Source organism: Chiloscyllium punctatum, chromosome 10 (assembly GCF_047496795.1).
Source record: "Chiloscyllium punctatum isolate Juve2018m chromosome 10, sChiPun1.3, whole genome shotgun sequence".
Lineage (NCBI taxonomy): Eukaryota > Metazoa > Chordata > Chondrichthyes > Orectolobiformes > Hemiscylliidae > Chiloscyllium > Chiloscyllium punctatum.
In genome coordinates this window covers 15760061-15904239 of record NC_092748.1, presented here as the reverse complement: position 1 = coordinate 15904239, position 144179 = coordinate 15760061, and the positions used below count along the sequence as shown (strand labels likewise).

The 144179-nt window shown below is 45.2% G+C and overlaps 1 protein-coding gene across 5 annotated transcripts; it reads right to left on the bottom strand.

Moving 5' to 3' along the window:
• Window positions 1-23959: 23959 nt before the first annotated feature.
• On the bottom strand, window positions 23960-131752 carry LOC140481915 (neuropilin-2-like). 5 transcript variants are annotated; one of them, XM_072578588.1, is made up of 18 exons: window positions 131614-131752; window positions 130455-130759; window positions 105172-105352; window positions 92750-92931; window positions 88573-88803; window positions 87333-87488; window positions 85199-85368; window positions 82413-82568; window positions 71428-71572; window positions 67823-68181; window positions 64056-64200; window positions 57417-57521; window positions 48966-49127; window positions 47004-47266; window positions 46777-46873; window positions 44676-44723; window positions 28416-28496; window positions 23960-25144 (listed from the first exon to the last, which is right to left on the bottom strand). In XM_072578588.1, exons 2-18 carry the CDS (start codon window positions 130528-130530, stop codon window positions 24819-24821), a joined length of 2883 nt encoding a protein of 960 aa, XP_072434689.1. In that variant the 5' UTR covers window positions 130531-130759; window positions 131614-131752; the 3' UTR covers window positions 23960-24818. The 5 variants fall into 5 exon arrangements, with proteins under 5 accessions (XP_072434689.1, XP_072434688.1, XP_072434691.1 ...); XM_072578587.1 differs by lacking the exon at window positions 131614-131752 and having other exon boundaries at window positions 130455-131430; XM_072578590.1 differs by lacking the exons at window positions 130455-130759; window positions 131614-131752 and adding an exon at window positions 111743-111867.
• Between the last annotated feature and the right edge of the window lie 12427 nt (window positions 131753-144179).

Sequence of the window (144179 nt, the reverse complement as noted above, 5' to 3'; positions counted from 1 at the left end):
TGCAGTGGCTCAGTGGTTAGCACTGCTGCCTCAGAACCAGGCACCCAGGTTCAATTCCACTATCAGGTGACTACTGTCTGTGTGGAGCTTGCACATTCTCCCTCTGTCTGTGTGGAGCTTGCACATTCTCCCTCTGTCTGTGTGGAGCTTGCACATTCTCCCTCTGTCTGTGTGGAGCTTGCACATTCTCCCTGTGTCTGTGTGGAACTTGCACATTCTCCCTGTGTCTGCGCGGGTCTCCTCTGTGTGGTTTGGTTTCCTCCCACACTCCAAAGCCATTTAGGGAGGTGGTTGTGCTGTGCTAAGTTGCCCATTGTGTCCAGGGAAGTGCAGGCTAGGTGAGTTAACCATGGGAAATGCAGGGATAGGGTGGGGGGGGAGGTTAGGATGGTCTTCAGAGAGTCGATATGGCCTGCTCCCATACTGTAGGGGATTCTATGATTTAAAATCACTCCACCTCCGATGGTTGCTTTATCATTGGCCTGGATTGTAAATTTGTCCTCTATACCTCCCCGCCCCTCTATCTTCCTCCCTGCAGACATTCCTTAAATCCTCCTGCCTTGACCAAGCTTGACATCTTAACTCCTTATCTGGTTGGTGTCCTATTTTGTTTGTCTACTCTAGTGCCTCAGGAGATTTGAATTGTGTTAAACATGAATATACATTGCTGTTGCTGACACCTCTTCAAAAAATTGACTTCCCATTCAGCTAATACGATTTAGCATCACCTTCAGGATTTGAACACCCCATTCCAAGGTCAGCAACTTTCACCGGCCAAGAATAAAGGGCAGCAGGTGTGTGGGAACATTCAGACCCCCACCCCCAAATCACACACCAACCAATCTCAAGGGGGCAGTGGTGAGCTGCCTTTGTGAACTGCTTGCAGGCCATGCACTGCCCGAGGCACTAGATTTTTTGCAGTGTTTTTGAAAATGCTAGTTGGGGCCTGGTTCCAGAGGTACCACCCCATTTCTGGGTGACTTTATACCTGCGTCAAGGGAGAAGTGCTGGGACATGACTTTTGCACGAGGGAGTCCCAAACTCAGCAAGATGGTTAAACTCACTGTTAGGTTCAAACAAGTTTTGTTTTGGCTGTAGAAAAGGCATCACCGTATGGTTCATGAATGCACACAGGTGCTCGTGAATTGTGGATACGATCTGCAGAACGTAAAGCTGCCAAGTTATTTAAATAGCCTACACTTTAAATAACGGTGTGACGATGTGAGTCTGTTCTAGAAGTTTTAACAGCTATTTGTTGACAATGACTTACAGACATTTTTCTATTGTGATCGCATTTCGAGGCATAAAAGTTGTCATGGATACTCAGCGAGACCTGTGAGAGCAGGCGGGGGTGGAGGGGGGGGTGCGGGATTGTGAGTACAAGGATGTGTTATGGGGGATATGGGGAGTATAGCTGCTAAACTGAGTCAGAACTTCACAGTTGCTATTGTTGTGTCAGAGCTGGCAAATTTCAATTTGCAAATCCATTCAAAAATATACCTTATTCATAAAAATATTTATATACATAGTTATGAACACAATTCAGTTCTTAACAGTAGCACATCAAGGAACAAGGAAGTATTGGAGTTTGATTCTATCTATCTAGACAAAACCAAAGCATTTCTTACTTGTCCCAGATTATATTTACATAAATTTGAGGGACCAGGAGGGTCTGATAACTGCACAGACCCCCATTTAACTTCAGCAGGAAGACCTCAGATGGTGATCTTTCCCCACTGCGCCTTGGCAGCAGCTGCTCCAAACTTTACTGCATCCCTCAGCACGTAGTCCTGGACCTCAGAATGTGCCAGTCTGCAACACCTGGTCGGAATCAACTCTTGTGCGGGCAGACTAAAGAACATCCTTTACTGAGTTGATGGTCCTCCAGGCACCTTCAATGTTTGTCTCAGTGTTGCGTCCCAGAGAACAGACTGTACAGCACGGAGTCCTGCATCACAGAGCTGCTCGGGACGAATCTCGACAAAAGCCACTGCATCTTTCTCCAAGCTTCCTTTGCAAAGGTGCATTCCAGGAGGAGGTGTGTGACAGTCTCAACCCTGCCGGCCCCACCCCTTCTCACCACCAGCCAAGTGATGTCCTGGTGCTTGTTGGAAAATTCCGGTGACGAGGCATTCTGCCAAATGACTTTGATAGTGGGGTCACAGCTATTTAGTGTAGGGAGAAGCCCTGCTCAAAATGTTATCAATGAAACGTTGTTAATGCTTCACAGTTTTCTATAACCTACCATTATCATAGGGGTTGGTGCAATTTAACATTTGATTAATAGCTCAAAGCGGTTATGAATGGATGAGCTGCCTTTGGTGTGGGATTATGAGTACAATCATTTGGGTTTTCCTCTATTTGCTCATGTGATTTGGCATCTCTAGTTGGGTCAGCATTTATCACCCATCCATAAATGTCAACCAGGATCCTATGGGTCTGGATTCATATGTTGGCCAGACCAGGTAAGGATGGCAGACTTCTTTCTCGAAAGGATATTAATGCACTGGGTTGGTTTGTCCAACAATCGGCAATAGTTACATGGTTGCCATTTGACCAACTTTTATTCCCCAATTTTTATTGAATTCAAATTTCACAATCTGTCATGGTGGAATTTGAACACCCAGAGACTAGGGCTCTGGATTATTATTGTTGTGACTAACTATTACACATAATAGGTAAAGTTAATTAAATTACTGTAATTTAAGAGGCATTATGAATGAGTGTGATATTTTGAAGTAAGTAACAGACAGGTCGAACTATATTTTATTGCATCTCCTTGATCATAGCTCCTGAGGTTTACCTATGATGGGCATTGGATGAGTTGGCATCAAGTTGGTGTAAAGGCAAAGGTGAGAGTTGGGGGCAATCCTGAGTTGGTATGAGTTGGCACTAGGTGGACATAGGCATTATGAAAGAGGTGGGTCAGGAGTCTTGAGTTGGCACTGAATTGGCATGTTTGAGGATGAAGAGTGGGCAAGGAGTGAGTGGATGTGAGGGTGAGGCTTAAGGAACCTTATACTTCACAAGCCAGCTGGGACAAAGATCTAGGGAGTGTTGGCAGGCATTTTCAGCACTCAGGCAGCCCCCCTCTCATCTGTTCAACATCATGGATCAGTGGGCCCAATTTTAATTTGTACTAGCCTCCCCCACCCCACAACCCCACCCTCAAACCCCCACCCCTCCATGGGGTGAATATCCCATCATTTGGGTTTGTTCCCCTAAAATAGGAGCAGGAGGTCAGATGATTTCTTTGCTGTCCAAAGCAACATCAAAAACAAGCTCCGAGGCACCTAGACCCAGTGACAGTGGAGGAATGCCACGTAGCTTGGAGAGGTCTTTGGAGATAATGGTGTTCCCATGCGCACGTTGCCCTCAGATGTCATCATTGCTTTAGTGAGTGTATTTCTCACAGACAGTGCCAGCCTTGGATATTGTGGACCAAAAGTGAAGGGAGGGAACGTGTACAGTGTTGGGTGTATGCAGATCAAGTTAGCACCTCTTAAGTAGTGTTGAACCAAAGTCACGCCCAGTTTCAAACTGTTAGGGGTGTCAGTAGATAGGAAGTCCAGGACTGCTTGTAGAAACAGAGCCTGATTTTTCACCAGCCCCATTCTACACTTAAACCATGATTAAAATTAGCCCCTATCCACATCTGGTATTTTAATTCACAGGAGTTGGGCTGGTTGAAATTAAATGCAATGCCGAATATGATGCAAAGCAGCCTGCATACTAAAGTATTCATCTCATCAACAGAACTGATCACATCAAATGGATTCATAGCCTTTAGCAGCAAAGAGCTGACATCTGGCCTCTTGTGTTTTATGCTGGTTTTTTGAAAGATCTATCCAATTAGTTCCACTCCTGGCATCAAGCATTTCTTTCCTTATATTGTGTGAAACATATTCCTGGCTACTGATTTTATGTATAATTATACTAAATATTAGTCTTGAATGTTTTATTGATTGTGTTTAATATTGTACAAAATGTCTTGTAAATTTTTAAAATGATTAATTACACATGTGTAATCTCTGCTTCTCACTAAATTCTCCAATGGCGAGCCATACAACATTTAACAAGTCTAGTATTAAGCGAGTTTTGTCGCACAGAAAGCAAAACTGTTGGCATCTTGGCAAGAGGGCAAGACCATTAACTAAGATTGGTGCTAGCTCAGCTCCCAAGAAATTTGACTTTCTCCACTAGACTTACTAACCATGGCCAGACTATTCTGAATAATTCGATCCAGTGACCTCTCACCTTTAACTACCCCCAACCTGTCATAGAGTTGAGAGGTCAACAGCACGGATAAGACCCTTCAGCCCATTAAGTCTGTGCCAGTCAAAAAAAAGCACCTAACTATTTTAATCCTATTTTTCATCACTTGGCCCATACCCCTATATGCTTTAGCATCTCAAGTGTAAATCTAAATGCTTCTGAAATGTTATGAGGGAGTTAGACAGCCTTTTCTCCAATCTTTAGAACAGCTGCCAAATGAAAAGCTTTGATTGAAATGAAATATGATCCTTTTTTTAACTCACCCTGTTATTTTTCTCATAGGTTACTTGCAGCAGAGGCCAGTAGATGAATTAGGAGCCCTACACTAACCCCACCAACAACACGATCATCTTTGATCAGACAAGTAGAAATGTTTTCTCAAAGCCCATCTTTCTGCTTCTTTTCCCATGACCTTTCATTTTTCTTTCCTCAAGTGTTTACCTAGCTCTTTCTGATTAAATCAGTTTTAATCACCACTTATAGTAATGAATTCCACATCCTAAGAAACCTGCAGAAACTCCTCTAACATTTCCCTTATGTTCTGGTACTAATCTCCAATGAATGCCCTTCAGTTAATAATTTATTGACCAGTATGAATAACCTATCCTTGTTTATTCTGTATTAAAAGTGAGCACTTCCCCATAATCTTATGCATCTGCTAAATGCACTGGGTTTCTCTCGCCTCTCACTGTCACCATCTCCTTTGTCCACAGTACAATTTTCCTGAATTTTACTACACAATCTACTACAGGGTACTTGTCAAACTCTGCTGGAGATGTTGTGTATTTTGTAAAGGAGATTAAACTATCTTTAAATTGGACACACATTGCTACCAGAAATCACATAGCTCTCCTTGTGATTGAGTGGGGTACTGGGACAACTGAATTTACCTCAGGAAGAAATTATAAGAGACCTTGTTGGCATTCACAGAGTCAGAGATGTACAGCATGGAAACTAAACCACGCCGACCAGATATCCTAAATGAATCTACTTCCATTTGCCAACATTTGGCCCATCTCCCTCTAAACCCTTCTTTTTCATGTACCCATCCAAATGCCTTTTAAATGTTGTAATTTAAAACACCGCCATCACTTCCTTCAGCAGTTCATTCATACACGCATCACCCTCTGTTTTAAAAAGTTGCCCCTTTAAAATATTTCCCCTCTCATCTTATACCTATGCCCTTTAGTTTTGGACTCCCCTACTCTGGGAAAAAGACCTTGTCTATTAACCCTATCCATGCCTCTCATGATTTTATAAACCTCTATAAGGTCACCCCTCAGCCTCTGACGCTCCAGAGAAAACAGCCTCAGCTTATTCAGCCTCTCCCAATAGCTCAAACCCTCCAACCCTGGCAACATCCTTGTAAATCTTTTCTGCACCCTTTCAAGTTTCACAACCTCTGTCCTAAAGCAGGAAGACCACAATTGAATGCAACATTCCAAAAGCGGCCTGACCAATTTCCTGTACAGCAGCAACTTGACATCCCAACTCCTGTACTCAATGCACTGACCAGTAACAATGAACATTTCCAGAGATAGTCAGAAACTCCTTGGTAATGGGTCCGTTGAGGTGTGGACAGCTCTTTCTAGCATACCACAACCAAACAAACAGAGTCATTTAAACCAATAGCTCAGCTAAAAGGTAATTACTGTGACTGAAGGGCAATGAATAGCTTTGGACCATGGACGAGATCCTGGAGAGGGACCTCCAGAGGAGACAGAGGGAGGCAAACCAGCCAAACTTCTGCTGAACGTGACCAAACTGTCAGGTGCCACAAACTGCATTGCCTATATGCAAAATAAGGCATCACAGCAGCTGTGTTCTCACGTTTTTTATACACGTGTAGAACATGGATGTTGCTAGCATTTATTGTCCTTCCCTTGTTGCCCTTGAGAAGGTGGTGGAGAGCTGCCTTCCTGAACCATTGCAAGTCACTCAGGGATGGACTGGCAGCTTAATGTTTTAGGATACAATGCTATAGGAAGGATAGAAAGGTGGGGGTGGGGTGGGGGGGGGGTGCGGGGCGGAGGGGAGGGCAAGAGAGATGGGGGGAGTGGCATTTTTGACAAGGGATAACATTGGGGCTGAGCTTGGGGAAGGTATTCTTGGGAATACATGCAGGGAAGTTATTTGGGTGAAACTGAGAAATAAGAAAGGGATGATAACTTTATTGAGATTGTACTATAGACCCACTAATAGTCAGCGGGAAATTGAAAAACAAATTTGTAAGGAGATGTCAGTTATCCGTAACACTAATATGGTGGTTATAGTAGGGGATTTTAACTTTCCAAACATAGCCTTGGACTGGCATAGTGTTAAGGGTTTAGATGGAGAGGAATTTGTTAAGTGTGTACAAGAAAATGTTCTGATTCAGCATGTCAACATACCTATTACAGAAGTTACAAAACTTGACCTACTCTTGAGAAATAAGGCAGGGCAGGTGACTGACGTGTCAGTGGGGAACACATTTGGGGCCAGTGACCATTATTTTATTAGTCTAAAATAGTGATGGAAAAGGATAGACCAGATCTAAAGGTTGAAGTTCTAAATTGGAGGAAGGCCAATTTTGACAGTATTCGGCAAGAACTTCCAAAAGCTGACTGGGGGCAGATGTTCACAGTTAAAGGGACGGCTGGAAAATGGGAAGCCCTCAGAAATGAGATATTGAGAGTCCAGAGACAGTATGTTCCTGTTAGGTTGAAAGGCAAGTAGGTGTAGGGAATACTGGATGACTAAAGAAATTGAGGGTTTGGTTAAGAAAAAGAAGGAAGCATCTGTAAGGTAGAGACAGGTGAGATCGGGTGAATCCTGAGAAGACTCTGAAGGCAGTAGGACTATACTTAAGAGGGAAATCAGCAGAGGGAAAAGGGGCCATGAGATAGCTTTGGCAAATAAGGTTAAGGAGAATCTGAAGAGATTTTATAAATACATTAAGGTAACTAGGGAGAGAATAGGGCCCCTCAAAGATCAGCAAAACAGTCCATATGTGGAGCCGCAGGAGATGGGGGAGAGACTAAATAAGTATTTTGCATCAGTGTTTACTGTGAAGAAGGACATGGAAGATATAGAATGTGGGGAAATAGATGGTGAAATCTTGAAAAATGTCCATATTACAGAGGAGGCGGAGCTGGATGTCTTGAAATACATAAAAGTGGATAAACACTAGGACCTGTACCCTAAAACTCTGTGGGAAGCTAGGGAAGTGATTGCTGGGCCTCTTGCTGAGATATTTGTATCATCGATAGTCACAGGTGAGGTGCCGGAAGACTGGAGGTTGGCAAACATGATGCTCGTATTTAAGAAGGGTAGTGAGGACAAGCCAGGGAACTATCGACCAGTGAACCTGACATCGCTGGTGGGCAAGTTGTTGGAGGGAATCCTGAGGGACAAGATTAACATGTATTTGGAAAGGCAAGGACTGATCAAGGATAATCAGCACGGCTTTGTGCGTGGGAATTCATATCTCATAAACTTGAATGAGTTTTTTGAAGAAGCAGCAAAGAGGATTGATAAAGGCAGAGTAGTGGATGTTGTATGTATGGACTTCAGTAAAGCGTTCAACAAGGTTCCCCATGGAAGACTGATTAGCAAGGTTAGATCTCATCGAATACAGGGAGAACTAGCCATTTGGATACAGAACTGGCTTAAAGGTAGAAGACAGAGGGTGGTGGTGGAGGGTTGCTTTTCAGACTGGAGGCCTGTGACCAGTGGAGTACCACAAGGATCGATGCTGGGTCCTCTGATTTTTGTCATTTATATAAATGATTTGGATGTGAACATAGGAAGTATAGTTAGTAAGTTTGCAGATGACACCAAAATTGGAGGTGTAGCGGACAGCAATGAAGTACAATGGGATCTTGATCAGATGGGAAAATGGGCTGAGGGCAGATGGAGTTTAATTTAGATAAATGCGAGGTGCTGTATTTTGGAAAAGGAAATCAGAGCAGGACTTATACACTTAATGGTAAGGTCCGAGGGAGTGCTGCTGAACAAAGAGACCTTGGAGTGCAGGTTCATAGTTCCTTGAAAATAGAGTTGCAGTTAGATAGGGTAGTGAAGAAGGCATTTGGTATGCTTTACTTTAAGGGTCAGAGCACTGGGTATAGGAACTTGGAGGCCATGTTGCGGCTGTACAGGACATTGGTGAGGCCACTTTTGGACTATTGCGTGCAATTCTGGTTTCCTTCCTATCAGAAGGACGTTGTGAAACTTTAAAGGATTCCGAAAAGATTTACAAGGATATGCTTGGATTGGGGGTTTGAGCTATAGGGAGAGGTTGAATAGGCTGGGGCTGTTTTCCCTGGAGTGTCGGAGGCTGAGGGGTGACCTTATAGAGGTTTATAAAATCATGAGAGGCATGGACAGGATAAATAGACAAGGTCTTTTCCCTGGGGTGGTGGAGTCCAGAACTAGAGGCATAGGTTTAGGGGGAGAGGGGAAAGATATGAAAGGTTCCGAAGGGGCAACTTCTTCACGCAGACAGTGGTGCGTGTATGTAATGCACTCGTGTATGTAATGCACTGCCAAAGGAAGTGGTTGAGGCTGGTACGACTACAGCATGTAAAAGACATCTGGATGGGTATATGATTAGGAAGGATTTAGACGATATGGGCCAAGTGCTGGCAAATGGGACTAGATTAGGTTAGGATATCTGGTCAGCATGGACGAGTCGGACCAAAGGGTCTGTTTCCTTGCAGTACATCTCTGTGACTCTCTGTGACGTGCTGTGAACCCACAACGCCATAAGGGAGAGAATTCCAAGATTTCCCCACAGTGACATTCCAAGTTTTTAACCATTTCCCCCCAGACGTCTTCAAAGCAATCCAACCTACGCTAATAACAAACTGATCTTGTTTGCATCTTTATAAGGAATTCCTGATGAAGCGTTTATGCCTGAAATGCCGGTTTTCCTGCTCCTCGGATGTTGCCTGACCCGCTGTGCTTTTCCAGCACCACACTCTCGACTCTCATATATTAGAGTTGATCTTTCTCTGCACTTTCTCTGCAGCTGTAACGCGATATCCTGCATTCTGTTCTATTACCCTGATGTACTTATGCAAGGTATGATTCATCTCTCCAGCACACAAATCAATACTTTTCACTGTATCTCGGTATATCTGACAATCATAAATCAAATCAAATCACAAAACTAAATGAGCCATACAAATTCATAGTTCACTGACCACTCTGCAGACATACCTCGTGTGTCCATAACAATGTCCAAAAAGGCATACACTAATCTGACTAACACTGGGTATTTCTATTCGGTGCCCTGAGATAGAAAAGGCAGAATCTTACATAACCCAGTAAGATTGATAGCAATCCTGCTTTTAAATACCTCGTCCTCCTACGCTGTACCATTCCAACACTCTTTTCACATGTTTGCCAGTAAGAGTGACTGAATAGAGGTATTTAAGACGATGCCAAACTTTAATTGAGTTAAGGAGAGGTTGACTTGAACAGCAACATGAAACAGTGCCCACCAATATCCCGATAACATCCACCAGATAACATCACACTGTAAATTTTTGCTATAAATTCTGTGTTACGATCGAGCCCTCCACTATCACCTGATGAAGGAGCGTCGCTCCGAAAGCTAGTGTGCTTCCAATTAAACCTGTTGGACTATAACCTGGTGTTGTGTGATTTTTAACTTCACCAGAAGGTATTCATTGGCTGTGAGCCGGGCAAGTCAGATAGGGCAGGAGAAAAAGGAGGGAAGGTTTGAGACTATTGTACCAAAAAATGCTGATTAAAATATGGGAAAGGCATGATGTAGTAAAGGAGTCAAAGTCAGAATCTATTTTGTTAGAATTAAGAAGAAACGAGAAGATTTTAGGTTGCTGGGTATATACAGGAGGTCGTCAAATAGTGAGATGTAAGAGTTCATTTTCAGGCAGGTTTCAGAAAGATGTAAGGATTACAGAATAATGACAATGGCAAACATTCTATGGAGAAAAAGACATGGGGGAAAGTTCTCCCCCTTTTCTTATCTTTCAATTGATCACTCCAAGATGTATTTTTGAGAAAGAGATTGACCATTTTGAGTGCTGTTACTTTCAAGAACAGGTTTTCTTGTCTTTCCTGTAAATGGAAATCAAAAAAAAAACAATAAACATTTATCTTCACAACATCTGAAATGTAATAGGGGGGCATTTGGGGAAGTGTTAGCAACAATAACATAATATCAGTTAAGTGATGGAACAAGGAATACTCAATCATCAGAGTACACAACTAAATAATGACTAATTTCATTAATCTGAAAGCGATCTGGTTCCTAAAAGGAATCTGATAGATCAGAATCAAAAAACAGGAGATGATTCAGGATCAGAATAGGAATAGAGGAGAAGAAAGGCAATCATGGCTAAAGTAGTCTGGAAAACTGATGCTTCAGAGGTTAAATTGAAACAGAAAACAAAGATAACCGTAAAGTTCATAATATAGTGTAGAAACCAGGCTTGAATAAAGGAAGCATTGTGATAAAGGTGAGCTCATAAAGCTTCTATTTAAATATAAATAGTGAAAGTGAGAAGAGCTTTGGTTGATCAGTTGGCTGGATAGCTGATTTGTGATGCTAACAGGGTGGGTTCAATTCCCACACTGGCTGAGGTTACCATGAAGAACTCTCCTTAACGCTTCTGCTTGCCTGAGGCATGGTGACCCTCAGGATAAACCACCATCAGCTGCCTCTCTCTCTCTGACGAGAGAGCAGCCCTATTGTCAATTAGATTGTTGTGACTATACCCTGTTGGCAATCCAAGGATTTAGGGACCAGCGTGGAGATCGTAAGTCTTTTTGTGAAGGCCGGATCATTAAATGAGTACTTGATATCTTCACGAGAGGCAAGAATATTGTGAATTTATTCGGAAAGGGTAAAGCAACTGTAGGGGAAGGAATGGGATCTCAGAGCTTGGACTTCGATGCCCAAGCCTAAAAGTGGCATCAGTAGAGTGGGGAGGATCTGATAGACTATTTGTGAAGCATGCAGCCTGTTGATGTGACAGAACTAGTCTTCCCTGATTCTTACAAAGGCTGATGTCAACCCATAAGCAAACTGGGCTCTTAGGAGTGTGTGTGTGTGTGTGTGTGTATGTGTATGTGTGTGTATGTCAGTGTGTGTTTATGTATGTCTTTGTGTTTGTGTCTGTGTCTTTGTGTGTCTACAGTATTTCTGTGTCTGTCTGTATCTGAGTGTGTGTATGCCTGTCTGTTAGTATGTCTGTGTGTGTCGGTGTGAATGCGTGTGTGTGTGTTTGTGTGCATGTGTATGTCTGTGCATGTGTGTGTTAGACCACATCCAGCAGAGCCTGGTCTCCAATCATCTCAGCTATATCTGCCATTGGACAAAGACCTTCCTGTTATGATTGTCAGAGTGAGAGTTGGTGGGCAGGAAAAGGTCACCTCAAAGAACAAGAAGACCAAGGTACCATCTTCAGGAAGAGAAAATCTGAGGAAGAAAGCAAACATCTTACCAAGATAAAAATGACGGATAAACAAACTGACTCTTGGGAATATCTCTATATATCCATAAAACATGAGCAAAAGTTGTAACTTTGCCCAGAATCCAAAAAGTCCAAGTGATGTTAAAAAGACGAAACAATTACGATAACAAATGCTGAATATTTTTACTTGGAGCATATGGTGCCCAGAGCAGTGACTAAACAAAATCTGCCATCCTGGGTCAAAGTGATACCATAAGCAGATGTTAGAGTCATTGAAACATTCGTTAAAGATGTTGGTAATCCATCAGAAGTGTTTAGTAAGTCTTCTTTAACTGTACATTAACAAGCAGCTCAGATTTAAGAATGTTAGTTCAATCAGCCTGCACTGAAGGTGAGACTAAGACAGTTATAATCATAGAATCCCTACAGTATGGAAAGAGGCCATTCACTCCATCAAGGCTGCACTGACACTCTGAACAGTATCCCATCCAAAACCTGGACCCCCACTCTATTGCCGTAGCCTAGTATTTACCATGGTTAACCCACCAAGCCTGCACATCCCTACACACATGATTTAAGCATGGCCAATCCACCTAACCTGCACATCTCTGGACTGTAGGAGGAAACCAGAGCATCCAGAGGAACCCTGCAGAGACACGGGGAGAATGTGCAAACTCCACACAGCCACCTGAGATTGGAATTGAGCCCAAGTCCCAGGTGCTGTGAGGCAGCAATGCTAACTACTGAGCCACCATAGCACTGCGACAGGGGAGGTGAAGGCCTAATGGTATTATCACTGGACTATTAATCCAGCCACCTTGGTAATGTTCTGGGCATCTGGGTTTGAATCTCACCGGGGCAGATGATGGAAATTGAATCCAACAAAACAAAGTCTGGAATTAAGAGTCTGACGTTGACCATTGTCGATTGTTGGGGGAAAAGATACCCCTCTGGTTCATTAACATCCTTTAGAGAAGGAAATCTGCTAACCTTACTTGGTCCGGCCTGCATTCTTAACCACCCTTGGGGCCATTTGGGATGGGTAAAAGCCCCACAGGAATGTAGGAATATGAAAAACTAAAGCATTAATGAATTGGGATTGTTAGGTGCCAGGGTTTCCTACTGTAGTATTATAAAACATGCCACACATGCCAAGTGATGGGAAAAACTTAGCATAGAATCAACCTGGCACATTTAATACCCATACAAGCTTCTGAGGAACCATTTAGTTGGGTGTCAGAAGTCTGAGTAGGGTCATTATCAAAACCAAATGTAGAACACCAGTGTATCCTTACTATGATGAAAAGGACAACCTAGTTTTTGGAGACCATTTCTTTGATGACAATCACAACTAAAGTAATGGTGCAAAAGTTCAGTTTCGAAACACTCCAGCAGCTTTTCAACTTGTGTTCTGAATTATGTGGTTTATTTGGATGATGTATTGATATGTAGTAACTCCTGGGAAGAACATGTAAGACAGTTGGAGGGCTTACTTAAACAGTTCCAGTTAGCTGACTTAGTGATAAATCTTACCAAGAGTGAGTTCACGAGGACATATGGAGTCATACAGTCATAGAGATGTACAGCACGGAAACAGGCCATTCGGTCCATGCTGACCAGATATCCCAACTCAATCTAGTTCCATTTGCCAAAACTTGGCCCATATCCTTCTAAACCCTTCCTATTCTTATAACCATTCAGATGCCTTTTAAATACTGTAATTGTACCAGCCTCCATCACTTCCTCTGGCAACTCATTCCACATCTAACCAGCCTGAGGCACATCATAAGGGCAAAGGCAAGTTTTGCCAAAGACCTTTATGAGGGGCATGGATAGGGTAAATGGACAAAGTCTTTTCCCTGGGGTCAGGGAGTCCAGGACTAGAGGGCATAGGTTTAGGGTGAGAGGGGAAAGATATAAAAGAGACCTAAGGGCAACTTTTTCACACAGAGGATGGTACATGTATGGAATGAGCTGCACATTGCAACATTTAAAAGGCATTTGGATGGCTATATGAATCGGAAGGGTTTGGAGGCATATGGGCCGGGTGCTGGCAGATGGGACTAGATTGGGTTGGGATATCTGGTCGGCATGGACGGGTTGGACCGAGGGGTCTGTTTCCATGCTGTCCATCTCTGTGACTCTATGACAATAAAAGTAAACATGTTGATGGAATCAACAGATGGGAAATTCTGAGATATTTTGAGAAGTGCGGTTTACATGAAAAATCTGTCATATTTAACAAAATGGTTCCTTCTTTAACAAATTTATTGCAAAATTGCAACGACCTGTTGGTTAACAGAATGCAAAGCAGCTTCTGAGAACCTGAAGGCAATTCCAACAATGTTACCAGTGATGACTACCCCAGATTTTACTAAGCATTTCAAAGTGCCAATTGATGTGACTTGAGGGCTGGTGCAATTTTGTCTGAAGAAGATAGGCATAAAAAGGCCAATTGGTTACATCTCTGAAAATCTAAATCCCCATCAAAAGGAGAACTCTACAGTACATCAGGAAACTATTACTATTGGCTCTTAAACTTTTCAAAATTCATGTTTGTCACAACCACGAAGAATCATTTATATACGCTGAACATAATCCCTTTGCCTTTGTAGAAAAGGTTAAGAATAAAATGCTAGATTGCTATGGTGGAGTTTGCTCATTCAACTTTATAACATATTACTTATATTATTTTGAAGGATAATATGATGCACTGTCAAGAGTGCAATTATATTGGAATCATTTACTTATTAATATGATGACACAAAAATACCTGTATAGATTTTGTAAAACGAGTGATTGGGGATGAATAAATGTAAATCTACATATGTACTAATATATTGTGTATATTTTCATATCTACAGTGTAACGAAATATGTTTAGAAGTATGGTTTCCTTTCTTGAAAGGTGGAGGCATGTTGAGAGTACTTATGGTTGGATTTGACTTCTGCTTCAAACACCAGGGGGAGCTGGAAAGGAAAGAAGGTATAAAGAGGTGCTGCAGTAAGGAACAATAATCCTGCAAGGTCTCCTTCTCTTCCTTTTGCTTCAAGCATAGAAACTTGATAAACGTCAACATCTATGTATTTTGAACACCTTGCAAACCCTGAAGAGCTGAACTATGACCAATATCCAAAGATTTGGATCCAGCTTGATCTTTCATTCAACTGAAGCCTTGTTTAGAAGATTCCCCATCGGTATACAGATGTCAGTGATTCGATTTTGAGGGTGAGAAGCTCTGTGGACCATTTGAATTCATCAATCTCTACCGTTTTGATTTACAGGCCTTTGATCAAAAAAATCTGGTTTCCCCCTTTTAAATATCATCACTGCAGAACTGCTGTTGCTCTGTGTGTGGATAAATGCATTATGCTTGTGGTGTGTGTGTTTGTGCGTGTGGAAGGTGTGTGTGTAGGTGGATGTGTGTGCTTGCAATGTGTGTGTTTGTGTGTGTGGAGGGATGTGTGTGGGTGGATGTGTGTGATGGTGGTGTGCGCGTTGTGCTTGTGGTGTGTGTTTGTGTTGTTTGTGTGTGAGGGGTGTGTGTGGATGGATGTGTGTGATGGTGGTGTGTGTGTTATGCCTGTGTTGTGTGTCTGTGTTGTTTGTGTGTATGGAGGGGGTGTGTGGGTGGATGGGTGTGATGGTGGTGTGTGTTGTGCCTGTGGTGTGTATGTTGTGTTGTTTGCGTGTGTGAGTGGCTGTGTGTGATGGTGGTGTGTGTGTGTTTGTGTGTGTGGAGGGTGTGTGTGTGGGTGGATGTGCATGATGGTGGTGTGTGTGTGCTTGTGGTTTGTGTGTGTGGAGGGGGTGTGTATAGGTGGATGTGTGTGATGGTGGTGTGTGTGTTGTGCCTGTGGTGTGTGTGTTGTGCCTGTGGTGTGTGTGTGTTTGTGTGTGTGAAGGGGATGTGTATAGGTGGATGTGCGTGATGGTGGTGTGTGTGTGTGTTTGTATGTGTGGAGGGGGTATGTGTGGGTGGATGTGTGTGATGGTGGTGTATTGTGCTTGTGTTGTGTGTTTGTGTGTGGAGGGGGTGTGTGTGATGGTGGTGTGTGTGTGTTTGTGTGTGTGGATGGATGTGTGTGATGTTGGTGTGTGTGTGTTTGTGTGTGTGGAGGGGGTGTGTGTGGGTGGATATGTATGATGGTGATGTATGTGTTGTGCTTGTGGTTTGTGTGTTTGTGTGTGTGGAGGGGGGTGTATGTAGGTGGATGTGTGTGATGGTGGTGTGTGTGTTGTGCTTGTGGTGTGTGTGTTTGTGTGTGGATTGGGTGTGTGTGGGTGGATGTGCGTGATGGTGGTGGTGTGTGTGTGTGTGTGTGTTTGTGTGTGTGGAGGAGGTGTGTGTAGGTGAATGGATGTGTGTCATGGTGGTGTGTGTGTTGTGCTTGTGGTTTGTGTGTTTGTCTGTGTGGAGGGGATGTGTGTGGGTGGATATGTATGATGGTGATGTATGTGTTGTGCTTGTAGTGTGTGTGTTTGTGTGTGTGGAGGGGGTGTATGTAGGTGGATGTGTGTGATGGTGGTGTGTGTGTTGTGCTTGTGTTGTGTGTGTTTCTGTGTGTGGAGGGTGTGTGTGTGTGGGTGGATGTGCGTGATGGTGGTGTGTGTGTTGTGCTTGTGGTGTGTGTGTTTGTGTGTGTGGAGGGGGTGTATGTAGGTGGATGTGTGTGATGGTGGTGTGTGTGTTGTGCTTGTGGTTTGTGTGTTTGTCTGTGTGGAGGGGATGTGTGTAGGTGGATGTGCATGATGGTGGTGGTGTGTGTGTGTTTGTGTGTAAGGAGGGGGTGTGTGTAGGTGGATGTGTGTGATGGTAGTGGTGTGTGTGTGTTTGTGTGTGTGGAGGAGGTGTGCATGGGTGGATGTGCGTGATGATGGTGTGTGTGTTGTGCTTGTGGTGTGTGTATTTGTGTTGTTTGTGTGTGTGGGTGGATGTGCGTGATGATGGTGTGTGTGTTGTGCTTGTGGTGTGTGTATTTGTGTTGTTTGTGTGTGTGGGTGGATGTGCGTGATGGTGGTGTGTGTGTTGTGCTTGTGGTGTGTGTGTTTGTGTTGTTTGTGTGTGTGGAGGGTGTGTGTGTGTGTGTGGGTGGATGTGTGCTCATTTGGGACTAACAAGGAATACAATCCTAATTCTGGATTACAGTTTTGGTATTAGTTTTGAGAATATGTTTTTGTGTTATAGTAAACAGATTATAGTATTTTTTTAAAAAAGAAGCCTGGATAACAGTACCTCAGGGAAACAACTGGCCACCATTTTGGTGAAATTCCTGTAGCTCTTGCTTTGGATATTGACACCAGTTTGATTACTATCTTCACCATCCTGGCCCAAAACCAGCATCAAGAGCTGCAGGAAATTCAATGAATGGCAGGTTTTTTTTTTCTGTTTTGAGAGCAGGGTGGGTCAGGGAGGGAAGGGAGTTGGCATTCAAAATGAGATAACCCTTCTGTTCCTGTGAACGTCTCCGAGTCATACATCGACCGTGTCTGGAAGACCATCAACTTGGTGAAAGACACTCTCTGGTCTGCCTGAAGCTTACTGGTCTTCCAGAACACGGAGTTGACGTCGACCGGGTGTTGTAGGCTGGCGCATTCCAAGGTCCAGGACAATGTGCTGAGAGACACACTAAAGCTTGAAGCAGCTGCTGCCAAAGTGCAGTGGGGAAAGGCCACTGTCTGAGGTATCTCTGCTGAAGTTAAATGGGGATCTGTACAGTTATCGGATCCTCCCGATGCCTCACATAAATATAAGCTTGCACATGCAAGAAATGCCTTTGGCTTGTTGGTTGGATGGAATCAATGTTTGTTTGTTTCTTTATATGCTACTGTACAGAACTGAACTGCTTTATTATCTATTTTTGTAGACAGATATTTTTATGAATATAGTTTTGAAATAATTAAAATGTTTCTGAAAACCTGTGTGTTTTGTTACAATAGGGAAACATGTAGCCACTTTATTGCACTGCTGGGCGCACGTTCAAAACATGAGAACAATATGGTTAGGACAAGCGGGTGAAAATTCCTCATGGATTCTGCTAGTAATTGCACAATGCCAGAAACCTGCAATCCCTAAATCCAAAGCAAGATGAGGGGCTGGCATGGGAAGTTAGTCTCACCTGAGACCAGTGCAACTGGCATCGTAGGTGGAAGCCCACCTCTTGTCTCAGTCAGTCTGAGAAAAGAAAAACTCAATCCAGATGCCTGAGCCTGCAGAAACTCGCTCCAAACTCGACAGGAGTCAAATTGTTGTACCATTCTTGAGAAGTGGCAGGAGGTGGTTGATGTGCAAATTGGGAGCTGCTGCCTGAATGATGCACCTGGAAATGAGCTTTGGACACCTGACTAGAGTCATAAAGTCATGAAAACAGAGCCTTTGGTCCAACTGGTCCATGCCAACCATAAACCCAAACTAACTTAATCCCATTTGCCTACACTTCAAAAATCCTTCTAAACCTTTCCTATTCACATACCCTTCCACATGTCTCTTAAATGTTGTAACTGTACCTGCATCTACCATTTCCTCTGGCAATTAATTCCACATTAGACCCACCCTCTGTGTGAAAAAGTTGCCCCTCACGTCCCTGTTAAATCTTGCATTAACGTTTCCAAACTATTCTGAGGAAGGGTCACTGGATCCGAAACATTAACTCTGATTTCTCTCCACAGATGCTGCCAGACCTGCAGACGTTTCCCAGATATTTCTGTTTTTTGTTTCTGATTTCCAGTTCTTACTGATTTCTCTTTTAAATCTTTCTCCTCTCACCTTAAACTTATGCTCTCTAGTTTTGAACTGCCTAGAGAAAAGACCTTAGCTATTCACCTTATTCATGCCCACCGTGATTTTATAAACCTCTCTAAGTGGTCCAGTGAAAAAAGTGTCAACTTATTCAGCCTTTCCTTATAACTCAAACCCTCCAATCATAATCTAGTAAATAACATCCTGGTAAATATTTTCTGCATTGTCTCCAATTTAATAACATCCTTCCTATACCAGCGTGTACCAATAGTATTGTCCCATGTTTAGCCCATCTTGTATTTGATCTTGAGGTGCTGTGTTGAGGTACTATTTGCTTTAACCCAAATTACGTCAGCACTGGTGATGCTGATGCCTCTTCTGGCTATGGCTCAAACAGTTAAATGTGAAATGCAGGCACTTTCCCAATTACTGCTCTGTGTCTTTAATTAGCAGTGAATCAGACCAATTCTAAATCCCAGATTCTCCCAATTGTTCGGCTTTCATACCCACCTTAATGCTGGTTTACAAATGACATTCCTCTGGGAAATTCTTAAATTGATTTCTCTAGCGTGCAACGCGGTGTAGTTCCAATTAGACCAAAGAGAATGACCTCTTTAATGAATAGAGCAAAGATTGGCTTATAGAAAGTATGTCCCTCCTATATAGTGAATCAAACATGCTAGATACATCCTCCAAATAATAATCCTTGCTTGCTTTTTTTTCTAATTTCTAACCGAGACCTTATCTTTCTCCCCCATTAGATCCCACACTTCCTCCACCCCTCGAGGTGCAACAGCACAGATTTTAATTCACATTGTTGTCTGCTCATTCAAAGGGAGATTACTGGCCAAATAAAACTGATAAAACTAAGCCTTTTCTTTGGGATTATTGAAAATTTTTCCTACGTCGCATATCCCTCTTGCTCCGCTGCTCGTCTTTAACAGCTCGCATTGCTACCGTAGCTTTAAGTTGGGTTTAGGTTTTGAGGTTCAGTTTAACAAAGAGGTGTTTTGGGTAACTTGGTGTCTGGGGTATATGAACTTTGACAGCTGTCAATGTGGAACAATGATAACCAGAGTTGCACAAGAGGTTAGAACTGGAGGAGCTCAGAGGATATGTTGAAAAAGAACACAAGCTGAAACTGGGTCCTCTGTTCTTTGGTGAGACAAACTGATTGCCATCTCTCCCAACCCTCACCCCCAATCATTTTCACACTTTACATTTTCATCCTCCAATCTCACCGCTGTTTTTGGTTCCTCAGACCTCCACCATGTGTTTTGCCCCAATACTTTGTTCAAGCTCAAGGTGTTGGGAGGATTGTTCCAATTGGAGGTGACCGGTAGCAAACTGACTTTGCCCCTACAGGAGGAGCTCAGGGAAGCTGATTCCCTCGCTAACAATAATTCTTTTGTTGATCCTTTTTGTCAATCCCATTTCGCAACGGTGACAGCACTTTGAAAGCACTTAGAGTGATACGGCCATAGAGATGGACAGCACAGAAACAGACCCTTTGGTCCAATTAATCCATGCTGACCAAATATCCTAACCTAATCTAGTCCCATTTGCCAGCACTTGGCCCATATCTCTCTGAACAATAGACAATAGACCCTTCCTATCCATGTATCCATCTAGATGCCTTTTAAATGTTGTAATTGCACCAGCTTCCACCATTTCATCTGGCAGCATTTTCTATATACACACCACCCTCTGCATGAAAAGGATGCTCCTTAGGTCCCTTTTAAATCTTTCCCCTCTCACCTTAATCCTATGCCCCCTAGTCTTGGACTCCCCTACCCTGGGAAAAAAAACCTTGGCTATTCACCCTATCCATGCCCTTCATGATTTTATAAACCTCTAAAAGGTCACCCCTCAGCCCCCGACACTCCAGAGAAAATAAGACCCAGCCTATTCAGTCTCTCTCTATAGCTCAAACCCTCCAATCCTGGCAACACACTTATAAATCTTTTCTGAGCCCTTTCAAGTTTCACAACATCTTTGCTATAGAAGGGAGACCAGAATTGAATGCAGGATTCCAAAAGTGGCCCAACCAACAGCTGCAACATGACTTTCCCCCCCTTCCAGCTCCTACACTCAATGCTCTGACCAATAAGCTTCTTTGGTTGGTGGTCATGACAGGTGGCACAGTGGTTAGCACTGCTGCCTCACAGAGCCAGAGACCCGGGTTCAATTCCCGCCTCAGGCGACTGACTGTGTGGAGTTTGCACGTTCTCCCCGTGTCTGCGTGGGTTTCCTCCGGGCGCTCCGGTTTCCTCCCACAGTCCAAAGATGTGCAGGGCAGGTGAATTGGCCACGCTAAATTGTCCGTAGTGTTAGGTAAGGGGTAGATGTAGGGGTATGGGTGGGTTGTGCTTCGGCGGGGCGGTGTGGACTTGTTGGGCCGACGGGCCTGTTTCCACGCTGTAAGTAATCTAATCTAATCTATCAGGTGCTACAAAAGTGCAGGGCTTCCTGTCTTCTTTTTAAATTTGCATTTCTGGTATTTGCTTCAAGTAGGCAATTTAGTTAGTCTCCCAGATGCATGTTACAGCCAATGAATTACAGATTTGCAAGTGCAGTCTGAATTGTACATAGGCAATGCTGCAGCTGGTTTGTAGTTAGGTTCCCAATAACAACAATGTGATAATGACTGATCACCTACTGTGAGGCAAGGGATTATTACCGGCCAGAACCCTGGGGAAATCCCCAAGGCTCTTCTTTGGAAAATGGGATCTTTCAAAATCACTTGAGCAGGCAGAAGACATCTTAATGCCTCATTGACAAGTTGGCATCTCCCAATGTGCAGCGCCTCCTGCTATACCGCACTGGGAGTATCAGCTTCAGATTTGTGTCTCTGGATATGGAGCTTGAACCCATGCCCTTCTGACTCTGAGTCAAGTTTGTAATGACTGATTCCAAGGCTGACAATTAAAGTGTAGCACTGCAGAGGCACAGATACAGAGACCAGTGTGTGTGGCATGTAAATGAGAACTGCAGACTGGCACTATCCCAAGTTCTTAATTGTTCACACAATAAAAATCAAAACATGATGGAGTGCATATCTTCGCATTGCTACATTTTTACGAATTTTTTACATTTGAGGCATTCATCATATAGAAATAGTTCTTCAGTAATGTATTCTGGAGTCTACAGTGTTCCTTTAACAATGACTTTATTAAGACAGTATTTCAAATCTACAAGGAAAACAATCATTTTGTCCTCACGGGGAGGCGAGGCCATTATTGTGCCTCCAGCACACATTACGAGTCTCTGACATTATGCCCCACAAAGTCGTAAAAACCAGTCGACCACTGTAAGTCAGAGGAGGCTCTCGAAACATAACTCTCTGACCAAGGCCCCAGAGCATCCCCCAGGAGATGTGGGTCAGTAGTAATAATTCACTCAAAGAATAGGTAAATACAGTGACTCTCACACCACACAATCCTCCAACCTCACATCACTCACAGGGCCACGGGTAAGGCACTGCCCTCATCACTGTTTGGACTAAATAATTTACCTCAAAAACGAACGCACAACCATATGACGCTTTATGTGTGGATGTTTTCCGCTGGTGAGCACATGTATGTAAAATAGCATCACAAAAAATACATACGGCTAACGCATACAGGAAGTTGTAGAATAACACGCAACGTACAGCTCGGAAACAGGCCATTCAGCCCAAGTGTTTGTGCTCCACACAAATCTCCTGCCGCCCTAATCCATCTCAGACTATTCCCGTGTCCTTCTGTTCCTTTCTGCCTCATGTGTTGGCCCATCTTCTCCTTAAGGCAAATATTATACCAATCTCACCCACTCCAAAAGATGGTACCCATGACTTCCCACTTGGCGAACAGGGAGGTGACATCTAAGCCAAGCGCATCTCAATTGACCTCCACTATGGCTGGATCATCACTCAGACTGAGGTTGAAAGAAAACGCCACAGACCACATGTGCACCACAAGATATGGTTATGGTCACCACTTTCCCATTACCTGCATGATAGATGTGGAACGTCTACTTTGGGTAGAAATGGAGCATCCTAGATAAGAGCTGGTCACCACGGATGTGCAAGTGCGCCACAGACATTCAAATATACGTCATAATAACATATATATGCGTATGTATATGAGATGTACATTATATAATACAATGTGTATTCCAGAGAAAGAAATGCACCCACAGGTGTACCTCCTCCCACTGGCCTTGAACTACGAACCCAAAAACTTGAAAAGCTATGTCCAAAAACTTCCTCAATTGAACTCTATCTCAAGTAAAGAGGAAACTTGCCTTCTGCATGTCCTGTTCTATGACATTAAGCTGTTAAACAGGAACTTGTTGGTACATTGATCTTTTACTTCTGGGACTTGGGTTCCAAACCAGCCTGCATTCCTGGAAGGAATTCTTATGGTACGCAACATAATTTTGGCACTATCCACCCCTCTAATGGGTTAAGTTCATTCCTTGGTCGACTGCAAACAGAATTGTTAAAACACTGGCTATAAGGGGTCAGGCAAACTCTCCAACGGGCACCGGGGAGAGGATGTAACCTGGTCCCAGGCTCCTGTACCGGGTGTTGGGAACACCTCCTGAACCTGTGACCTTTGGCACTTAGAAGAACAGGGCAGGAGGTGTAGGGGAACACCAACCTCCCCACCACGACCAAGCTCCCCATCAAGAGTTGGCACATCCACATCCACTCGTCCATGGACACTGAACCAGAGACCCAGAACTCCCTCTGTAACACCACAATGGGAGCATCTTCATCACATGGACTGCAGTGAATCAAGAAGGTGGGCCATCACTACTTTCTCAAGGGCAATTGGGATTGGGCAATACACACTCACCTTGTAAACAATGCTCATATCCCCAGAATGCATCCACAAAGAGAGCCCAGTGTGTGGACCTTAGCATCCCAGATCTCACCGATGAAGGTGGTGAGTGCAGCAAAGAGCTGTTGGTGCCTGTGGAAATGAGTGACTGCTTGATATCCTCACCCCATTTTATGGTGGACCATGAAAGATGATGAGAGCCAGCTTTCAGGTACACCGGGTGGCATTACACTGAAAGAAAGGTCAAAAAGAAATAACATATTGTAAGAACGGAAATAGGGCTGGTACTGGATCATCTGGTGCCAATTCACATTCAATAACATTTTAAAAACTCTTTAAGTTCAGAATAGCATCAGTTGAACCACTGCCAAGTAACACCATTGCAAAGCCTGTGTTCAAAAAGTCAGCGTTTATTCTCATGTTTCTTTAATCACTGTTTAGTAAATCTTACTTGCTGATTCAGCCTTTATGGATTTGCTGTTGGTGATAGATGGGGTGGTTTGAGCAGCTTTTCCCACCTTCAGAGTGACACTCAAGAAATCCTTCAGCGTAACTCTGGCCAAGATATTTCAAACACCTCCCAACCATCCTCCAACGAATGCCTTTAGCATTTAGGGTTTGCCATCACCCTTATGCCACCACCCCCCCCCCCCCCCCCCCCCCCCCCCCACCTAGAAAGCAAAACACATCTTTGCCCTCATTCCTTCCCCCTTTCCAAGACAGGCAAAAACACTGTTTCAGAAAAGTCAACACACTGTGTATTAAATAATAATAGATAAAAGTCCTCTGACATCAACAGACACTGTATAGGCCTCAAGATAGCGCCCAATAAAACACTCTCCTGTCACAGACAGGAGATGTATGAATACTAATCTGCCATAACTAATAGATCATACTTGTCCAAAAGGCACTCTGCATATAGTCCATAATTTCTTTTAAGCTCTGCTTAGACGGTTGAATCCTGCTTCTCACCATAAAATGGTAAATGTTGAGGGCCCCATCTTTTTTGAATCGGACCAACGGCTCCTGAAAGATAAGTTTGAGGTGTAGGCTCAGAATTCTCTCTCAGTTTCGGAAACGCTGAACTGTTGTCGGCCCCCGACCGCTGGGTCAGCAATTCGAAAGACAGAAAGTAAACACCAGAAAGCTACACAGCACAGCAGTTTGAATACTTCCTTCACAGCACAGAACAGAATAAACCTCGGCATGTTTTCCGGATAGTAATGCCAGGATCAGGCCGCAATCAGTCAGCCTGCTTTTACTTCACCCCAAAGTTCACAGTCAGAGGAGTAATGATGGCTCATATCCTTGGGAAAATAGTCAAGTTAAGGCTTTATAGTGCTGACTTTAAGAGGTTCTGAATTATGCCCCTCATTTAACTGGGTGGAAGGCAATGTGTAGCTCGCTTGGAATGAAAATGGTTAAGACTCAAAGGTAATTCCTTACTTACTGCATCCTCGTGTTTGTTACTGCCAAGTTACTGATAATAACAAAGGCTTTTTTTGTCAAAGAAATGTCTGCTCCCATCTGTGATCATGCTTCTGAGCAGCATTTCTGCTGGTTCATTTTCACTTTGTGCTTGATCCCATCATAGAGCTCAAAGTTGTAGTTCTCCAGGGTGGTGGAGCTCCGACTTGATAGACCGGCATAGGAGCAAGTGCAGTACAGCAAGAGCCCAGCGCAAACTGCTCCAAGGAGGACCCCCACTGAGCTCATGACAATGATAGTGACCAGAATGGGGTCTAGGGAGTAGAGCCAGTTCTTGTCCTTCCCAGATGTTGGGGTGACTGACATCCCATCGGCTGGCAGCACTGTACTCGAATCTCGGTCCCTCCAAGCATTCAAGTCAGATCCCACATCTGCAAAGCAACAAAAGTAACCGTCAAATTGTGACATTTTTATACCTGAGCACATATCCAATCTTTGCATGAGCCTGATCATATTTAGTTGTGTGTATCATGTATGAGTGGATTTACAAGATGCACTGTAGCAACTTGGTAAGTCTTCATTGGCAGCACCTCTAAGTCCGTGGCCTCTATCTAGAAAGACCATGATCTCATTGAATAACAAAGAAAACTCAATGGGCTGAATATTTCTGCTCCTATATCATATGATTTTCTGGATACATGGGAACATCATCACTTGCAAGTGCTTTCCAAGTCATTCACTGTGCCAACTTCTTAAAAATGTTTTTCTTTTATTCATCCACAGAATGAGGACATCACTGGCTAGGCCCATCCCTAATTGCCCAGAGGGCAGTTGAGAGTCAACCACATTGCCACGGGTCCGGAATAAGGCCAGCAGCCTCCTTCCCTCAAGGACATTCATGATCCAGATGGGTTTTTCCAACAGTTGGTTTGGTAGTCACCATTAGACTCTTAATTCCAAATTTTTATTGACTTGCACCAGCTGCCATGGCAGGATTTGAACCCACTTCCTCATAACATGACCTGAATCTCAAGATTAACAATCCAGCGATAATACCACTCCGGCAGTGTCTCTCTGCTGATCAGTATTGCTGTTCGTCACTGTCACTATCACATACTCAATTGCGCTGTGTGAGTATCTTCAATCCGTGGACTGGGCAACAAAACCTGACCTAGCCAGTGATGCCCAAATCTCAAGAATGAGTACAGGGTTTTCCAAATATTATCCAAAGGGTGAGATTTCTTTGATACAATGGAGTTATGCATCACCTTGAGTAGAACACACTCGGAACACCATCGACATTTCTGGTCTCCACATCACTAAAAGAACACCGAGGCACTGGACAAGTTACAAAAATGACTCACGTGATATATCCCAGAACTGAAAGGTTATACTTGCCAAGAAAGGCCAGTAAAGCAAAAGATTGAGAGAGGACCAGAAAAAGGTCTTTAAGGTCAATGTAGAGAAGATGTTTCCACTTACAGTCGGGACCAGAACTCAGGGTAATCAACAGAAGACAGTCAATTAGTGGTTAAAATGTGCAGCTCTACCACATGGAGAATCATAGGATCCCTACAGTGTGGAAACAGGCCATTTGGCCCAACATGTCCACACTGATCCTCCAAAGATTAACCCTCCAAGACCCATTCCCCTACCCTATTACTTTACATTTACCCTTGACTAATGCACCTAATCTATGCATCACTGGACAATTTAGCATGACCAATTCACCTAACCTGCACATCTTTGGATTGTGGGAGGAAAGCAGAGCACCCAGAGGTAACCCACACAGACACGAGGAGAATGTGCAAACTCCACACAGAGCCTGGAATCAAAGCCAGGTCCTTAGTACTGTGAGGCAGTCGTGCTACCTCAGCCACTGTGCCACCTACTTCCTGAACCATCTTCAAAGTTAGATAAACACAGAAGGGATTCAGGAATAGAGGAACTGCAGATAGGATGGGATGAAGTAGGGTGAGAAGAGATGAGGTGCTGGAGAAACTCAGCAGGTCTGGTAGCATTTGCAGATACAGAAACAGAATTAACACTTCCTATTCTAAAGCAGTGTTGTACTAGACTCGATAGGGAAAAACCCTGTTTTCTTTCTCCACAGGTACTGCCAAACCTGCTGAGTTTCTCCAGCAATTTCTGATTTTATTTCAGATCTCTGGTATTTTGGTTTCAGCTTGGGGTGAGAGCGGGTTCCTGTGGGCTGTAGATAGCCCAAGTGAGCCTGAGAAAACCCAGGTAAACGTCGTAATGTAAGAAGTGGTTCTGCATTGTCTCAGTGCCTCAGCAGGCAAATGCCTTCGTTTGTCCAGGTTAATGTACAGTCAGGAAAGCTAGAGGATCAATTCCTGGCTTGTGCTGAGTGAGTGCCTCTCAGTCAGCCAGTGACCATGGGTCCCTATAAACTTCATCTGTGCAAACGAAGTGATCCTGAACTGATATTTAAACAGAGTTCCTTAAACAATTCCTTAAACCGTTTTAACTCTTCATATGACACCAAAATAGATGAAATGTTTGAAAAAGCATTAAGAAGTAACATACTGAAAGAGTGTCTACATCTGGTTGAAATTGGCCAATGAAGATGGACAGGGACAAGGCCTTATGGGGACTTACAGACAGCTGTCTTAACCAAGAGTGGGCAGGTCTTAACCAAGAGTGGGCAGGTCATAACCAAGAGTGGGGCAGGTCTTAACCAAGAGTGGGGCAGGTCTTAACCAAGAGTGGGGCAGGTCTTAACCAAGAGTGGGGCAGAACAATGTGGTCTTCAATGATCTCCCATGGACCTTTACTTCTCCACATTTTTTACTGAAATGTGGCTCAGTTGGCAATTTTAAAGAGTGCTTTGAAGAGTCAGAGCCAAACCCAACACTTATTCCCCAAAGGATTGGGGTAATAGGCTTCCCTTCTACTTACTGTCTTGCAGCTCTCTGCAACTCGACCACCACAATTCCCAGAAGAGGAGGAACTGCAAAACTGGTGAATCAGACACCCGGGAGTGACACATCTTGTACGGAGCACCAGTATGTTCATTTTGTTTTTTTTAAACTGTAATTTTCTCCTCCTTTACGTTGCTGTTTTGACTCGGCATGTGTGATCCCTCTGAATATGTTTAGATGGGAACAGTTCTGCAATTGATTCATGGGGAAGGAGAGGCCAAAATGGTTGGAGAAGACTGCCCTTTAAAGCTGAATAAAATATTAAGTTCTAACCCACTCATTCTTCAGAATGAACATGTCTAGGAAAAGCTGATGAACATAACGTCTACAATACTCTGCAAACAGCTGCGGGTTGCTGTGAAGATTGTGAAATCATCTCCATCTCCTGGGACCTAATAACACAATCCAAGCTTCCAGTTTGATACTGAGGTACTGCTGCCCTTTGGGAGGTGCTGACTTTTGGATGAGATGCTAGCTCTCATTTCCAGGGAGAGCTCTCCCCAGTCTCCTAGTCAATGTCTATCCCTCAACTATCACTATAATAGTTGCTTTGGTCATTTCAATTTTGTTTGTGGGAGCTTGCTATAGCTACATTAGTGGTCAGGTATCCTGCATTGCAACACTTCAAAAATATCTGATTGGGCTATAAAAGCTTTTTCAGACATTGTCCAATAGAGCGTATCGAAAATCCCACTCATTGTGTCACCCAACTGCTATTTGGACAAGTTAAAACAGGTGGATCTCAAATCCACTTTACCTCTGCCATAAATATAGTTGTCAGCTTCCCCAAAGGGCTCGAATTGCATTCCTTCATCAGCGTGGGAGATCATTTCTCTCCCTGTAACAGAAACAGGCAAGAACAATATTATAATGGCAGACTCTTCAATATCTGCAGAGGGTGAGACTCTTATTCCATTTGTCTTGTAAATCCTGGTCAATTTGACGACATAATGTTAACTAGCTGATCGAGCACTAATACCCTACATTATAAAGGAAGTGTGCAAGTCAAAATTAGCCTGACCTTTAGAATTTTTTAAGGCCTTAACGTGATCTGCTCCCTAATAAAAGGGATGTTTAACTCTGTGAGGGCACTCTGTTTTTCAACTAGATCAGCTAGGGGTGGCACAGTGGCCATAGTGGTTAGCACTGCTACCTCACAGTGCTAGAGACCTGGGTTCAATTCCTACATCAGGCAACCGTCTATGTGGAGTTTACATATTCTCCCTGTGTCTGCGTGGGTCTCCTCCCACAGTCCAAAGATGTGCAGGTTAGGTGAATTGGCCATGCTAAATTGCTGTAGTGTTAGGTGAAGAGGGGAATGGGTCTGGGTGGGTTGCTCTTCGGAGGGTCGGTGTGGACTTGTTGGGCTGAAGGGTCTGTTTCCACACTGTAAGTGATCTAATCAATGTGAGTCTATATCTTAAACTCATTTTACTGGCCTTGGTTAACTGTCCAAACTGGGTGGATTCTGTCAACCCAGTTCTTTTTCCAATGGACTGATATCGTTCTGAAGGTAGCACACTGTGTACCACATGGTCTTGGCATGTCAGAATTAGACTATACCTGTCAAATACACTTGAGCAATCACCCCAGGGATCTGGTTTAGAATTTTCTGTTTGACTGGAACTCTTCACTAACTGACCACACACAGATGATCATCCATTTTGCTTTTTTGCTAATGGACACCGGAATAATTTTCTGTTTTGCTGCAATCGTGTTTATCCTCAAGATCCACTAATTTTTGGTCCATCTGCTTGATTGTGCCTGAAATTTTGGGATGAACTTTGATTCCTCAATCTTTAATGCCTGACTACATAAGCCAATGTGTATTGTCCACACATTGATTAGTATAAGCCCCAGGCATGTGCCTTACACTGTCTCTTTTTCCAATCTCTATCCCTGTCCAGTCTCTCTGGTGTCTTTCATGGCGGCCCTTGTCAACATAGTTGTGATTTGGAAACACAAACATATGCAAATTGCTACATTTGTCAGTTGTATTCATAGGGTCTTGTGTGTCAATGTGTGTTTGAGCAATTCAGTGCTGGGAGGAGCCTTTAGTACATGAATAGCCAACATTCAGTTTGTGAACAAATAACTGCACGATAACCACATACTGAGCACATGAGCAGCCTCCAACACAAGGAGTACTGAATGCAGTGTAAAAGGTTAATGCTAAATGTATTAATAATGTACACCACCAGTGAGGTAAGAGATCATATAACACTGGACCCTAGAGAGAGCGATGTATTAAGCATCATGCTAAGTCTTACCCTGCAAATACATAGTGGTTAATAAAAGATAACCTTACCAACCGTAGCTCTATTGATCCTGACATGGGGACAAGCTCCCTCTAAAATTCATTATGTTGAAAACTGGTATCTTAATACAATGTCACATGTTATAACTAGTTTTTGTACACTTTTTATAAAGATGATTCTCACTTTTCTTCCCCTCTCACGTCCCCAAATGGAAATAGATACAGATCACGTCCCTGTGATGTTCTTGTCCAGGGTTTCACAACATCATTTTAGGGTGATACCTGGCAGAGAGCTGTCCTGAGAAGGCAGTAAACTGGCAGGGTGTATTTCTTGTGGACAACATTGAGGTACATTGATGTGATCCTAGGTTCAGGCCACCATAAGGAGTGAAAGTAGTACATGTTAAAAGAGGCATCGTAAGGGAAGAGGTGACAGGAGCTCATAACCCAGTAACTCTGGCCACAGCTAGAGCATTGTGTTCAGTGTTGGACATCACAATTCAGTCATGACCCTTTGGAGACATACTGAAATGGTACCAGGGCCTCACGCCTCCCAGTGGAATGGGGTAACTGGAGAAGCTCGGATTCTTCTATTGAGAGCAGTGTTAAGACACAGGGAGCTTCAAAACTGGGAGCGGAAAAGGAGAAACTATTTCTGCTGGAAACAGATTTAAGATCATTGGCAAGCACTTCTAATTCTGCACATTTATCCCACGTTTAAAAACAATTCATTCATCCATTTAAAAGACTCTGGACACTGGGGTAAAAAGGCAAAATAATTTGACTATAAAATGGCCGATTAAACGACAGGACCAAGATTCGTGAGACTGAGCACAGCCTTAGAAGTGCAGCCCTGCGGCTTTCGAGTTGGCAGGCAAGGAGGTGCAAGGGCGAAGTTTGGCAGGAAGAGGACAACTGCGTTTCCTGCACACATGATGTTATTCCAGATGGATCCTGTTGGAAGGTGTGCTGACTTTAGGCAGAGTTAGGAAACAGCAGTTCCTCCTGTTGAAAGGGCAATGACCAGGGGAAGTTTGCAGAAATGGCTTAGCAAGCAACTCCACACCCGGATCGAGGTTGCTTTGCATTGGGAATGGTAATGGGCAATTCCATAAGTAGTTCAGGATTTCTGTCAAGTTAGTTGGCGCTGATTAGTAAGCTATTGATTAGTAAGTGCTGAGTGGTATGACTTTGCCTTTACTGATGCCTGGATCTATCTTCAGGAACACAATATTGAAGGAAGATTTACCAACAACCGTCCCGCATCTGCAAAGAGATTTTACACAGCACCTCTCCCGTATAAAAAAATAGCATCTTTATTCCATTCCAGACAGGTACATCTCCAGGGCGGTTACATTCAGAATGCAAGAAGCAGACAGCTCCCTCGGCAGTTGTCAGCTAAGTCCAAGCACATCACAAGCCACGGTGCGGTTTACAGACCACGCCGCCGGTACATTCACATTTTACAACCACGTTAACCATCAAACCACGCAAGACCAATGCTTTCAAAGGACAGAGGGTTTCGGGGGAGGAAGGGAATGGGGAGGATGGATGCAGTGAGGGCTTGGGAGGGGGAGAGGGAGAGGGGAGGGGAATAGGCATGCTGATCACATTCCGCAGCACAATCAGTATCCCAAACAGCCAAGGTCCATGTTAAAAGGGCATTTAGCATCCTGGTTTTCCCAATGCCTCCCACTCCCGGATACTCAATATCTGGGGCCTATCCATTATCCCCTTCCTGCAGGCAGAGAAGCAACAACCCTAGGTGTTGATGACTGAAGTGCTCAGACAAGGAAGAAAGCAGACACCAGCACTGGTCAGCCGTACCTCATGTCTGGTCTCCTGGCCAACGAGAAGGGTCTGGGTTCAAGTCCCACTCTGGAGACATGGGAGTTCAATCCCGCTGCCCCCATTGGAGGATAAGGTGGCAGCCGTCATCTGGAAGCCATCATCTGACCGTCTCCTCCAGTGATGGAGAAAGGCAGATGAGGGCAGACACATCCTCCCCGTGCCCTGCTCAATGATCACCAATAAAGCAGATCGGCTGGTCATCACACACTGCTGCTTGTGGAAGCTGGCTGTATGCAAATTGGCTGTTGTGTTCCCCCTACATTGCAACAGTGACTGCATTCCAGGATAAATCCAAGTAAAGGGGCAAGACTGTTCCAAGTGGCAAATGACTTGGCTTTGTGCCACCTCGTCACAGGGTGAGAACCCAGCCCATCGAGAATGACGTGGAAGACACGTGCTGTCCCGTCGCTCATGGGGTGTGACCATCACCAAGTGGGCCAGCATTAATTGCCCATCCTGACTTGGGAAGGCAGATCACCGCCACTTTCTCGTGAGCGAACGTTTACAAATTTGGTCAGGGAATGTCTTCCATGCACACTGAACACAAGAGCTGTGCATCCGAAAAAAAATGCAAGACACCAGGGTTGGAGGTTTGGGGGTGCGGCATTGATCTATATCTACCGTACCTGTGTAATTATCACTTGATAAAAGCACAAACAAATGTCCCTCCGCAGAATCCTACTCACAGAGCCCCTTGTGTTTCTCCCTACTATCCCTTACTCATGTCCTGCCTGTAGGAAAGATGTTGGGGAATTATGAAGAGGTTCAGGAAAGATTGACAAGGATGTTGCTGTGATTGAAGGGTTTGAGGCTTTTATTCCCTGGAGAGTCAGAGGATGAGGGGTAACCTTGTGGAGGTTTGTAAAATTGTGAGGAGGATGGATAGGTTGAATAGCCAATGTATTTATTTCCAGGGAAGGTGGGGGGGGGGGGGGGAGTCCAAAACTAGAGGACATAGGTTTAAAGTGAGAGGGGAAAGATCTAAAAAGGACCTAGGGAGTAACTTTTTCATGCAGAGGGTGGTGCATGTACACAACGAGCTGCCAGAGGAAATAGTGGAGGCTGGTACAGTTACAACATTTAAAAGGCATCTGCATGGGTACACAAATAGGAAGGGTTTAGAGGGATATGGGCCAAATGCTGGCAAATGGGATTAGGTCAGATTGGGATGTCTGGTCAGCGTGGACAAACTGGACTGAAAGGTCTGTTTCTATGCTGTACATCTCTATGACTCTGCACCAGACAGAAAGCAGTTTGGGGGAGGGGAGGGGAGATAGTGAAGGAGGATAGATGATTACTCGCAGTTAAGTTGGGAGTGGTATCAGGTGAAGCAAACATCCCAGATGTTTGTGTATTTGGCCAACAGGCTTTGGCTCCTGCTGCCAACTTATACATTCTTTTTATACACCTGGCATCTTGAGATCGTGGAAGCCGCAGAATGAAGGAGAATTAAACTCCCCGACTTAAAAACCCTCATGAACCCCCTGTTTACATTTTAACTGTCAATGGGGAGAACTGTTTGCCCCAAAATCGATGCTAAATGTTACTGTTACTGTCCTTCGAGAGCTGTGATATTCATGGTGAAAGAGTTTGGCATTTTAATCAGCAATGAGATTGCTTTTCAAGCAGAATTAATAATCATCATGAAAAATTGCGTTACAGTACAGAGGTAGAGCATTGAAATGGGAGCAGGCCACTCAGCCCCTCAAACCAGTTCTGCCAGTCAATTTGATCATGCCTAATCTGGAATTTAACGCAAAGATCTGTCAACCTCAGAGTTCAACTTTTCAACCGAATCCCAGACTCAATGGCTTTTCTGTGAGAGAGAGAGGGTTTCTGATTCCCACCCCCCTCTGAATGAAGGAATGCTTGCGGAAAGCACTGCTGATCAGCCCAGTACTAACTTCATGGTGGTGCTGCCTTGGTATACTCTCCTCCACTTCCACAAATCTTTTCATTTTAGCTCTTCTAATTATCTTCAACCATCCGATCATCCCTTAATTTTCTAAATATGGAAATGATAAGCAAAAACATCTTCACAATTTAACCCTCCAATCTGCAAGGGAAGAGACAGGGAGCTGCCCATGGGATAATGAAGTGAAGGAAATTACTGTTTGGATAGGTGTTTTGCACATACTTCCACCTTCCCTTTTAGCAGCGTTTAACCAAATGGCTTAAAGGCTATATTAAAATAACAGCGAGAGGAGGGTCACACCAATGTGATACACTACACTCACTGGGAAGATTGAGAGCAAATTCCAGGCTACCTGCAATGCTTCGAATAGCTCTCATTTTGGAATTAGGAATCTCAGAATTAATGAGGGTTTTCTGCACTCCTGTGGTGATTCAATCAAAACTCTGCTTCTTCATTCCAACATAAACCCCTGCCAGATCGAACACTGCAGCCTGGCATTTGAATCCAATCTTTAATTAACACAGGTCTCCCATTCCAGCATAAAACCTTTTCTAGAAATCACACTCTTCTCCCAGTTAGACGGGCTTACCCTACCTAGCTGCATTGATCTGCTCAGTGGTTTGTAACTGACCTTCAATTTGTTCACAGACTGTCAGCGTTTGTCATTCAGCAGGTTAAAGGTTGTGGGGTCAAGTCCACCTGCAGGGAACTTGAATGTAAAATCTGAGCACTCGCTTCAGTGCTGTGCTGTCAGAGACACTGCTTTGCGAATGTTCAGCCATGACCTTGTCTGCCCCTCAGGTGGGTGTGAAAGATCTCATGGCACCATTCAAAGGACAGCAGGAGGTTTCTCTCAGCCGACATTAATTCCTCAATCAATGTCATTAAAGGCACTTTGTTTGGACATGACCTGCTTGTGGGAATTTGCTATGTGTAAGTTGACCATCCTTCAGAAGCAAGCTGTCCCAGTTCTGGCTCTGCCTGCCTTTCTGAGAGGGGTGTGAAGGAAATTGTTCCAGGTCTCCTCAGCTTTCCTGTTTCACGCTGAATATTTCATCGATGTTACTTCACTTTTGATCCTTCTTCCACCTTCAGCAGGCCCATCCTTGACCTTTCCCTTCCTGCAGCTTCTCTCGGAATAGGTTATTCATGACTGTCCACCGTAAGTTCACTGACTCCGGCAGTTACCTTGGCTCCAGTTACTTGCATCTCACTTCCTGTATGGATACTGTTCCAATCTGCCAGCTCCTTCAGCCTTGTTGCATCTTGCCCAATGGCGTTACTTTCGATAAATGCTTTCCTCTATTGAGGACATCCACATGCTGTGGTTGGCTGCATCCAATTTATTTCCCACATTCCTGCCCTTTATCCTCCTCCATGCTCACTATCCAACATCCCCAACACATCTTCCACAGTGATAATCTTGCTCTTATGTCAGCTTTATTCTGCTGTTAGATGGTATTTTCTTCACATTGGGGTGGCCAAATACAGATAGGGGATCCCTTTTCCCACACAAGTATGACCCTGACCTATTGTCTTAATTCTCCATCTGATCCCCTCCATGATCTCTCTGTCCTTGGCTTGCTGCATTGTTCCAATGAAGCTCAATAGAAACATAAATTAGGCACTTCACCATCTTCAGCAAACAACAATTATTTCAGACCATAAGTACCAATTTTTCAGACAGGGGCTTACGATAACGACTCTATCACTACCACTCACACCTCCTCCATCCCATCTTTTGTATCTTCACTTATGCCATTACCATTCCTTTTGCCTTACACCAACATCTGCTTTGATATTTCATCTTTTCCGTCCTCCATATTAGCACAGATCTGTGCTTTGGCCCTTCCCACCATGACCCTGACTCCAGAGTTGCTTAAAAACAGGCCATACCGCCAACATTTCAGGATGAAAGATCACAACCTGAAGTGTTAACTATTTTTCTCTCTCTGCAGACATTGCCAGACCTCCTGTGTGTTTCCAACATTTTTACTTCAAAAAGTACATAATTAATTGCAAAGTGCTTTGGGACATTCCAAAGGCACTAGATAAGTACAAGTCTTTCTTTTACTCTTTCACCCAGGAGTCATTTCATGAACTGCCTATCCTTCTTCTCTATCTTTGCTCCTGCACAGTAAATTCTCAACACTCTCTGCAAGGCGAAGTGTTCACAAATACTTTCCTCCAGTCAGTTTGTGTTCACACTTATTCATGCATATTACTCATTCATGCAAATTATGCCTGAACCAAAGCAAACTACATTGAATATTTATTCTGAGAAAACTCGGATGTAACTGCACTGTTTTGTTAAGAATTGCACACTTTCTAATTCCAGATTGAAATAATAGCATAATCTCAACAGTGTGGAAATCGCACCCAAACCCACCTTATCCCTGTATTTCACATGGCTAATCCACCTAACCTACACAGCCCTGGATACTACGGGCAATTTAGCACAGCCAATCCACCTAACCTGCACATCCTTGGACCATGATAGGAAACTAGAGCACCTGGAGGAAACTCCCACAGACACAGGGAGAATGTGCAAACTCCGCAGTCACCCGAGGCTGCAATCAAACCTGGGTCCTGAGCACTGTGTGGCAGCAGTGCTGACACTGAGCCACCATGCCACCCGATGACCTGGAACATCCAGTTATTCACAATCAACCTTCAGGGTACTGGCAGGAGTGAAGAAAAACCATCAAGCAAAGGTCCGTTCTGTGTAAAACCAATCCTTTGAAAAGTTCTGCTTGCCAGTTAATAAAATACCTGAGCTGTGAAGATAATAACAAGAACACAACACATTTGACCAGCTTAGAGGCCAAGTCAGGATTATATCCAACCAGTGATGGCAATATTGAGGTAGGTCGTGAAGAATGGAGTAAGGGGGAGGTCTGGTGGATTCTTGCATAATTGCTGGAGGGGTAAAAGGTGTAAAAGAACAATGAACAACCTGCCTTCCAGTGGAAGATGATAAAGATGTCACCTACAGGGAAACATATTACAGAGAGGACACTTCCCCAGCACATAAAGGTGCCTTTCAATAGGTGCCTACTAATTGTGAAACAGTTCATCACTCTGAGTGTCTCAATTCATTCTTTCCAACAAGCACCAAATAACGGAAATTCATTTTCTTAAGATTTGACACCCTTTTAGCACTGTGCAAGAACTCTGTGCATCTCAGCAGCTTGTGATGGTGGAGGGGCAACGATGATTTCTAGGATTGGAAAGGGACAAGATAATAGTCATAGAGTCATACAGTACGAAAACCGACCCTTCGGCCCAAACTAGACTATAATCCCAAACTAGACTAGTCCCACCTGCCTGCACTTGGCCCATATCCCTCCAAGCATTTCTCATTCAAGTACTTATCCAAATGTCTTTTAAATGCTGCAACTGTACCGGCATCACTTCGTTCCACACATGAACCACTCTCTGTAAAAAGATTGCCCCTCACATTACCTTTTAAGAACAGAGGAAGCCGCCTCCACCAAATTATTGGGAGAAAAATATAGAATAGATCTGTGGAAGTGTTATTTCTGTAGGTGAGTGGTCAATGTGTGGCATCAGGTTTCTAGGGAGACGGTACAAGCGGTTAGCGTCGATTCATTCAGATGCAAATTAAATAGGATTTCTTTCACAAAACGTTTTGGGAAACAGTGTACGAATAATTTGAGATGTGACATGCGATAATAGCTGGCGTGGGAGGAACAGGTGACTTGGGAAACTAGATTTCATAAAGCTCTCAAGCAATGAGGCCCTCCCCTTGCAAGTTGTAGGAAGATCAGTCGCCTCACCTGGTGAAGAGCTGCCATGAGGGAAGGAGCAGGATGAGGAAGAAAATACAAACTGGACCAGTGTCTTTTTGCATCAAACAATTCTCGTCAGCTCCGGGAGGGTGTTGGAGCAGGGCATCTACACAATGCAGAGCTGAAAAATGTGTTGCTGGAAAAGTGCAGCAGGTCAGGCAGCATCAAAGGAGCAGGAGAATCGACGTTTTGGGCATAAGCCCTTCTCCAGCATCTGCAGTCCTCACTTTCTCCTAGTTGATCTACACAATGCAGCCTTGCTTTGGGAATTTCCTGGCTCGGCTGGGAACAACTGCAGGTCAGAGGCAGTCATAGAGTTATAAACCCTGGAAACAGAGGCTTCAGTCCAACTCATCCATGTCGACCATTTTCCCAAACTAAACTAGTCCCACCCGCTGCATTTGGCCCTTATCCCTCCAAACCTTTCCCTCTCATGTTCTTATCCAAATGTCTTCGAAATGTTGTGACTGTACCTGCATTCACCACCTCCTCTGGCAGATCATTCCACATATGAACCACTCTCCGTGTAAAAACATTGCCCCTTGCGTCCTTTTTAAAACTTTCTCCTCTCACCTTAAAATTGTGCCCCCTGGTTTTGAACTACCCGCTCCTGGATTAGTGCAACACTCCTCTTCAGTCACCCTGCTGTTCAAAGCCCCTCCAGTAATGTCGCTGCAGGCTTTTTTTGGCTATCACAGGAGAAATCCAACAGCAAGGGCACTCTATACAAAATACTACCTTTACAAAGCAGTTTCAAAAGGAAATAAATATGCCCTGACATGCATTTATTGGTGCTCGCTGGGGGTGAATCAGGAATGGAGTGATGCATTTTGCCAAAACATTAGAGAAAAATAGGCTTAGCAAACACCTTTTTGACAAAGCCAGTGCCCTTTCAGAAATAAGGAACAGCAGTAACTGCAACAGTCATGTTCATCGATCACTTTCACTGGAAAGTAAATTTGGAAAGGGCACAATAGAATTGCGTTGAAATGGCACCTCCCACAGCCTCAGGATATCTCAAAGTGCTTTACAGCCAACTGCATTCAAGTACCATCTCTGTTGTAATCTGGGGGAAGGACAACACTCAATTTGCACAAACTAAGGCCCCACGAGAAGTACTAGGCAAGCTGTTTCTCACTGATGTGGGCGAAGGACAGATATGGGAGAGGACAGTGGGAAGGAATCCTCTAGTCTTTATTCTATATTATTCCTCTGAAGAGTTCAGTACTCAACTGCACTGAGTTATCAGGTCAGATTTTGCTGTCATGTCTCTATTGAGACACTGATCCCATATACTGTCGATCCTACAATCTTTTGACTCAGAGGGCCTGAGAGTTGGCCATTGAAGCATGGCTGACACATGGGCTTAGTTCAACTTGGCTGAAATACCTTCCTTTTCAAGTGCTGGCGATTTGATGACAATTGTATGCCGAATATTAAATGCTGGGAATATGAATAAATGTGACATTTGGATTAAGACTGCCTCAGAAAGTGTGTCTCAGAGTGAGGGATCATCTATTTACTGAGAGTGATGACTGATTGCTCGGCAGAATCATTAACAGCCTTTTGTCACTGGATGGCGATGTCATGCTGCTCGCTGTAGACTCAAATTACACGGAAAACGAGGAGCTGCGAGCATTTTAAGTTCTTTTCTTTCTTCTCTTCCCCCTGGTGTATGTGATTACCATTAGCACACAGCAAACTCCTTTGCTGGCTAATCACCAGCAAAATCCTGTTTCAATCAAATCTTTCCAAAGACCATCATCTTGTTGACATCTATTTCTAGGAAGAAGTGGCAATCAGCGTGACATCATCATCGGGTGACAAAGGCTACTAAAACAATGTCGCCAAAGCATACAGAGAATAACCACTTTAAGAGGAAACTTTTACATACATGTGTGTGTCTATGTGCATGCGTGTATAGATGACTGTATATGTGCATGTCTCACTGTGACTTTGTGTGAGCATACCTGTGTGTTCTTGTGTGTAGATGCTTGTCTGTTTATGTGTGTATGTGACTGTCTTATAGATGTGAACATGCTTGTGGCTAGGTATGTATGCCTGTGTATCTATATGTGAACATGCCTGTCTGTATATGTGTGAATGCAACTATGTATATGTGTACACCTGACTGTCTATATAGATGTGTGTATGCACACCTGTGTATTTATGTGTGTACATAACTGTCTGTATATATGTTTGCCTATAGGCTCATCAAGGTAGGGAATGTCAAAGCTAGGAATTAAAACTCTTTCTGATTTAAGGGACAAGGTATCACAGTTTCAAGTGCACTTGATTCAGAGAGAGAAGAAAAGACTTGCATTTATATAGTGCCCATCACAACCTTAGACATTCCAAAGGCTTTAACTCAATGATGTACTGTATAATTATGGTCACTATTGTAATATAGTAAACATACCAACTAACTTGTGCACAGCAAGCTTCCTCAAACAGCAACATGATCAGGACCAATTCACATGCTTTCGGAATGCTAATTGGGGGAATTATTTCGAATATTCATTAGCTAGGACACCAGGGATAACTCCTCCAGTCTTCTTTAGAACAATGCCCAGGAACCTTTTAATCCAATCTGATATGACAGAGAAGACCTCAAGATTAGAGTGATGCTGGAAAAGCACAGCAGGTCAGGTAGCATCTGAGGAGCAGGAAAATCGACATTTCGGGCAGGAGCCCTTCATCAGCATTCCTGATGAAGGGCTCCTGCCCGAAACATCGACTCTAATCTCCAGCTTCTGCAGTACCCACTTTCACCCAGAGACGGCCTCAGCCTAGTGTCTCATCTGAAAGACAGTATCTGTGCCAGTGCAACATTCAGTTGGTACTGCATTGGAAATGTCAGCTGAGATTTTTGTGTTCTTGCCATTGGACTGGGACTTGAACATACAATCTTCACTGCAAGATTGTATGAGGCGCAGAAGACACTGTAACGTTGAGATGCTTCTGCTTAGGCCAAACTTATTTTCTTATGGAACAGAGGAAATGGGAGGAAGCTATTCAAGCCCTCAAGCCCAGTCTGCTACTCATTTAGATCACGATTGATCTGTACAGTGTATAGTGGAAGGCAGTGCACTGTGTAATGCAATGTGTTGTGCAATGCAGCATACCATGTCATATAAGGTAACAAACATTGCAGTATACCGTGGGATACAATGTACTGTCAACTGCAGTGTACAGTATATGGTGGAATGCAGAGTATTACGTAATGCAATGCGATGTAATGTACAGTATACCTACTCAGTGAATGCAATGAACTGTGTATTGCCATCAAGTTGGTCCCTTTGTGACAAATAAAACAAGTGTTTAAACCCTCCAGGAAATCTATATTGCTACAGCTCAGGCTTCTCCTGGCTGGTTACCTTGTGGTAGCTGTGGGAATTCCCTCCCTAAACATCTCCACCTCTTTCCCTGCTTCCTCCTGTGCTCCTTAAAAGCTGGGCCAAGGTTTCGGGCCCTCAGCCTATCTCTCTCTCTCCTCAGGCAGCCACTGTTGCCTTATTTCACACCCTGGGCAATATTCCACAGGTAAATCACCCGGGAGATGCAAGATGTTCTTTGAAGTGACGACACCCAGGGAAGTGACCTCTCTCAAAAGGAAAGTGGCCAATTCACTGGGAAGGTGGCAGGTACTGAACTTTGAAAGGGGGAGTCAGACAATTCCTAAGACCTTCAGTGGATTTTGCTCCCTATTAAAGTTTGATGGAGAGATGGAATTTTGCCCTGATTTATGTTTTGGATAAGGATCCCTTCTGGAGCTTCAATGGATGGGTATTCAAGGGAGGATTGAAAAGCTGGGGGCTCACTCAGTGGACGAGTGGATTTTATCTTTACATGCCTTGCTAACGTATGGGGAGTTTTTTTTTCAAAATCATGAAGGCATGCTACAGGTGGTCGAAGAGGCACTTTCTCTCAGCATCACATGCAAAAACAAATTCACACTGAAAAATGCCGTTTGTCCTATTTTAGGAATGTTCTAGAAGGCAGAAAGAGTTGTGGCAGGTGTGTTCATTTGGCTTCTCAATTAGTGCACAATTCAGCTTGATTTGCCTTTCAAAGATGTAATTTTCGGTAGAATAAAAAGTGAGACGGTCCCATTTTCGAAAATTGGAAGAGATCTTTTCACATTCACAGCAATTATGCATGAATTCCTGTCCCCTGCAATGGTCTCAGTTTTTGCTATCTTTTTCACAGTGAGAAGATTGCATTGAAATGCCCCTTGCAACTGGGAGCCAGGTACAGTATTTTCATTTATCGATTTAATTCTTTTTCCCCCATCTCTCGCTCTGTCTCTTTCCCTCTAGCATTTAGGTTTCACTTCTCAAACAAAGCCTGAGAAATCAGTTCCTAATGACTTTTAACAGGCTGTTTCACTAAATTGTGTGGTGGGTTGCCTCAGGAACCTGAATGCTCAATTCCAAAATGGCCACCCTGACAATTCCAGGCTGCGATAAGACGTAGATCTCAAATTGCTCGAGTTTTTTTTACAAATTGTTGCAGTGCTACTCGTTTGCACTTTCAGAAACAGAGAGGCATACACATAGAGGCACCATTTCCTGCCCCCACCACCAACATCCCCCTTACTGCCCCTCAAGACCGCACCCCCTGCCCCACCCCGCAGTTCTCTGAAGCATATCAGTGCTTGGGTAGAATGAATTGCTTTGGACTGCAGGGGAATTGGATGACCAAGTTGGTGGGCAGCATGATTCCACAAATAGAGCAGGATGACCCATCAGTTGACTTGTTCTAACTGGGACATGGCAGGCACACTGAGGAGGAAATTGAGAGACAACAAAGGACCACAGTGAGGTCCTTTGCTCTTTTCCAGTTGGAAGAATGTTTTCGACTGCTAATGACATAAAGCCCGGGCGGGTTAATTCATAAAGGTTGCAGAACAAAACTAAGACAGAAAGAGAGAACAAACCAAGACAAACATGGAAGCCAGCATTGTACTGCCTAAAAATATTCCACATTAAAGCAACCGCATTCCCTGAATGTCATTAAAATGAAATTTAAGTCTGGCCTCAAGGGAAAGACTTTACTGGGAACCGCAACACACTTCCTTGTGTTTTCTTTTTGTTAAAAATATTTTCCTTTGTACGTGTGTCGTAGGTATGAACTGTCAATTTGTTTTCCAACCAGAATGATGTGAAATGTTGACAAATAAACAATCTTCGTGAGCCGCTGACTTCTCAGAGAAATGTAGAAGGTCTCTCCCTCCTTAGCCATTCCTTCAGTCTGCCCCTGTACAACTCCACAAAGTGATCTTGCACAACCAATTCTCTCAGAAGTTGGGGGGGGGGGAAAGAAAAAAAATCAAAGCGAAAGATAAACACGATGCGTGTGAGATCATCACTCTTTCCTTCTCTATTTATAATCCACAGGTGCGATGTTGAGTGGAGAGAATAGAAAAAACCAGGCGTTCCCATGGCGATTGTAGTGAAGAGTGCAAGTAGAGCCAGCGATACAATTCAATGTTTTGTGATTTTTTTTTGTTAACTAGCCGTGCGATCTCTCAGTTTGAGGTGTAATCTTCCTTTCCAATTTTTATAGTGAGCCCAGGCTCCACTCCCGTGACATAGCTGTTGGGGAAGCGGACATTTTGGAAATTGACTGAGTGAAGGCTTTTCTTTGCTGCAAATCCGTACCGTTGGCGATACAGCACCATGCCCAGAGTGATACAGAGCAGAACTATCAGAGCACCTCCTCCGGCCATTATGTAATACCAATAACTGGGGATGGGCTGCGCTGACACAGACTCCACTGTGGGTTCGCTCCCCGCAGGGCGTCCCCCTGGTGAAGAGACACAAAATAGCGCTGGGAACTAATCTCAATGATTGATTAAGAGCATGCTCAGTGCGCAGGGTGCATCATGGGAACACGCTATGGCCACCAGGTGGATGCCTATCTCTTTCTCTCCCCACCTCCACCCCCCTTACATCATGGTGGAATTGTGGACAGAGACTCTGAAGGGAGAATTCCCTTCAATCTGTGGCAACATGTGACTGGTGGGCAGACTGCGCTTGGAAATGTCAGAGCAGCCAACTCTGGGCTATAAGGGATGTTTCACCATGAGGACCTTAATTTCTTGGGGCAAGGAGGAAGGGGGTGTATATGGGGTAGCTGGGATTGGGTGGTGGTGGGAGCGCGTAGCTGTGGTTGGAAAAGGGGCACCCAGCCTCTCAATCCCACCTGCCTGCTGTAGAGAACACCGACTGGTTCAAATCCAGGACATCCTGTCGCCCCAGACGTCATCCCCAATGGCAACATGACACTATCTGGCCGGCCAATCTGACCATCCAAAATGGCCACCCAGTCTAGTTTCCCACGGCGGAGAGTGTATTCAGGGCAGGGGAACCATCCCAGAATCCACCACGTGCAAACATGAGGAGCTGGGGGACAAGCAGGATTCCATGATGCACAGTGGCTTTACTTTCTTTGCAATGGTGCGATGTGGCGACTGACATTTTATCCCAAACAAAAACAAGGCTACGGCAGCAAACTAAAGGCAGCCTATTTTGAGATCACTTTAGTGATTAAATTCACTGCAATAGGGCGATTGGTTTGGTCCCGGCATACTAAAGGAATCTCTGAAGTGCTGAGACTGTGCTGTGACAGTGTTCATGAACTGCCTCTCTCTGCTCTTTTAGCAGAGGTGTTAACCTGTTGGCAAACCAAGAGGTTAATTCATCTGTAAAAGGAAGTGAGGAGAGATATTCCAGACCTACACACCGTGCTCAATCTATAGAGTACTTTTCTGGGCCCTCAGAGTTCCAAACTGCTTTTTTTGCCCTCTCGGTTTTGTGCCAAGACCGGACACACACGAACCAGCCGATGTAGACTGCACACTCACGGAGACCATTGACACAAATCGCTCACAGTGAAGAGTTTTAATTGGCCTTTTCAAGATTCCGTCAGTGTTTTTGGAGCTTAATTAACTCAGTCCACTTTAACCTGAAATCGTCTTGGCTCTGTAACAGGCCGTGCTAATTCACCGAATTGTGCCAGTATAATCAGATCTCGACAAGACTGATGATTAAGAGAGCTCAGATTCAGTGGCAGAGAAAATCCCTTCGAACCTTTCATATTTCCATATAGTGCTGCATCTCTAAATACCCATTGCTCAAATAAATGTCTAGAGCCACATGTACGATACAATTAACTCACCTGTTGGTATATCAGTAGGGTGGATCCCTGGAAAGGCACTGATGGGTTCTGCAAATAAAATGGACCAACTATTAAACATACATGGCAACACCATGCTCCAGGTCCTTAGTCTATACAAGAATAACTTGCACTTACACAGGATTTTGACAGCAGTAAAACATAACAAGACTTCACAGGAATGTCATCAGGTAAAATTTGACAGTGGGCCAATTAGAGATTAGTAGGTCTTGGTTAAAGCAATAGATTTTCAGGAATTATATACATTTAAAGACATCTGTGTCTTTCCAGTTATTTCAACCTGGGTACAAAATCTAGGCTGATGCAGTATTGCAGGAGTGCTGCAATGTCAAAGGGTCAGTACTGATGGAGTGGTGCACTATCGGAGGGTCAGTACTGAGAGAGTGTGTACTGCTGGAGGGTCAGTACTGAGGGAGTACTGCACTGTTGGAGGGTCAGTAATGAGGGAATGCAGCACTGTCAGAGGGACAGTACTGAGGGAGTACTCCACTGTTGGAGGGTCAGTGGTGAGGGAATGCAGCACTGTCAGAGGGACAGTACTGAGGGAGTACTCCACTGTTGGAGGGTCAGTAGTGAGGGAATGCAGTACTGTCAGAGGGTCAGTACTGAGGGAGTACTGCACTGTTGGAGGTGCCAACTTGCAGTTGAGATGTTAAGCTGCCCTCACAGGTGGGTGTAAAAGATCCCATGGACTGATTTTGGAGAAGAATACTGTTGTCATCAACTAGTTTCCCTGACAATCTTCACCCTGCAATCAATATCGATACAAAAATAGATCGTGTGGGAATTGTGCTCTTTGTGGGAGCTTGCTGTGCCTGAAGGATTGCTCTGTTTCTTGCAACACAAATCTGTGAATTTACACAAATCCATTTGAACAGATGTAAAGCATTTCAGATATCATGAAGTCACTCTCTCGTTCTTCTACTTGAAATACCGACTGTCCGGGATATGTTCATCATCAGCTCGGCATGTATTTATTGCTTGTCCTTAACTGAAGCTAGTGTGGACCACTCAGGATCCATGGGTGGGGGCATGTTGTGGGAGTGTGGGGAGGTGGAGTTACATCCAGAGTGCCATAAGAAAACCAAGGGCATTTTCCCCAGTAAGAGTGAAATAAATGGTCAAAATAATTCAAGTCAGGATGATATGCAGCTTGAACAGGCACTTGTAGAATCCCTACAGTGCAGAAAGAGGCCATTTGGCCCATCGAGCCCTCTGAACAGCATTCCACCCTATCACCATAACCCACATTTCTCATAGCCAACCCACCCATCTTTGGACTGTGAGAGGAAACCAGAACATCCAAAGGAATCCCACATAGATATGGGGAGAACATGCAAACTCCATACAGACAGGTACCCAAGGGTGGAATTGAACCCAGGTCCCATGAGGCAGCAGTGCTAACTGCTGAGCCACCATGTCATCCCTGTAGGAGACCCTGCAATCTATCCTCTGGCCTACCTACATCTAATGCCATTCAGGTCAACACAGCACCACCAGATGCCTGCACTGTTATGTCACCCTCTCCCCAAAGGTCACACTTGATCACCATAGCCTGGAGATGAAGAGAAGGCAAAAGGTGATGTGTGAGACAGCTGCCAATTTGATTCAATGATGTTGGGCTCCTGAGAATGATCTTAGAAGTTGGTGCAGATGAGACAAGGAGAAAGTGAGGACTGCAGATGCTGGAGATCAGAGCTGAAAATGTGTTGCTGGAAAAGCGCAGCAGGTCAGGCAGCATCCAAGGAACAGGAGAATCGACGTTTCGGGCATCACACACTTTCCTCATTCCTGAAGAAGGGTTTATGCCCGAAATGTCGATTCTCCTGTTCCTTGGATGCTGCCTGACCTGCTGCGCTTTTCCAGCAACACATTTTCAGCAGATGAGACAAGGACAGGGAGCGTGATGAAGAATGTGTTAGTCCTAGGTCATACATAACCTGGATAGAGGAACGAGTTAGCTTGCTGCTCATACTCTTCGAAATCTTGCAACTGTTTTCTTGGCTTCTCTTCAACCTAACTCCACATCTGATTCCACCACATTCCACCAAACTCCTGCTAACAGCGAGGGTGTGGTACTTACGTATACATTGGTCAAGAGACATGTGTGACGCTATGGCGATATCATCAACCGCCAGGTCCTCACTCGCATCACTTCCTGCGATGCCTTCGATTATGACCTAAGCACAGAGGGGTAGAGAGAAGAATGCTACATCAGAGAGAGGGAGCAAGAGAGAGGAAAACACACAGAGTCTCAAAGCAGAAAGCAACTGCTGTCGTTCTGTAGCTGCGACATAGGTGGCGAGTTACCTGATAATCAACATTGTATCCTGGTAGGATGATCTTGCCCTCTTTCCACTTGTCCCCCTGATCTCCCCTCAATGACCACAGCATCACATCATTGGTCTTCTTCCTCAGCAGCACCCGTAAGGTGCCAACATTGGCACCACGCATCCGGTACCAGAAGACCATGCAACGGTGGCTATTAATGGGTGGCACCATGGGACTAAGCAGCCTGGCACGCTGTCCTTCAGTCATCTTGGTGGCTTCAATGTGCAGGTAATTCCATTTACCTAAAAAAAAGGAGAGACAAAAACAGTTCCTGAGAATGGAGACTCTCTCCCAGGTTGACCCTGACCAATGTCATTTGGCCCCAATGCGCTCTCTCTCTCAAACCTCCAGAAACATAAAGTCGTGTTGGGTCAACCAATCAGATGATAGAAAGTACACCAGCAAAGTGAGCCATTTGCCCAAGGGGTGCCAACTCTGGTTAGGCATATTTCTGGAACTTCAGTTACAGGCCTGTAACTGTCCTGCTCACTCAGGCACGCCTAGCTTATACTTTGTCATGGCATCCCACCTTCCCAGACAAGTGGAGAGTGATGGAGACTGTATGACTGCCAAAGAGGCTCACTTGCACTTTTTATGCGATATAGTTTTATGCCCTTAGCATTTGTACGTGTGTGTATTTTGTGTACATATTAAACAAATCTGTTTTTAGCTTCTTCCTATTGTGCTCCCTGGAGTGTCAGGAGCTGCTCAGTGTCATTACTGAAAAAGCCACCAGCCATAAGTGAACAGCTCACGTCAGCCCCAGGAGGAATTGGCTGTCTGATTCATAAAACTATTCTCCGCCCCTCGACAGAGGTGCTTAACCTTTGTTTGATAGCTTCGCTCCTGATGCCAGCTGGGAGACTTGAAGTGTGAGATATGGTGGATATTGACACCTTCTGGTTTAAGTCCTAGCTGTCCCTAGAAAGGGAAGTATCACTGTTTTAAAGATAACACATTGCTCAAGTTGTGAGACTCAGCAACAACTTCTGGTCACATTGTGCCTTCTACTTTGTAGGATCATCATCATAGAAACACGACAGTGTGGAAAGAGGCCATTCGGCCCACTGAGTTCATACCTGCCCTCTGAAGAGCATCCCACCCTATCCCTGTAACCTTGCATTTCCCATGTCTAACCAACCTAGCCTGCACATCCCTGGATATTATGGGCAATTTAGCATGGCCAATCCACATAACCTGCACAGCTTTGGACTGTGGGAGGAAACCCATGCAGACACGGGGAGAACATGCAAACTCCACACAGACTGTTGCCCAAGGCTGGAGTCAAACGCAGGCTCCTGGTGCTGCGAGAGAGCAGTGCTAACCTCTGAGCCACCCAAGATATACCAAGACACTTCACAGGAGTATAATCAAAGCAAATTTTGACACCAAATGACATAAAGAGGGATTAGGACATGTGACCAGAAGCTTGCTCAAGGAGGCAGGTTTTAAGTAGGATGTTAAGAGAGGTGGGGAGGTTTAGGGAGGCAATTCCAGAATTTCAGCATCGGCTGATGAAGCCACAGTTGCCAATCTGTGGCCACAAACATCAGGGCCCAGAATTGGAGCAGCATAGTAGTTTTGGCGAGTTAATGAGGTGGTGGAGAGTAAGTGGACGGTGGGATTTGAAAACAGTTCTCCAGCCCCAGATTCAACATGTCAGTCGGCCTGTGATTGAGTCGGGGTAGGAGCATAGACATTGGGCTCAGCACCTTTAGACTTGGTGGGGGGGAGGGAATAATTCAGACAGACTTCCGGTGTATCTTTAATCAGCACTAACTTTAAGAATGTCAACCTCAGGTGAGGTCAGAGGGCAAGTGTCCACAAACAGAAAACTGAACAAATAGGAGTCAGTGAGCTGTGCCTCCTACAGACGGAAGACTGGAACTGCAGGGGGAGATTGCCAGCACCTCAATTTTACGTCACCCTACATTGGCTGACCTGTGTTGTGGTCCTGGTTCAGTCCAACATCTTCAAACTTGGAGCTGCCAGAATGGACCATCCACCTGAACGCAGCTGACGGGTCATGTGTCCATCCGCAGAGCTCATTGTCACGCGAGTCCCCGAAACTGCAGTTGAAGCCTTCGATGCTGGTCGGGATTTCTAGAAAGCCAGGAACAAATTTCCCAAGTGGGGACATACTCAGTCATTCATTCTGTCTCATTTCTGTCCCTCTCCCACCACATTGCAGTCAGACAAGCGAGACATCGATGGCAGACAATCTGATTGATAACCAGGAGACCAAACGGCCTCAACCCTCTGTCACATCAATACCCAAAGTGTACAACAAGGCAAAACACAGAACTACAGAAGGTAGAAGGACCTTGGGTACTGTTGTAGATCTGGGGGTTCAGGCACATAATTCTTTGAAGTTTGCGTCAGATATAGACAGGGTGGTTAAGAAGGTGTTTAGCGCACTTGCCTTCATTGCTCAGACCTTTGAGCACAGGAGTTGAGACATTATGTTAATGTTGTCTAGGACATTGGTGAGGCCTGTTCTGGAGTACTGTGTCCAGTTCTGGTCACCCAGTTATAGGAAGGATATTATTAAGCTGGAGAGGGTTCAGAAGAGATTTACCAGGATCTTGCCAGCATTGGAAGGTTTGAGTTATAAAGAGAGGATGGATAGGCTGCAACATGTTTCACTGGAGTGTAGGAGGCTGAAAGGTGACCTTAGATTGGTTTATAAAATATTGAGGGGGATAGATAAGGTGATTGGCAGGTGTCTTTCCCCTAAGGTGGGGTACTTCAAGGTTAAGAACATATTTTTAAGGTGAGAGGAGAAAGATTTAAGAAAGGCACGAGGGCAGCCTTTTTATACAGAGAGGGGTTCACATGTGGAATGAACTTCCAGAAGAAGTGGTGGATGCAGGGTACAGTTACAATGTTTAAACGACATTGGGATAAGTGCATGAACAGGAAAGGTTTGGAGTGATATGGACCAAGTGCAGGCAGGTGGGACTAGTTTAGTTTGGGATTATGATTGGCATAGACTGGTTGGACTGGAGGGTTTGTTTCCATGCTGTATGACTCAACAACTCTATAAGGTGACTAGCATTGGTGTCTATTTAAGGGAGATAAATACAAGAAGCAGGTTAGGCGTGATTATGATAAGGCAAGATGAAGTAGAGTGGGAGGAGTCTCGTGGAGCATAAATAGTGGGAGTGGATGGCATGTTTCTGTGATGGACATTCTGTGCATGTGTACATGATATTAACTGCTGTACACAGAGCATTTTCATAAAATGTGGGCCAGCATTTTGGGGTCTCTGCAGGGGGAGGGGTGTGTGTGTGTGCGTGCATACATGGGTGTGTGTGTCTGTGTGTGTGTCTGTGTGTGTGTATGCGAGCATGTGTGTCACTTTTGTTGCAGGGAATGGACTCAGATAGATAGGAAACTTGAACTGACCAGGGCCATTGGAACTTAGCGGTGAGTTCAAATGTAACCGATTTTGGTTATACCTATGACACTGGTGTCATGAATTGATGCGCTTTGAAGGGTAACATCCATCTAAATAGAACATTTGAACTTTTTTAAATGTCTCAATTCTAAATATTGCAGAAAAATAGGTTGAAATGGTCAGTTAGAGTAAAAAAGACATCTTACAGACTGATGGGGTTGACACACTATCTGTGTACTGGATTAGTGGTGCTGGAAGAGCACAGCAGTTCAGGCAGCATCCAACGAGCAGCGAAATCAACGTTTCGGGCAAAAGCCCTTCATCAGGAATAAAGGCAGTGAGCCTGAAGCATGGAGAGATAAGCTAGTGTGTAGGTTAGGAACTATACTGCCATCTAGTTGTTCAGTTTCAAAAATGCTCTGGGTTTCAATTCAACAAAAGTGATTATTATTATTATTATTATTATTATCATTACAAATGCTTGGCTGAGTTTCAAATGCTATAATTATCACAGCAGGAGATTCTTGATTCATAGTTTGATTGAGAATTTAATAAGGCATTAAAGAATTAGCTGTTTTTGATGTGAGGTCTGAATAGAGTGTGTTTAACTTTATAAGAGATTCACCATCTCAGGGGATTTAAAAGCTTGAATGATAGACATAAATAGGAGTTATGTTCCTCCCCCTACTAAGTGTGTAGTCGTGAGGACTCTGTTAGATTGTGAAAAGTGTTTTTTTCCATCACATCACGGCTCCTGAGATCTGCCCATGCAGGTACTGGCTATGGAGGTAGCAACATTGGACGTATGGGTGATGGTGATGGTGATGTTGTGGGTATGGCACAAACTGGAATGGAGAATGATGGGGGCTGCATGAGATGGTAGGGAAATGGCAGGGGGAGATGTAGGTGAAACAGCAAATAACCTACACAGACTTCCTAACCAGGGCACCTTAAGACCATAAGACCATAAGACATAGGAGTGGAAGTAAGGCCATTCGGCCCATCGAGACCACTCCGCCATTCAATCATGGCTGATACGCATTTCAGCTCCACTTACCAGCGTTCTCCCCGTAGCCCTTAATTCCTCTAGACAACAAGAATCTATCAATCTCGGCCTTGAAGACATTTAGCGTCCCGGCTTCCACTGCACTCCGTGGCAATGAATTCCACAGGCCCACCACTCTCTGACTGAAGAAATGTCTCCGCATTTCTGTTCTGAAATGACCCCCTCTAATTCTAAGGCTGTGTCCACGGGTCCTAGTCTCCTCGTCTAACGGAAACAATTTCCTAGCATCCACCTTTTCCAAGCCATGTATTATTTTGTACGTCTCTATTAAGTCTCCCCTTAATCTTCTAAACTCCAACGAATACAATCCCAGTATCCTCAGCCGTTCCTCATATGCTAGACCTGTCATTCCAGGGATCATCCGTGTGAATCTCCGCTGGACACGTTCCAGTGCCAGTATGTCCTTCCTGAGGTGTGGGGACCAAAACTGGACACAGTACTCCAAATGGGGCCTAACCAGAGCTTTATAAAGTCTTAGTAGTACATCTCTGCTTTTATATTCCAACCCTCTTGAGATAAGAGACAACATTGCATTTGCTTTCTTAATCACAGACTCAACCTGCATGTTTACCTTTAGAGAATCCTCGACTAGCACTCCCAGATCCCTTTGTGCTTTGGCTTTATTAATTTTCTCACCATTTAGAAAGTAGTCCATGCTTTTATTCTTTTTGCCAAAGTGCAAGACCTCGCACTTGCTCACGTTAAATTCCATCAGCCATTTCCTGGACCACTCTCCCAACCTGTCTAGATCCTTCTGTAGCCTCCCCACTTCCTCAGTACTACCTGCCTGTCCACCTAACTTCGTATCATCGGTAAACTTCGCTAGAATGCTCCCGGTTCCCTCATCCAAATCATTAATATATAATGCGAACAGCTGTGGCCCCAGAACCGAACCCTGCGGGACACCGCTCGTCACCAGCTGCCATTCTGAAAAAGAACCTTTTATCCCAACTCTCTGCCTTCTGTTAGACAGCCAATCCTCAATCCATCCCAGCAGCTCACCTCGAACACCATGGGCCCTCATCTTGCTCAGCAGCCTCCCGGGTTGCACCTTATCAAAGGCCTTTTGAAAGTCCAGATAGACTACATCCACTGGGTTTCCCTGGTCTAACCTACTTGTTACCTCTTCAAAAAATTCCAACAGGTTTGTCAGGCATGACCTCCCTTTACTAAATCCATGTTGACTTGCTCTAATCAGACTCTGCTCTTCCAAGAATTTAGAAACCTCATCCTTAATGATGGATTCTAGAATTTTACCAACAACCGAGGTTAAGCTGATTGGCCTATAATTTTCCATCTTTTGCCTTGATCCTTTCTTGAACAAGGGGGTTACAACTGCGATCTTCCATTCATCCGGGACCTTTCCTGACTCCAGTGACTCTTGAAAGATCTCAACCAATGCTTCTGCTATTTCCTCAGCCACCTCTCTTAGAACTCTAGGGTGTATCCCATTGGGGCCAGGAGATTTATCAATTTTAAGACTTTTTAACTTTTCTAGCACTATCTCTTTCGTAATGGCAACCATACTCAACTCAGCCCCGTGACACCCTTTAATCTTTGGGATATTACTCATGTCTTTCACTGTGAAAACTGACGCAAAGTACTTGTTAAGTTCTCCTGCTATTTCCTTATCTCCCATCACTAGGCTTCCTGCATCAGTTTGAAGTGGCCCAATGTCTACTTTTGCCTGTCGTTTGTTTCTTATGTACTGAAAGAAACTTTTACTATTATTTCTTGATACACACCTGCCCCCTGTGACCACCCAGAATTTCTTTCTGGGATCACAAAACTGGATGTAACAGGTCCCTTCCAGGCTGGGTGGATCTGTCGCACAGGGAGATGGCTCACCCTGGAGACACAGGTTTGGTCTTCAGTGTCTATTTGAAGCATTCTCAGGTTAGATAGAATGCAGCCAACTGGAGATTTAAAGCTCAATCTACCAATCTAACTATGTATCTTAGCTCTAGGCACAGACAAAAAGCATTTTCACACCCGCCACATTTATGGGGTTTCTTTGCAGTGGGAGTGCAGTGGCTGTAGCCATATCCCGCTCTTTCAGAACCACATGGCCAAGATTAGGAAAATAGTCACCTCACAATTAGCTGTGACAGGAAACATGCAAGCAGTCGATAATAACCATCCCCTTCCTCACCGATTAACTACTCATGGTTTGATGATTAATTCCGAAATAAAATGGGAATGAATTAGACCTTGTCACACAGAATCGTGTGCTCAGCAAAATGTCTTAAGATCAAACCCTTCAGTGGATAGACTCCCCTAATCAAGTACAAAACCTTGCAAAGACACTTAGAAAAAACAAACATAATCTCTTCGTGGTTAAAGCTGTAAAACAGAGTTCAAGTGAAATTTATTTTTTTCAAATATAAGTGCATCCGTTCAGTCAATTCTTTTTCTTAATAGCTATAATATGTGCATTGCCTGCCTATTTTCAAATACTTTTCCTGCAATTTTATGATTTGACTTAAATGTGCAGTCAATGATCAAGAGTTATTTTAAGTCTCACGTACAGGTCTGACTTACAAAAAACAGGGCCCAAGATTATGCATTGCACACAAGCCAATAAAATACTTCCTAGCCACTTGCATGGAGAGGTGGGGGGAGAACAGGAAGAAATCAATGATCAGTGGAAATGAAGATTGCGAGAAGGGAGGTGAGATAGATACATAGTAAAATTGAGAAACAACTCTCACAGAAATGTGTGACCAAAGAGAGAGAGAGAGAGAGTCCAGGGGGCACTGAGGTAGGAGATGAAGTGGGGGACAGAAAGGGCGTGGAGGTAAGAGATGCTGGACTTGAGGGATCTCTAGCTGGGGCTTGCCTCATCAAGATGAGGGAGTGGCAAGAGATGGAGTTGGCGCAGAGGGAAATAAAATACCTCGAAGGAGATGAACCAACAACTTTGCAGTGGAGGGCATCTCTAGCTCTGACAACTAGTCAGAATAAACCCTGACAGGCAAACATTCACACCGAGACTTGGTCATGATGGAATGTGCAGGGGCTGTGCACTAAAGGAGTGTTTAGCTCAGTTGGCTGGGTGGCCAGTCTGTAACACAGAGCGATACCAACAATGTGGGCTCCATTCCTGCACTGGCTGAAGTTAACATCAAGAACTCTCTTTCTCAACCTCCACCCACACCCTCAGGTTAAACTGACACCACCACCAGTTGCCTCTCTCTAACGAGGGAATGGGACTATTGCACCTTCACCACACACGTTTTTTGGATTTATTTTTAATTGATCAAACAATCCAACCTGCTTCCTAATTCTGTAATTTTTTTCTCCTCCACACCACTACTCTTAGTCATCCAGTTGTAAAGTCACACAACATGGAAACAGACCCTTGGTCTAACCAGTCCATGCCAACCATGTTCCCAAACCAAATTAGTCTCACTTGCCTACGTTTGGCGCATATCCCTCGAAACTCTTCCTATTCATGTACTTTCCAAATGTCTTTTAATCCTGCATCCCCCACTTCCTCTGGCACCTCATTCCTCACACAAACCACTCTCTTGTGTAAAAAATGTTGCCCTCATGTCCTTTTTATACCTTTCTCCTCTCACCTTTAAAATATGGCCTCCCAGTTTTGAATTCCCCCACTTTAGGGAAAAAGAAACATTTCCTATTTGTCTAATCTATGCCCTTCATGATTTAATAAACCTCTAAGAGGTCACTCTTCAACCTCCTATGCTCCGATGAAAAAAAGCCCCAGCCTATTTATAATTCAAACCCTGCATCCTGGCAACATCCTGGTAAATCTTTTCTGAACCTTCTCCAATTTAATAATATCCTTTCCAAAGCAGAGCAACCAGAACTGCACCGATCTTCCTTTGGAGAACCACTTTAAATGTACAGGCATTTGTTACAGACCCTCGGGGACCCTGGCCCTGGGATTTGCAGCAGGTGGGAAGGGGACAGGCGATGGTATCTGGGTGATGATAACCCCAGGAATGCCATGATTACAGGGCATTTGACAACTTTAATAGCAAGACCTGACTGACCTTGTTTCACTCTGTCTGCAGCTCAGCAGCTGGGCAGGCTGCCTCGTGTTCACATGGCAAAACCAGCTACTGCAGTCCCTGAGCCATTAAATTCAATTAGCCATTAAAATCTGAGGTTCCAACCCTCAATCAACTGTTGTACATGGTGACCCACCTATCCAGAACAGGCTGACACAAAACCTATCGCAATTAACCCAGAAGTAGGTAGCTTTCAGTAAGCTTAAGGCCCAGGGCAGTGTGGAAGAGATTGCGGGAAGATGAGATGAGAGGTGTGGTTACTGCCGGTAACTGGTTCTCCAGCATTTCATGTGGGGCCAAAAGCAGCAGGGTTGCATTTTCCCAATCCCCCCCAGCGAGCCATAATCTCACAGTCCACCCCAACCACACCCTGCCCACCTCCCAACAGTAAAATTTACCTCACGCGAAAACTCCCCCCCCCCCCCAACCCAATGCCCCAGCTTCCTTGTTGGGGGGAGGAGTTGAGAAGGTACAGACGTCCCCTATCCCTACCTCATGCACAGAGATGAAACACTGCCCTCAGTGGCCAGAACGTGCATTACTCTTGAGAGCAAGGGTGCTCCTCACAACTTCAGGGGAGTTCATTTCTAATCGAAAACTCCAGATTTTCTCAGGTGAGTGGGGGAAAAAAAACATGACTTTCGATGCTTTTATTTCAATCTACAAGCGTGATTGTCCTCTCTACTTCCAAGTGGGCTTTTGCTGTTATACAGCCACATGCAATTCTGAAGAAGGTCAAAGCTGCTCTTTTGGACACTGACCCCTGGGATTTATTTATAACCAGTCAGGACACATTATCGTAGTTTTTATTTACTTGATTTAAAACTGGTGATTCTGGTATTCTAAGCAAAGGCCGTCTGCTGAGTTCAAGGTTGCCATGCAGATAAATGCAAACTCGCATTTGGCATGCGATCACTTGACTGAGTATCTCGTAAAGTACAGCTCAGAAACCAGGACCATCAGCCCATCATGTTTGTGCTGACCATGATGCCATTCTAAACAATCCTATCTGCCTGCACATGGCCAGTATCCCTCTAATCTCTGCCTAATCTGAGTCTACCTAAAAGCCTCTTTGTCACGTCCTCAAAAAAAACTCAATCAAATTTGTGAGACAAGACCTCCCCCGCATAAAGCTATGCTGACTATAGGCTCTTTCTTTTCCAAATGTGATTAAATCCTGCACCTAAGTCTTATTCGGGATGTAAAAATGAATGATGTGCTTGGGTCTTTAATTCTCCAAATTGAACTATGGAGACTATGTTTGTGTACATTGATGCAAGAGTTTCTCTGGATCTTTAATCATTTCTTTCATTGGCAATATTTTTGAACAAGAATTCTTCTACATTTGCTACATTACTGCCCCACAGGCTATTTGGATTTGCTGGCTTAGTGGAGTCATATTCCTCTGGCCCAGTGTTCCTCTGGAATATTGACCCAGTGTTTCTCTGGAATGTTGACCCAGTGTTTCTCTGGAATGTTGACCCAGTGTTTCTCTGGATTATTGACCCAGTGTTTCTCTGGAAAGTTGACCCAGTGTTTCTCTGGATTATTGACCCAGTTTTCTCTGGTTTAGTGGCCAATGTTTCTCTTGATTCCTGACCAACTTTCTCCCAATTACAGTCCAAAGTTTCACTCAACTTCTGGCCAGTGTTTCTCTGTATTATCTATCCAGTGTTTCTCTGCATTATTGGCCCACTGTAACTTAACAAAAAAAGCCCATTTCTGCAGACTGCAGCAAGAAAAAAAACAATCTAACCATGAGAAAACTACATCCCTCGATTTGTTTCCTTTTTTCATTCCTGCCTCTCTTGAGAATGGCTGAAAAATCATTAAATCTGTAACAAATGAGGGGCAGGGGTGATATTACTGCTGCATTCTCATGAACTTACCAATTGTCACACAGGATGGGTCACCCCCACTGGCACACGGAGCCTCTGTGACATTCTCTCCAACCCACTGTGTTGAGGCAACGGTTGCAGCAGATGTGGTGGTTGCTGGAAGAACAAAGCAGTTCAGGTGAGGTTGCAGAACAAGTTGGTAATTTAGAATTATATCACTTTTCAAAGCGCAAAACCGATGAGACAGCGTGTACTGAGGACATGCGATGTGCTTGAGAAGAGGGTTAGAAATTGCAGGACAATAAAGGCTCATCATGTCCTCACTGTGGTTCACACCCAGTGAATTAGTCTTGCTGGAAATTGGATAAGGAAAGGAAATTGAGGTGAAGTGAATGACCGGGAATGGAGGTACAGTCTGCAATTCCACACCAACTTGCATTTCTGTAGCACCTTTGGTGTAGCAGAATATCTCAAGCCGTTTCACAGGAGTGTTATCAGACAAAGTTTGAGACTGAACATAAGATATCCAGACGGGCAAAAAGCTTGATCAAACAGGTAGGTGTTATGGGGCTTCCTACTGGAGAAAAGAGGGGTTTTGGAAAGGAAGTCTAGAACTTTGGGGCCTCGGCACTTCAAGACACGCCTATGAATGTTGGGGCTAGAGAGATCTCAGAGGGTTGTTGCACTGGAGGGGTTTATGTAATTGGAAGAATATGTACTTCAATGCATCACTGCCTGACAACTCAGTCCAGGATTTCTCATTTTGATTAACCTTTCTGCGAATGCATTTTACATAAACCTTGCCTGGATCTTATAATTAATTACATTATAAACTACTCCCCGACAGATTGACAAATTATCTTCCCTTTGCAACTGAGCGAGATTAGTGCAAATCTGCTCCATACAAATTTGCCAGTTATGAAAATAGACCTTCATAATTGTAAATGTTATTAGGAAGCAATTACTCCAAATGCACACATACACACATACACAAACAAATACACTGAAATCTGTGACCAATTTAAAACACAATGAGCCCTGTAAAAATACCTAAAGCATCTATTTTTTTCAAAAATGGTGTCTGGCCTGAGTTTCTACTTCAAGGCATGAAGGGAAGGCAGAATAAACAGATCAGTTAGTATTCTGGATAATGTTTACTGTTCTACATTGGAACCAAGTTATTATAAAAAATGAATGAATCTCTTTCTTTCTTGATCCAACTTGGCATACTTTCAAAATTTGACTGCAACAAATCATTTCTTGATCACAATAGCTTTTTAAAATTCCTCAAAGGCTTTGCATTAAATCACCGCTAAAAGCAATCTCCTGCCAGTTTCCCAGAATATCTGATCCAATTGATCTGGGTTCAGTAACACACATTGCACCTCCTAATAAAGTAATGGGACAGAAAGCAGAAAGCACTAGTTGATTGAAAGAGCACATAATCCAGGCTGACGCTTTGATGCAGTACTGAGGGATTGCTGCGCGGTTTCAGGAGGTGAGCCAGGAAAATGAGGCACATGCCAACTTTCTCAGGCAGGTGTGAAAGATTCCACATCATAATACCAAAAACAGGAGAGCTCTTTGTTAATGTCCTGGCCAATATTCATCCCTCAACCGACATCGCTACCACAGATAATCTGGCCCTTATCTTATTGGGATCTTACCAAGCACAAATTGGTTGGTGAGTTGTCTCTGTTATGCTTCAAACATTACTCAATTGCCCGTGAAACATCTTAGGCTATTGTGTGGTTTCAAAAGGGGTGAGTCTTATGATCCCATCCTCTGCTAACACCAGGTCTTAGAATGAAACCTCATTGTTAGACCTTAACTTGACATTTTTTTTAGAACCATGGAGGTAAGTTGCTGGACACTCACCATGAAGCGATGGACTCTCACATGTGTCCACCGCTGTACTTTTAACGCAAAGAATAAAGCATTTATTACACCAGATAAACAGGAACGACATTACACGAGACAAAATGAAGTTGGAAAGATTTCATTACAGATATCAGAAGAAAAGAGATCAACAGATATCAAATTCACACTATATCTTGCATCCCAGCAAACATCCAAACACAGTGAAGAGTTACCACTATCTCCACACCACGGCTCCTTGCTCAGATTCAGACTAGTACAGCTGCTTTCGGTTTCCTTTTAGAAAACTTCTGGGCAGTCACAAGATGTCTTCTACCTTCTGCTAGAATCTCTTCCAAAACGCTTAAATCAAACTACAAACTAAACTCATCGTAATATTAACTTTTGAGCAACTACATGGGTTCATTCAATCCAATATATCTGCAACCTTTCACACTCTGGCATACAACACACCCAAACCGACTGATCTTTTGGATTGTTCTGCCTCTCTCTTGTCACTAAGCAGAAGCATGATTCATTCCTCTCCCTTTTTTTCTTAATGTACTTAACTGTTCACCTCACGGGTTTAAATCCTCATCAAAATGTGCATGACCAACAGCCACCTCGAGACTTTTCAGCGCCAACTCGTAGGGGCACTCAAACGAAACTAAACTTCCTTCTGAATTTACGGAACACAAGATATGAACTCAAATTAAAAATTGGATATTGTCCTGAACAGTAAGAAATAATGCCTTGTATTTCCATGAGTGAAGCACATTTAAGAAACATAGGGAATAGCTCTTTGTCCAATAGTCCGTAAAGCTGTTGACACTAATTAAGTCCCCATATTTTAACCAAAGCATAGCCCCACAACCCACTGCTGGAGTTCAGCTTCTGCATTAAGCTGATTGACAGCATCCATTGTGAATAGTCAAGGTCCTGACTAACAGAATAATTAAAACAAAATGATTGCGAGTATTTTTTTCCCCAGTTTCTGGTTGGCTTGCTGAGCTCTGAGAAGCTGTGCTGGAATGTAGAGCTTAAACTCTCAAGAGATAAAGGCTCTGTATTTCAACAGGACAACTGGTTCCAAATTAGAACAACCAGTGCACGACACAAAGTAGTCTCTTGTTTGTAGCGTGCTTTGGGATGTCTGAGATTCTGAAACATCTTGTAAATGCTGGCCTCTCTTTAAATACCATGGAAACCCATTCACCCTGATCAACAGGAAGTAGAGATGAGGAGACAATGTATAGCTGAATGCAATGAAGGGAGCATGTCACATGTCACCTCACAATTGTATTGTCAGTAATTGGCACCAACATGGGACTTCAGACAGAGGAAATGCCTGGAATGTACAAGTCAGAAATAGCTCAACAGGTCCTTGTTAGTGTCTATTCCCCACATGAGCACTGACCCTTCTCTCTCCACATCACACCATTGGCAAATCCCTTTACTCTCGTCTCCCTCATGTGATTATCTAGCTTCACCTCAAATTCAACTCCCTGTGGAAGTGGTTTTCATAGTTTGTTGTGGCAGTAGATTGCACATTCATCTAGAGTGTGGTGCAAGAAAAACACAGCAGGTCAGGCAGCATCCGAGGAGCAGGAGAATGGACATTTCAGGCATACGCCCTTCATCAGGAATGCAGGGCTTCCTGATGAAGGGCTTATGCCAGAAACGTTGATTCTCCTGCTCCTCAGATGCTGCCTGACCTGCTGTGCTTTTCCAGTGCCATGCTCTCGACTCTGATCTCCAGCATCTGCAGTCCTCACTTTCTCCTATTTTTAGAATCAACACGAAAGAAGAGTTTCTTTGGCCTACCGAGTCTGTACCGCCAAACATATACTGCAATCCAACTAGTCCCACTTTACCCGCAGCAGGGCCATTGCACTGAATGTTACAAGTGTGCATCCAAGTATGTTTTAAAGGCTCTGAGGTTTCCCATTTCATCATCTCCCATGGCAGTGGATTCCATATTCCAACGCCACTCTAACCACACGATATTGTGATCCTCATACTGGTCTCCTTCATAAATAGAAAGGTCTTCTCCAAGTCAACCCAATCAAACCCCTTCATAATTTTGAACAGCTCTACCTAGTCATCAAAAGCCTTGCATCAGAGAAGAGAGCACCCAGCCTTTTCCATCTTGGACGATAATTGCACTCTTCATTCTGGTCGCATTCTTAGCAATCTGTTATTATACTTTCATCAGTGCTTCTTTGTAGAGCAGAGAGGAGTGTCTCAGTTTAGGTCCAATCATGATTATAGAGAGGACAAAAAAACAGTGAGATATTTTTCCACCACATAGCTTGCCATCTATGTCTTAATCAGCACCATGTGGAGGAGGCTGGAGAGCTATACTTTGCTGATTACTGGAGGAATCATGATGATGGTTTTGGGATGGGGGGGGATGGTGGAAGGAAGCAGGGAGGAGAGAGGAGGCCGGCAGATATGCACTAATGAGAGACCAAAAAAGTATAAAAATGGGAAGAGATGAAAGCTGGAGGAGGCAGAGATTATTCCAGGATCTGAAGAAATATTATTGGGAATCTCTAAAGGCATTGGGCACTGTAATCATCAGCAGATGTCTGGGTCTTTCACACTGAAGGCTAACTTAACAAGACCACAAGGCCATCCTGCATTGTTTGTGGTGACTTATGACATCCCGGTAAACGAGTGAACAAGATCCCCCTCCAGTGCAGTGTCCTTGTGGGGAATCTTGCCTAGTCATAATATATTCCAACTAGCAGACTGTGGTGGCCAGGATAGCAGTGAGCGAGGTTGGTTTGTGAAGTATCTAACTCTAACCCTCCAAGGCTGATTGGGAACAGATCCTCTCACTTGACAACTTCCTGCATCAGCATCTAAAGACGCTGAGCATTTGAATGTGGTTTCAGTAAGCACTTCCCCACGCCTCCCAAACATCTGGCGAACAGCTCCAGGCATTAACTGCCTTTATTTCAAGAAAAGGAAAATCACAATTATCAATTCATAAGGGGGCGGCTGAACTGCAAACGCAAATTGCAGAGCCCGAGACACACTCTTGCTCTACGAGTCCATCTCCGCCATATAACTGTCGAGAGATTAATTTCACACAATCCCTTTGAGATGTCTCTACATTTTTCAAAAAGCTGAACTCCACATCTGGGTTATTCGTTCAGGATCATTTAACAATTTATAGTATTTTTTCACAACATTTCTTGGCATAAGTATGACCGAACTATTGCATATGTGTGTGTGTGTGTGTGTGTTCGTGAGGTCACACATGGAGGCACCAGCAAGTCAACCAGCAACTGAGATCTCTCTATCTCTATTTCCTCTTTCAGCCATTTCCTCACGCCCTAGCTCTTTGATGAAGCATTGGTTAGATGTTCAGAGATCACTCTGCGCAGCTTGGCATCAAGCTTTGTTTGGAAACACTCCCGTGTAACGCCTTGCGTTGATTTGCTGCACTTGAAGGTGCTATACAAATGCAAAGTTGTTGGTGTTAGCACTGAGGCTGGATATCTTTTATAAAATAGGCTAGAGGATGCTGGAAGTACTCAGTGCCAGATCCACGTCAGCAAGTTGTCGGGCCTGATAAATTCCAAGCATTTTCTGTGCACAGAACTGTGGTTCTTGAGAGACTGAGGGTGGAGTGTGCAAATTGGTCACCAAATGTGATTGTGCGCAAGTGTGAATCTCAGGTGAGTGAGATTGTGTGGAGATTGTGTGCTAGTTTGAGCACTGGAATGAATGGGTATGACTTGATTCCAAATACTGTAGTGAGCGAGTGAGATTGTGCATCTGAAGATTGTGCATGTGAAAATATTGACGTGCGTGGGTGAGACTGAATGTAAACAAGTCTATGAATGAGTCAGAATACATGAATGTCAGTGGAAGTTTGTGAATGCATGACTGATATCAATCAAGACCTCACATAGATGTAATCTGTCAAAGTTGCGAAACGGAATCTGGGGCTAAAGATCAGGTCACTGATCTTGGCAGTGCTACTCCACTAGGAAATTACAACGATCCATTGCCTTGGTATAGACAAAAGAGACACACACAGACAGACATACACTCTGTGACACACACGCGTGCACACACATACACAGACATACACACACACGCATGCGCGCGTGTGCACACACACACACAGGCATACACACACACAGACACACACTCTGACACATGCACACAGACACTGATACACACACACACAGACGCACACACACACACTTGCACACTCAAACATGCACACACACATAAACATACACAGGCACTGACACACATAGACATGCACACACACACATGCACAGACATGCACACATAGGCACACACACTGCCACACACTGATATGCGCACACACATACAGATACACACACACACACCCTGAAACAGACATACATGCACACACACACAGATACACACACACACACACACACAATTACACAGGCAAAAACACACACACACACACACACGCACACACAGTCACATATACTGACATATATTCGCATACACCCACACACAAGAACACAAACAAGCACTCACACATAGGCATACAGATAAAAATAGCAAAATACACATACACACCTAGGCTCGCACACACACATGCACACACATAGGTACAGATATTTGTGCAAGCACACACTGATGCACCCAAATACACAGTCACACAAGCACACACAAACGTCACACAGTTGAACACTGTCTCTCACACACTGACACCTAGGCACACACAGGCATCCAGTGACACACAAACACACACACGCGCACAGATACACTGAGGCACTGGAACATGTAGAGACACACAGCCACATGCACACAAACGTTTGGAAATACACCTACCCATTAAATCACAGCCCTGCAGCTCAAAGCGCATCCCAATTCCAGCAGGGGACCATCTCTCTGGGTATACTCGGACAAAGCGTGCAGCAACAGGATCAAAGCGGCGGATCTCAGGTGTGTCGTAGTTCATGTTCCCTTCAAACATCTGAGAATAATGTAGAGAGACAGATTGAGTAAACTTGACCAGTTGACCACCACAGGTATCTCTCACAGCAACTATAAAAGGATTTCTCTACTGAAATAAACAAGATGCTAATTTAATCCTTCAATTAGAACTAAAGAAAGACTTGCATTTCTTTAACAACTTCCTCCACCTTAGCAGTTTAGATTCTGTTATAAAGTAGGAAACAGAGCAGCCAATCTGCACAAAACAAGGTCCAACAGGAACATTAAAACAAAGGCTGATGTAGTCTGTTTTAGTAATTAATGCCAGCCAGGGTCTTTTTAAAAATTTGTTAATGGCATGTCAGCATCGCTGGCTGGGTCAGTGTTTACGACCCACCCGTAGGAGTCAACCACATTGCGGTGGGTCTGGAGTCACATGTAGGCCAGACCAGTTAGAGACAACTGATTTCCTTCCCTACATTACAGGACATTAGTGAACGTACAGATGGTGGTGGGTGCATGGAATGCACTGCCAGTAGTGTTAGTAGAGTCAGATACGTTAGGGACGTTGAATGATAGTAAAACGAAGGGTATGTACGTTAGTTTGATCTTAGAGTAGGATGAAAGGTTGGCACAACATTGAGGGCTGAAGGCAACAGTGTTTGCCATTAGATTGGCGTTTTTATTTCATCAGCTGCTATGGTGGGATATGAGCCCATGTTTCCAGAACATTAGCCTGGGTTGGGAGCATTGGTGGGGGGGGGCGCGGGTGTTGGAGGTTGTGGTGTCTGGATTACTAGCCTAGTGATAGTAACAATAGATCATCACGTCTGGGGAGCTGATGCCTGCTCATCTTCAAAACAGAGGCATGGACCGTTTTAAGATGCACCCAAAGAGGGCAAGTGAGGCTGAAGTCTCACATGAGAGATGGTGCACTCGAAATGCACACCTCAGAACACCGTGGCAATGTCAGCCTGGAACAAATCATGGGAACTGGGATAAAAACCAAAAGAACTGCGGATGCCGTAACATTGGAAACAAAAACGGGACTTGCTGGGAAAGCTCAGCAGGTCCGGTAGCACGTGTGGAGTGAAATCAGAGTTAACGTTTCGGGTCCAGTCACCTTTCTTCCAAGCTGATGGTAGCTGGCAAAAAGTTATTTTCTTTAATGCAGAAGGTAGGGTTGGGGGGAGGGGCTAAGGAGTAAAAAATAGGTGGAGATACAGAGAGACAAGGACAGATGGACAGACAGAGGGATGGATAATGATCAGCCTGAGAGAGTGACGAGATGGAATGGGGTTTTCTCTAGGCTGATGCCTATCCCCTCAACTATCATCAGTAACAAAATGGAATATGCCTGGTTATTATCACAGGTCTGTCTGTGGGATCTTGCTGTGCGCACACTGGCAGTCATGCCTCATATGTTATAACAGCAGTTGAGAACACGAGAGAGGGTGCAGGCATAAAAAAAATGCTCTGCCTTCCCTTGTTTTCCTTTTGGCATGCAGTGAAGATGCAAATGTTACAAACCGCTCTGAATATTTCATTTGTCACGTCGCCCTGAGCTAGAAGTTGTAAATTAAGTCAACTGAAAACAAATGCAATAAATTGTTAATTGCTGAAAAAAAACTCGACTGGCAATATGTTTTTGTTTCTGTCTCTCTCCTTCTCTGATAATGAGAAACTATGTTTTCTAATATTTAAAGAGTGCTTGATTTATTCTCCACATCTCCTTTTCTTCCCTGTGGTTCCGTTCTTGTCTCAGAGTCTTGCTGCTCCAGTCGCAGAATGGGAAACATAGAACAGTGCAAAAAAGAGGCCATTTGGCCCAGTCTGGAACGGCTAACCTCTCTGAAAGAGGCTGGGTCCCATTACTTTCCCATTGCCTTGCAGTGATTTCCCCTTGCTGCAAGTCAACATCGGATTTGCTTCCACTGCTCACCCAGGCACAGCATTCGAGATCCACTGCATCGCTTGTTGCTAACCTGCAAGGCGTTAGGAATGGGAGTGCATGTGACAGCACAGGTCTGACTGTCCCTGACAGCTTGTCAGTCACCAACAGAAGTTAATGTTCTTAGTCAGCATCAGTTTTACTGACAGTGAACATCAGTAAGAAAGGGGTACCCCAAATTGCCAGCAACAATTCATCCCAATCTATGAGGCAAACTCAATAAGCTTTGAGCAACGCTATCTCCTTAAGAGAGACAGGCACGGACTGACGTCACGTGAGCCTGGAGGAAGTGGCACATTCCCACTTTTACTTTGAGTATTACTATTCTGGTAAACATTCTCTCTGCCCTCCCTTAAGGCCTCAACCGACTTCCAGATGTAGAGGCCCCACTTCAGTGCCTAACAGTACAAGCACAAGCACCTCGAAAACACTCCTTGAGATCCCAAGGACAGCTGTCACTGTCTCCTCTTCCCGCACACAGGTTACAAAACCTGGCATATTGTTTCCATTATCAGAAAGGAGGCAGATTGCATAGGTTAAGATTCCAAGTCACTTTTCCACTCAGCATTCAAATTATGTGAAATTAATTCAATTACTTTAACCTAGCTGGACTCAATGGTCTGGACAAAATAAAGAGCCCAGGCTCGAATTTCTAACTGGCTCATACGTGTGTGGGATCGTTGATGAAGGTGTGTAGATGAGACAACTTGTAGTAGCCCACCGTCCACCAAATCTTAACATTTAGACAACATTAGGTGACACAGTTGTGTAGCAGTTGGAACACAGGTGGTGTCTACAAAACTTGGTCTCCACTCCACTCGCCTTCCCCAACTTCCCTCATCCCAGTGTGTTCCCGTCTTCAAGAGAGCAAAGGTGATTGTGGTTATCTTTTTTTTCAAAAGCTAAGTGTTGACACCCCAGTGCCAACCAATAAGCTGGGAGAGGAGATGGGATTTACAACAGGATTTTGGAGAGTCCACTGTGCTGCAAAGAGAGTGAAGAGCAAAACCCGGTGCGGGGTGCTGGGAATCAGGATCAAGAACAGAAATTGCTGGAAAAAGCTCAGCAGGTCTGGCAGTACATGTGCAGACAGAGTCGAGTTAACATTCTGAGTGCAGTGACCACTCTTAGAGTCATTGAGTCAGAGAGATGTACAGCATGGAAACAGATCCTTCGGTCCAACCCGTCCATGTCGACCAGATGTCCCGACCCAATCTATTCCCATCTGCCAGCACCCGGCCCATATCCCTCCAAACCATTCCCATTCATACACCCATCTAGATTCCTTTTAAATGGTGCAATTGACCCAGCCTCCAGCACATCCTCTGGCAGCTCATTCCATACATGTACCACCCTCTGCGTGAAAAAGTTGCCCGTTAGGTCTCTTTTATATCGTTCCCCTCTCACCCTAAACCTATTCTGAAATATAAAGAGTGTCTATCTCAATGACAGCAAAGAGAACTCATAACTTAAACCACAGCAAAGTCTCCTGTGAATAGCAGGATTATTTAATGCAGGAATTGGAGGATAGATGTATAAATCATACTTGTTAAATAAATTCCATTCAGGAGCTCTAGCTCCCATTGATGAGGGAATGACCCAGTCACCTCTGTTCTGACTGGGTCCTGTGCTACCTTTTTAGTACACAGTGGTCAACCTTATTAGGCACAAATGCTTTGCAAAAAGAAATGGAAGAAATTGAGGGCCGCACCTTATGCCGTGATCCTCCAGATTCCTTCACAAATGTCCAGTTGGCTCCATTCATGCTGTACGCCAACTTAAACTTCCGTACAAAAGCCTTGTTCTCCCCTCCTGTCCCACCATCCATGACCGACGCTCCGCGCGCCCCCTGGATGATGATGGCACTGACGGTCTTCGGCGTGGGCAAGGCCACCTGGAGCCACTCCGTGCCGGGCGGAGGGTGAGGTTGCCGTGGGTACCAACCAGATCGGCTGGCGATGAGCCGGGCACTACCTGGCGACCAGTGGTAGTCCCGGGTAGAGGAGGCTGTGATCTGGGAGTCAGGGATGATGCCAGACAGCATTCCCAGCATATCGGAGCACGGTGCATCTGTTAAAAGAGACAGAGTGTTGGCTATTCAACCAATCTACAACTCTAAGTTGCTTGTAATAATATCCTACTGTCTTTACTATTCCTTACCTACATACCAACCCTGTGACCCTTCAAGATCACGCTGCTCTGGCCTCTTGAACAATTCACAATTGCTTTCATTCTGACTTTAGTGGCCCACACTTCCAAACAACTTGGTCCTGAGCTCTGTGACTAGATACCAGCAGCAAAGTGGTTATGGTACTAGACTAGTAACTCCTCAGATGTGATTTCAAATCAATAATAGAGGTCATGAAACAACTGGATTGTCACTAAAGTCCTTCAGAGAAGGAAAACGGCCGTCCTTTCTTGATCCAGTGGAGCTGCGGCTCCAGATTCAGAGATAACAGAGTTGCCTTGCCTCTGAAGTAGGATGTAAGAGCAGGAGTAGGCCAATTTGCCCCTTCAGCCTGCTTCATCATTCAATAAGATCGTGGCTTATCTTGTTGTGGTTTCCTGTCTGTTCCCCTTTGCCCTTGATTCCCCTGCCCATCAAAAGTTGAACTGAGCTTTGAGCAAATTTAAAGACCCAGCCTCCATTACCTTCCAAAGGGGAAAGCTCCACATTCTAGTGATGCTTTGAGTCTCTGTCTTAAGTGGGAGAGGGCTTTAATTCTTTAAAATATGTCCTCTTATTTTAGTCTTCCTCTCACCGGTAAAAATCCTCTGGAGTATCCAGCCTATCCAGTGTTTCAATGCAATCAATTCTCATTTTTCAAAACTCCAGTGGATATAGGCCTACCCTTTCTACAGAATATTAGCCTTTCATCCCGGCAGTGATTCGAGTGAACCTTCTCGATATATAAAGCTATATAAAGATATACAAAGCTACTATATCTTTGAGGAAATAAGGAGGCCACAACTGGATACAGTACTCCAGATGTGATCTCACCAATGCACTGCATCATTGCAGTAAAACCTCCTTACATTTATAGTCCATTCCAACTGGATTAATCAACAACATTCCATTTGCCTTGCACTTGCTGTATTTGTGTCCTAACTTCATGCAATTCATGTCCAGGTCCCTCTGTAGCCTAATGAATGACTGAGCAAACCACTCAGATGATGGTTCACTTGAACCTTCTCAAGCCATTTAGCGATGGGCAATAAATACTGCCCCAGCCGGTGATGCCCACCCTCGATAAATATGGCTAAATGAAGAAAATGTAACCTCCTGTATTTTTCTGGCTCTCTCCCCTTCTTCCTCCTCCTTAGAACGTCTAGAGACACACACAATTCTTACAGGGTTCAATAGGCTCAATACAGGTAGGATATTTGCCCAGACTTGGGTGGATTTAGAACCTGGGACACAGTTTCAGACAAGGAGGAAGGCCATTTGGGACTGAGATGAGGAGGTGTACAACAGTGTGAAGGCGATGGAATTCATTACCCCAGAGGCAAAGAACTCAGTCATTGAGACAGAGATTAATAAAGAGTTCAAGGGAATAAGGACAATAAGGGATCTGGGGAAAATGCCTTTTGAGGTAGAACATCAGCCATGAATGGAGAAGCAGACACAAAGGCCTACTCCTGCTGCAATTACACACGTTGCCAAACCTATGATCACAAAACTTACGAAATGGGAGAGGATTCGTGCAAAAACCCATGGCTTCTTTACTACCTCAACTGGCGCACGAACACGCCCTCGCACGTTCACCTTCCAATCAGTGATGAGTTAACAGACACTGCGAAGGCCATTCACCAATCCCAGCACGTGCTTTCTTAGTTGGCAGGGAAGTAAAGTGTGGGCAATGATCAGATGTTTGGAAGGGAGACGGGGAGACGGAGACAGGAGACAGAGACGGGAGATGAGAGATGGGAGACAGAGATGGGAGATAGAGACGGAGACAGAGACAGGAGACAGAGACAGGAGACAGAGACGAGAGATGAGAGACGGGAGACAGATACAGGAGACAGAGACGGGAGACAGAGACGGGAGACAGAGACGGGAGACAGAGACGGGAGATGAGAGACGGGAGACAGAGACAGGAGACAGAGACGGGAGATGAGAGACAGAGACGGGAGATGAGAGATGTGAGAGAGAGATGGGAGATGAGAGACGGGAGATGAGAGATGGGAGACAGAGACGGGAGATGAGAGATGGGAGACAGAGATGGGAGATGAGAGATGGGAGACAGAGACGGGAGATGAGAGACGGGAGACAGAGACGGGAGATGAGAGACGGAGACAGAGACAGGAGACAGAGACGGGAGATGAGAGACGAGAGACAGAGACGGGAGACAGAGACAGGAGATGAGAGACGGGAGATGAGAGATGGGAGACAGAGACAGGAGACAGAGACGGGAGATGAGAGACGGGAGACAGAGACGGGAGACAGAGACAGGAGATGAGAGATGGGAGATGAGAGACGGGAGACAGAGACAGGAGACAGAGATGGAGACAGAGACGGGAGATGAGAGACGGGAGATGAGAGACGGGAGACAGAGATGGGAGATGAGAGATGGGAGACAGAGACGGGAGACAGAGACGGGAGATGAGAGACGGGAGATGAGAGACGGGAGACAGAGACGGGAGATGAGAGATGGGAGACAGAGACGGGAGACAGAGACGGAGACAGAGACGGGAGACAGAGACGGGAGATGAGAGATGGGAGACAGAGACAGGAGACAGAGACGGAGACAGAGATGGGAGATGAGAGACGGGAGATGAGAGACGGGAGATGAGAGATGGGAGACAGAGATGGGAGATGAGAGATGGGAGACAGAGACAGGAGACAGAGACGGGAGATGAGAGACGGGAGACAGAGACGGGAGACAGAGACAGGAGACAGAGACGGGAAACAGAGACGGGAGATGAGAGACGGGAGATGAGAGACGGGAGACAGAGACAGGAGACAGAGACGGGAGACAGAGACAGGAGACAGAGACGGGAGATGAGAGACGGGAGATGAGAGACGGGAGACAGAGATGGGAGATGAGAGATGGGAGACAGAGACAGGAGACAGAGACGGGAGATGAGAGACGGGAGACAGAGACAGGAGACAGAGACGGGAGATGAGAGACGGGAGACAGAGACGGGAGACAGAGACAGGAGACAGAGACGGGAAACAGAGACGGGAGATGAGAGACAGGAGATGAGAGACGGGAAACAGAGACAGGAGACAGAGACGGGAGACAGAGACAGGAGACAGAGACGGGAGATGAGAGACGGGAGATGAGAGACGGGAGATGAGAGACGGACACCTACTTGTAATCTGGCAACCGTAGAGCTCGAAACGCATCGAAATTCCGTTTTTCCAAATCTGAGGCCGGATGCGAACAAAGCGAGCCAGGACGGGCGGTGTCAGTGTGTTCAGGACCACCTCGTTTCCATCCGTGTTGGCGGGAAACAACTAGGGAAGGAACGAGTGCATCAGTACAAGTTAACATGGGCCTACAATCCTCTGGATTTACGTCTCAACTCTTCTCCCAATGTAAAGTCCTCTGCTGTTACTCAAAGAGAGAGAAAGAACGCATGAAGACAAAAGGAACCATTGCAAAGTGATTGGGAGCCGATCTTTCACATTCTATTCGGGAACACTCCATACCCAATTTCAGACTTAGTTGGTAACAGATAAATTAAAGAGAACGTTGACATAAGCGACTTTATGGAATGATTTAACATACTGCAGTTCTTGACACTTGGACAATTTTCCCTTTCTCTATAACTTTCTTTTCACTTTTTTCTTCTTTCTCTTTTAATAGCTTACTTCACTTTCTGTACATGATTGCAATTTGATTTATATTTCTTACTTTATGCTTCCTGGTTTAAGCTCTGCGCGTCTCAGTGAGGATTCTCCAACTTGAATGGATGAGGAATAAAGGGTTTGGCTGGTGCCCTTGCTATTCACACAAGTCCCCTCAGAGGGCGCTGCATTGGAGCAGACACCCACTAGTAGCAAGAGTCCACCCTAATTCCCACCAATTGTTCTGCAGGATGTCTGCTGACCCAGATAACAGAGAGTGTAATTCCTTCCTTGGAATGGCATGATAGCTTAGTAGTTGCCTCACTGCGTCAGGGACCTCAGTTCCATTCCACCTTTGGGTTACTGTCTGTGTAGAATTTGCACGTTCACCCTGCATATGTGTGTGTTTCCACCCACAGTCGAAAAATGTGCAGGTTAGGTGGATTGGCTATGGGAAACGCAGGGTTACAAGGGATAGGGTAAGATGCTCTTCAGAGGGTTGACGTGAACCGAATGGTCTGTAAGGATTTTATGATTCATCATAAAATATGGGCCATTATATTTTAATCTATTTGTATGTGTGCATCTCTAAGGTCAAATCTGTGTGTGTATTGTCTGTATCTGTGTGCATACCTCTCTAAATATATATGTATCTGTCTATCTGTCCATAGCTGCCAGCAGACATATGTATCTACCTGCCTGCATGTGAGTCCAATGGTTTGGTCACACGGACCTCTATGTGACTTGTAAGCAGGAATCCATCCCCTTCAGCACCTGGATATTTGGCATGGAATGTAGGAAGGAAAATGGCCCAGTGTTTGGAAATCCTGAGAGATTAATGGAATTCCCTTCTGTTAAGTTCAGCACACAGAAAACCAGGTGGGTCCTTTACACTAGCCTCAGAAATGAAGCCAGGAGCTGAAAATTGCAATCAGCAATTAAATGCAAAAAAAATGACCGAATGGCTCTTTTGATATTCAGCTGTCTTATGGTTGATGGGTGTTGCATCCTTTACTCGAATGTGTCTTGAGGTATTCACAGCCCCTTAGTAATGGGGCTTCATTTACACTCCATTCCCCACTACCCCTCATTCTCTTCACCCCCGAGTAGACAACCAGCCAAGCTCCAGGGACAGGTCATGAGGACCCGATTTCTGTCCCTCTGAGTTACATTGGCAAACAACAGTTTAGCTCCTAAAAAGTCTGAATGAAGGCAGTTCAAGACCAACACCGTTAGACCAGGTGAGTTGGCCTGTTGTCAATGATGAGTTCACGGAAGGTGCAAGTTGAGAGATCAAGCTGGGCAGAGTGACAATTTTTACCCAGCCCTGGCTCTTCCCCAAATCCCACTTCCCCACTGAGAAACTAGGGCTTTGGGATGGCATGCGGTTTGGGATGTGTGGAGGTGGTTAATTTATAAGCAGTAATTTGAAAATCCACTGCTGATCGTTAAACACTGTCGGATACATCACCAGCTCCCCATCTGAAGGTCAAAGCAGCAGTATTTGGTGTAATGGGCAGCTCGAGTCTCATTCAGGCTGCTCACGGGTGACGACTGTAAGAGAGAAGCAAGAAATCTGCAGCCCAAGCTTCTGGTATAAAAGTAAAAAAAAAACCACTCTGCTTTGAAGGAGCAGTTAATTTAGGCTGGATCCGAGCAGACAAGGTGAATATAAATGGGCTAATTATGCATTTGAGCACTGCTGGAACTGATGAATTTTACTTACAACTCTTAACCTTTCCAACACAGTACCTCTGGGATGAAATGAATTTGAGGAAATCTGGTGGAACATTAGTCTTTTTTAAGCTGGAACAAAGCTACAGTTACCCTAGGCAGCATGGTTTCAGTGTGAGGAGATTTACTGGCTTCTTTTCTGTTTAAAACGTAACCAGAAGTCGACATTCCAGAATTTTCCATTGAGGGAGCATGTGTGTATGTTTGCTCTCCATGCACAACAGTCTTGTTCAGGTCCTTGTCTTTTGCCTGTTTTTTGACTGCCCCACACCTCCCCTCCCCCAACTCCAAAAGCTTCCGGAAAATTCTTTTCTACTTTCTGTCGCTTCTGTGCTGGGTGTTTGGTTTCTGGTGCCATTCGAGTCTAAACTCCGCAAGCATCTCAGAAGGGGGGGGTGGTGATCAATTAAGAATTGAAATAGATTTGGGTGTGATGGGCTGGGATAAAGAGTCTACACAGGGAAGTCTACCTAAAGAAAGGAGGTGGTTTTCTAACAGTAGTCCCAGTCATCATTGAGACCCATATTACAATGGAAGTTCCACTTGTTGGGTCTTGGTGAGTTGATCTCTACATCAGGAGTCCAATTTGAAAGGGACAACCTTATCACCATTCAAAGGGCTTGATCTCATTATCCAGACCCCAATTCATTGAACACTATGGTACAATCCTATTGTGATCCATGAAAGGATGAAGGGAGGAATATTTCACACTTAGAAACTGTACATATATTCTGTTTGCACTTCTGAATTTAAAATCTGCAAGGTAAGAACTTGCAAAGTGATGACAATCCTGTTAAATCACATAATATTTCAATGCCTCTCTCCTGCTTGTCTATCCCGGGCCTGTTTAATATAGCGTATATGCTATTAAATTGGCTCCATTGCATTGAAGGATTATGTCTTCCACAGGGACCTATTTTTCAAGAGCACCTGCTATAGCCAAGGGGTGTCAGTGAAAACTTTGTCCTTTAGGAAACCTTCCAGCCTCATGCAAGAAGGTCCCTTGCTGCCCCAGTTACTTTCATAAAACATCACAAGTCACGGGCCAGAAAGTTTACTTGGCATCTGGCCTGATTCTTTCTTTGTCATTTGGTTCAAAGTCATGTTTCAATAGATTATGTACAGATCTTATTCCTGAAAAGACATCTTTGTTTTTCACAAAAAGACCGCCTGTAGCCTCCCCACCCCTAGCTCGCTAACCGGAACTCACAAATGTCTCAATCCAATTTAATTTTCACTCAATTTCCTTAGCAACCTCTGGGTCTCTCCCTTCCAATTTTATCCCAGTTAACACAGTCTAAATTGCCCATTGATCATAATAAGTTGATTTCTTTCAAGGTTTTCCAAGAAGGAAAGAAACAAATGGTATATACTGCTCCAACACGTCCTGTATCCTTCAAAATGGAGGACAACAATGTTCGTTTCCAAATATTACTTAATTTCTTTGAGCGATATTTCCCTCTGGACTGAGAAATGTTTGGGACTTGGAGGAGATGCCGGGCCTCAAACCAAACATTCCGACGTGAACAAGAGGAAACATTAATATTTACAGAACACTTTGGACGTGCTCCCTCTCTCAAGTGATTCTTGAGGGGATTGCAGTAAAGGTAAGTAAACACCACAGCCATTTTTCAAGAATAACACTTGCCAATGCTTTCAGGATTACCGTGGAGTTTCCAGGAGTTGAAAATGAATGGCCTGGATGCTGTCATGTGGAAATATCCAGCAGGTAAATCAGAGGGACTGGAAAATATACTTTTCATTACCTTGAAGTCTGAGTAAGCAAAATGTTCAAGATTGAGGGAAAAGGAACCCATTTGAATGTCAGTCCAATCAGGCATCGCAATGCTTGTCCCCTTTTTTGGATCAGCTCTGACCATATTGATTGGCACAACATGTTCAATGGGCCCAATAGTTCACTTCTTTTCCTATTTTCTACATTCCCATGTATGTTTCCGGTTAGCTAAGGGCAAGGGTGCACCTGGAGTGTACAGTCCAAATGTAGCAGCATTGGGTGGGTGGAGGGGTAAGGGGTGGGGACCACTTTGAGGTTGGACGCCAACTGAAAAGTCCTCCAGAAATACACCCATCTGGAGTTGGCAGCCCACTGTTGTTACACCGGGTTCATAGAGTCTTGAGAGACCAGCTGCACTTGCAGGAAGGGTACCCCCACCCTCCTCTAGCTTATCTCTCCACGTTTCAGGCTCACTGCCTTTATTCCTGATGAAGGGCTTTTGCCTGAAACGTCGATTTCGAAGCTCCTTGGATGCTGCCTGAACTGCTGTGCTCTTCCAGCACCACTAATCCAGAATCTGGTTTCCAGCATCTGCAGTCATTGTTTTTACTTCGTATGAAACTATCTGTCAAGACATATCAGATCCTGCCAACACCACCACCAGCTAGATTTTTGGGAACATTCTGTCTAACCAGCAGCAACTGTGCATCCATCTGGTTGCTAGAGGCCATAAGATCTTAAGGTCATCAGAAACAGGGGAAAGAATAGGCAATTTGACACCAAGAGCCCGCTTCACTATTTGAAGGCTGATGTGATTGTGGTCTCAAATCCATTTCCCTGCCTTTTATTTAAGGGTTCGATAGTTCACTTAGAATCGTTTATGGATTCTATATTTTTCCATTTACTGAAAGGACTGCAGCTCTCTCCATTCAATTTAATTGTAATGAATGAAAAATTGCCTTACCAATACATCTTAACGTCTCCTTTAAAATACAGCAGCACATTGGAATTTTATACTCAAGTCAGTGTAAATAAAGAATTAACGAGCCTCAAGATGATTTACAAATGAGAGCCACTTCCTCTCCCACCCTGCAGAGTAACAGATGCAAGTGGAAGAGAGTGGAATTAACTTTGATTGATTCATTCTGTCACAGAAGGAGTGACCTTCCCACTTTGTCCAGCTTTCCTTGCACCTCCCTCCACCCTCACTCTGCCTCACAGGTACACCCCGACTTCTCCTTCATCACCGCTCCTGGGTCATCCAGAGCAGAGAGGGCTCAGGGTTGAGTCAGCTGATATCTATAGTGGGTGCTGCAGTGATCAATATTACTGTTTGGGTTTCAAGAGTCCTATAGGGTTCTTGCCGCTGCCCTGTGGCTATTACCAGACATAGCACAAAATGGTATTCCACAGGGATTGGTTCTGAGTCCTGTTTTGTTCGTCATTTATATAAATATTTGGATGAGAATGTAGTAGGTGTGGTTAGTAAGTTTGTGGACGACACGAAAATTGGTGGCATACTGGACAGCAAACAAGTTTTTCTAAGATTACAAAGGGATCTTGATAAAATGGGTCAATGGGACGAAAAATGGCAGATGGAGTTCAATCTGGATAAGTTCGAGGTATTGCATATTGATTAACAAACAACGGTAGGGCTTATACAATTATACAATAAGGGAGGGCCTTGGGTAGTATTGTGGAACAGAAGGACCTGAGGGTTCAATCACATAATTCTTTGAAGTTTGTGTCACATTTGGACAGGGTGGTTAAAAAGGCATTTAGCACATTTGCTTTCATAAGATAGTCCTTTGAATATAGGAATTGGGAAGTCATGTTGAGGTTGCACAGAACATTGGTGAGGCCTCTTCTGGAATACTATGTCCAGTTCTGGTTGCCCAGTTTCGGAAGAATATTATTAAGATAGAGAGGGTTCAGAAGTAATTGAGCAGGATGTTGCCAGGTATGGAAGGTTTGAGTTATAAAGAAAGTCTTGATATGCTGGGACTGTTTTCACTGGAGCATAGGAGGTTGATAGGTGACCTGATAGAAGTTTATAAAATAATAAGATGTATGGAGAGAGTTAATGGTAGTTGTCTTTTCCCTCGGGTGGGGGATTTCAAGACTAAAGGGCACACTTTTTAAGGTGAGAGGAGAGAGATTAAAAAAAGACGTAAGGGGCATTTTTTTTTCTACAGAGGATGGTTTGCATGTGAAATGAACCTTTTGAGAAAGTGGTGGATGTGCGTTCAATTACAACATTTAAAAGACATTTGAATAAGTACATGAATAAGAAATGTTTGGAGGGGTATGGGTGAAGCCCAGGCAGGTGAGACGAGTTTAGTTTGGGATTATGGTCAGCGTGGACTGGTTAGAGCAAAGGGTCTGTTTCCATGCTTTAGGCCCAAACCAATATCAGAGACAGTTTTGGCCACAGCATTCCTCCTCCCACACAGAGCAACTTTAGCAACACTCCCTGTCAGGACATACACGCAGGTAATGGTTACTTGAGTAAGTCACAGCCAGCAAGGCTTAACAAAGCTTGAGTAATATAAGCTGGATGATAGGATCTCACTGATCAGAAATCTGCATTACCAAATACATGAGCATGGGGGGGAGGGGGGGGGGGGGGGGGGTGGGCAAGTGGGGCACAAATGGTTTTGCTTTATAGAGAAAAGCAGAACAGAAACCCGACAAACTGGGAGCATCATCAAATTCAAAAGACCTCTCCTATTGACACCAATACATTTGGCTGCTTTCCAGTCAGGTTACTGCAGAAAGTGCTTTCCATTCCTACTTGTACAGCAGTCTCCTCACTCAACAGCATTCCCGTATCTCTCCCAACCAGACATTAAATTAACTCCTGTGGATTGCTTTGGATGAGTAAGTAAGATAACATTTCTGTTTTAATAACCCCTAAATGCATGTGAAACACATCAAAGGCTATTGCACTGAGTGTCTCTGGATAGCCAAATGCTTACCCTGTGTCAGCGCCATCTCATAAACAGCAATGAGATGAATGAGCAGTCAATCTGTTTTGGGAGTCACGGTTGAGGAAGGAATGTCTCTAGTTATTGCCAGAAGCACGATAGGGCCTTAGTTTCTTCTCTCATTCACCTTCTTTACCTTCACCTTTCTATCCTCTTGTTCTTTTACTCTTCTCCACTTCAATGATCAAAAATCTGCCTTGGCTTGCTGATATCGGGATGTAACGGCCATGACAATTCTAGCCAGCGCTTTAGTTAACAACTGCAGGGAGCTCACTGCTGTGTATTACTGACAATGGTGAGGGGATAGTGAGATAATCACAATATAATTGGGCAGAGTCAACACGGATTTGTAACAGGGACAGGTTCACTGAACGATTTTGAGCAAGCTGGATGCAGGAAACCTATGGATGCAATGTGGCCTGACTCACGATAAGGCGCTAGCGATCGATATTACTGGTTCTCAATTGGGTTGCAAGGGTCCTAGGGAGTTTCTGTGGCTACGTATTACTGGAGCAGTGATAAGCTGATGGGAGACCCTGCAGAAGATTCAGGAACCTTTGTCCCCCACTCAGGAGAAGTAATATGTTAGCATGGATCAAAGAGCATGGAACAAAGCTTTGTTAATGGATAGGAAAGGTGGGTAGACTGTTTCAGGCTAGCATACTATAGTCAGGTATCAAAGTTACTTACACCCTGGAAACATAGAAACATGGAAAATAGGAGCAGGACTAGGCCAGCCAGCCCTTTGACACCTGCTTCGCCATTCAATACATCCATGGCTGATCATCCAACATTCTGTTCCTGCTTTCTCTCCATACTCTTGGATCTCTTTAGTCCTAAGAACTATATCCAACTGCATCCCGAAAACATTCAATAGCTTGACCTCAACTCTCTGGAGCAGGGATATCAATTACCTGGATGAGGGGATCAAGTGTAATAACACTACCCATTTAGTGGGAATGGAAGCTGTAATAAGGGCACCAAGAGGTTGCAGAGAAATACAGGTTGAGTGAATATGGCCAATAGAGTACAACGTGGGGAAGTGCAACGTTATCGGCTCTATTAGAAAAAAACAGAGGAGTAGCATATTATTTGGAAGGTGAGAGTCTAGAAATGTTAGTCTTCAGAGGGTTTCCTGTTAAGGAATCCAGTAAGTTAACACAAAGGAACAGTGAACAATAAGGGGAATAATTAGTATGCACGCCTTCATTTTTACAAAGGGATCGGATTAGAAGAGTGAAGAGCTTTTACACCACCAAAGTGACTACACCTGGAGTACCGTGTCCAGTTTTGGTCTCTTTCCCCAAGAGAGGAAACACTTGCCTTAGAAGGGATGCAATGAAGGTTCACAAGGATTCCTAGGATGTGGGGAATATCCTACGAAGAGAGATTGAGTAGAGTGGTCAGTCCTATATCCCCCAGAAATTAGGAAAGAATATTAGAGCTGACCGCATTCAAATGTATGATGTTCTTCAGGAGTTTGAGAGGCTGGGCACTGTGAGGCTGTTTTCCCCTCATCGCGAAGCCAAGTAACTGGAGTCTCAAGTTAAAGGGCTTGACTTGAGAAATAGAGAAATGGCTTCATACAAAGAGTTTTTGAATCTTTGGAATTCTCTATCCCAGAAGGCTGTGGATGCTCAGTCATTGATTATATTCAAGACAGAGAGCAATAAACTCTTGGAAATGATGGGAATCAAGTGATATGAAACAGGACAGCAGGGTGGATCATCAGCCATATCTTTGAAAAGCAGAGCAATTCCAAACATCCAATGGTCTGTTCCTACTCCTATCTGATATGCTCTTGTGAATGTATTCCCTTCATCAATGGATCAGATTGTCAGATCTTCAGTGCATTGCTGTCTCCAGGAGCTGAAGCTTAGCCACCATATTTCCCAACATCACAAAGAGACTCACTTGGCTGTAAATTGCTTAGCAACACCGAGGGCATGAAAGACGCTATAAACGTGGAAACTCTCCTTTCCCGTCACCTGGAGGTTGCTGTTTCCCTCCTGCAGAAGCTTCACTTGTCACAACGTTGTGTCTCCAGCTGACAATGGCATAACCACAGGCTTCCCTTAGAAACCCGCAAGAAGCAAACACTGACGTTAACTGCCCAGCTGCCGCGACCTGATCAGAGACTGTCAGTGAACAACGGTCTGGGGAAGGTACTTCCTTGCCCCGTCCACCCCTCCCCCAATATCCCCTCTCACCACTTGAATCGCCATCCCATGCTCCGCTGCCCACCTCAATCCAAATTGACTCTCGCAAACTCCCAACCAACTGCTGAATTCCCTCAAGCACAGTGACACTGAGCTGAGCCGTGGGCCTCCCAGAAAATAGCAGGGAGAACTAAACAAGTGACTCACATGTTGACAGGATTAATGCTTTAAGTGGGAACGTGTGAGATGGATCAAAGCAAGTGCGAAGGTTGACATTCCTCAAACTATTTACTGAGTTATATTTGTACAAGGAAATCCACCTTGTCTAGACAAAAGGTCAGCTGCTCTTGTTTCTAATTCCTTCGTTGCTGCTAGGTTTTGATGTTTGCAATATAATCTGGAATCCTTCCGACCCAAGGGAAAGTCCTGTCATCGGCATTTTACTCAACGATGGTTAGGAAGGCCTTTTCGCAAACTTCTCACTTCTGCTGACTGTTTGATTTTATAAAGTTATTTCTTGACCCATGATGTATTTTAATTGATTTGGTCATAATAGAACCAGGAGAAAGCGCAGACTGCAGATGCTGGAGATTAGACTCGAGAGCGCGGTGCTGGAAAAGCACAACAGGTCAGGCAGCATCCGAGGAGCAGGAGAATCAATGTTTCGGGCATTAGCCCTTCATCAGGGAAAACCTTCACAACTAGCAACTTACTACTGATTCCTGATGAAGGGCTTATGCTCGGAACGTCAATTCTGCCACTCCTCAGATGCTGCCTAACCTGCTGTGCTTTTTCCAGCACCACACTCTCGACTCATAATAGAACAAGACTGATAAGAGGCAAGTGACACTCGCACCACAAAAATGCTAGGCAATGATTACCTCCAACAAGGGAAAACTTAACCATCTCCCTTTGATATTTAGTAGCATTGTTGAATCCTTCGACATTACCATTGTGGGGGCTTACTAGTAACTTAACTGCAATTGCCATATAAATACTGTGGCTCCAAGAGGAAGTCAGAGCCTGGGAATTCTTTGGGAAGTAACTCCCCTCCTGACTCCCCAAAGTCTACCCACCATTGACAAAACACAAGTCAGGAGTGTGATGGAAGATTCCCCCCTCTAGTCTAGATGAGTGGCAGCTCCCACTACACTCAACACCATCCAAGTCAAAGCAGCCTGTTTGATTGGCACCACATCTACCACATTAACCACTCCACCACTGATGCACAGTAGCAAGTGTATCTACAAGATAGACTTTAACCACTCACCAAAGCTCTGTTGTCAGAATCTTCCAAACACCACTGAGAAGGACAAGGGGAGCAGGTACATAGGAACACCACCAACTTCCCACTGAGTCGCTAACCACCTTGACTTGGAACAACATCGCTCTTCCTGGTATTGGCTGATAATAGCGCCCATTTTGATCCATTTTGTTCAACGTACACAGCAGAGATAGGGAATCCTGGGAATCTCTAAATATCGCTGTCCACCTGAGTCCCAGTTTCATAACTGCATAACCTTTTAACACACTCCATACCATTCACAGCTATTTTGTGGGAAGATTGTAGAATCCCCACAGTGCAGAAGCAGGTCATTCATCCCATTGAGTCCACTCTGACCCTCCAAACAGCATCCCAAGCAGACCCACCTCTATCCCTGTAACCCTGCATTTCCCATGGCCAATCCAACTAACCTGCACATCTTCGGACTGTGAGGGGAAACCGCAACACCCAGAGGAAACCCACGCAGACATGGGGAGAGTGTGCAAACTCCACACAGACAGTTGCCCAAGGCTGGGATTGGATGTATCAAATCACGGTTGATCAGCATCCTGACCTCTTTCAACTGCCTAGGTTCAGTTCTGCTGAATATAAATCAGTCTGCCATTACCTTGTGGTTCTTCCCTTGTCGATAGACCATCCAGTCTTCTCCATTGGAGCTCACTTCCAGCTTGTAGGTGCTAACAAAATAAGTCTTGGCTGTATCTACAGAGATAGCCCCCTGAGTGGCAATGCCAGTCACAATTTTCAATATCCCAAGATCCACCTGGAACAAGAAGAGGAGGTTGAGACATTACACTCCCCAAAAGAAACCACACACATTTTCAGACAAATCAAATGAATTTAGGCACTTTGTTCTTCAAAGGTAATTGACATTGTCAGGTTGGGTTGGTGCTCAAAATTCAGAGCGGGAAGGATGATATTTTCAATAGCCTGCACTTTACCAAAAATAAAGACAGGCTGAATCCTTTTATTGACCTACCCCTCAATAAAACAAGGCAACCGGCTTTGAAACCTTAAAGTTATTCCTTCAAGATAAACCAAAAACCTCAGGTCCCAAAAACCTGAGGACTCAAGCTCTTCAGAAAACTGCAGAGTGACTTAACAATCCAGGTCTCAATGTCTGTCATAATCAATCAGCAATTCTAACCAGGGTAAAACCACAACAAAATTCAACTGTCTGTCTCCAGTTTGCAGGGTACTGTACTAAAACATGCAGGTCTGTGGCAGTCTATATGTTCTACAATAACCTTTTCCTATTTACTTCATCTCATCCTGTCACCATAATCTCCCATTCCTTCCCCTCTCCCACATGAAATGAACTGGCTTCTCCTCAAGCACATCAATGGTATTCTCTGTGATCATTCACACATGCTCATCCTCTCTGCCTGAAGAGTTCTCTCCTCAATTCCTTGATGGATTTATTGGGTCTGTTTTATACACATGACCCTTGGTTTTCAATTCTTCCTGCATTATAACTCTCTGCCAGAGCTTACCTTTACAGAATCTTAACGTCCTCTATCGGGTCACCCCTCTGCCTGCTCTTTACTAGGAAAGCAGAACACCAGCCAATTTAGACTTTCCCAAGAGCTGTAACTTGTTGCTGCCTTGAATCACCTCCTGATTATTAAGGTGTAACTTCCTCTCACCGTTTTAAAAACTCATTCTGGATACATGGATATCATTGATGTTAGGTCCCCATTCCTAATTGTTAAGCTGGTGAGCTTGACTCATCCACATGGCTTAGGTATATATACACACATAAATATATAGGTATGCACACATATATCGACATACATAGACACCTCCCCTGGATTCACACACCTGGATGGACAGACTCTCACACACACACACACACACATATATACACACACATGCACATATATACACACACATGCACATATATACACACACATGTCCACACACACAGTGCAGTCAGGAAGGGAGTTTCAGCATTTTCCGCAATATATTTGCAGGTCAGGATAATGTCTGACTGTGGAAGGATGTGGATGTTTGCTGGTGTTTTCATACACCTGCTGCCCGTGCCTACATGGTTAGGGAGATCACCGGTTTTCACAGAATCACAGAATGGTTATGATGCAAAAGGTGACTATTTGTCCCATCATGCCCCATGCTAGCCCACGGAGTGAGCATCATTGCTCAGTGTAAACCTCCTGCATTTCCCCCCAGCCACAAGGACAAGGTAGCCCTCAATAGGCAAGGCCATTGGAGACTTATGGAGTAGAGGTTCCAGTTCTAGTTAGATATTATTCCAGGAGGCTTCATCAATCAGGAGTCCAACTACCACCCTCACAGGTCAATTTGATAACAGCCCGACTCGTTGTTATCTGCTCAAAGATTTTTGATTAAAAATCACAGTATTTTAATGCTCCTCATTTGCTTGAGCCAGTGTCTAAATGGTTAAATTCCATACTCTTCAGGACAATTAGAGTTGCAGAATTGGCAACTCTAGAGACGAAAGGCAGAGCAGAGAGAAGTGGGTTCCATCCTCTCCACCAGGTTCTATGCCTCAGCTTGCCCGTGGAGATTGCAGTGACAGTAAAATCAATACAATGCCATATTCATCTAAACCATTCACTCAGGTTAAAAGCTGCTGTTAACCTATTGCCAGTGAGTTCAGGAGCCACTGCCCAACATCTCTGAGCACCACTGGCTAATGAAAGTGGATCAATGTTAATTCAGGAGCCAAGTAATTAATCAAACATTCCGCAATCCCAGATATTCCCCTTTCAGCCACACAGAAATTTAGGAGAGAATTGCTGAGAGGGTCCATTAATGTTTAGGGGCTGAGGGGGCACTGTGAAAGGAAGTGAAAGATGTATTGAGAGGGTTAGATCAACTGGGGAGGGAGACCTGACACAAAAATAACATCACGGACCGATGGGCTGAATGGCCTTTTTCTGTGCTGGTAATGCTATGTTATTGTTCAACAGACTTAAATGGAGAATCTGGCCTCAAAATAACAAGCTGTCATCCTTTGACTGTCTAAGTCCATCTTTGTGTTTCTGTCCATTTTGATGAGTCTGAAATGACTAGTTCTGCATTTGGTTCCATCAGAACAGCTACGGCAGCATTGCACAGCCAGTAGCAAACCGCCAAACGCTGCTGAGGCACAACCTCACTAACCCTCACGGGCGATATCTGATCTGATCATGACGGAGAGTACTTTCTGCCCCTATATCTTAACAGGAACATCTCGCGATCTGCACAACATTCAACTTCTAGCTTGAGAGAAACACAAGGAGGTTGATAGGGGCTGCTGAGGAAGGCTGTTTTGGACTGACACGTCTGCACTGCCTCTTCAAATGAGCATCATTCTCTGCCCTCCAATTTCCTGCTTTTTCACCGTACCCTAGTTTCAAACTCTTGACATACCTGGATCCATTCCCTGACAGTGTCCTCATTCGGTGTCCAACCATTGACTTGATAATTGAGCCGCCCTTGGGTTGCATCCCAGTTTCCGAAGGTGTAGGAGGATGAAGCAGTGATCTGCATGTTGCTAATCTGGCCAGACTCCATTCCCAGTGGACTATTGCACTGATAGGCTAGAAATACAAGGGAATATGTTGTAACATTTGACCTGTTGCATGGTTGAAGTTGGCCTTTACTGGGCAGCTGAAAATTCCCAAAGGATAGAGAAGGGCTATTGGTTAATTACAGATAGTAGACCCCACCACCAGGGATATATTTCCCTCCCCACCCCTTTCCGCCTTCCGCAAAGACCGTTCCCTCCGTGACTACCTGGTCAGGTCCACGCCCCCCTACAACCCACCCTCCCATTCTGGCACTTTCCCCTGCCACCGCAGGAACTGTAAAACCTGTGCCCACACCTCCTCCCTCACCTCTATCCAAGGCCCTAAAGGAGCCTTCCACATCCATCAAAGTTTCACCTGCACATCCACCAATATCATTTATTGTATCCGTTGCTCCCGATGTGGTCTCCTCTACATTGGGGAGACTGGGCGCCTCCTAGCAGAGCGCTTTAGGGAACATCTCCGAGACACCTGCACCAATCAACCAAACCGTCCTGTGGCCCAACATTTCAACTCCCCCTCCCACTCTGCCGAGGACATGGAGGTCCTGGGCCTCCTTCACCGCCGCTCCCTCACCACCTGACGCCTGGAAGAAGAACGCCTCATCTTCCGCCTCGGAACACTTCAACCCCAGGGCATCAATGTGGACTTCAACAGCTTCCTCATTTCCCCTTCCCCCACCTCATCCTAGTTTCAAACTTGCAGCTCAGTTACTGTCTCCTTGACTTGTCCGACCTGCCTATCTTCTTTTCCACCTATACACTCCACCCTCTCCTCCCTGACCTATCACCTTCATCTCCTCCCCCACTCACCCATTGTACTCTATGCTACTCTCTCCCCACCCCCACCCTCCTCTAGCTTATCTCTCCATGCTTCAGGCTCACTGCCTTTAATCCTGATGAAGGGCTTTTGCCCGAAACGTTGATTTCGCTGCTCGTTGGATGCTGCCTGAACTGCTGTGCTCTTCCAGCACCACTAATCCAGTATTTGATTTTCAGCATCTGCAGTCATTGTTTTTACCACAGATAGTTGACAGTTGTATGGAAGGAATGAGATGGATTGATAAGGGTACATGTGTACCAGAGTACATCTCCATTAGCCAAGTCCACATCAGAATGTTACCAAGATGCCAAGTGTTAAAATTACATGGCGAGAATACACCAATTACAACTGTATTCCCTGGAATTTACATGCTTTAAGGGTGATTTGATTAACCTTTTTAAGACATTCAAGAAGAACAAATTAGATTTTTTAGATTACTTACAGTGTGGAAACAGGCCCTTCGGCCCAACAAGTCCACACCAACCCGCCGAAGCACAACCCACCCATTCCCCTACATTTACCCCTTTCCCTAACACTATGGGCAATTTAGAATGGCCAATTCATTTAACCTGCACATCTTTGGACTGTGGGAGGAAACCGGAGGAAACCCACGCAGACACGGGGAGAATGTGCAAATTCCACACAGTCAGTCGCCTGAGTCGGGAATTGAACCCAGGTCTCTGGCGCTGTGAGGCAGCAGTGCTAACCACTGTGCCACCGTGCCGCCCTAGGGTGAGTAGGGCGAGTGCAACAACATCTGATTTAGAGAGCAGGATGAGGAGGCAAGGCGTAAAGGTTAGAGCCACCCTTCATGGGACTGAAAAGCATGGCAGAGCTTTGGAATTCTCTTCAGCAAATGGCAGCTGATGCCAGATCAATTGTCAGTTCTCAACCTGTGGCTGTTGTTTACCAAGGTATTAAGGGATATGATGACTTAACTGAGGCATTAACTAAGTTCCCATTCTGGACCGGATCGGTTGATGGGACCATCATTGGGTTGGACCTGATTGGAATCCTATAAGATGCCAATTTTGCAAGGGGATCCTGATCATCCACTTTGTCTGAATTTGATTTAATTCCTAAAGGTGAAAGGTCAACCCTGAAAACCCTAAGGGCTAACCCCTTCCCCGAACAGCTTCTGATTCCCTACTTACAGTCTGCGGTGTCTTTCGTTGTAATGTTGTACACAGCAGAGAATCCATCTTTCGCCACGGCCATATCTGTGTGGAAGGTGAGCGACATGATCCCAGTATCAGAACGGATCACCGCTGGGATCTTGGAACCACAGTAGCGTCCAATCAGTGGGCTCACTGGGGACCAACGAGAAAACAGACAGAGGAGCTTGAAGTTGGAGCTGTTACTGTGAGACATTTTCCCTCCACTTTGAAACTTTCTCTAAAAAGTAACGTGTCAAAGATATACTGAAGCTTGAACTGAACATTACAGGTGGAATCCTCCCGGAGAATTCAATCTTGGCATTAATCTGTCATTGGAGTTTCAACTTGACCTTGAGTTATTCCATGGCTACCTTTTGCCAAAGAGTTAAGGTAACCATGTTTCTACTATCTGTTTGGTTTCCTTGGTTATTCCCTGCACTGACTGGGTCTCTATGGGTGTCACGCATTTAACTTGCTCAAAAAGTTTGTTACCTTTATCTGAAAAAAAACAGCGAGAAACTACAAGGTTGCCCAGTACCATCCACGAAATAAACAAAGCAGTATATTCTTTTTTTTAAATGGCAACAACTAATAAAGAGCTTTCTCACAAGAAAACCAAATAAAATTAAGTCATAGCACAGTCCTTGATTTCTACGATACTCTGCAGGGTCTATATGTCCATCGGGACAGGTCTCATGTGTCCCTGAGCCACCACAATGCATAGAAGACTTTGGGAGAGAGGCAGGCAGCAAAATTTCTTGTTGTCTACTCCTCTCACCTATGGGTCACCTTGGACAGATCCATAGCAAGATCTATAAGAAGGTCCACAACTTGCCCTCCAACCCCTTTGCACTCCAATAGTTTTGTGCGAGATTGGTTGCTCCAATGTTTCACTGCTGGGAAACCCACTGGACAAAGAGACAGCATCTGTATCAAGATACCAGTAGGCAAACTCGCTCTGCACCACATCTTCATATCCACTTCCAAAGACCACTGGGCTGCCTTACAGCTAGGTATATGTTCCTTTCCTTGACAAGTGGCATAAACGCCTGTCCAATCCAATCTTCAAGTTAAATCTTGGAAAAGCATTCAGTTGAAAAATAAACGCTGGGGTTATTAGGTCAAATCCTGTCAGCGCAAAGACTTAAAAGTGAAATACTTCAAAGACAGATTGGATAAGGAACACAATAGCTCCAAACCGCCGGTTGACTTTGCAAATCGCCACGGCAATCCTTACCTTCCGGAAGACCATCCCAGACATCGAGACGGTCATATCTGCAGTCTGTTGGTGCTATCTGCAGGGGGTCATATTCCAGGTCGAAGGTCAGCATGGTGAGGATCACCTCTGACCTGGGTGGCGCCTGAATGATGTAAGTGCAGTACAGATTGTGTGGGTACTTGTCCGGGAAGCTGGGAGACTCAATCGTGCCACTGGGAGCGGTAAAGTTCTTGGAGCAATCGTCAGACCCTACAAAGAAGGGAAGGCAATGAGGCAACCAGTCCAGATGGCACTGTACCCGTCTCTTCTCCCACCAGCTTTAGTAAACGTCCCCTTCCTCATATGAGGTTGAATTGCTACTGAGCATGGAGAACATTAAACAGTTTTCTCAACAACTATTAGCTTGGTTTCTAGGCCCACAACCATGGCTACCCTGGTTGATTTATTGTGCAATAGCATTGTGTCACTGAAGTGGATAAAGTCTACAGTGATAGTTTACATGCAGGCCAGACCAGATAAGGATGGCTGATTTCCTTCCCTAAAGGACACTATCGAATCAAATAGATTTTTACAATGCTGGTTACATGGTTATCATTTGGCTAGCCTTTTAAGACCAGATTGTTTTTTGTATTGAGTTCAAACTTCACCATTTGCCCTGGTGTGATTCAGGCTCATGCTGTAGGTTGTTCGTCTGGTCTTCTGGATGACTAGTCCAGCATCACCTCCCCTGAATCTAGGGGTTTGTAGGAGGCGGCATCAAAACAAAATCAGTCAGCGTTCCTGCTACTGATTCACTTCCACTGTCCCTTAATGGGAAGCGTGTTTGTCCTGGATGAGGACCAGGTCAGGAATTTATGTGGCACCTTTAATACAATAAATAGCACAAAGCTCTTCAGAGGAGTGTTGTCAGGCCAATTTGATACTGACTTACATAAAGGAGGTATTGGAACAGATGATAATAATCTTGTTTGGAGGGTTAAGCTTAAAGGAGGTCTTACAAGTGGAGAGAAACGTATAGCCCTAATGAGAGGTCATGGGGATGGAATTCAAGAGTTTAGGCTGGGCATGACAACCACTGGTATAGCATTAGAAATTAAGAATGGGCATGTAATGTTTTATGTTCTCTGTGTCAGATTTTGAGGAACACAGAGATCTCGGGGGAGATGACAGAAGGATGAAGGAGTTTTGCTGGAGCCTTAAATTTGAGACATATACCAGACTGGGATATTATTCAGCGAGCACAAGGGGGCTGAATGAGCAGGATTTGATGTGAGTCAAGCCTTGGCTCTGACTTGTTGCACATTTACATTGTTTGCAGATAGTGGCACAGTGGGACAGTGGTTATTGCTGCTGGCTCACAGTACCAGGGATCAAGGTTTAATTCTACCCTCAGACAACTGGTTACGAGAGGTTTGCACATTCTCCCAGTGTCTGGGTGCTCTGGTTTCCACCCACAGTCCAAAGACGTGCAGGTAGGTGGATTGGCCATGTTAAGTTGCCCCACAGTGTCCAGGGAAGTGCAGGCTAGGTGGATTAGCCATGGAAATGCCGAGTTACAGTGATTGGGTAGGATGCTCTTTAGAGGGACTGAATGGCCAGCTTCAACACTGCAGAGATTCTATGTATTTCATATATCTGTGTGTTTGTGTAAATCATTCACGGGATGTGGGTGTCACTGGCCAGGTCAGCATTTATTGTCCATCCCTAATTGCCCAGCGTCAACCACCTTGACATAGGTCTAGTGTCACATGCAGACCAGGTAAAGATGGCAGTTTCCTTCCCTAAAGAACATTAGGGATTTTTCCTTCAATCGACAAAGGATTCATGGTCATCATTAGATTCCTAAATCTAGATATTTATTGAATTTAAATTGTGCAATCTGCCATGACAGGCTCATGCTCTATGGTGTTCGTTTGGTCCCCAAAACATTACCAAGGCCTTTGGATTCATTGCATGTCTGTCATAATGAGCCCCCCAGTTAGTAGCAGCATCCTCAAGTGACAAGCATAGGAGATTGAGAGATAGAGCATGATCACTCCTTACAATAAATTGAAACATGGATCATGCTTGAAATTTGCAAACACCATTCAAGGTGTCTCAGGATTGAGTCTGAGCTCTCCCCAGCCTGTCTCAGTGCCTCTCCAAATCCATCTCTACCTCTCTCTTGCTCCACTGCCTTTTCCTACATATATCTCAATGTAAATCTGTTTGTCTTTCTGCCTCTATTGCACTAACTCAGTCTTTCTCACATCTTTGACTCTCAATATATACCTGGTGCAGTCTCTTTGTCTACCCTCCCAATGCCTTTTTCGCACTCTACCTGCTTTTCCATCTCCCAGTCACCATCTCTCCCTCACTCTCAAGCTTCATTCTTTTGGGTCTTTTAGCACTGAACATGGCACAGAAGAGCATTTAGAAAACAGACAGTAATTTGTGGCTCCTGGAAGCAGGCTGTGTGCAGAGTGTAAACACAAGAAGCTACAAGAGGAAAAAACATGATGGCTGACGAATCATCCGCCTCATAAGATCTCAGCTCCATTGCTAAATAAACAGCAGCTTAATTCTTGGCTTCTGATCAAACATTAAACAAACCAACCCAGTAGAGTCCAGACCTCTGTAAAACCTCAAGGCCACTTCAATTTGTTTTTGCCTCTCTCAACAAGAGAAGAATAAACTGAGTGTTCCAAAGGTCCACTTGGCTGATTATCTCCCCAAAAGCCCCAATTCTTCTCCTCCCCCGTTCCAAAACTGTCTTCAACAACCACTACCACCCACCTCCCTCCACTCCTGCCTCCCACAGTCAGGTTGAGAACCTTTGGGATTGTCAACAACGGAACTGAAGAGTAATCTCCCAGCACGCAAGTCGTGTGCCACAAAAGATCTGCTTTTCCTTCATTTCACCTTAACACAACGATTTGTTAATGGTGAAAATGGTGCAGCTGCTTCAGGAGAGACAGTTGGCGCACAGGGAACGTCATTGGGTAATGAGAAGCCTGCTTCCTTTCCCATTGGCTGCGGGTGGCAGATTGTTCAAAAACTGGACCAATAACAGGGTTTGAGTGGGGGTTCAAAGGTAGCAGTCATGTGGTGACATCACCAGGAATGTACCAAATCAGACCTGCCAACCTGATGGTACTGTCCTCACAAAGGACATCATGTTCCTGGTGGTGAGCATTTTTTTTAAGGATTATGCAAGCGTCATTTGCCATTTCTCTAAGACCATCACAGGGGAAGCTCTTCCTGCCCCATTTTAAAGGCTGGAAAGACTTGCCTTCAAATAAAGCTTTGCATGATCACCACAAAGTACTTCACAGCCAATAAAGTACGTTTGTAGTGTAGTCACTGCTGGAACATCGCCAACATGTGCTCAGCAAGCTCCCATAAAGAGCGATGCAATGACGAGTAGTTTACTGTGATGTTAATTGATGACTTGGTACTGTCCAGGACATGGGGAGAACCACCCTACTCTTTTCTAAAATAACACAGTGGACCTTTCACATCCGTCCAGGCAGGCAGTCACTCAGTTTAACAGCTCACCCGAAAGACCTCCAGTTCTCTCAATACTGCAACGCAGCATCAACCTTGACTTTACATCCAAGAGTGGATCCTGAACCCAGGCCTTTGTGATTCATGCTATCAAATGGATGACAGCATGTATGTGTGCATCTGACACTGGGCTACAAAACCGGACCTCCAAGCTAAATGAGATGGGGATGTGGGTTCCAGAACTACCATGGTTAATGGTGAAATTTAAATTCAAGTTTCTTTTAGAAAAAAGCTGGAAATGAAGCAAGCCTGTTGTTTACCATGTAACCACTATCAAATATGGTAAAAAAAAATTGTGTTTCGCTCATGCCCGTTAGGGAAGGAACCCTGTTCTCCTTATCCTCATTACCCACAACAATGTGATTGGCTCTGAACCGCCCTGTGGGCAATTAGGGATGGGCAATACATTCTGGGCCTAGCCAGCAGCACCCACATCCTATTAATGAATGGTACAAACTAAAATTATACTGCCTTTGGGATCTCAACTGCACTTCTTGCCATTAGAATTTTTCTTCCTAAAAATGACAGCCGTCATAGAGTGCTTCTGGGCATAGCTATAGGCAGAACAAACGCAAAACTTTACAGGAATGTTCAGAAATGATAATCTCGCTTTTATTCCATACTCGACAGAGTAACCTGAAAGACTAACCTGTCCTGTAGATCTCATAACGTAGCGAGAATCCTGCTCCTTGGTGCGCATAGTCTGACACAAATTTGATGTAAAGCGAAGAACCCGAGGAGATAATAGATGATGGAGCGATGTTCCCGCAGTGTTTACCCAGCAGATCTGCGCTCTCCGCATCTCCATCACGGATTTCAATGTAGTCATACCTGAGAAAAGTCAAGGAAGGCATACTAAGTCAAGTTGGAAAAAATGGCAAGCCAAAGGCTATACTAGTAATGTCACTTGCAGTCAAGAGGCCAAGATTAGATTTCCTACAGTGTGAAAACAGGCCCTTCGGCCCAACAAGTCCACAGTGACCCTCCGGAGAGTAACCCACCCAGACCCATTTCCCTCTGACTAATGCACCTAACACTATGGGCAATTTAGCATGGCCAATTCACTTGATCTGCACATCTTTGGATTGTGGGAGGAAACCGGAGCACCCAGAGGAAACCCACACAGACACAGGGAGAATGTGCAAACTCCACACAGACAGTCACCTGAGGCTAGAATTGAACCTGGGATCCTGGTGCTGTGTGGCAGCAATGCTAATCTCTGAGCCACTGTGCCGCCCCAAATGCTCAGTGGAAGCAAGTTCAAGGCTCACTGGGCTGTAGGTAGAATTTAAAAACTCAATCGACTTTTCTTAAAAAAAAGTTAAAAATTGTGAGGGGCATGGATAGGATGAACAGACAAGGTCTTTTCCTTGGGATGGGGGAGTCCAGAACGAGAGGGCATAGGTTTAGGGTGAGAGGGGAAAGATATACAAGGGACCTGTGGGGCAACTTTTTCACACAGAGGGTGGTGCACATATGGAATGAGCTGCCAGAGGAAGTGGTGGAGGCTAGTACAATTACATTTTAGAGACTGTATGGGTTTATGAATAGGAAGGGTGTAGAGGAATATGGGCCAAGTGCTGGCAAATGGGATTAGATTAGATTAGGATATCTGGTAGGCATGGATGAGTTGGGCCGAAGCCTCTGTTTCTGTGCTGCACATCTCTATAAATGGAATTAAAAATTAATGGTGACAAAAAGCCACTGTCAATCACTGTGAAACTACACTAGTGTGATCCCTTTTAGGAAAAGGAATCTGCCACCCTTCCCTGGTGTGGTTGACCCTTAACAGGTCCCTGAAATGGCTTAGCCAGCCAATTATTTATGGGCAAGGGGACTGCCCTATGAAGAGAGATTGGACAAACTGGGATGGCACTCTCGAGAGTTTCAAAGAATGAGAGGTGATCTCGCTGCAACTCACAAAATATCTAGAAGGCTAGACAGGGGCAAACACAGACAAGGTGCTTCCCTGGTGCAGAAGTCTAGAAACAGATGGCACAATCTAAAAGCGAGGGTGATGCCACTTAGGAGCGGGATGAGGAGAATGATTTTTTAACTCGGTGGCGGGGGGGGGCAGACAATCCTCGACCCAGGGAATTTTGGAATCTCAACCTCGTGGTAGATATTGATAGATTTCTGGTTACCTGAGTTTCAGGAATGTGATGGATCAATCAGCCATGATGGTACTGAATGGGAGGGCGGGCTTGAACAGGCTGAATGGCCTGCTCTGGTTACTATTTCCAATTCTCAGCCTCCAACAGCTACCCCTGATCCCTCCTGAAAAGTTCACATGTGGATTATCAGAGCAAGACAGGTTTGGGCCTGGCAACAGTGACTGCCTCCATTGTGGAGCACCTTAGCAACACAATGTTGCCTGGTGTGGCACAGTGGGTAACGGCCTTACTTCTGAAACAGAAAGTTGCAGGCTCAACTCCTGTTTCAGAGACTGGAGCGGAGAATCCGGGCTGAAAATATCTTGCTGCACAGGCAATGTTTACTTGATTTGACTTACTATTGTCATATGTACTGAGATATTGTATAGTGAAAGATATTGTATTGCATGCTAACCCGAAAAATTATGCCTTACATAATTATGCCAGGGCAATAGAACAGAATGCAGGGTACAGTGTAACAGTTACAGAGAAAGTGCAGAGAAAGATCAACTCTAATAGACGAGACATTTGTTCATAAGTCTGATAACATTGGGGAAGAGGTTGTTCTTGAATCTGTTCAGAAGCTGTTCAGGACAAAGCCCTCAAATTGACATAAAGGATCCAGTGGTGCTCTTTCCGAAAAGCATGGGAGAGTTCTCTGAGTGTCCTCACCAATACTTACCCCTCAACCAGCATCACAAGGATTCAACCATCTGGTCACTGTCACATTGTTGATCGTAGGCACTTCCTGTACAAATATTGACTACCCCTTCTCCAATTTGATGACAGTGGTTACACCTCAACATTCTTTCATGAGATGTCAAGAGCTTTGTGACATCCTGAAGCCACGTAAGGGGCAATAGGGACGTAAGGGGCAATAGGGATGCAAGGGGCAATAGGGACGTAAGGGGCAATAGGGACGTAAGGGGCAATAGGGATGCAAGGGGCAATAGGGACGTAAGGGGCAATAGGGACGTAAGGGGCAATAGGGACGCAAGGGGCAATAGGGACGTAAGGGGCAATAGGGATGTAAGGGGCAATAGGGACGCAAGGGGCAATAGGGACGTAAGGGGCAATAGGGATGCAAGGGGCAATAGGGACGTAAGGGGCAATAGGGACGTAAGGGGCAATAGGGACGCAAGGGGCAATAGGGACGTAAGGGGCAATAGGGATGTAAGGGGCAATAGGGACGCAAGGGGCAATAGGGACGTAAGGGGCAATAGGGATGCAAGGGGCAATAGGGACGTAAGGGGCAATAGGGACGTAAGGGGCAATAGGGACGCAAGGGGCAATAGGGACGTAAGGGGCAATAGGGATGTAAGGGGCAATAGGGACGCAAGGGGCAATAGGGACGTAAGGGGCAATAGGGACGCAAGACTTGTTTCACCTTGCTTTCTCCCATATGGGGAATGCTTGGGCGGCAATTCCCATAGCAACAAATCTCCAGTTAGGAGTCAGCAACTTTGTGAAAGGGAAGGGGATAAGGATAAACCTGGGTAATATTAATGTTCCTTTTCCACTGATATACACCAACAGCCCATGTTTGATAAACTGATCCCTTTATTCATTCAGGGAGATGTGGGCATCGTTGATGAGGCCAGCATTTATTGCCCATCCCTAATTATTACGAATCAGTCATACTGCTGTGGGTCTAGAGTCACATGCAGATCAGACTGGGTAAGGATGACAGATTTCCTTCCCTGAATGACATTAGTGAACTACATGTGTTTTTCCTGATAATCAGCATTAGTCTCTTCATTCCACATTTTCTTAAAAATTATTAAACTCAAATTCCAATCATCTGCCACGACAGGATTTGAACCTAGGACCTCAGAACATTAACTAGATCTTGAGATTAATAGTCCAATGTTAATGCTACCAGGCCATTGCCTCCCCACAAACACTTATCAGGGTGTCCTGTCAGCACTACCCGGTAAATGTGTTTTATTTCAGAGTCAGGCCTTATTCCATTTCTTGCCCAGCCTTGGGATTTGATGTGCTCCCTGGCTTCTCTCCTCCCTATAATCCCCTACAGCCCTAGAATGCTCTTTGTCTACAATTCCAAGCCCTTGCCCATCTCTGATTTCCTTCCCTTGAACAGCAATCGTGTAGTTCCGCTTCTGAGGGGAGATGGCTGCAAAATGCTCCTCTCCTAAACCTGACTCAATGTTTCTCTAAATGACTCGTGGCATATATCTACAGTAAAGGCATTACAATACAATAAAAACTCGGAATATAATTAACAACCTCCTCGAACACATTCAGGAACAGGAAGCCTGAATCACAAGGCCCCAAAGCTGCAAAGCTGCAGTCTGCTTTTAATATTCCACCCACTCTTGTGGGAAACATCTATTTTTAAGAACAGATATATCACACCAACCCTGTTATGCCACCAGAGACGCTGACTATCCTCTAACTCAATAAAAAATCCCTACAGTGTGGAAGCAGGCCATTCAGCCCATACTGGCCCTCCCAATGAGCATACCACCCCAGCCCATCCCTGAAACCCTGCATTTCCCATGGGTAACCCATCTAGCCTGCACACTATGGACAATTTAGCACAGCCAACCCACCTAACCTGCACATCTTTGAACTGTGGGAAGAAACCCACAGCATCTAGAGGAAACCCACAGGGCAGAATGTGCAAACTCCACACAGACAGTCACCCGAGGCTGGAATCAAACCTGGGTCCCCTGGTGCTGTGAGGCAGCAGTGTTAACCAATGAGCCACTATGCTGTCCCTTAAGGTCCCCTAATTTTCCAAAAGAGTAGACCCATTGATGTCATCGTACCCCACCAGCTATTCCACCATCCCATCTCCACATTCTGGATGATTCTGAACAGTCATACTTAAAGACTGGAGTGGCAGATCAGGATAAACTCGGAATATAATCAACAACATCCTCAAATACATTCAGGAACAGGAAGCCTGAATCACAAGGCCCCAAAGCGGCAGTCTGCTTTTAATATTCCACCCACTCTTGTGGGCATTCTCCACAAGGTTAGTCACCCAATATCGATTCAAGTCATCGAATTTGCAGCACAGTAACAGGATATACAGCCCAGCACTCCTGTCTTCTGTTTACGCTGTACATGATTTAACAGATTTAAAACAAGAAGAAATCACTTCTCATAAAGGGTTGTGAATTTGTGGAATTTGCTACTTCAGAATGCAGTGGATGCCCAGGACACTGAGTAAACTTAAGGAGGAGATAGTCAGATGTTCAACCAGTAATGGGTTGAAGGGTAATGGTGAGCAGGCAGGAAAGTAGAGTCGAGACCAAGATAACTTCAGCTAAGATCATATTAAATGGCAGACTCATATTAAATGAATTGCCTATCCTGCTCCTAGTTCTTATGTTCTTCTTAGCTTCTTTCCAAGTTAATTTATCCCACCATATGAGCAGATCTCTTTATGCATTGTATCCCTTGTAACCTCCAAAGTGAGAATGTTTGATGATGATTGCACAATGTTCAAAATGGTACAACTCCAGGTACTGAACTTGAAAGGTTGCAGAAAACATTTACAAGGTTGTTGCCAGGGCTGGATGGTATGAGCTATAGGGAGTGGCTTAATAATCTGAGGCTGTTTTCCCTGCAGTGTTGGAGGCTCAGGGTTGACCATCTCATAGAATCCCTACAATGTGGAAACAGGCCATTTGGCCCAACAAGTTTACACTGACTCTCCGAAGAGTAACCCACCTAAACCCATTCCCTTATCCAACTACTGTACATTTATCCCAACTAATGCACCTAACCTAGACATCCTTGAATACACTATGGGTAATTTAGCATGCCCAGCTACCTAACCTGAACATTTCTGGATTGTGGGAGGAAACCCACACAGACATGGGGAGAATGTGTAAACTCCACATAGACCGTCACCCAAGGCTGGAATTGAACCTGGGTCCCTAGTGCTGTGAGGCAACAGTGCTAACCACTGAGCCATCTATAGAGGTTTATAGGGGCAGGGATAGGGTGAATAGCCATGGTCTTTTTCCCAGGGTAGGGGAGTACAAAACCAGACGGCAAAGCTTTTGTACTCCCTGGGAAAAAGGTGGAGTGTAATGGAATACTCCTCTCTTGCCTAGATGTGTTCTAACAGTTCTAACTATAGTCAGGAAGCTTGACACCATCTGAAACAAAGCCACCCACTTAACTGGTAACTGAACTACCACCTTCAACATTCCCTCCCTTCATCACCCATGCTCAGAAGCTGCCGTTTGTACCATCGAAAAGATTCACTGCAGAAATTCATCAAGGCACCTTCAATGGTGTCTACTAAACCCACAACCTCTATGAGGAGGGCAGCAGGTACATGGGACTATCACCTGCATCTTTCCCTCCAAGCCACTCACTATCTTGAAACTATGGCACCCTTGCTTCATTATCAGTCGGTCAAAATCTTAAAACCCCAAGGAGTGTAGCAGTTCGAGAAAGTGATTCACCACCACGTTCTCAAGGGTATTGTGGGAAAGGCAATAAAAAACTGGCCAAGTCAGAGATGTCTGTGCCCCATGAAAGAATAGAAAAAATATTGAGTTAGTTTCCCTTTAAAAGCATCTATACTATCCACAATAACTACTCCACGTGGCAATGAGTTCCAATTTTAAATAAATTCTATGTGAATAACCTTTGTCTGCAATTGATTTATTAGTTATAGAGGCATAGAGATGTAAGCAGGAGAACAGACCCTTTAGTCCAACTCATCCATGTTGACCAGATATCCTAAATTAATCCAGTTCTATTTGCCATCATTTGGCCCATATCCCTTTAAACCCTTCTTTTTCACATTCCCATCCAGAGGCCTTTTAAATGCTGTAATTGTACCAGCCTGCACCACTTCCTCTGGCAGCTCATTCCATACATTCACCACCCTCTGCATGAAGAGGTTGCCCCCTAGGTCCCTTTTATATCTTTCCCCTCTCACCTTAAACCTCAATTTGTTTACTCCCTTACACTGGGAAAAAAGACTTTGGCCATTCACCCTATCCATGCACCCCCATGATTTTAGAAACTTCTATATGGATCAGCCTCCCATACTCCAGGGAAAATAGCCCTAGTCTATTCAGCCTCTCCCTATAGCTCAAACCCTCCAACTCTGGTGACATCCTTGTAAATCTTTTCTGCACCCTTTTAAGTTTAACAACATCTTTTACTATAGCAGAAAGAAACCAGACTATCTCATATTTATGGCCTTATTTTTAGATTCCCCCACAAATGGAAACACTTTCTCAACATCCAGCCGATTGAACCCTTCCATTTGAGACTTCTATTAAGCAACATTTCAGCCTCTCTTCTCTTGGAAAAAACCATTAAGTGAATACGACACGGGTGAACAGTTCACTGCCTGTTTACTTAAGAGGCAGGAGGGCACTTCAAACGAATTCTTAGCTGTATATAAGAGTTGACAGGGCAGATAGGGGAACTGTTCACCCCTCTGATAGGAGGCTCCCGCAAAAGGAAAAGCAACTGTAGAATTAAGATAATCCGCTTAAAAAGCAAATCCAGGTAAAGCTTCTTCACATATGGGGTTGTGTCCCTGATGGCTGTTCGTAAAAACAGCAATACTTTTATGGCATTTTAAACAGTAATAAGGGATATGGCAATGGAAAGGAAACAGATTTACAAAATGGGGCAGCAGTTCGCACTGAGGGGTGCTGCATTGTCAGAGGTGCCATCTTTTTGATGAGACCTCAAACAGAGGCCTCGACTACTCTCAGAAGCACACATTAAAACATTCAATGGCACTATTTTGAGGATGAGGAGGGGAGTCCTCCCCAACATCCCAGCCAATAACTATCCCCAAGCCACCCAGTGACTTCAATTACCTAGTAATTATCACCATTGTTGTTTGTGGGGACTGGCTGCTAATTGACTGCCGTAGTTTCCTACATGAAGACAATGACTGCACTTCACAAAAATACTTGTCGAGCCGAGGGTCATGAAAGATGCTGTGAAAACACAATTTGTTTCCTTTCGTACTGAGGATGGCAATTGCCGGGGCAGTGGAGTCTGTTGTTCCCTGATCCTGGGATCCATAGGGAACCTGAGGTGCAATTCTCTACTCCTGCCAGCAGGGGGCAGCAAATCCAATGCAGTGACTTCGCTGTTGGTCACTTGGATTTTGACGCTTAACATCAAGCATTAACTTTGTATGGATACAACATATTGGAGCATAGAGAGAAATGCTTAGATTCATAGAACCCCCTAGTGTGTGAAACAGGCCATTTGGCCCATCGAGTCCACACCAACCCTCCAAAGAGCAGATACCCAGACCCATCCCATACACTGTAACCCTACATTGCACATGGCCAATCCACCCAGCCTGAACCTCTTTGGACTGTGGGAGGAAACCCACGCAGACATGGGGAGAACATGCAAACCCCACACAGACAGTCACCCAAGGCTGGAATCAAACCCTGGTCCCTGGCGCTGTGAGGCAGCAGTGCTAACCACTGAGCCACCGTGCTGCTTCTCCTAGTCATACCCATCAACTGGTTCTGAGTGATGACCAAGCTCAATAGCATTTCTCTCCTTTCAATCTACCTTCTTTCAATCCCAAACTGGCCGACTGCTTATTTTGGGGCACAGGTCGGTATAAGTGCACGCACTACTCTGGGCTGCGTCTGACTTCCTCTCTCGACAGATCACCGCTCTCAAGTCAGCGGCGTGGAGATGGATTGAGGATGGTCACCCTGGCTGATTGCATTGCTCGTCTAGTTTTCACACCGATTGTGTGCTTTTCTCTTAACCCAGTCACCTGCGCTGTTGGTGTTAGTTCAGTTGCAGCACTTGCCCCTGAGTTGTAGGATTGTGGACTCAAGGCACGCTAAAAGGATGTGAGCACAAAGGTTTTGGGTGTCGCTTCCAGTGCAGAACCAAGGGAGGGCTGCACTGCTGGAGGTGCTGTCTTTCCATGAAGTGATTCGAAAACATAGGATCTTGTGCTGTCCGATAGCTATCGAAAATCCCACTTAACTTCGAAGATCAAACTTAGCCTCATTTCCCACTCCTTAACAAGCAAGACCCATTTCATCAGGCACCTTTCTTTCACCACCATCACAGCACCATCCAGCCATTGCACTTCAGAAATTATTTTGCATCCAGCATTGACTAGATCCCCCTATTTAACTCTGACCATATATATACACACCATTAAAAATCACACAACACCAGGTTATAGTCAAACAGGTTAATTTGTATGCACAAGCTTTCATAGCACTGCTCCTTCATCAGTTAGCTGTGGAGCAGGACCATAATACACAGAATTTATAGCAAAAGATTACACTGTAATGCAACTGAAATAATATATTAAACAAACTATATTGAACATGAAACTGTAATTTTTTGCTGTAAATTCTGTGTCTTATGGAACTGCTCCACAGCTACTTATCGAAGGAGCCACGCTCTGAAATCTAATGTTTCCAAATATACCTGTTGGACTGGAGTTGGGTGATTTCTAACTTTGTACACCCCAGTCCAACACTGGCTCCTCCACATCAAACACCAGTTCTCCGGCTGGTGTAGAAAGATTGTATGGATGGAGCTGGGGTTGCAAGGTGGGATAGGAATGACAGAGCTTTGCCTGAGTTAGCCACACTGAAAAGTGAACAGTGTCCTGGTGTAAACCTCATTACACAGCAGAACTGGGATTTAAAAACTTGTCACCATACCCAGCAAAAATTGGTGAGGCCACTGACAATACTGCGTGTAATTCTGGTCGCCCTTCCTTTGGAAGAATTTTTTGAGAAGGTGCAGCAAAGATTTACAAGGATGCTGCCAGGACTGGAGGGTTTTATCAGTGGCTATGGGGTAACCTTACAGAGGTTTATAAAATCATGAGGGGCTTGGAAAGGGTAAATAGACAAGGTCTTTTCCCCAGGGTTGGGGGAGTCCAAAACTAGTGGGCATAGGTTTAAAGTGAGAGTGTTATGGATGTGCTGAACAATTTGGGAATGACCAGGAGATCGGTTTTATTTTGTGTGATGTCAGCTGAAGGATAGATATTGGTCAGGAGCCCAGGAATAACGTCCCTGCTCTTCCTTCAATATAGTGCCATGGGCTGGCTAACATTCACCTGAACAGGTAGATGGAGCCTCGGTCTAACATCTCATCGTAAAGTAGGCACCTCCAGTAGTGCAGCACTCTGTCATCAGTACACTGGAGCATCAAACATTTATGCTCTGGGTCTGGAGTCACATGTAGGCCAGCGACATCCACATATCACAAAATGAATAAATAAAAAAGAAAAGACCAGGTACGCATGAACTAGATGGGTTCTTCCTGACAATCAACAATGATTTCATGGGAATTGTTGGAATCTTAATCTGAAACCTTTACTGAATTTATAGTCCCCCATGACAGGATTTGAACCCGATTCTCTGGATTAATAGTCTAGTGATATGCCACTAAGCTATTTCTTCCCCCTAACTGTAAGTTATTTGTGTCCCTCTGCCAACTTCTTCTCTCAGCTTATTCCTTTTACACCTATCTTTGTACCCAAATTTGCTGAAAATACAATGATGATCCTTTCATCAAAGCTATTAGTACATATCATAAATAATTGTGGCCCAAAACTGAACTGTGAGGTTCGTATGTGGAATGAGCTGCCAGAGGAAGTGGTGGATGCAGGTACAGTTACAACGTTTAAAAGACATTTAGACAGATCCAAGAATAGGAAAGTTTTAGAGTGATCTAGGCCAAACACAGGCAAATAGGACTAATCTGGGAATGTAGTTAGCATGAACTGGTTGGACTAAGGGCTCTGTAACTGTGTTGTCTGACTCTACAACTCTGGAGAGGGATTTGAAAGCAGGATCTCATGGTTACAGTATGTTACCAACTCAACCATAGCCACTTTCATTGATGCTTTCAAATGCCTCCATGTTCTCATCCAGCTCTACCTCTGTAATCTCCACTGGCCACCCAAAGCCCGCAACCCTGGGATTTCTGCACTCCTCCGATTCTAGCTCTTTATGCTTTCCTGATTTTATTTGCTGTCAGATTGGCAGCTGAGCCTTCAGCTACCAGGCCGTTAAGCTGCAGAATTCCATCCCTAAACCTCTCCGCCTCTCTCTATCCATCTGCACAACACTCTTTAAAGACTTTGGCCAAACTGCTTGATCATCTGCCTTGTTATCTCCTCAGATAACTCAATCTCAAATTTTGTTTCAGAATCAGTCCTGTGAAGCCCTTTCAGACTACACTAAAGGTACTGTGAAGGCAATTGAAGAGAGAAATTTGAATTTTGTTGGAAGGAAAACTTGATTGAAAGCACAGTTTTGTCTTCACTGCAAAATCTTTAAGTATATCTCATTAAGGCAAAAATATGCCCAATATGTGGCTAAGATACCATGCCTGGGTTTTGTTGAGCTGCAACTTCTGACACACGAAAGCAAAATACCAAAGGAGGTGTACTTACAGAGCAATGAGAAACAGGAGGTGAATGAGATCGATACATTTAAGGGAATATACCTTTCAGGTATTTTGCCTGCACTCCTAACCTGTCTATATCCCTCTGCAGACTCTTTCTGTCATCCTCACTGCTTGCTTCCCATCTACTTTTATCTCACTCACAAACTTAGCAATGGTACATTCACATCCCTTATCCAAATCATTAATACATCTTGTAAATAACTGCGGCCCCAGCATTGATCCCTGTGGCACTCCAGGTTGCCATCCTGAAAATTCCCCCTTTTCTCCCAACTCCCTGTCTTCCATTAGTTAGCTGATCCTCTATCCATGATAATATACTAACACTATACCAACGGCTCTTTCTTATTAAGTAGCCAAATATGTGGAACCTTATTGAAATCCAAATGTATTACATCTACTGTTTCCCTTTTGTCTATCCTGCTTGTTATCTCCTCAGAAATTCTAGTAAATTTGTCAGGTATGATTTTCTCTTCATGGAGCCTCACTGACTCTGCTTGATCATATTATGAATTACTAGAAGGTGTAGGTTTAAGGTGAGAGGGGAAAGATTTAAAAGGGACCTGAGGGGTAACATTTTCACACCTCTTCTGGTGAATGTATGGAATGAGCTGCCAGGGGAGGTAGTGGAGGTAGATACGATTGCAATATTTAAAGACATTTGGATGGTACATGGACAGGAAAGGTTTAGAGGGAAATGGGCCAAACACAGGCAAATGGGACAGGTTCAATTTAAGAAACCTGGTCAACATAGACAAGTTGGGACGAAGGGCCTGTTTCGGTGCTATATGACTCTACGACTCTCTGGCAGTGTGACTCTTATAAATGTTTGGAAAGAGATTCCAAAAAAAGCATGGGGTAGAAGGGTCTAGATTTTCTTATGCATGAGACATGAAAGGTTAGCATGCAGGTGCAGCAAGTAATTAAGAAGGCAAATGAAATCCTGGCTAGGCATTTGGCATTTTAAAATATGGAAGCTTCATTAAAACTGCGCAGTGTTGTTAAGGTTGCACCTGGAGTCTTGATCCCTGTATCTAAGATAAGACATATTTGCAATGGAGATTCACCAAGCTGATTCCTGGGATGACTTAACAAGAATGGTTAAACAGGTTAGGTCTTTATCATTACAGTTTAGAAGAACGAGGGATGATTTTATCGATGATTATGAGGAGGGTAGCTGTTGAGAAAATGTTTCCACCAGTGTGAGAATCTCAGACTAGTGACAGAATGAGGGGCCTCTCACTGAAACCTGAGATCCAAAGGAATTTTCTTCTTTCAGAGTACAGTGAATGTTTGCAATTCTGTAGCCGAGGGTTAGAGAGACTAGACGACTGAAAGAGGAGATAGATAGATTTTTGAAATATCGAGGGATTGAGAGCTATGAGGGGCTGAAGTCTGGGGCAGATCAGCCATGATGTGATAGAATCACACATAGACACACAAACACACACTCTCTACATTGGTTACGTTTGTGTACTCCTACCTGCAGTCGTGTTTTTCAAGTTCAAAATGCGGGTTAAAGTTCAGCAGGATCTTCTGGTGGCTCTCAGGTGCATAGATGACCCATTCGCACGTCTGGTGTGCCATGTAGTCCTGTGGGTATCCGGGCGAGGTGATGTAACCTGCCTCTCCTGCGTTTAAACGGTCCCCACATTGCGCATCTCCTAAAATAGGAAGAACAGTAACTGTTGGAGGGAAGGACATGCTTGCCTTAAAACAAGACGCTAGAAATATTGACGTTGGCCCATGGATTTAACGACCTCATGATTTGCCATGAGCAACAACAACCTCAGATCAGGTTCAGTGTGACATTAAAGGCAAAGCAAGCTGGCAGCATTGTTGTCGCATATAGCGCGTTGCTAGAGAGATATTACTGTTGGGTAGTGTAGCATCGGGGTGGGAATGTTGAAAGCCTTTCCTGCTCCAACAACATCAACAGCAGCCAGGCGGTAGCTCAGTGTTTCGTGTTTCCTCACCCCTGAGTTGGAGAATTGGGTGTTCATAATTCCCCTCTCTCCAGTAACTGCCATCTCTACATTGCACCTGAGGGGGTGTTTCTTAATATGATGGCCCTTTAAAAGTACTTCACTTGGCCTGGTGTTTGGACGTTTGTAATGGTGGGCCTGTTGTACAGGTCAGACTAATTGATTGCACCTTTGATCGGGAAATAATTTCAAGACGTGGAAGGTAAGGGTAGCGAAATGGCCAAAGCTTGTTCAAGGAGCTACAATTGGCCAAGAAGCCTCTTTTGGTGCCCTGATTTCACAATGGACAGGTGGCTAATGCAGGAAACTAACACACACTGTCATTGGAACCAGACTATCAGCACTGACAGGGAAATCTGACATCTACGGAATCCAGTGATTGACTACAAACTGAGAAAGGGGAGTGGGGTCCCTTTTCCCGGAAACAAAGAACACAGAAAAAAAACATATTTCTTCTTGAAAACCACCTCAGAAGGGATAAGGAGCCAGGACTGAATATTTCCACTAAGACTTCTCTCAGAAACTGACAGATTTTCCTTTTAAAATGCAGTCCAAACTGAACGGGGCCTCCTGTTCACCTTTTGCAAACGTTAATCCTTGCAGTCAGGGTCTCTGCCTGTGTCAATGTTAACACCTCATTATTCATTAGCAGTCCTCCTGCAGCCTGCATAAAGGTCACCCTCCTGTGTTCCTTAAAGGGCTCGTTGTCTTAGCAACAGCGGTCTTACAAGACATTGTGCCAAGTTTACACACAGAGGGACAGTGGTGTGACAAGCTCAACAGCATGATGGCATCAACCATTTTTTATCATCTTTGCTTTCACCCCTCAGAGAACTCCTTATTCCACTAAAGTGGCCCCCTACCCCGACCATTTCTCATTTCCATAAAGGTTTAGAGGGCTAAAAGGCCAAATGCAGGCAAATGCGACTAGTTCGGTTTGGGAAACCTGGTCAACGTGGACATGTTGGGCCGAAGGGTCTGTTTTAGTGCTGTATGACTCTGTGGCTCTAGGACCAATGTCGGCAGTCTTCAACTTCCTAAACTCTGGAATCCTCTCCTCAAGCCACTTTTCCTATTGTCCCTCCTTTCAGACACTCCTTGAGACCAAACTCACTGAATAGGTTTCTCAATTACTGGCTGCAATGTTTCTTTTTGTGTCTAAGTTTGTCTGATGGCGCTGTTATCATGAATCCTTGAGATGTTTTGAAAAAATGGCAGGTGCTATATGAATGCATGGTGTTGCAGCTGCCGATTACTAAGAGCTGTCCTTTTGTGTCAATTGTGCTCAGTTAGTGGTAACTGGTTTGTCTGCACACATGGTGAATTAGAGATAATGGTGTCTAATCCTGGACAATGCTGGTTAAGTAACTATTAGTAATCTGGGCAGCTAGGGAGGAGTGTGTCAGTGTGTCGCACTACATTGATGTACAGTCCTCTGGGAAGAATTATAGAATCCCTACAGTGTGGAAAGAGGTCATTTGGCCCAACAACTCCACACTGACCCTCTAATGAGTATTCCACCCAGACCCATTCCCCTACATTCCCCCTAACTAACCTACACATTCCTGGACATTGTGGGCAATTTAGCTTGGCCAATTCACCTAACCTGCACACCTTTGGACCGTGGGAGGAAACCCATGCAGACACAGGGAGAATATACAAACTCCCCACAGACAGTTGTCTGAGGCTGGAATCGAACCCAGATCCCTGGCACTGTGAGGCAGCAGTGCTGGCCATTGCTAAATTTTGGTATGTCAGCCGTGGTTCACCTCTGAGTCAAAAGGTCATGTGCTGAAATCTCACTCCAGAGTTTTGAGTTTATAATCAGGCTGATATTCCTCAGTGCAGTGTGGAGGCAGTGCCGCACTGTCAGAGCAGCTGTCTTTCAACTGAGATCCCCTTTCATCTTTCTGGTGATGTAACAGATTGCAATATCGTAGAATAGGGAGGGGTCACTTTTCCCCCATATGTGTCCTGGCTAATATTTATCCCTCAACAAAAGTCACCAGATTGCCTGGTCATGATGACATTGCTTTTAGTGGGATTTGTTGTGCAAATGTTTGCTGCGTTTCCTATAACAGCAACTGCATCCAACTGACGGTAAAGCAATTTGCAGCATTCCAATGTGCAAAAAGCACTAAAGAAACATAACCTTGAATTTTTTTTTAAGTAGGACTGAGGAGCAGGATTCCTTAAGGAAGAGATTGCACGGTCACTCATTATCCTCACGGTTCCTCATCCTCTAGCCACTTAATGTTGTAGTTCCTATGTAGACTAGCAGCAGCAAGGATGCTGGATGCTGTTCAGACTGGAGGCTATTTATAAGCTGAACATAGCCCAGATTGGGCATCTGATCTTTGGATGTTTTCCAGTCTATCTGACAACATGCCCCGGAGACTGCAAACTAGAGATTAATTTGGAGGACGAAGAAACCCAGGAGACAAATCGTAGGTGCATTAAGAAAAAAAAATACGATGAGTGTTGTGTTTATTTATCTTGAGCAGTTACATTTAGTCACTGAGGGAATATTGGCAGTTGGGTGAACAGGCATGTGATCGAACCACCAGGGTGACCAGAGTTGTTATCCCAACTTGGGCTGCAGCCTGGACGAACAGGCCCTGCCATTTCCTATTTAAAAAGATTTTAACACCCTCCACACCACGCAGTCCCGTCCTGTATACTGGGATGGGATTGTCCCCTAAGGTGGGAGTGGTTGTAGGGAGGTCGAACGCCAGGATTTTATTTTGTGGAGGTGGTTGGGGGAGGTGGAACCTCACCTTCCAAAGCAGCCTAGCACCAGCCCCCATCACCCCGCTTCTCAACATCCCCCTCCCCCAACCAAAGAATACCCAACATCACCAGGAGGAGGCGGTCAGGAGCCAGCAAGAGAAGTGGCTGATTGAGGGAGGATGGTAGGGGCAACCCAATCGTAGGGCACCTTTTGGCAGTGCCAATGAGAAGATGGCGATGCAGTGGTGATGCCAGTGGACTAGGAGCTCAGAAACCCAGGCTAATGTGCTGGGCATGTGGGTTCTAATCCTGATCCAGCATTTAGATTTGACAGAAGTTTTCCAAATTGTGAATGGGGTAGATAGGGAGAAGCTGGAGAGAGTTCAGAAGAGATTTGCCAGGAATGCAGGGCTTGAGGTATATGGAAAGGCTGGATAGGCTGGGAGTTTTTTCACTGGACTGAAGGAGGGTTGAGATGTTTATAAAATCAGGAAGAGCATTGATAAGGTGAATGGCAGATGTGTTTTCCCTAGGGTGGGGGATTTCAAAACCAGGAGTCATATTTTTAAGGTGAGGGGAGAAAGATTAAAAAAATACATGAGGGACATCTCTTTTACACAGAGAGTGGCCCATGTGTGGAATGAATTCCCAGAGGAAGTGGTGGATGCAGGTACAGTTACAACATTTAAAAGACATTTGGATAAGTCCATGAATAAGAAATGTTTGGAGGGAACTAGGCCAAGCACGGGCTGATGAGACCAGTTTAGTTTGGGATTATGGTCGGCATGGAGTGGTTGGACCGAAGGGTGTGTTTCCATGCTGTATGACTCAATGATTCTGTAACAAAGAACGAGAGGGCACAGATTTAAAGTGGTCTGCAGACGCTGTGAGAAAAACACATTTTCACCCAGATCGGATGTGGAATGCCCTGCCTGGACATGTGGTAGAAGCAGGTTCAACTGAGGCATTCAGGAGGGCATTGGATTTTTATTTAAACAGAAATAATATGCGGGGATATGGGGAAATGGCAAAGGGATTGGCATGAGGAGAAAATGACTCAAAACAGCCAGTGTGAACATGATGGGCCAAGTGGCCTCTTACTGTGCACTAACAATGCTGTGATTCCAGTTGACAGTCTCAGGTACGCAAGCGGCTTTCTGACTCTTGGGAAAATGCCCACCGGAAGGACTGCATCAGGGGAGTCATCCTCACATTGTTCTCTGGAATTTTACTGTCCTTGCCCTCCTCTCCAACACCCCATTGTCCACCACCCAATAGTATTTTGCCCCTTGACTCTATACATTTGTGAGGGTTGCTTCTCCTCTGCAGAACCACCTCTCACTCTTTGCTGTCTGCACTTCCTCTTCCTGACATCCTTAACAATGTCGGGGTACACTCGGTGGAGCTACTCGGTCTGGTTGGTCCTATTCCAGGACTTTTGATCACATAACCACGGACGACCACCTTCAGCTGTCTACTTCCACATTCCTGTTGAGGGTATCCCAGATGCCCATCTCCTGTATCCACCAATCAGAAAGCCAACAGGCCTTCCTGCTTCCCTTTGCTGGTCAGTGTTTGTCCCAGTTCAATTATTTTTGAAGGTGATAAACAAAAGTGCTTAAACTAAATAGAAAAAAGGCATTATTCATGCAGCTCCGATTTGTGGATTTGTTCCCAGCAGTCAGCTGGATCTTCAATTCTTGGAAATTCCAATCCTACCCCTCGCCCTCTGTGCACGCAGACATCGTCAGACACTCATACACACAGATTTAACAGGGACACAGGCACAGATAGATGGATGTTCATACATACAGGAAGACAGAGACACAGACAGACAATCACATGTATACAAAGACGTAGACAGAGACACAGACAGAAAAGACAATGACTCACAGAGACCACAGACATAGACACACAAGAAACACACATAACATAGGATGACACACGCGGATACACGTACACATCCCCAAACAGACATACTCCCATGGACAGAGACATATTGATGGAGATCCACATACATGCACAAATATATATGTGTGTGGATATCAACACATAGACACAGATGGACACACACATATCCTCTCATTAAGCTGCTTCACTGGGGTTGAAGAACTTAGTTATGATTGGGTGCTATTCTTGCTGTCAAATCTACAGTGGCACATCACTCCAAGTGTCTCAGACAAGGGGAATAACAACAACAGCCTGCCCACTGACCACCAACTCTAACATTTAAAAGATCAAAAGTCAAAATGCAAGTACAGTTTTACATCCATATCCTGAATTGCTAGCATGTTTTGTTTAAAATTAAACATGATCAATTTGAAGCACCTTTTACCCTTTAGTAACATCGCATGTTTCCACCCTGAAGGTGTGTCGGGTACAATGACACCTGGGGTGGCACAGGGGCTCCATGGTTAGCACTACTGCCTCATAGCACAAGTGACCTGGGTTCGATTCTACTCTCAGGCGACAATTTGTGTGTTTTCCCAGTATCTGTGTGGGCTTTCTCTGGGTGCTCTGTTTCCTTCCAAGTCACATAGATGTGCAGGTTAGGTGGATTAGCCACGGGAAATACAGGGGAAAGGGTGGGATACTCTTTGGAGCGTCAGTGTAGACTCGATGGGCCGAATAGCCTGTTTCTGCAGTGTAGGGGCTCTACAGTTTCTGGTTTTTATTCCAGCCGTTAACCTGGGTCTGTATCAGATACTGGCAGTGTGTGTGAAGGATGGAAATGTGTAACACCCATATCTCACACACAAAAGAAACCTCTAATAAAAGCAAAATCAAAAAGAAAATTCACAAGAAAGGCCGTGCTGAAAAACGCATTGTTTCCCTAATCTCCAGCATCGACGTGATAGCATTTTATTTACGATGCCGATAATTCTTGTGTATTTTAGTTGAATGCAAACCAGCTATCTTTGCATCAGCCTCAGAGATAAGGGTATCCCAGTGATGACAGGAAACATTTATGTGCTAAACAGCGTCCTTTAAGCACTGAAAGGCCTCCTGTCCTGGTTGAGTTGCCTTGATGGAGAGATTACTTTGCCTGTCGCTGCGTGCCAGGATGGGCTGAAGTTCAGACACCAGCAGCTCACTGAAGCCCCGTGTTACTGGCAGAGACCCTGCCTCCCCGGGCAGCCTCGCACTGTTCCTGCCCGGAAACCGGTTCGCCTCGGGCGATTCCGTAAAACACGATCTAAATTCAACCTTGAACATCGTGCTGAAGCGTTTCATGGGAGCTTTATCAGGCATTAAAGAAAAAGGCACTGAGGAGCCTGAAGGGACTAGAGTTTACAGCAACACCCCCTCCCACAAATCATTGGATTAAAGCTCACTCACCTCGTTTCGATTTGGAGATGCCGGTTGAACTGGGGTTTACAAGGTTTAAAAATCACACAATACTGGATTAGTGGTGCTGGAAGAGCACAGCAGTTCAGGCAGCATCCAAGGAGCTTCGAAATCGACGTTTCGGGCAAAAGCCCTTCATCAGGAATAAAGGCAGTGAGCCTGAAGCATGGAGAGATAAGCTAGAGGAGGGTGGGGAGAAAGTAGCATAGAGTACAATGGGTGAGTGGGGGAGGGGATGAAGGTGATAGGTCAGGGAGGAGGGTGGAGTGGATAGGTGGAAAAGAAGATAGGCAGGTAGGACAAGTCCGGACAAGTCATGGGGACAGTTACTGAGCTGGAAGTTTAGAACTAGGGTGAGGTTGGGGAAGGGGAAATGAGGAAACTGTTGAAGTCCACATTGATGCCTTGGGGTTGAAGTGTTCCGAGGCGGAAGATGAGGCGTTCTTCCTCCAGGCGTCTGGTGGTGAGGGAGCGGCGGTGAAGGAGGCCCAGGACCTCCATGTCCTCGGCAGAGTGGGAGGGGGAGTTGGAATGTTGGGCCACGGGGCGGTGTGGTTGATTGGTGCAGGTGTCCCGGAGATGTTCCCTAAAGCGCTCTGCTATGAGGTGTCCAGTCTCCCCAATGTAGAGGAGACCACATCAGGAGCAACGGATACAATAAATAATATTAGTGGATGTGCAAGTCAAACTTTGATGGACGTGGAAGGCTCCTTTAGGACCTTGGATAGAGGTGAGGGAGGAGGTGTGGGCACAGGTTTTACAGTTCCTGCGGTGGCAGGGGAAAGTGCCAGGATTGGAGGGTGTGTTGTTTGGGGGCGTGGACCTGACCAGGTAGTCGCAGAGGGAACGGTCTTTGCGGAAGGTGGAAAGGGGTGGGGAGGGAAATATTTCCCTGCTAGTGGGGTCTGTTTGGAGGTGGTGGAAATGGCGGATGATTTGGTTTATGCGAAGGTTGGTAGGGTGGAAGGTGAGCACCAGGGGCGTTCTGTCCTTGTTACGGTTGGAGGGGTGGGGTCTGAGGGCGGAGGTGCGGGATGTAGATGAGATGTGTTGGAGGGCATCTTTAACCCCGTGGGAAGGGAAATTGCGGTCTCTAAAGAAGGAGGCCATCTGGTGTGTTCTGTGGTGGAACTGGTCCTCCTGGGAGCAGATCCGGCAGAGTCGGAGGAATTGGGAATGGCATTTTTGCAAGAGGTAGGGTGGGAAGAGGTGTAATCCAGGTAGCTGTGGGAGTCGGTGGGTTTGTAAAAAATGTCAGTGTCAAGTCAGTCGTCATTAATGGAGATGGAGAGGTCCAAGAAGGGGAGGGAGGTGTCAGAGATGGTCCGGGTAAATTTAAGGTCAGGGTGGAATGTGTTGGTGAAGTTGATGAATTGCTCAACCTCCTCGCGGGAGCACGAGGTGGCGCCAATGCAGTCATCAATGTAGTGGAGGAAGAGGTGGGGAGTGGTGCCGGTGTAATTACGGAAGATCAACTGCTCTACATAGCCAACAAAGAGACAGGCATAGCTGGGGCCCATACGTGTGTCCATGGCTACCCCTTTGGTCTGGAGGAAGTGGGAGGATTCAAAGGAGAAATTGTTAAGGGTGAGGACCAGTTCGGCCAAACGAATGAGAGTGTCAGTGGAAGGATACTGTTGGGGACGTCTGGAGAGGAAAAAACGGAGGGCTTGGAGGCCCTGGTCATGGCGGATGGAGGTGTAGAGGGATTGGATATCCATGGTGAAGATGAGGCATTGGGGGCCAGGGAAATTGAAGTCTTGGAGGAGGTGGAGGGCGTGGGTGGTGTCTCGAACGTATGCGGGGAGTTCCTGGACTAGGGGGGATAGGACAGTGTCGAGGTAGGTAGAAATGAGTTCAGTGGGGCAGGAGCATGCTGAGACAATGGGTCGGCCAGGGTGGTCAGGCTTGTGGATCTTGGGAAGGAGGTAGAACCGGGCAGTGCGGGGTTCCCGGACTATGAGGTTGGAAGCTGTGGGTGGGAGATCTCCTGAGGTGATGAGGTTCTGTATGGTCTGGGAGATGATGGTTTGGTGATGGAGGGTGGGGTCATGGTCGAGGGGGCAGTAGGAAGAGGTGTCCTCGAGTTGACGTTTGGCTTCAGCGGTGTAGAGGTCAGTGCGCCAGACTACCACTGCGCCCCCTTTATCCGCTGGCTTGATGGTGAGGTTAGAATTGGAGCAGAGGGATTGGAGAGCTGCGCGTTGTGAGGGTGAGAGGTTGGAGTGGGGGAGGGGGGTAGACAGGTTGAGGCGGTTAATGTCCCGGCGGCAGTTGGAAATGAAGAGGTCGAGGGCAGGTAATAGGCCAGCGCGGGGTGTCCAGGTGGATGCAGTGTGTTGGAGGTGGGCGAAGGGGTCCTCGGAAGGTGGGCGGGAGTCCTGATTGTGAAAGTAAGCTAGGAGGCGGAGGCGACGGAAGATCACACAACACTAGGTTATAGTTTGACAGGTTTATAACCTGTTGTTTCCACAATCACCTGATGAAGGAGCGTTGCTCCGAAAGCTAGTGTGCTTCCAATTAAACCTGTTGGACTATAACCTGGTGTTGTGTGATTTTTCGAGGAGAAAGTGAGGACTGCAGATGCGGGAGATCAGAGCTGAAAATGTTTTGCTGGAAAAGCGCAGCAGGTCAGGCAGCATCCAAGAAGGCTTCCTGAAGAAGGGCTCATGCCCGAAACGTCGATTCTCCTGTTCCTTGGATGCTGCCTGACCTGCTGCGCTTTTCCAGCAACACATTTTCAGCATTGTGTGATTTTTCACCTTGTTTCAATATTGGTTGGATTAGATCAACTCCCCTCTTTTCCATTGAAATAGAACCCCATCCCCATCCTATTGGGTAGTCTGGGTGTCCCCTTCAGTTATGGGTGGCACGGTGGCACAGTGGTTAGCACTGCTGCCTCACAGTGCCAGAGACCTGGGTTCAATTCCCGCCTCAGGCGACAGACTGTGTGGAGTTTGCACATTCTCCCCGTGTCTGCGTGGGTTTCCTCCCACAGTCCAAAAATATGCAGGTTAGGTGAATTGGCCATGCTAAATTGCCTGTAGTGTTAGGTAAGGGGTAAAATGTAGGGGTATGGGTGGGTTGTGCTTCGGCGGGTCAGTGTGGACTTGTTGGGCCGAAGGGCCTGTTTCCACAATGTAATCTAATCTAAACCTGTCAGACTATAACCTGGTGTTGTGTGATTTTAACTTTGTCCACCCCAGTCCAACACCTCCTCCACATCATCTCAAATGCATGTAAATATAGCCTTGAACAAGTAAGAAATGCCTTTAGTTTGTTTAGATAATCAAACTCTAATGTTTGTTTCTTTGATATGCTACTGTACAGAGCTTAACTGGATTTCTGATAGAGGCTGAATAGGCTGGGGCTATTTTCCCTGGAGTGTCGGAGGCTGAGGGGTGGCTTTCTGGAGGATAGTAAAATCATGAGGGCATGGATAGGGTGTATAGCCAAGATCTTTTTCCTAAGGTGCAGGAGTCCAAAACTAGAAGGCGTAGGCTTTAAGGTGAGAGGGGAAAGATTTTAAAAGAGACCTGAGGGGAAACTTTTTCACGCAGAGGGTGGTGCTTGTATGGAAGGAGCTGCCAGAGGAAGTGGTTGGAAGCTGGTACAATTACAACATTTAAAAAGCATCTGAATGGGTGTACAAATAGAGGAGTTTAAAGGTTTATGGGCCAAATGCTGGCAAATGGGTTAGATTGAGATGTCTAGTCAGCGCGGACGAGTTAGACCTAAAGGGTCTGTTTCCATGCTGTGTGACCCCATGACAATATTTTTATGAATACAGTATATTTTTTAAATGTAAAAAAAATTGGATAGACTGGGAGCCCTCTCCCTTTTACCTTACCCTTAGATTGTTGCACTGAAGCCCTCACTCTCCTCCTTGCTCATCAAGTGGTAGGACTGGACATACTCCTGCCCCATCCTCACCTTCTCTCCCTCATCCTCTTTGGTCTCAAACAGGTCACCACCCCCCTGCCCGCGGAATTGCCGAGGCCTTGAAATTTATTGGAATCTGCATTTGCTTGCCAGGTCTGATCCTTGTATTAGGAAATAATTCCTGGTCCTCAGAGATGATTCCTGACACGACCAGGAGGGAAGAGACTGTTCCCCCCCCCCCCCCCCCCCAAAGCTCCCAATAGCAGGAGGAGCAAGCAGCATTCCACAGCCCCACTACAGAACAAAAAGTGGCTGTGAAGCACCTCTGAGACCCCCTGAAGTTGGGCAAGGCGCCATCTAAATGCAAATCTTCCTCCCCCCGCCATTCCTGTTCGTCTACTCACACGCTCAGCAACGGGGAAGACAGGCTCTTCCTCGGAACTGCGTTCTTAAGCTGAATGACAGCAAGGATGCTGGCGCCACATTAAGAATGATTTATGACGGTTTATATATGCATATTGCAAACAAAATCATTGGGTTGAATTTAAGATTCATCAGAACGTCAATCGTCACTTTGAAAAAATATACTCCGAGGCATCACGTTTGTGTCACGCGACCGTGCAGTTTTCCACGTCTGGAAATCTCATTTGTTCAGAATCTCCTCAAAGGGCCCCTGCTGTTTCACAAAAAGTACATCAGGTACCGGAGTTACCGCTCAGAACTCAAGCACAGCACAGACATGAGCGGGCTCTGCGATCATTCCATCTCACTCACTCCTCAACGTAGAAGGAAGCAAACAAGAGGGGTCCCTGGAGAGGGAGGGTCGGCCTTCAGTACAAAGTGAGGCCATTTCGCCCATCCGCTCTGGCTCGGTTCTCCGAAATTGCGACCCCTGAATCTTCCAACCACCCCTGTGTCTTTCCCTTCGACAAGGACATGTCTCCTTTTCTGAGTTTTTGTCTCATTACTGCTAGAAATGAAGTTGCTTCCACCACCCTCTCAGACAATGTGCTCCAGATCGCCACAATGCACTGCGGAAACAAAATAAAACTCCTCACAAATCCCCAGCTCCCTGTCAGTTCTTCCAACCCTTGTGTCAGGACATAGCTCTTTCCTCGTCGTTTTGAACACGCGATTAAACTTCCTTTTCGGGTTCTGGGCAGAGTTTCTGTAGTCTCTGCACTGTGGCTCCAAAGGCGTGCCACGACACCTCTGAACTGATTGCTATAGAAAATATCGATAAAGGGTTCGATTCCAGCCTTGGGTGACTGTCTGTGTGGAGTTTGCACATTTCTCCCCGTGTCTGCGTGGGCTTCCACTAGGTGCTATTGTTCCCTCCCAAGGTCCAAAGATGTGCAAGTTAAGGAGAATTGGCCACGCTAGAATATCCCATAGTGTCCAGGGATGTGCAGGCTAGCTAGGTTAGCCATGGGAAACGTAGGAGTACAGGGATAGGGTGGGATGCTCTTGGGAAGGTCAGTGTGGACTCGATGGGGTGAATGACCTGCTTCCCAACTCTGTGTTTGTGTGTGTGTGTGTGTGTGTGGGGGGGGGGGGGGGTTCTATGAAGTGATTTTGGATGGATCCTGAGGGGTGTTCTGCACAGGCCTGGACTGAAGAAGAGGGATCATTGTGCGGAAGGTTACTGAGGCTGGTAAGGGAGGCCTGTTCAAAAGGGCGGAGCTGTAGCACCTTTAACAGGCAAGTAGTCCCTCTCTGCTCGCCCAGAGCACAACTTGGCGAAACCATTGAGACTGGGCCAAAGGTTAACATGAGTGACCAAAGTGGTAGGAAAGGGCATGGGCTTCCAGAGCTTGGCATCCCAAGTTGCCGAAGGGAGTAACATCAGTGCCACAGGGGCAGCACAGTAGCTCAGTGGTTAGCACTGCTGCCTCACAGCGCCAGGGACCCAGGTTCGATTCTAGCCTCGGGTGACTGTGTGGAGTTTGCACGTTCTCCCCGTGTCTGCGTGGGCTTCCTCCGGGTGCTCCGGTTTCCTCCCACAGTCTCAAGATGTGCAGGTCAGGTGAATCGGCCATGCTAACTTACCCAACGAGTTAGGGGCATTAGTCAGAGGTAAATATAGGTTAGGGGAGTGGGTCTGGGTGGGTTACTCTTCGGAGGGTCGGTGTGGACTTGTTGGGCTGAAGGGCCTGTTTCCATAATGTAGGGAATCGGATCTAATCTACAGCGACGGAAGGGGTCAGTGGTTTGCAGTTGGTGACAATGAGATTTAAGATTCATTGCCTACAGTTTGGACAATTACTCTTCATTTCAAGATGTTAAAAAACTTCCCATCGCACGATGGCTTCACATCCAGGTCACAGGCTTCAACTGTGCGAACTCAAACTAAATAAGGGGCGGAGGAGAGGGGGTGGTGGGGGTACCTTTTGGACTGGAGAAGACGGAGTAACCTCTTTTTAAACGATTTTTCTGTTCCTGCTCACTGGAGCAGCAAGTTCATTCCCTGTGCTGCTAGATTCATTACAGTCAGGAAGAGGACGTTGCTTTGGGAACACGGAAATAAAAACATTTCAGAGAGGAATTTATTGAAAAGAAAACACAGAGATTACAATTTAAGAAGGTGCAGGTCCGAGCGCCAATGCGCTCCAAGTCAATCATAATTAATGACGGAGAGATGAGGATAGAGAATGATATAGTAAGCTGACATGACCTGGAACGCTCTACCGGGAATGGATTCAGTAGTTATTCTGAAGAGAGAGAATAGGAAGATAAAGACTGTAAAAGGAGTTGGGAGGTAATTTGGTGTTGGAGGGCAAGGGCTGATGAGATTGGATGGTCTCCTTCCGATTCTATGACTACTCTGTAACACGGGCAAAGTCACAAAAAGGAAGGGGCACGTGAAGGCGAACGGAGGTCGGTTTTACCTGCTCCTCTTGAGCTCCGGACCATTTCCCACACCCCCTTTCCCCCACCATAAACTCCGACCCTTCCCTCACAACATGGGCAATCTCCTGAGCGAGGCGACCAACAGAGACAATGGTAGGATCGTGAGATTAGGAAGGGTTTAGAGGGATATGGCATTCCTGATGGAGGGTTTTTGCCTGAAATGTTGATTTTCCTGCTCCTTGGATGTTGCCTGACCTGCTGTGCTTTTCCAGCACCACTCTAAACTTGACTTTAGAGGGATATGGGCCAAGTGCTGGCAAATGGGACTAGATTAGGTTGGGATATCTGACCAGCATGGACCGAAGGGTCTGCTTCTGTGCTGTCCATGTTTACAAAGGGACACATGATCTTCGAGTGGAAAAGGACAAAGTGTTCGTGACTGTCATGGGACTGTTGCAGGATTTTCACACCACCCCTCAAACCGAACCGTCGTTCCATCGGTTGGTCGTTCCATCTGAATGTTGGGAGGGGTTTATCCTTAACCCAGCACTGACTTGATCCCTTTAGGCTTCGGGTCTTGTCACACCACCAGGGGATCCCGGATGAGACTGAACAGGATGCTCTTCCAAGCTGGCAGGTGGTAAGCAAGCGCTTCGAACCTGAGTCTCAAGTGACATCGCACAAGCTGCAGACAGACTACAGCAGCTGCTGGAAAGAAGCCTGTTTTTTTTTCACGTTTTCTTCAGGAATGGGGAACTATTTGGCTGCTGGCCAGCGTGCAGGCAGCTCTCAGCTCCAGCAAACGTCGGCTTGCCTTGTTTTCCCCAGCCTTACTGCCGCTCGCTCCCTCCCTCCCCTCTCCTGCTCACTTCCCTCAGACTCTGCCTCGCTCTGTGTCCCCACCCCTGCAGCCAGTGGAGGTGAGAGAGTGAGAAGGAAACGCTAGATATACTCAAAAGGGTTACGGGGAAGGGCGGGACAGTGAAACTGACCGGATCATTTCGTTTTCCCAGAGCAGGTCGCGACAGAGCGGGCCGAATCGCCTCTCCCCGCGCTGCGCCCCTCGCCCTGATTCTCTGGACATGCTCAAGGTATTTTAAGGCAACCTCAGCGTGAGACGTTGGGGTTTGTTGGTGCAGAAGCATCCCGAGAGACATGTCGTGAATCTTAACCTGAACAGGGCTTCCCATCTTGAGGAGATCTGGCCCTGTGTCAACAGGTTGTGTGTTCAAATCCCCCTCCAGAGTTTTTGAGTACATAATCCTGGCTGATGTGTTTCAGTGCAATACTGGGGGAGCGCTTCACTGGCGTGAGCGCTGTGATTTGAATGAGATGCTAGGAACATAAGAAGCAGGAGCATAAGACTATTTGGCCCATTGAGCCTCTCCTGCCATTCATCTGCCCTCCAAGACCCTACGGCATATATTTTGAAAGAAAGTGGGTGAGTTCACCCCATAGCATCCCGGACCACAACATCCTTGCACCAACATCATAAAACTGCTCGATGGTCTGAACTGCAGTTGTGTTTTGTGGGGCCTTGCTGTGCCCAATTGGTCCATTTGCCCCTTCGAAGGGGGCGGCACGGTGACTCAGTGGTTAACACTGCTGTCTCACAGCACCAGGGACCCGGGTTTGACTCCAGCCTCGGGGCGACTGTCTGTGTGGAGTTCCCGTGTCTGCGTGGGTTTCCTCTGGGTGCTCTGGTTTCCTCCCACAATCCAAAGACGTACAGGTCAGGTGAATTGGCCATGGTAAATTGCCCCATAGTGTTAGGTTCATTAGTCAGATGGAAAAATGGGTCTGGGTGGGTGACTCTTCAGAGGGTCAGTGTAGACTTGTTGGACCAAATCTAATCTAGCTCATTACAAACCGTGGATTTGGCTGGGACCTTGAGGATATGTGCAGGTCAGTGCCATACAGAGCAGCTAATGTATTGGCAAAACTGTTGCTGATCATTGAAATGGAAGGTTGAGTTGCAACAACAAGCCTGCATTTATGTATTGCCCTTACTGTAGGAACACAAGCCAAGGCGCTTGCAGGTGGAATGTGGTTAAGCAGATTTTGGTGCCCAGCCACGCGAGAAGATGTCAGGTTATGACCAAAAGTTTGGTCGAAGCGTTAGGTTGTCGGAGGCAGCTTTAACATGGGCAAAGAGGAGATACAGAGAGATTTGTGGAAGGTATTCCAAAGCCTTGGGCCTAGACAGTGGAAGGCCTGGCCACCAAATAGGAGACACACCAGCAGCCTGAACTGAAGGGCTACATCATCATCAAAAAAGTCGTGGGATTGGAGGATCTCACCAGAGAGGAGATGGAACAGGACCATGGAGGGACTGGTTCTGGCTCTGGCTGTTTTCGGTTCGGATGGAGAAGCTGCTGCAATGGGCCTCCGTTACTGTGAAGCTGGGTGGGGAGCAGAGGAGGGCAGTCAAACGTTCAGTCACTAGAGAGTGGCAGTGTGCCCAGCTGTTGGAAGGCAGTTGGTCTCTTTTCAGGTGGGGAACTCTCTGGGTCAAGGAGAGAAGAAAGACAGTTGGGCTCCTTGAACCAATTGCATTGAAGCAGTAACTGAAGAGGGATTTACGCAGATTTATTTTGGATTGGGACAAAAGGAATTCTTATTGGATGGATGTGACTCCAGGCTAAGAACACAAAACTCACTCATTCAGCAGGACAACTGCCCGCTCCTCTAACATAATAAGCTAACTGCAGAGCCACATCTGGCACTGAACTTGACTCCACGTAACCTTGGAGAAAGTGAGGACTGCAGATGCTGGAGATCAGAGCTGAAAATGTGTTGCTGGAAAAACGCAGCAGGTCAGGCAGCATCCAAGGAACAGGAGAATCGACATTTCGGGCATGACCCCTTCTTCAGGAGGGCTTATGCCTGAAACATCAATTCTCCTGCTCCTTGGATGCTGCCTGACCTGCTGCGTTTTTCCAGCAACACATTTTCAGCTCCATTTAACCTTGGCCTGGTATAGACCCCTCTCCCAAACAACACATTGGCCCTGTTTCCATGACCACCATTGTTTATAATCAAAAGATAACATTTCTCTTATTGTCGCTGATTGTCAATCACCTTCAGAACTCTTGGCCATCTCATCTTATAAAATGAGTAGCTCATTGAATTAGAGCCTTAAGGCCATTCAGCACCCCCCTTCAACATTCCCTCCACTTAGTTACTTCCTGCTGGTAGATATCTCAGTTCCAATTTTCCAACTTGACTCCACATCCATTAGTGTTTCTACCAACACTTATCCCCCACCACCCCACAACAAAAAAAAATGGATCTATCATAGACTCGGAATTTCAATTGCCCCCCCCACCTCAGCCCCAGCCTCCACAGTGCTTTGGGAGACAGCAGGTGCACCAGCCTTCTTTAAAAGGCACCGAATTGGATTAGCATCAGGCAGTATGTCCCCAGCAGCAGAAAACCCTGCTAAACACTGTTGGCAACTTGAACCTTCTGCCTTTGGAACGAAAGGCTGGCATTGAGACACCCACTCTCACAAGCACTGTCCATTCCGGGCAACGAAGAGTGCTTCAGAAATGTCGTCATGTCATAAGCACGACAGCCAGATTCAGCTCAGTTAGCTCCCACAAACGGTGACATAGTGAGTCGATGTTCCATTTTCCATTCTGATCATGAATCTGTTTTAGTGGGTTTTGAATCCATGTGCTAATGATGCAATCACTCACTGTTTGGTTGGAAGTGCCAAACATTTAGCCTAATGAAGGTTGGCATGATAAACATGGACAGGACACTAGGGGAAAACATCTCTGTCTCTTTTTCAACCTCGCACCCAATGCATACCACCTGCAAGGGCAGACGGGGCTGGTGGGTTCACAATTCACTAAAAAGCAGTACAATAACTGTTAGGCAATGCAGCACTTACATAGTACTGCGGTGACAATACCAAGTGAAATTCCCCAGTGGGGGCCAATGAAATCACAACCTTGCTTTTCAGTGGCTATAAAATGTTGAACCACACGCAGTTAGACAGGTACTGGAGGGTTAGTTTGCTGCTGCAGGGGGTGGGGGAGGGGGAGCTTGTGTGGTTTCTTGTGTGGAAACAGAAATAGGAGATGTTTGTCTGGCACTGGGGAGATCTGAGGATGTGGCTCTGGCAAAGAGTCCTGTGGCCACAGTAAGATCCGCAGAACTGCAGACAGGTTGGCTGAAGTTTTTAACAACTTACTGATTCTGATCTGTCCAGCGGTCACACTCGTCTCGCACACTATCAAATGACCATCAGGCACAGGCCCTGAAGACAGCTGTTTGTCTGTGGGGGGGAGTTGGAAAGGAAGAGGAAGGATTGCTACAACTGAAATCAAATAGTTTATACCATCCTGATTACAGCTCATGTGCTCAGGATCTGTTATTAACCAGATTTCTGAGTCATATGAAGTTAAGAGTGGAGCCTTCAATGTCTATGCTTACCATATTTACTCATATATAATCCTCATCTGTTTTTATTAGGGGTGTTCCTGTATTCAGGCTATTATTTTATTTCCTTGAAAGGAAAAAGCATTAACTTAATTATGGGGTTCGCCCCCTGACCTGACCGTGACTACCTGGTCAGGTCCACGCCCCCCCAACAACCCACCCTCCCGTCCTGGCACTTTCCCCTGCCACATCAGGAATTGCAAAACCTCCTCCCTCACCTCTATCCAAGGCCCTAAAGGAGCCTTCCACATCCATCAGAGTTTTACCTGCACATCCACCAATATCATTTATTGTATCCGTTGCTCCCGATGTGGTCTCCTCTACAATGGGGAGACTGGACGCCTCCTAGCAGAGCGCTTTAGGGAACATCTCTGGGACAACCGCACCAATCAATCACACCACCCTGTGGCCCAACATTTCAACTCCCCCTCCCACTCTGCCAAGGACATGGAGGTCCTGGGCCTCCTTCACCACCGCTCCCTCACCACCCGACGCCTGGAGGAAGAACGCCTCATCTTCCGCCTTGGAACACTTCAACCCCAGGGCATCAATGTGGACTTCACCAGTTTCCTCATTTCCCCTTCCCCCACCTCACCCCAGTTCCAAGCTTCCAGCTCAGCACTGTCCCCATGACGTGTCCTACCTGCCTATCTTCTTTTCCACCCATCCACACTACCCTCCTCCCAGACCTATCACCTCCATCCCCATTCACCTATTGTACTCTATGCCAATTTCTCCCCACTCTCACCATCCTCTGATTTATCTCTCCACCCTGCAGGCACTCTGCCTGTATTCCTTTTGCCCGAAATGTCAATTTCCCTGCTCCTCAGATGCTGCCTGAACTGCTGAGCTTTTCCAGCACCACTCTAATCTAGACTGTGGTTTCCAGCATCTGCAGTCCTTGTTTTTACCTTCGCTTCAAATGCAGAGTAACATGTAACTGACTAGATTTTGCTCTGTAATATGCTGAACCTATTTTGTATAATTAATTATTCCAAATATAAGCTGATAACACCATCCTTTTACCAAATTTCTCACAAATCCTACAGCAAACACTTAAAAGACAGATTATTCGCACACTGAGCTCTCCAGGGTCAGTTAGCTCAGTCAGCTGATTTGCAATGCAGAGTGATACCAAAAGTGTGGGTTCAATTCCAGCACCAACTGAGGTTACCGTGAAGGACTCTGCTGCCTAACCTCTCCCCTTGCCTGAGGCGTGATGACCCTCAGGTTAAACTGTCATCAGTTCTCTCTCTCTCTCTCTCTCTAATGAGAGAGCAGCCATATGGTCCTCTAGGACTATGCCAACTTTACCTTGGGGGTCTTGTGGTGTAGTTGGTAGTTTGCCTATCTTTGAGCTAGATCAGCAGTTGTTCAAGTCTGCCTGCTTCAAAGGTGACTCATAAAATGTCTGAACAGGTTGATTAAAAACATCTAAACAGTCACTCCCCCAACACTGATCACTGCATAACATGTCTGCAGTGTGCAGGACTTATAAGATACAGCAACTCAAAAGTTTGACAAATCCCCCAAACACTACCACCCAGAGGTACAGGGGGCAGCATGTATTTGACAATACTGTCACTTCCAGGACAAGCAACATTCCAACTTTGCTTCATATCACTCATCTTTTGTTGCCACTAGATTAAATATTTAGCACTTCCAACCAAACAGCAGGAGAATGTACCATTTACACATGGATTCACATTATCCCAAAACCTACTGCACACTAAATCAGATTCTACGGCCATGATCAAAATGCATTTTGTGGCGATATTCAAATTGGTTACTGCATTTTCTACAATGACCACAGTTCAATGTACTTCATTGATTGTAAAGGTCATAACAGATAGAGGGCATTCAGCCATTGACACTGCACTGGCTCTCTGAAGAGCAACCCACCCAATCCCTGTAACTCCACATTACCCATGACTAACCTACACATCCCTAGACAATTTAGCATGGGCAATTCACCTAAACTGTACATCTTTGGACTGGGAGGAAACCCACGCTGTTACAGGGTGAATGTGCAAACTCCAAAGAGGCAGCCACCTGAGGCTGGGATAGAACTCAAGTCCCTGGGACTATGAGGCAGCAGTGCTCACCACTGTGCCACCCAAAGCTCTTTAGGATGCCCTGATATTATGAAAGTTACATATAAATTCAAATCTGCCTTTCTGCATTGTTCTTGTGGCAGGCAGAACAATCTATAATCTGGGTATGTCCTGAGCTGTAACACATCCAAGGGAATTCGGTGCTGACACTGGTTGGGAAATGGCTGTCTCATTTTGACAGGGAGACACTGGTTCCATGCCATGAATCCACTCACTTAGGCAGAGTTCCCAGTTAATGACTCGCTCCACACCAAAATATCCCTGCACGGCTTTAAGCATTTCCTTCAGAAACTAAACACAGCCCAAAAAAGGCAGGAGAACATTCCATCATGCGTGTGGAATTAGAAAAAAAATTCCCTTGTTTCACAACTTGCTTTTACTCACAGCTAGGGTACACGGGGGAGAAACAACCTCCACTGATGTTCCATCAATAAGCCACCACACCCAAAGCAAAGGAAGTGGTCACAGAGATCTGCCCTGTACTGACTACAATGGTAACAAACCTCATAGAGTCATACAGTACAGAAACAGACCCTTCAGTCCAACCAGTCCATACCAGCATAATGCCAAACTAAACTAGTCCCACCACCTGCTCCTGGTCCAAATCCCTCCAAACCTTTCCTATTCATATAGTTACCTAAATGTCTTTTGAACACTGTGATTGTATCCACATCCACCAGTTCCTCAGGACGTTCATTCCACATGCAAACCACCCTTTGAGTAAAAAAATTGCCTCTCATATCTTTTGTTTTATTATTGTCACATGTACCTAGGTACAGTGAAAAGTTTTGTTTTGGGTGCAATACAGGCAGATCATACCTTACAAAGTGCATTAGGGTAGTAGAACAGAGTGAAGAATACAATGTTATGGTGACAGAGAAGGTGCACAAAGAGCAAGATCAACATTAAACACAAAATTTGAGAGGTCCATTCAGGAGTCTAATAACAGTGGGGGAGAACCATTCTTGAATCTGTTGGTATGTGTGTTTAAATTAAGACTTGGGCCGACTATCTAGGCTAACACTTCAATGTTAGGGAGTTTCACACTACCCAAAATGCCACCTCTCTTGATGTGTCATTAAATAGAGACCCATCTGCTCTGGTGAAGGACACCATGACATTGTTCAAAGAAGAGTCTTCTCTGGTGTCCTAAACAAAATTTACACAGCAATCAACATTACGAAAACAACCTATCTGACAGTGCTGATGATGGGGCTTGTTGTATGCCCAGTTTTGGTTGTCATGTTTCCTTATCACATCAGTAATTACACTTTAGAAGTAGCTAATTGGTTGTAGTGCATGCTATATAAATTCAAGTCTTCTCTCCTTACACTGCTATACCTAACCGTAGTCCTGGGTGGAGGACAAAGCTGAGTTTGAAAAGTGTGAAAATGGAATGAGTCAGGAAGCAGCAGTTAGGCCTGGTAATGCCAAGTGTGAACCTGAAATCTTGGAGAGGAAAAATTGTGTGAGGTGAATCTTGATTGCAACACTGCAGGGTGGAATAAGATCACTTTCGACAGATAGCATAAGGGAAAAAAGACGGAAAAATCGAAAGGAATTGGAAGGGAAAACATATCACCTAATGTTTCATGGGTAATCAGAATTGAATCAATTGCTACATAACTGGGAGACAACTGATGAGAGAGAACTCCATAGCTAAGAGAGAACCCCGTAAGTAGGAGAGAACTCTATCAGTAAGAGAGAACTCCCCAACTGAGAGGGGACTCCCCAACTGAGAGAGAGAACTCTGCAACTGTTTAGGGGTAAATGCAACATGGAATGCATAAGGCTGGACAGTGTCACCAAGAACTAGATATAAATCTCTTGATCTAGGTTAAGAAAGAACACTTCACAAATGAACTTGTGTTCATTTTAAGGATTGGGAGCGTTAACAACGACCTCGCAAATGAGAAAGGGGCTATCTGCTTCCAGACACATTGACAGAAAACACCTTCCAGATTATGCATAAATTTTTGGTAATTCAAAAAGATAGCCTACACACACACACACACACACATACAGCTCAAATGCTCACTGTGCTTCCCCCTCCACTGATGCCCACACAGCTCTTGCCCCAATCTCCCCGTGGTTACGACACAAAGTCACTGAGCTATGCTGACCAGAAGGTGTCAGGGCAGATCATGGGAGGGTGATGAGTTACTCTGCCAATGTGACAGAGATGTGACCCTGTGAGTGGGGACAGGGGAATCTGGTGTTTCAGCTCCAGTGACTTGTTACTGGAAAGCGCATTGGAAGGAGTGGGTTCCAGCAATGCTCCCCTTGTCCACAGTGTTTCCAGGTCCCCCGTTTTAACCAGCCCCTTCTCTCTTCCTTAAGCTCTATACACGCAGAATCCACCACCATCAGATTACAATGTCTACACTGGCAGACCACATGGGTTTCAGGCAACAGGTTTCCTCTCTCCTACAAGTGAACGGCTCGGAGTTTTTAAGCCACCACACTCTGCGTGTGACGGGCAGGTTTACTGTTTCTCTGCAAAGAATTGAATTCAGTTTTTTTCAAGGTGATCTTGGAACATGCGGTGGGGCAGTTCTGCGCCTTTCAATCAAACTCAGGCTGGCTTCTACCTTAAACAGGTCACACCGAGTGGGTTCTGAGCTGTGGCCGGCAGAGGGGTTAGAGAACATAGAGAAGTACAGCACAGAACAGGCCCTTTGGCCCACGATGTTGCGCCGAGGATTATTCCTAAATTCCTCTTTCCTCCGGGCGGCTCAGGCACGGGGTGGTGTGTATGGGCGGGCTGTTAAATGTGGGTGAAAGTGACGGGTTGGTCCTCGCTCAAAGCGGGGAGGTCCTCGTTATACCGGGGCACGCCGGTAAGGAGTCACGCATATCCACACAGGCACCAGTTCAGCTTGGTCTGGGGACTGCAAACTGATCCGGAGCGAGACCACAGATGTCCCTGGACATTCCCAAACACAGCAAGCCGAGCCGGGCTCCGGTTAAACCCGGATCAAGGATATTAAACCCCGGACTCAGTTAAACCCGGATCGGGGGTTACTCACTGTCCCGATTAAACCCGGATCAGAGGGACACTCACTGTCCCGATTAAACCCGGATTAGAGGGACACTCACGGTCCCGATTAAACCCGGAGCAGGGGGACACTCACTGTCCCGATTAAACCCGGAGCAAGGGGTTACTCCGTATCGGTTAACCGGGGCAGGCGAGTACTGAGTCCCGGTTAAACCCGAATCGGGGGCACACTGTCCCTGGTTAACCGGGTCATGAAGTTAGTCTGTCCCGCTTAACCGGGTCAGGGAGTGACCCTGCCCCGGTTAACCGGAACGGGAGTGGGTGGGAGTGACTATGTCTCGGTTAACTGGGTCGGGGGTGGAGGGATTAACTCTATCCCCGTTAACCGAGGCGGGGGGTGGGAGATATTCTGTCCCCGTTCACCCAGTCGTAGGGGGGTACTCTGTCCCGGTTAAGCGGATCGGGGAGGGGAGGTTGTTTACTTTGTCCTGGTTAAACGGGCCAGGGGGTTATTCTGACCCGGTCAAACGGGTCAGGGGGAAATTCTGACTGGGCTAAACGGGCCGGGGGTTATTCTGACCCGGTTAAACAGGCCAGGGGGCTATTCTGACCCGGTGCAGCAGGACTGCGAGGGGGCGGACTCTGAAGGGGCGCTGCTGCACCAGGATTGAGAGCAGTGCGGACTGGAAGGCGCCGGGAGAAGGCGCTCGGAGCCTGGGCAGGAACAGGAGCTCAGTGTCTGGGCAGGAACAGGGGCTCAGTGCCTGGGCAGGAACAGGGGCTCAGTGCCTTGGCAGGAACAGGAGCTCAGTCCTGGGCAGGAACAGGAGCTCAGTGTCTGGGCAGGAACAGGGGCTCAGTCCTGGGCAGGAACAGGAGCTCAGTGTCTGGGCAGGAACAGGGGCTCAGTCCTGGGCAAGAACAGGGGGCTTAGTGCCGGGGCAGGAACAGGAGCTCAGTCCTGGGCAAGAACAGGGGGCTTAGTGCCGGGGCAGGAACAGGAGCTCAATCCTGGGCAAGAACAGGGGCTCAGTGCCTGGGCAGGAACAGGAGCTCAGTGCCTGGGCAGGAACAGGGGCTCAGTGCCTGGGCAGGAACAGGAGCTCAGTGCCTGGGCAGGAACAGGGGCTCAGTGCCTGGGCAAGAACAGGGTCTCAGTGTCTGGGCAGGAACAGGGGCTCAGTGCCTGGGCAGGAACAGGGGCTCAGTCCTGGGCAAGAACAGGGTCTCAGTGCCTTGGCAGGAACAGGGGCTCAGTCCTGGGCAAGAACAGGGGGCTTAGTGCCGGGGCAGGAACAGGAGCTCAGTGCCTTTGCAGGAACAGGAGCTCAGTGCCTCGGCAGGAACAGGAGCTCAGTGCCTTTGCAGGAACAGGAGCTCAGTGCCTCTGCAGGAACAGGAGCTCAGTGCCTCGGCAGGAACAGGAGCTCAGTGTCTGGGCAGGAACAGGAGCTCAGTGTCTGGGCAGGAACAGGAGCTCAGTGCCTGGGCAGGAACAGGAGGGCAGTGCCTGGGCAGGAACAGGGGCTCAGTGCCCGGGCAGGAACAGGAGCTCCGCGTCCCACCGCTAACCTCCCGAGGAGGGTAGGTTGGATCCGTGGCCGGGCTCAGGCAGCATTACAGGGCAATGTCTGCAGGAAACCCTTTCCAAGAGCCAGGGATCCAGGAGGGAGCCATCCCCATACATCTCCTCCCCGGCAAACACCTCCCAGACTGGTGTCCGGACCGCCGGGGTGGGGGGAAGCTGGAGGGGGGGTGGGGCGGGGGGGGTGGGTCACCTCTGCTTCCTTAACTTCCATCTGGAATTAATCGATTATACCTCGGTGTGTTTGTGTGTGGGAGAGACGGAGGGAGATGTCGAGCACAGGGACAGTGCCAGGCTGAGAGAGCAGAGGCTAGGAACCCCCAATCCCAATGTAAAATCCTGCCCAGTTGAATTGCTCCCTCTCCCAGGGAGACCTGCATCCTCCTATCCCCTACAGGCCTGGGGGTAGGGGAGCCCGTTCTGGAACCTCTTTGGTGGAACTTAGACAACCCAGGTAAAACGGCCCGTCTCAATCCCCATTTACTTTGCAAATCTGTTGGTCTTTGAAACACACGCACAAAAACCCTTGCTTTTTATTTAATCCAGATGTGTTTTTAAACACCCGCCAAATTCTACATCTGCCACTCAGGGGTGGGGTGGAGGGGGGGGGGGGGGCGAGGAGGTGGGGAGAGGGTGAACAGAAAACGATCTGTCGTTTCCCTGCGCTAGAATTTATCCCAAATGGTGACAAACCAGAGGTGGCTTGGCTCCGTGTTCACACCGCACGTACTGAGAATTAATGAAACATTCACTCCATCAGCCGGCAGTCAGGCCGCTGCTGAGGAAAGTTTTGTGTGTGTGTGTGAGTGAAATCGTTTTTCCTACCGTTTTCTCCAGCTCCAAGCGTGAATAAACACCAAATGACCCACAGGGCAGCGGGCGATCTCATTCCGTCCAACATCAATCCTCGCCAAATCCTGTCTCTTTCCCGGAGAAGCCGTTTTCTTGTGTGTGTGTGTGTGGGAGAGAGAGAGAGGGGTAGATGTGTTGTTTTTTTTATAAATTCCACTCCCGATCACCCTTGATGTCCCGTTATTCCGATTTACGCCGATATTCCTCTCTCCGCGTCTCTCAGGGCGCACACTCTGTTCTCCGGCTCCTCTCTTGTTTTCTTAAACGCCAGTTTCTCCCTAACCAGATAAAAAAACAATTACAGAAGAGAGAGAGAGAGAAAAAAAAATGTCCTTTTTAAGCCTCGGATGGTGTCACTTCCTCCCCGGTAGCCGGTTTTGAATGTTTCTCTCTCTCTCTCTGTTACATCCTCTCTGGGATGGTCTCAAAATCACGCCAGAACGCTGTCCAAGATAACACGGAAAACCTTCCCACTAACAGACAGAGAGAGACAGAGGCAAGACTCTCTGAACTCAACGGTGTCACACAAACTGTCTGCCTTGCTGTTCCCGTCAGAGAAAAAATATACCGCCGTCCGCGAAGGAGATTAACAAAATGCCCACTTTCATCTGCATGAAACCTCCACCAAAAAAAAACTTCAAACTGACACAAAGTTGAGCGAGGGAGCTGTTATCTCTCTCTCTCTCTGGAACACCTCTGTTTGTTCGGATGCAGCGCGCGTAGTCTCCTGTCCGTGTGTGTGTGTGTGTGTGTCTCCTCTCTCTCTCTCTCTCTGGGGCTGTACTGTTCGCTTGAGGATGTCGAAAGCATTAAAAACGGAGCCTCTCACATTACACACACACACGCCCTCCAGAGCCGCGTTTAAAACCAGCTCAAACATCACCCACAACACATTCCCTTCTCTCTCTCGCACACACACACACCAAAACCGTCCCTCACTCTACCCCTGGTTATGATACACTTGGCTCCCAAACCATCAAGAAACGCTGACGTTTAGCGCCACACTTGTTTTTTTGGGTGTGTGTGTGTTTACAAGTCTGTTCAATTCTCTCTCTCTCTCTCCACCCCCCACCCACCGCGCCCCCCCCCCCCCCTCTCTCCAGCCTACAGCATTATGATAAAGTTATCTCACCGTTTAAGGCAGGCAGTCTGATCTGAGGGAACTGTCAGTGCAGCTCTGTCATGTTCAGATATAATCACTCTTTCTCTCTGTGTCTGTCTCTCTCTCCCCTCAGAAGGGTGTCTCACGCCCGGGGTTACTCCAACTGGGAAATGCTCCCTATTTTTTTTCAGCTCATTCACCAGTCACTTCAGGAGCTGAAATCCTCGCCGCGCTGCTGTTAGCAGGGAACGTTGGGAACTAAATGACTAAATCAAGCACACTTTTTCCCAGTCTCCCTCTCAGTGTGGGTGTTATACCTGTGTTTATGAACCTCTGTAAGCTCTCCCCCCCCCAGCCTCCGACACTCCAGGGAACACAGTGCCAGCCTATTCAGCCTCTCCTTATAGCTCAAACCCTGGCAACATTCCTGTACATTTTTTCACGTGGATACTATTTTCTCTCTGAGAGAGCCGGCTGAAAGCTGCCGTTAACGGTGGTAGATACCTCCCTGCCGAGAGTGCGCAACAGGAATTGGGGACGGTGGGGAAAGGGAGAGGGACGGGTCGGTGAGACCGCGGGAGTGGGTGCAGGGTCTGGTGTTTCTCAGCCGCTGCTTCTTGTTCTCACTGACAATGCAGCCCCAAAGGCAGGCTGCGGGTGCAGTAACCAGTCCTGGCACTGCTGTTTCACAGGGGGCTCCCGCTTTCCGTCTATCCCTTGGCCAGCTCAGCGGGGAGATGCACCAGAACAGCCCTTTCACTCCAGCACTCACTCCGGGCACCAGTGTTCAGAATCTACCGTGTGACATGACCGAGGCTCATCACCCCCTAGTAAAACACCGACCGTGGCCAGGGAGCGGCTACTCCTGTAAGGGCGGTTTAATCGACGTTGGGAAATTTATACAAAAAAACACAAAGGCTACTTCAAGGCATTGGTTCTGTGTAATCGGGTACCAAATGACTGCTGTGCTGTGACAATCCCGGAATCAACAGGACAGCTCAATTCATTACACGTGGATCCCTGATATAGCACCATGATCTAGCTGGGATAGAACATTGTAATAAGAATTAGAGTGGGCAATTCAGCCCCTCGAGCCTGTTCTGTCATTTGATATGAACCTGATTGATCTCCACAGCATTATAATGTACCCATGATATACCAGAATTATATATATGTGATATACCATTGTGATACATCTGGGATATAGCACTGATATGCCTGCAATATAATATTGCAATATATGTAATGTAACATTGTGAAATACCTGTAATATTACTCTGTGACACACCTGTGATATAATATTGATATATCGATAATATAAAATCATGGTATGGCTCTGATGTGTTGGTGATATAACAGTATGATAAATCTGTCAAACAAAGCCCTGAGATATAACAATATACTGTATAATACCCATGATATAATGCTGTGATTTAAGCAGTAGGATATAATGCCACTGATTAACTGTAATTTTAAAAAAGTGATGTGCTGGGAATATACTGGAATGGAGAATTCTGTATTACTTCACAGGTTCTGTAATGTCCAAAGGCTGCTTGTTCAGATGAGGATCAATGGTGATCATAATAGAACTTGCAAGACCTCTAACCCTCCAGTTTCTGCCAATTTTAGGACTCCATTTTAAAATCTCTCACCCCCTCCTACTGCTATGTAATCTCCTGCAGTCAATGACAGGAACTGGGACACTAAGGTGCCCAGGTGCCAAAGCACATCCAATATGGCTATTCACTGTGTGAGGACCATGAGAGGAGTGGCAGTCAGTCCTTATCATGTCTCTTAATAGGGTATCCTGCAAGAGCCAATACATATGAGTGATGTTGGTGGTGATGGGGGTGTGTCTGAAGGAATTTAAAAGCACTTGTTGCTCTTGTACTGAACCCGAAACGTAGATTCTCCTGCTCCTCCGATGCTGCCTGACCGGCTGTGCTTTTCCAGCACCACACTTTCGGCTCCTGTATGAACCCTAGTCATCTTTTATCAGTGGAAACATTCACCATAGAAACAGGAAGAATGAGTGGGCCCTTTTGCCTCTTAAGCCTTCTTTACTATCTAATAAATTCATGGCTAATCTGATTGTAACCTCAAATCCACGTTCCTGCTACCTCTGATAAGCATTCACCCATCCCCCTCCCCCACCCCCCCTTGCTTAACAAGATTCTATTCACTTCCGTCTTTTAAAAAAAATCAAGAACTCTGTTTCCAGCACCTTTTCAACAAGAGTGTTCCAAAGACCCTCTGAGTGAAAAAATTACACCTCATCTCTGTATTTAAATAGTTTAAATCCTCCTGCATGTATCAGGTCAGGATCCCCCAGAATCTTATGTGTTTCAATCAAGTCACTTCTAAACTCCAATGGAGAAAAAAAATCACAAGGCAACCACACATTCCAGATATTCATCAGGTAAACCTTCCTTGAACTGCTTCCACTATATTTGCACCCTTTCTTAAATAAGGTGACCTGTACTGTATACAGTAATCCAGATGTGGTCTCGCCAGTGCTCTGTATAACTGAAATATCTTGCTGCTTTTGTGTTCAATTATTTAAATCAATCACCATTTATATACACACATTAAAAGCTAATCATCTGCTTTCCTTTTTGAGAATTTCAGGCCCGTATTATATTTCAGCAAGTAATTTTCATAAACAGTTGAGTAAATTAACACTCAGAAGCTTACGTTACCTCGACACTTTATACAGAAGACGATTTACCATTCCCCATTCACACTCATGCAGAATAAACCAGAAAACGCTTAAAACTCACCAACATGTGAACTAAAAGGATTGATATTTTCTCTCTATTCCAGTACAGAAGCTAGCTGTACATTTCTAATACCTTCCATAACAGAAAATCTCTGGTAAATACTGTTATTGAGATGTATCAGTTAATTTGGACACAAAGATTATATTAGTCCATATACCAATAGGATGAAAGATTTGATATGCATCTGATTGTACTCCATAGCATTGTGATGTACCAAAATATACTACTTTCTTGACTCGGATAAGAACGGTGTTATGTCCGTTGATATGGAAGAACCATTAGAAGCTCCAATGAGTGGAATTCAGTCCCTTAATCTTTCAAAACAAGCAGAGGGCATTGCTCCAATTGATTTATAAACATCATAAAGTAGGTAAAACCATTTTCATGCCAGCCAATATATTGAAGGAAGAGTAATATAACAAAACCTAGTTCTTTCAATCATGAGCTTCTTTTGGCTGTTAAAGTAATTGTTATCACCCAATATTAAATACTGAGATTGACTCGTCAGCCCACGTGTGACTGAAACTCTCATCCTTACATTTTTCTTTATCTCTGGACCTGGCTATTCCATAAACTTATGTTTTTGTAACCCACCTGTAACCTAACTTGCTCCAAGTCATGCTAATCTACTATTTCAGTGTTTGCTGTCCTACAACAGTTCATAGTTGAGCAGATCCTCAGTTTTAAAACTCTCAACTAGTTTCAAAACCTCGGCCCCTCCCTTCCACTGGAATCTCCTCCAGTTGTGCAAATCTCCAAGATATCTAATTCTTGGGCTCTTGTATTTTTTTGAAATCTGGAATGCTATCTATCACACAAAACCAAACCGTTTTTTTCCCATCACCAAACCTATGATTTTTTAAAAAAACTATTATCTGCTTTTTGAACTATTATTGGCAACACATTATTTGGAGATGTTATAACACACCTCTGGAGCAGGTAGGTCTTGAACCTGGATCTTTTGGCTCAGAGGTAGGGACACTACCACCGCACCACAACAGCCCCTCCTCTAGCCTTGTGCACATCCTGGATTTTAATTGCTTGAAGCTGTTGAGTACCTTAGCTCTGAAATTCCCTGCCTATATCACCTCTCCACCTTGGCATCTTATTTCCTTGTGCAAAACAGCTTTTAAAACTTGTGCCTTTGGCCAGCTGCTGAATATCTCCTTGTGTGGCTCAGTTTCAAATTTTGTACATTAAAGGTGCTACACAAATACAAATTATTGAGTGTATTGTTGTTCATTTATCTTAGGTGTCCTGATGTATATGTATTCTGTGATCAACATTATAAAAAACACGATCTGATCATTATCATGTTACTGTTCATGGGAAATTGGTGCGTGCATATTTGCTGCTGTGCATCTTAACTTACAACGTTTCAAGCGTGTCCTCAAGTCACTATTGAAATGCAGATTTATTTTTAGATATTTCTGGGTGCCTTTACAGTCATAGACTCACAGAATCATAAAGTTATACAGCATGGAAGCAAACCCTTCGGTCCAACTCAGCTTTGCTGACCAGATATCCTAAATTAATCTAGTCTCATTTGCCAGCATTTGTCCAATATCCCTCGAAACCCTTCCTATTCATATCCCCATCCAGATGCCTTTTAAATACTGGAAATGTACCAGTCTCCCCCACTTCCTCTGGCAGCTTGTTCCATACACTCACCTCTGTGTGAAAAAGGTGCATCTCAGGTCCTTTATAAATCTTTCCCCTCTCGACTTAAACCTATGCCCTCTAGTTTTGGACTCCCGTACCCCAGGACAAAAGACCTTGCCTATTTATCCTATCCATATACCTCATGATTTCATGAACCTTTATAAGGTCATCCCTCAGCGTCTACGCTGCATGGAAAATAGCCCCAGCCTATTCAGCCTCTCCCAATAGCTCAAACCCTCCAAATCTGGCAAAACCTTTGTAAATCTTTTCTGAACCCTTTCAAGTTTTACAACACATTTCCTGTAGCAGAGAGAGACCAGCATTGAATGCAATATTCTAAAAGTGTCCTAATGAATGTCCCATACAGCCGCAACATGATGTCCCAATTCCTATACTCAATGTACTGACCAATGAAGGCCAGCGTACCAAACACCTTTTTCACTACTCTATCTACCTGCAATTCCATTTTGAAGGAACTATGCACCTGCACCCCAAGATCCCATTGTTGGGCAATGCACTTCAAGTGTATCATTAACTGCATAAGTCCTGCTCTGATTTGCCTTTCCAAAATGCAGCACCTCACACTTATCTAAATTAAACTCCATCTATCACTCCTTGGCTTATTTGCCCATCTGATCAAGGTCCTATTGTACTTTGAGATAACCTTCTTCACTGTCCACTCTACTAATTTTGGTGTCATCTGTAAACTTATTAACGTCCTATATTCATATCCAAATAATTTATATAAATGACAACCAGCAGTGGACCCAGCATCGATCTTTGCGACACACCATTGGTCACAGGCCTCCAGTCTGAAAAACAACCCTCCACCACCACCCTCTGTCTTCTACGTTCAAGCAAATTTTATTTCCAATTGGCTATCTACCCTGTATTCCATGTGATCTAACCTTGCTAACCAGCCTACCATGCAGAACCTTGCCAATGCCTTGTCGAAGTCCATATAGACAACATCAACTGCTCTGCCTTCACCTACCTTCTTTGTGACTTCTTCCAAGAACTCAGTCAAGTTAATGAGACACTTCCCATGTTTACTCTTCCTAATCAGTCCTTGCTTTTCCAAATGAATGTAAATCTTGTCCTTCAGAATCCCCGCCAATAACTTACCCATCACCAACATCAGGCTCACTGGTTTATAATTCTCTAGCTTTTCCTCATCACCTTTCTTAAATAATGGCATCACATTAGCCACCCTCCAGTCTTCCAGCACCTCATCTTTGGCTAACAATGATACAAATATCTCAGCAAGGGGCCCAGTAATCTCTTCTCTAGCTTCCCATAAGAGTCTGGGATACACCTGATTAGGGGCCAGGCATTTATCCACCTTTATGCTTGTTAAGATATCCAGCAGCTTCTCCTCTGTAAGATGGTCACTTTCAAAATATCACTATTTCCCCAAGTTCTCTAACTTCCATATCCTTCACCACAATAAATAATGATGTAAAATATGGTTAGATCCAACCCATTTCCTGTGGTTCCACATATAGATGGCCTTGTTGATCTTTAAGGGTTCCTAATCTTTCCCTAGTTACTCTTTTTACTTTAATGTATTTGTAGAATTTCTTTGGATTCTCCTTAACTCTATTTGCCAAAATATCTCATTGCCCCTTTCTGCCCTCTTGATTTCCCTCTTAAGTATATTCCTACTGCCATTATATTCCTTCAGGGATTTACTCAATCCCACCTGTCCATACTCAATATATGCCTCCTTCTTTTTCTTGACCAGAACTTCAATATCTCTAGTTACCCAGCATTCCCTACACCAGCAGCCTTGCCCTTCGCACCAACAGGAACATACTGTCTCTGAACTCTCGTTATCTCATTTTAAAGGCCTTCCACTTTCCAACCATCCCTTCACCTTGAATAGCCTCTCTCAATCAACTTTTAAAGCTTCTTGCCTAATACATTCAAAATTGGTCTTGATCCAATTTAAAACTTTAACTTTTAGATCATGTCTATCCTTTTCCACAACTATTTTAAAACTAATGGAAATATGATCACTGCCCCTAAAGTGGTCCCCATTGACATCTCAATCACTTGTCCTGCCTTATTTTCCAAAAGAAGGTCAAGTTTTGCTCCTTTTCTTGTAGGTACTAGCAGAGACTGAATAAGAAAAAATTCTTGAACACACTTAACAAGTTCCTCTCCATCCAAGCCCTTAACACTATGATAGTCCCAGTCTGTGTTTGGAAAGTTAAAATTCCCTACTATTACAACTCTATTATTCTTACAGATATCTGAGATCTCCATACATAATTGCTTCTTAATATCTTGCTAACTACAGTATAACCCCAATAGGGTGATCATTCCTTTCTTATTACTCAGTTCCACCCATGTAACTCCTACTAAGCTAATACCTAGTGGACTATTAGATGTGACAATTCTCTGGATGAGATCTTGGGGCCTTGCTTTGGAAAGATCTACTTGTGTTGGGGTGAGAGTGTTGCTTTTAGCAAACCCAGGTAATCAGAGATGGGACATTCTTTCCCCATAAGTGGAGCTCAGCAATGGCCTAGTGGAACACAGAACCAAAAAGACATAATTTGGCACATTTCATGGATACAAATTGAAACCATGAATTCTCGAGGATGGAAGATATTTGTGAACATGAACTGGCTATAAAGAATGCTTGAGTATGGTCCTTCCATCCTATGCATATTCTCATTGGTCAATGTTAGGACAAATATCTCTGTCTGCAGTGGTTATTTGGCTAATCCTTTCCTCAAAGGCTTGGGGCAGCATGATGGCTCAGTGGTTAGCATTGCTGCCTCACAGCACCAGGGACCCGAGTTCAATTCCAGCCTCGGGTGACTGTCTGTGCGGAGTTTGCACATTCTCCCCATGTCTGCATGGGTTTCGTTTGGGTGCTCCGGTTTCCTCCCACAGTCCACAGATATGCAGGCCAGGTGAATTGGTCATGTCAAATTGTCCATAGTGTTATGAGCATTAATCAGAGGGAAATGGGTCTGGGTGGATTACTCTTCGGAGGGTCGTTGTGGACTTGTTGGGCCGAAGGGCCTGTTTCCACATTATATGGAATCTAATCAATATGGGGCGAGGACTGGGTTTGGAACTGCTCCCCCAGAAGCCACACATGTCTAAAATTAGGGAAGGATGGGATAGTTTGTGTGAAAGCAGAACTTCTGCAATGTTTGAGAGTCTTGGGCTTTTACAGGATGGGAAAAGGCCTTTTGGCCCATTGTGAGGGGTCAAAGGATCATTTGTAGCATTTGGGTGTACAAGCTACTGAAGAGACAGGAGATGGTGCTCATGGCTATTCTGACAAACTGCTTGAAGTGTAATGGAACAGGAAGGTTAACTATTACTAATATTTTGTCTCCTTTCAGTTACACTGTAGGTGCATTGAGCTAAACCATGAGTAAACCCGAATCTGTGTTTTTCTAGGGGGTGTGGTTTGGAGTAAAGTAGATTGAAACAGGAACTTTATTTCAAGGCATAATGAGGGAGAAAGCCTCTTAACAAAAGAAGCTTTGTAAACGATCTATTTGGAAGGCATCCTGGCTTTTATCTGGTGTGATGAGACAATGTCACAATATACCCTCAGCCCGCTGTTATCACATGCTGCCCACTGACAGAGAACAAGAAGCCTCCTTTGTTGACTTTATCTCTGGATAATCAGATAAAAACCAGCTCACCCTCACACCTCTCCACCTTCTGAAAGAGAGCTAGAGTGCAGTTTCTCACAGGCTGGGCAAGGGGCGGTGACTTCCACTTGCTTGTCAATGAGGTACTCTGAAGGAAGTTTATCACATTCAGTCATCTATCACATTGTTTCGGTCATGGCATGTGGTGCCATCTTGTCTCTCATTCCAAGAACCATGTCAAAATGGACAATCATAGCAGAAGACACCTCATAATTAATCCCATTCAAAACCAAAATCATAATATGCTTCTACTTATTACCTTGGTATCAATTGTCAATATTATGTAATGTACAATTATAGCCACAATGACAATTGCCTCAAAAGAATTTAATTTGTTTCCGCTTTACAATATCCAACGGTATTTGGTGTCATTGCCATTAGTGTGTAAGACAATGTGGTAGAGCACTTAGGGAAAGACTATTAGCCAGGGCCCATAAGCTTGGTATCGACTTTCAGGGACTAATCAAACTCTCTCAGGACCCTTTGTCCATCTGGTGCCATTCAGAGACTCAGACTTTGCAGCAGATAGATATTTGGTCCCTTCTGCCAGTGTTAGCTATTTAAGAAAACCTGTCCATCCTACTAGCTCAATATCCCTGCTATTTCCCAATTGCCCTGCATTTTTTGCTGTTTATCTGTATCCCTTTTGAAAGTTACTGTAGAATTCTGGTTCCTCCATCCTTTCAAACTTAAAAACCACACATCACCAGGTTATAGTCCAACAGGTTTATTTGAAAGTACAAGCTTTTTAACTTTGCCCACCCAGTCCAACACCAGCACCTCACATCCATCCTTTCAGACATTCCCCAGCCTGATAATTCCATGGCATCAATGAACATATTTATTTGTTCCAAGTCAAAGCACACAGCCCTGTTACTTACAGTGTGAAATACAATCACGTGTTGTCAATTTGGAGCAAGTGGGGGAATTTCGTGGGAAGGATTTGGGACTGGGAGATGAAGGAGTTATAGATATTTTCTAACCAACCCATTCAGAAATGCTATTGCATGCCTCTGGAGCAAGTCATAGAACCATACAGCACTGAAACAGACCCTTTGACCCAATCCATCCATGCCGACTAGGTTTCCCAAACTAAAACAGTCTCATATGCCTATGTTTGCCCCATATCCCTCGAAACATCTTCTATTCATGTACCTATCCAGGTGTCTTTTAAACGTTGCCGAATGTACCCACATCTATCACTTCCTGATGGCATTTCATTCTACATATGAACCACAGTGGGATTTTGAACCCAGACCTCTTGCTCCAGAGCAGGGACCCTACCACTGCTCCACAACTCAGAAAGAGATTTTATGCAGTGGCTCAATAAGAAATCAGTAGCAGTTGAGTGGAGATTCTCATCTTTGCCACGCCCTCTCTGCAATTCTATACAGCAGAGGATCCTGTCACAGTTACCAGCATTGTTTATCAACATATCACCGTGAGCCAGGGAAGTCTGGAAAAAACCTCTGCCAGGCATGAATCTGCTGGTGGAGTCTGACATGACACCACCATATGATATTACAACAATCTCACAACTGCACTTCCAAAAAAAAGTACTTCACTTTCTGTGAAGTGGTCTTTTTTTCTGGTGGGGGGGTGGGGGAAGCGGTGACATGGGTATGCGGTTGGGTGAAGATATGGGAAATGCTACTTAAGTCCAAATTTCTTTTTTTCAACGGTTACTTTCCATCGCATGGCTCCCCAGAGTCGGGTGAAACTGGTGAACCCATACACGTCAGTGGTCTGCTTTCCTTATATCTTCCTCTGGCCTTCTGTCCAGGGTGGAGGATGGGAAACATTTCTGGCTTTGAGAGCTGCTCCTTTTTTTGAGGTATTTTAGGTGTTGGAGGTGATTTCCTCGAATTCCAGGAGCAGCAATTACTGTTATATTTGCTGTTGCATTGTTTTGGAACTTTGAAAAAAAATCAAAACAACAGCAGTTTAAAAGGGAGAAGAGCAGACAAAGGAAGCACATGGTGAAGACTGTGCAGGAGAGAGAGAGAGAGAAAGAGAACCTGCACAGTTACCACCTTTGCTGCTTCAATTCGTGTATCGCTGGACATCGGAGTGCATCTGGGAAAATTAACAAACAGTAAATTCACAACTAATCTTGGAGGAACTGTTGGGCGAAGTTCACAACACAGAATCAGATAAGTTAATTGTTGTTTTAAGTCTGTCCAAGAGAAAGGCTGCAGTAGTGGGTACAGTGGGTTCTTTCTTGATTACATGTTTTTGGGGATAAGTCTCTTGATTAAACTTAAAATATAAGCCATAGCTATTAATTTAATCTGGGGCAATGTTTGTAGAGGAATAAGACGGTGTTATTTTCTGGGTCTGTATTTTGTGAAGGAGCAAAAATGGCCTTTGCAGTGATTTCTTGTCAGATGTGGGAGTTTAAAGAGAGTTTAAGGGTTACTGCGGATTATATCTGCCATAAATGCTGTTGGATGTGAATCTTATCAGATCGAGTGGATTGGTTGGAGAGACAGATAGAAGCGATGAGGAATTTGCAACAGCAACAGTATGTGATGGATGGCAGTTATAGGAAGGGAGGAAAATCTCAGATACAGTCACATAGATGGGTTAACTCCAGGAAGGGTAAGAGAGGTAGGCAGCTAGTGCAGGAATCTTTTGTGGATATACCCATTTCAAACAGTTATTCTGTTTTGGAAAATGTAGGGGGTGATGGATTCTCAGGGGAACGTAGCACAAACAGCCAAGTTTCTGGTATTGAGACTGGCTCTAATGCAACGAGGGGTACGTCGGCTTCCAAGAGATCAATTGTGTTCGGGGATTCTGTAGTCCGAGGTACAGACAGACGTTTCTGTGGCCAGCAGAGAAAAAACAGAATGGTGTGTTATTTCCCTGGTGCCAGGATCAAGGATGTCTCAGAGAGGGTGCAGAATGTTCTCACAGGGGAGAGGGGCTAGCAGGAGGTCATTGTCCACATTGGAACCAACGACATTGGAAGGGAAAAGGTTGAGATTCTGAAGGGAGACCACAGAGAGTTAGGTAGAAATTTAAAAAGGAGGTCCTCAAGGGTAGTAATATCTGGATTACTCCCAGTGCTACGAGCTAGTGAGGGCAGGAATAGGAGGATAGAGCAGATGAATGCATGGCTGAGGAGCTGGTGTATAGGAGAAGGATTCACATTTTTGGATCATTGGAATCTCTTTTGGGGTAGAAGTGACCTGTACAAGAAGGACAGATTGCACCTAAATTGGAAGGGGACTAATATACTGGCAGGGAAATTTGCTCGAACTGCGTGGGAGGATTTAAACTAGTCAGGTGAGGGGGTGGTGGTGGTGGGACCCAGGGAGATAGTGAGGAAAGAGATTGATCTGAGACGGGTACAGCTGAGAACAGAAGTGAGTCAAACAGTCAGGGCAGCAGGGACAAGGTAGGACTAATAAATTAAACTGCATTTATTTCAATGCAAGGGGCCGAACAGGGAAGGCAGATAAACTCAGGGCATGGTTAGGAACATGGGAATGGGATATCATAGCAATTACAGAAACATGGCTCAGGGATGGGCAGGACTGGCAGCTTAATGTTCCAGGATACAAATGCTACAGGAAGGATAGAAAGGGAGGCAAGAGTGGAGGGGGAATGGCATTTTTGATAAGGGATAGCATTACAGCTGTGCTGTGGGAGGATATTCCCGGAAATACATCCAGGGAAGTTATTTGGGTGGAACTGAGAAATAAGAAAGGGATGATCACCTTATTGGGATTGTATTATAGACCCTCCAATAGTCAGAGGGAAATTGAGAAACAAACTTGTAAGGAGATCTCAGCTATCTGTAAGAATAATAGGGTGATTATGGTAGGGGATTTTAACTTTCCAAACATCGACTGGGACTGCCCATAGTGTTAAGGGTTTAGATGGAGAGGAATTTCTTAAGTGTGTACAAGACAATTTTCTGATTCAGTGTGTGGATGTACCTACTAGAGAAGGTGCAAAACTTGACCTACTCTTGGGAAATAAGGCAGGGCAGGTGACTGAGGTGTCAGTGGGGGAGCACTTTGGGGCCAGTGACCATAATTCTATTAGTTTTAAAATAGTGATGGAAAAGGATAGACCAGATCTAAAAGTTAAAGTTCTAAATTGGAGAAAGGCCAATTTTGACGGTATTAGGTAAGAACTTTCAAAAGCTGATTGGAGGCAGATGTTCGCAGGTAAAGGGACGGCTGGAAAATGGGAAGCCTTCAGAAATGAGATAACAAAATTCCAGAGAAAGTATATTCCTGTCAGGGTGAAAGGGAAGGCTGGTAGGTATAGGGAATGCTGGATGACTACAGAAATTGAGTGTTTGGTTAAGAAAAAGAAGAAAGCATATGTCATGTACAGACAGGATAGATCGAGTGAATCCTTAGAAGAGTATAAAGAAAGTAGGAGTATACTTAAGAGGGAAATCAGGAGGGCAAAACGGGGACATGAGATAGCTTTGGCAAATAGAATTAAGGCG

Bases quoted from the DNA above. Each gene is read 5' to 3' on its own strand.
- LOC140481915 (XM_072578588.1), bottom strand. From the start codon at position 130,530: ATGTTGGACGGAATGAGATCGCCCGCTGCCCTGTGGGTCATTTGGTGT. The intron at 82,569-85,198 runs GTATGTCAAGAG...TTCTTGTTCCAG, and splicing joins CTGTCAGGGAATGGATCCAG to GTGGATCTTGGGATATTGAA. The intron at 28,497-44,675 runs GTGAGTTAATTG...TTTCTGTTACAG, and splicing joins CCCTACTGATATACCAACAG to GGAGAGAAATGATCTCCCAC.